The following is a 125,147-nucleotide window of genomic DNA, read 5'->3' as shown; positions in this document are numbered from 1 at the left end:
TAATACATGTTGGTGTGTCATGTTAGTCATTATTTATTTAACAAAATGCAGAAGCAGAGTGTGAAAGACCGAGTCCAGCCCCTGGTTGTTTCTGTCATTTCGCTTTTCAGACTGTCTCTGCATGTTGGCTTAGCTGCTGTTCTATGATAGTGACTGTGTAAAATGTCATGATTATCTGAGGCTATATTTGAATACGACCTGCTGAGGACCAGATGACTTCATTTACATCCCGATATGTAAAACCTTAGGGAGGTGTTATATGTCCTTAGTACCATGACTGTAAATGGTACAGGAGGACAAAGGAGGGGGGAACAACTAAGCTGTAGTGCCTCTTCACCTCACTGTACAATACCTTGTGCAATACTTTTTGTAAATAGTCAACAGTGCAATAGACTCAATACTTGAAATGTGCAATTCACTTGTATTTTTATTTTTTATTCCTATTTATTCTATTTATCCCCTTTGTATATTTTATTTATATTTGTCTCTGTATTTATGTGTGTGTGTGTGTGTGTGTGTGTGTGTGTGTGTGTGTGTGTATATATATATATATATATATATAACAGTTCTGTAACTGTAACTTCGGTCGTTGCTGTGCTTTTTTTGGAAGTCGAATTTCCCAGAGGAACCCACCCGAGGGATTAATAAAGTTCTATCTTATCTTATCTTATCTTAAATGCTTACTGACACGGACAAAAATCACAGTTCGTGCCCATTAACACAAACACACTGACTGTTTGTTTTGCCCTAAGGCCCGGCTGTTATACATCTGTCTGTAGCTTCTGTTTTTATCAGCAGCGCTAAGTGGCAGAAGCTCAGGCTGGTACAGATGCTTTATATCGAATTTGGTTCAGTTTAAGTTTAATCAAACTTTTGGATAGCTAACCCTAACTAACCTAGACAAACACAACTAGTATCTGCTGGCTGTCTGTCATGAGGGGACCTCGACAGCAGACCTAATCACTGAAGTTGTGGACACATATATGTGACAGACACAGAGGTATCAGAGTACCTGTAGCGTGTCTGAAATGATCTGAGATGTTTGTTTCTCATTTGGCAAATACAGAATTTCTGTGTCACATTAAAACTTCTGTGTTCTTCTCTCTTTGTTGTCAGGTACAGGATAGATGGACACTTTTGTCTAGCTGCAAACATCCCGCTGCAGCGCGACACCAACACACTTCATGAAATCCTCAGAGAAAGAAGCTATGAAGAAAAAGTGAGGACAGTCATTGAGGAAAGAAACTCTGAGAACAGTAAAGTTTATGTAGGCAACAACCTGGTTATAGCCAGGGTTTTAAAACCTAAACACGCAGAATATCAAGTTCTTCAAAAACTAGAACAATTGAGCCAAAACAGTGCTGGAAACTTCCTGCTCCTCTACTCTTATCTCTCCCCGTGTAGCACGTGTACAGACATATATGATAGCAATAACATCCTTAAACAGACTGACATGTACATTCACAAATGGGCAGACAGTGCCTTTGTGTTTACAAAAGTTTATGACAAATCAAATTCTGAAACTCAGTCTGAAGTTGATGTCAGCACACACACAACCATAGACAGAGGGAGTTGACAGAGTCACTTCTCGAGCTCGCGTGGTCAATGGGCAGCCTCAGCCTCGCTGTGATAAAACGAGTAATTCTGAGTTAGTGTCACAGCTGCTATACAGATGGCAGCTATTCTGAGTTTTGTATTAATAATAATAACAGGCAGGAAACCATAGACGGGAAAGGAGACAGAGTGAGAGCAGCAGAGTAGAAAGAAGATGGGGAAACAGGAGCAGCAGTGGGAGCAGGCCCAACAGAAAAAACATGGGTGGAGGCAGCAGCAGCAAGCGGAACATGTACAGGAGTCAGAGTGAGAGCAGCAGCAGAAACAGTAAAAAACACAAAGGTGGAGGCAGGAGCAGCAGGAAGAGAAGCAAACATAGTAGCAAGAGAAGGAGCAGAGGAGGAAGTACATGAGGAAGCAGGGGGAGGAGCAGCAGTAAAAACAGAGGTGGAGGCTGCAGGAGGAGCAGTAGCAGTAAAGGTTAGAGGAGTTAAAAACAAACCATCATCCCTGGAGACAAACTTCCTTCACACTTTTAAATGATTTTTTTCCCAAACAGCATTTAAATTCTACTTAAAACAAAATATAAAAAATGTTCTGCCCTGTTTTTTCTGAATAAAGTCTTCAGCTTCAAACCTGCTCTGTGTCTGTCTCTGTTACACCGAACATCTGCAGGTTAGACTCGATTTACTGATGTCAGTCCCACGTCGAGATATTTATTGAGGCACTTACCGTTATTCTGTTTATGATCCAACAGTGCACAGTTGAATGAAAATACATTGCCAGGCAGGTATGTTGAAGTCCATTTTTTTGACATGGAATAAATAGCCATATAAATATATATATAAGAGCGCATCACAGAGACTTTATTATTCCCAGAGGAAAGATTAGTTGTCATAGCAGCAAATACACAACAAACATCAAGCACACACCAATTAGTTAAACTGCAGGAATGTCTTAAAGACATAAAGACCTGGATGGCCGCTAACTTTCTGCTTCTTAATTCAGATCAAACTGAGGTTATTGTACTCGGCCCTGAAAGTCTTAGAAATATGGTATCTAACCAGATTCTTAGTCTGGATGGCATTACCTTGGCCTCCAGTAACACTGTGAGGAACCTTGGAGTCATTTTTGACTTCCATGCACATATTAAACAAATATGTAAGACTGCGTTCTTCCATTTGTGCAACATCTCTAAAGTTAGAAATATCCTGTCTCAGAGTGACGCTGAAAGACTAGTTCATGCATTTATTACTTCCAGGCTGGACGACTGTAATTCATTATTATCAGGAAGTCCTAAAAACTCACTGAAAAGCCTTCAGTTAATCCAAAATGCTGCAGCAAGAGTCCTGACAGGGACTAGAAAGAGAGAGCAGATTTCTCCTGTATTGGTTTCCCTTCATTGGCTTCCTGTTAAATCCAGGATTCAAAATCCTGCTCCTCACATACAAGGTCTTAAATAATCAGGCCCCATCTTATCTTAATGACCTTGTAGTACCATATCACCCTATCAGAGCACTTCGCTCTCGCTCTGCAGGCCTACTTGTTGTTCCTAGGGAATGTTTCTTGCTTCATGTGTGAGCGGTCCCTAGTCCGAATCCCAGATGAGTCTGTGTGGTGCTATAACAACTCTAGGAAGACATTAGATTAATTCTCCTTTTTTTTAGATTGTATAACTTTGCTTTTTTCTTTCATTTGTTTAGATACCAACTGAAACCACAAAGCTCCAGTTTCACACCCCAAACTAACCAACTGTAATGCTTCTTTTCATCAGCACAATAGTTTTCAGTTTTCAATTTCACATTGGTCTACACTCCCCACATCCTGTTATGTCCTTATCCTCATTGCGAATCAGAGATTTGAATATAATCAATTCATTAATTAACAATTGAATTCCACGCTTGTGTTCATCCACAGCAGCTGGACAATAAAGTTTATTGTGACCCTGATACTGCAGCAGATCCTTCTGATCCATTTCCTGTTATCACTTCAAATAGAAATGAGGCTGCAGAAAAGCAGCTGCAGGGCTGCTGAAAATACTTTTCTGCACCAACTTTCAGCCAGCAAACGCTCAACTTCTCCCAGCGTGCTGAGCTAATGGTTAGTTGGTGTTTTTCTCCAAACACTCTCTCACTCTTCTCTCAACGTGTTCACAATAAACTGTGAACAGACACCGAGCAGAGCAGCAGAAGACCTCATTCAGGAGCTAAACTCAACATGAACTGAACTCACAGTAACGTTAGCTCGGTGCTTACCTTTAGATGAGCGCACAAACTGAGAGACACTCTACTGTGGCAACACCACCAGTTTATAAAGAACAAGAGATGACAAAGAGAAGTTTTTTTCCGGAAAGAGCAGCAAAACAAACTTAGTGAGGAGGAGGGAAACCTCTCAGACAAACCCAGACCCCTGCACAAAGTGCTGTTCAGACAAACTCATTTATATTTCAGGTTTTGCAGTGTGGCACACCACTACCAGGTGAGCCATCACACTTCCTCTTTATGCCACAGTACAGGAAGTGTCAGCTCGAAGAATTTTATTTACTTTAATTTTTTTAGTTCATCTATTTATTTTAAATCCAACAGTTAAAAATAAAGGGCCGAAAATTCACCCCGTTCCTTTTATTTACTGGAAGAGATCAAATCTGAGACTCTGTTGTGTTGAGCTACATGAAGACAAGAAGATTCAAACTTAATACAAAAAATCTGATATACATTACAATATTTGTAATTAAAGGATCAGTAGCTGCTGGCAAGGCTCTCCACTTGCTCCTTCAAAAGTTGTGTTGTGAAAACCTGAGTTGTTGTTGTTCATATCGGCAACAGGGTTGAATTCTTAATTGCCGTTGCCTGGTAGCATCGACCAGCCAAACAACTGGGGTGAGGTGGGGAAGATCCATTGAGGTCCAACCGCAAAATTGCCCACAGCCTGATAATTTGCACCACTTCTGATTAAATTGATCTCCAGGTGCTGGGTGTACTGCTGCTTGAGTGGGGGCTGTCCCTCTCCCTGAAACTGAATCACAGACAGCACAGTCAGTAAAAGTACAATACAAAGTTCTTGTTTCAAATTCAACACATTTCAAATGAAATTAATGAATGAATTACCCAGATGTCTGAATCAAAGTTTAATAATAGGAGATACTTACATGAAATGGGACACCCTGATTGAGATGCTGAGGATGTGACCTCCTCCTAAACTTTCTCCTTCTGTTTTGAAACCAGGTTTTTACCCAAAGATGGAAGAAAATAGAAAACATCTAATCAGTTCACTGGAGACAAGATTGAACACAAATTCAATTTCTTATGTTCAGTAAGCTGAAAAACACTCACCCGTTTGTAGGTCAGTCCTGTCATCTCTTCCAAATATTTAATCTCTCTTGGCTCATGGTAATGCTTCAAATGAAACGGGTGGACAAGAATATTTAACTGTCTCTCTGTGAACACCACCTTTAGGTTTCTCTGGAGCAGTGCTGGGATCGTGCAGAGTGGCAGTGATGGGACAGCAAAAACCTGTTTCTGCTCTGACACAGAGCTGGAAACAGCCTCAGAAGTATCACTGGTTTTGTTGCTCAGCTCCTTTTAAAGAGCACTCTCCACCCGTGAGGCGAGTTCTTCCAAGGGAAGACTCCCTTCAAGGGAGACAGGGACATTTCTCCCATTGAAACTAGACCAACAAGCCAAACAGTTAATTGTGTCATTTTCCCAAAGTCACACATCAGAGTAAAAAAATGAAGAAGAGTGTATGAAAGATTGTTTTGAAAGCTCAGAAAGTCATCGGTTTCTGTGTTTGATTCTAGTTTTGATTCTAGGATTAATTCCACAGAGATTGTGCACAGTGTGATGTAAAAAAGTAGAAGCTAAAAGTAAAAATAGTATTTTATATCAAATTCTAGATTTAACAGGAATCCAGTGGAGAAAAGTCAATATAGGAGAAAAATGCTGTCTTTCTGTTTCCTGCCAGTTTTGCTCTGAAGCTAAACGCTTTCCGTGGAGTTTTTAGGACATCCTGATAGTAACAAATTACAGAAATCAACAGGGAGGCGGCAAAGTCTTAAACAACAAATGGGCTCATCTGGGATTTGAACATAAGAAACTCAAACTGAGGATCATCCCCAAAAACCAAGTCACAGGAAACAGCTCCTTTTTAAAATCTCACATTTCAGTGCAACAGTTTCCAACAATGGCAGCCGCTACTAAGTTTTCATATTACTCTAATTGATCTTTCTGCGTCACAAAATAAACTTTTAACATATTTTCAGAAAGTAGCCGTATGAACTTCAAATATCTATTTGGTTTATCAAGACATCGCATATTTGCAAAAGTGCTGTGACGTTTTCGGAGACGTCTGTTACCCAGTGCTTATCGTGATGTGCTCGCGCCGATCCACATCACGTGGGTCTATACTTTCTGTTCTTTTGTTCATATTTAACAAAACAAAAATGCAGACATAAGTGTGCACATTAGTTTTGACTGGTAATGAAAATAGCTTTCTTTACAAATAACTCTCTCGCTGAACTAACAGCCAGTCCCTCGCTGCTCATATTGCCTTCATATTAAATCATTTTGTGCTTTTTAAAGATCTTATTTTAACATTGCACTTAAAGGAATCCAGGCACTCATCTTTCCGATCTCCGTAGACTAACAGGCTGTGGATGACTGAGAACAGACAAAGCTTATATCTTTTAGGTACTGCTGGGAGTTGAACCCAGGATCTCCTGTTTTCTAGTTTAACACTTACTAGACAGGCACTTTAACCAACTAAGCCACAGCGCCACATACACGCCACACAGATGAGTGACTGATGAACACTGAGAAAACCTCCACACATCAAACCAATTTGAGCTTACACAGAAACACATGAAAGGTAATCTTGTTTTTTTTATATTAATCACCAGAGGTTGTCGCATCAAAAGAGACGATGTCTGTCAAAGTCAGGGGTTAAAAGTGCGACGGTGTTTTTGTTTTGCTAACTCTCCACGACACTCTAAACTCCAGGCTCATCTACAGTCAGCCTCCTCCATTGCCCCTTGATGCCCACTCACACTAGTCAGCTTCTGGGTGGGAATCCTGCAGAGTTACTCTAGTTTTGCATTTTCATTTTCTTCATTTGTTTTTAATTTAGTTTAGTTTCACTTATGTTCTATTGTGAGTTTATGTATTTCAGTTTAGTTTAGAGAGCAAGAGAGTAATAATAACTAACTGAGGAAATAAAAGTAAAACCCTTCAAAGTGCTGCAGAGAAAGAAAAGATTTCACTCTTGTCAGTCTCCTTAAATGATAAAAACTGGACTTCACCACAGGCTCTAACTTGGCTGTCCAGTTTAAAATCACTGTCCAACTGAAAACCAAGGTCAGTAAGAACATCCAGGAGTCCCAAATCAGCAAGGACCACTAGTTCAAAACACCAACACCTCTGTTTTCTTATCATTAGAATTTAAGAAGTTTAAAGCCAACCAAGCTTTAATGTCATCTAGAGATGCCAAGCGAGGTTTTATGGAGATGCCATCCTTCTGCTTTAACAGTCATCAGTGGAACAATGAAAAGAGATCCCATGCCTTTTAAGGATGAAACCCTAAGGCAATATATAGAGTAAAAAGAGCAGTGGCCGTAAAATTGACCCCTGTGGGACGCCACATGACAGAGAAGCAGACGATGATTTGGAACCGAGAAGCTGACAGAGAAAGTTCTATTTACCAAATAAGACTAAACCAATTAAGTGCAGTGCCACCAATACCCACTAGATCATCTACCGTAATCGAGATATTAGAATTTTGTCTTCTACTGTGTCAAAGGCAGCAGTCAGGTCAAGCAAGACCAGAACAACGTGGTTACCAGAATAAAAACCTTTAAGAATGCAGATTCTGTGCTATAAAGGGTTTTAAATCCTGATTGAAAAACCTCAAGGATGCCATTACATCTATAAAATATTTCAGTTGACACAAAACAATTTTCTCTAACACTTGGAAAGAAAATGCAGCTTGGAAATCGGTCTATAATTAGCTAAAACTGTGTGATCAAGGCCAGGTTTCTTAAGCAGTGGCTGCACTACTGCATGTTTGAAAATTGCAGGAACCGCACCACAGGACAGACTGCTGTTAATAATGTCAAGGACAGACTGCCCTATACTAGGAAAACCTTCTTTTAAAAATTGTGGAGGGAAAGGATCCTGGGGGAACCTGCGGGGTTAATATGACACCCCGCATCCTCTGAAATGGAGAGAATCACAAGCTCAGACTGAGTAAAATCAGCAGTGCAAGGGACAGAGACAGAGGGGTCGGGAGCTGTGATAAGAGGCCTGGCGGTGCCGACCTTTTCAATAAAAGGTGATCATCATGTCTGGCGATTACACCTGAGCAGAGACTTTGTTTGGTGAATGACACAGGTCAGAAATAATAGAAACAGAAACAAACTTGGGCGTGACAGATGAGCAACCACACACACCAGCGCCATCTTGTTACCAGTCAGGTGTGAGGAACAGTTGGACCAAAGGTTCATTCAAGACTTTTTATGTGAAGGGAAGGAGTTTAAACTGGATTTATCAGAAAATCAGTTCTGTTAGATCTGTTTCAGGATGGCTGAGTGGTCTAAGGTGCTGTGTTCAGGTCGCAGTCTCCCCTAGAGGTGTAGGTTTGAATCCCACTTCGAGCAGTTTCTGCTTGGTATGAGGACTCTGATGGGTTTAGATTTTATTATTTGTATTGGGAAATATTTAACCATATATGCTTAGAGGTATATAATCGAGTGTGTAGTGATAGGATGTGTGATCTTTAGCAGTCTGCAAAGGCTTTGTGTGCATTCCAGAGTGCTCTGGCATTCACACCCACACCCTGGGAGCATGGGAGAGGTCGTACCTTGTTTTATTGTTTTATGGTAGGATAAACGTAGCTATGTCAGTTTTAGGCTAAGTGCCTTTTGTTTAGATGAACTGCTGGACTTCCAGGCCAGCAGGTTTAGGGAAGTCTTTATGGGGTCACACTCTGACCATTAGAGAAGAGCCTGAGTTATGACCTTGGCTCGCTGTTTTTTCTGCTTCTAACAAAGGTGGGAGTGAAGCTCCCGTGCAATGTGCTCTGTTGTCTCTACTATCAGGAAAAATAAATAAATAAAAAAGGCCCTGACTCTCTGAACACAATATTCTCTTCATAACTCGGCAGTATGAAATGTCATGAAACAGTGTAACTCACTCACAGTAAGTCAGCAGTATAGGATAATACAAACCTATCCAATAAATCTCATGATTTTCACACTCTTTTAACTCAGAAGAATGATGCAAACTAAAACTACATACTGATTACACAAGAAGTATGATGTGGCCTACAGCAGTATCATGATTCACTCATTTTGATTACAGGTATAATGTAATATATAACAGCACAATAATCTCACAACTGCTACAAGCACATTTGCCTTTCTTAACATATGCAAGAGAAAGGCAGCTGTTAAGAAAATGCCCTTTTGGGTGAGAGAGGCCCACAGGCCCTGCATGCAAGCGTACTAACACACATACATGCACTGAAGAACAGCTTACACTATAGCACACACTATACATGCACCTATATCTCTCATTGGTGTTAGGGCAGGGATAGCTCAGTAGGTAGAGTGGTGGCCCCATGATCGGAAGGTCGGGGGTTCGGTACCCCTGAGCAAGGTACCGTCCCTACATACTGCTCCCCGGGTGCCCAGTGGCTGCCCACTGCTTCACTGAGTGAATGGGTTAAATGCAGAGAGGGATTTTCCCCACGGGGACCAATAAAGTACTCTTTCTTCTAAAGCAGGGAAAAACTTAACAGAGTTTTGTTATCAAATGCTGAATCTCCAGCTTGCAGGACAACAGGTGAAACGTTTGTGAAAACAGAGAAGGATAAAATAAAGACACAGAGAGTCTGGTATGACCAAGCAATAATCAGACAATAGATTTAGTTGGTAATACAATACATTGTGACATGTTTTCTGTTTGATTGATGCAACACAAGTCATTTACTGTATGAAGGAAATTCTCTTTTGTGATAATATTTTGAACGTGCATTTCTGTTGACCTGTCAACTTAGCGCATTATGAGCTGATAGGCAAATTAGTTGATACTAGATTTGGAAAAATGACTGGATTATAAAATAAGTGAATAAGATGTAACAGAGGGTTGAAATTAGTTTCTTATTTCTAGTGTGTGGAGAAAGGTTTTATCATGGCACACATCTGTTTACATGGGAGGAAACTCCTCATGTGCAAGCACTAGGTGCGGCAGTGGATAGGAAAAACTCCCTTTAAAGGAAGAAACCTATGACAGAACCAGGCTCTAGAGGGGGCAGTCAACTGTCAGGACTGGTTGGGGGGTGAGGGTGAAAAGAGAGAGGGGGGGGGGAGGGAGATGGGGCAGGTATTAGGAGTTAAAGGGAGACAGGGGAGGGAGAGGTGTCAGGAGAGAAAGGGAGAGGAGAGGTGAAAATTAAGATGGAACAGAGGTGGAGGAAGACGAGGTGACATTAGCAGTAGAAAAAGTGGAAAAAGTAGAAAAAGTAGAAAAAGCAGGAGTGTCCCTCCTCCAGAAGAAGCGGAAGCGTTTTTTCCTCTTTCCCATGAGCTTTTCCACGAGCACTTTTTTCTCTAGGATGAGGGTTCTCAACTGATCGATTGTTTCTGAGTTCTCCTTCTCAAGTTTCTTGCATGTTTTCTCCACTTCTTCTAATTTGGCTTGTTTGTCTTCGAGCCTTTCTTTCATTTCTTTAGATGTTGCCTCCTGCATTAGCTTTGCCTCGTGCAGCTCTGTATAACTCTGTTGTAATTTGTCATGCGTGTCTTCTAACTGCTGACTTCTGCTCTCGATTTCCTGAAGTGTACACTGCAGGTCTTCGTTTGTTTTCTCTAGTTGTTGCTTTAGCACCTGCATCTCAGTATTTTTGCACTTCAAGTTGACTGAAAGTTCCTCAAGTTCTGTGTTTTTTCTCAGCATGTCATTGAGCTCACTCTGCATCTCTGAGCATTGGTTTTGCAGTTTTTCCTTTTCCCCTTCCAGTTGAGTTGTTTTGTAGTTCAATTTGTTATAAAGTTCTTGCAGGTTTTGGTTTTTCCTCTCAAAGTCCTGGAGAATTTGTTTGTCTTCTTTCTGCTTTATTTCCTGTTGTTCTTGGTCTTGAAGCAGCTCTTGATATTTGTGCAGTGTTTCATCAAGCTTTACCTGCAGCGCTCCGTATTTTTCCTGCACACCTTGGAGTTGGCACTGCATGTCTCTCTGGTTAATGTCCAGTTTTTCCTTCTCTTCAAGGATTTCTTTATTTTGTTGCAGAGCTTCATCAAGCTTTACCTGCAAGCCTTCGTTGTGTTTCTCGATGTTCTGAAGCTTGCAATCCAGATCTTTCTGTTTCATGTCTTGCCGTTCTTTCTCTTGAAGGAAGTCTTTATTTCTTTGCAGTGCTTTATCAAGCTTTATTTTCAGCGCTGTGTATTTTTCCTCCACGTCTTCAAGCTTGGAGTCCATTTGTTTCTGTTTAATTTCTTGTTGCTTTTGTTCTTGAAGCAACTCCTTACTTTTGTTCAGTGTTTTATCAAGCTTTACCTGAAGCGCTTTGCATTTTTCCTCCATGCCTTGTTGCGCTGCTTTATGTCCTGTTGATGTTTTTCTTGGAGGAGTTCTTTATTTTTTTGCAGAGCTTCATTAAGCTTGATTTGCAAGCCTTTGTTGTGTTTCTCCATGTCCTGAAGCTTGAAATCCATTTCGTTCTTTTTTATCTCCTGTAGCCTTTTTTCTTGAAGAAACTCTTCCTTTGTGTGCGGTCTTTCATCGAGCTTTACCTGCAGCGCTCTGTATTTCTCCTCCATGTCTTGGAGTTGGCACTGCGTGTCTCTCTGGTTTATTTTCAGGTGTTCTTTCTCTTCAAGGATTTCTTCATTTTGTTGCAGAGCTTCATCAAGCTTTACTTGCAGCTCCTGATTCTTTTTGTCCTTCAGCACTGGTTTTTCGAGTGCTTTATCAAGCTTTGCTTGGAGTTCAAAGTTTCTTCCCTGCATGTCTAGGAGTTCCATTTCTTTCACCTTCAGAATACCTTCCTTTTCTAGAAGCTGGCTGAATGATTTGTTTTGATCAGGAAGTTGAATTTTGTCTTCCTGGGCCCTATTTCAGGAAGCCGGTTTAGTGCAAACTCTGAGTAAGTATACCCTGAGTTAACGAAAACTCTGGTTTTTCGGTTTCACAAAGCGAGTTTAGATTCATTCTGAGTGAGTTACTATGACGACACACTCCGTGAAGCTAACCTGCCCCCTAGCAGGTTTACTTCAACTAACCCTAACTTTCTCCGCCTCTTTGTCGGAAACCTGACTGTAGGAAGTGTCAGACATGGCGTGCTCCTTCCTTGAAGAGCCAGTAGATGTTGAAGCCCAAATTCTCCGCAGAGCTCTCCGCCGGGAGAGAGTGATTAGAGCGCGTTTGGACATTTTATCATTTCCTGATGATTTCCTGTGTGAACGTTACCGTTTCTCAGCACAATCTATAATTTATTTGAATAACATCCTCAGGCCTAATATTGCTCATGCGACACATCGCGGACATCCTCTCAGTTCTGTACATATTATTTGTATTGCACTTCGGTTTTTTGCAAACGGGAGCTTTCTGTATAATATTGGTGACGCTGAGCACGTTTCCAAGGCTACCGTCTGTCGGGCAGTCAGGAATGTTACAGTTGCACTGAAACGTCTCCTGTACTCGTCTGTGGTGTTCCCCGGTCATAGACCCACAAGATTTATCAAAGAGGGATGCCACAAAATTGCAGGTATCAGGATGAACGAAACTTAATTCATGATGTGGTGATATTTGAACTACTACTTAAATTTTACATTTATTCTCACGGTTCCCAGGCATGATTGGCTGTATAGATGGCACTCACATTCCAATCATTGCTCCTTCAGTAAATGAAGGAGACTATGTGAACAGGAAGTCTTTCCACAGCATTAATGTACAGGTACATAGTTCCCTGTAGCATTTCAAACTAACAGATTATTTCATTATAGTAATGGATGCTAATTTGTGTTCTCTGCACTGTGAAGATCATATATGATGCTGCCAACATTATCACAAATGTGGAAGCCAACTGCTCAGCCTCTGTGAGTGGTGGTGGTGGAGGACCCCCACCTGTTTTTCGGGCCTCCGCTTTTTTTCTGTTGGCTATAACGGGCCACATTTGAGCATACAGAGTAAGCAAATATGTACTTGTAATGTGCTCAGATAATTTCAATAAGTGCTTACAGAAAGAAAATTAATGTAGCCTCTAACTGCAATTGGTTTACATGGGACAAACAGACCAAGCACTATGGCTCATAATACAATTACACCTCACCTGTTTGGACTATATTTTTATATTTCATTTTTACTTGCTGCCAGGAACGTTTGGGGCCTGTTGGGTTGCACCTGCGCTCAAATCACATCACAAAATCAAATGTATAAAATAAAAAATAAAATAAAATATAATAAAATAACGTGTTAAATGGGTGGAAATCCCTAGATCAATGTTTAAATTAACACTCACGCATTGACTGTGTCGGCTATGTTTTGCCATGCATGCTCCCTTTCTTTTGCAGCTGTGGCTGTGTTACTTTTTTCCGCGGAATTTGCATGTTATCGGCATATGCTGCCATCAGAATTTCGGCCTCAAGCGCTGTAAAATACATTGACCGCGCCTTCTTTCCCTCCGTCTCCATGGTGACTCGCTTAATCTGTGCTCCACTAATCAGGGCTTTATGTATCCTCGTGCGCGCGCTTAATTTGGGGTTAAAGCAACTCCGCGTTGACTGAACTAATTGTTATCAGCCTTTCTGAAACCGAATATTCCGAGTTGGACAGTTCGGGGTTACTCAACCCTGAGTATCGTTTTTCACTCTGAGTTTTCTAAACCGGCTTCCTGAAATAGGGCCCTGGTCACAAAGAGGAGAGCTGGGCTTTACTTTTTCTCTTTTTGTGGGTTTTCTCTGAGACATGTTTGAATCTGTAAACTGTCACTCTGAAAAGGATCCAAATGTTTTAAAAGATTTCTCTGGCAAACGTTTGAATGCTGCGAACATAAATGCTGCAAATAACGGACTAAAAGTCATTGCGTCTCACCCCTATTTAAGGGTTTTTTAAGATCAAAGGATCAAAGCACAAAGTGGTCGTGAGATTGTAAACGTGTCATAGTTGCCAGCAGATGGCAGCAGTTTAGTTTAATCATTCTTTTTAAATCATAATCAGGTTACCACAAATTGTTTTTGAATTTAGTAGTGTCAGTGTCAGTCGGTCAATAATTCGTAATGCACAGTCAGAAACATCAAGTTATTCTTAGTACTGCATACTTGCAATGAATAAGTTGTCCTAACAGTCGTCTTCAGTAAACGTTACTCAATTTTTTGGAGGTAATGAGTTTGCATAGTTTTTTTTAGAAATGGCAAAAATGTGGAGCTGAAAAAGTTACTCATGTGATGTGATGTGATTATAATGGTCCAGCTGGTGTGCAGCCATCATATTAGAGTTCACTTTCTTCAACTGATTTAATCAACTTTTTCTGTGATGGTGTCACATTTACAGTGGTTGCAACAATTGCACCTAAAAGGACCCTGAAAAACTGGTGCACAGCCTACAGAGTCTAATAAGTGTCACCACTGTAACCACTGCAGAAATGCAATACACTTACTTTCTAACAGGAATCTGCAATCAGACGTTCCTTAAACTAAATCCTAACTCTGTCACCGGGAAGATTAAAAGAACAAAAACATGTTTGTAATGTTTATTCACCTGAACCTCTAAAACAATCAGAAAAGCATCAAGACTTTGACCTTTCCATACGATGGAGTGACCTATGTAAAAAATTTAATAACAACAATAATAGTAATAACAATAACATTTTAAATAATAATATAATATAACTAGTACTACTACTAATAATAATGACAATAACAACAAACTTATAATAATAATAAGGTCAAAAATACCAGTAATAATAATAATAATAAAAATATAACCATATCAACATAAACAACAACATTACTTCTACTAATAATAAAGATAAACAAATATATTTATAACAATAATAATGATAATAGTAATAATAAAACTGTTATTTATTTATTTCTGCAGTGTTAAACTCACCTTACAAAAAAGCCATCTGTGCCACCAGGAAGCTTTCTTTGCTTTGTTCCTCTGAGTCTCAGCTGGAGGTGAGACTGGTGCAGCAGAGGTGGCTGGAGTCCCGAGGACCACATGTTGATCCATGAGATCCTTTCGTGGACTCGCACTGGAAACACAACGATAACAGAGAAGATCAGTCTGCTGTAATGCACTCAAACTGCACTCAGTGCCTTAAGAAAGTCATCTGAACCTCTGGCGCCGGTGCCCACCTCTCAATTTTAAATCCATGTAGACATTGAGGGTTCTCGAGAGGGGCCGCGCTAACACATGCTGCTCTCTAGCAGCAGCACCATGCTCTCCCGTGTTTTAAATGCACCTTAGAACAACACGCAGCAACACTACACATGAGCGAGAGGAGGGAGGTTTGGGGTCTTCACAGATCCCTGTTCTCTGCTGGCCATCGGGGCGGGGGGGCTGGAAGGAGGTGTTGGCCATCCGATTGGGATCTGGGATGCGGGGCCTCCCTGCTGCTGCGGAGCCTGGGGCGGTCTGCTTGCCTCCACCCCGGGGGAAAGGGTAACATCTCCTGGGTCTAGGTGCCGTTTCCCCCTCCAGGGGTGAGGGTACCTGGACCTGGGGTATAGAGTGTGTTTGGGGAGTGTGATTGTGTGTACAGTGTCCATGTAGGTCTATCCCTACGTTGGGTGAGTGCTGAGTATTTGTATATGTGTGCATGAGGGTGGGAATGCATGTTTGTGTCTGTGTGTGCCTGTTTGTCTGTGTCTATATGTCAGGTCGGGTCTTAGACTCCACCTCTCTGGGGACTCCCAGGCCTTCCAAGGCCTATCTCCCCTCACCACACTCCCTGTCGGTAACTGATGCCCTCAGGGGTCGGTGCGTTGGTTGTTCTTGGTGTCCGGGGCTGGGCGCTCAGGTATGTACCAGCTCACTCCCGGTGACTACTTTGCGGGGCCTGGTGCCTGTTGCTCGGTCAGGCCTCTTCCGGGGTGCGGGGGGCCCTCGGGCCTCCGGCCTCTGGGCCTGTGGCTCGGTTCACTCTGGTACAGCTGGCTGCCGGCAGAGCCGGCGGGCACATCACTGCAGCCCCTTCTGGCTTCTGCTCCGTGGCTACTGGGTGACCCCTCATCTGGGGCTCTCCTCAGCTCTTCCCAGGAGGGTGGCATGGATGCCCCTCCGGTGGTCCTCCTTGGGCTCTCGCACTCTGGGGCCTCTGGATGTCTGTCAATACGGCAAGGCCGTGATGATTCATTTGGCAAAGTAAATCCATTGGGTCTCCTTGTTGGTCTTCAGACAACAATTCTGACGGCTAAAGAATCAAATGGGACAGGCAAAAAAAAAAAAGAAAGTCATCTGAACCGACTACATGAAGCTGTGGACTCCACAAAGGGAAGAAATCTACAACTCACACAGTGTTACGAAATAAATATATATTCTTAGTGCTTATTTTCTATTTATATTGTTTTATAGGGGCCAGTGTAGGAAAACGCCACTTTGAGTTATAAAGTGTATAAAAGGTCACAAGGAAAACGACTTAGAGTGCAGCAAAGGTCGATGCAAACACGCTTACAGACACAGACAACACGTAGATTCATTTCTAGGTCAGAGGTAAGACACGTTTTGCTTGAAAGTGCATTTTGTACCTGCATAGCAACAGTCTTGGTACAGGACGTGCTCATGATGTTCCAGAGATAAGGGTGAAGAGAATGAGCAACAGGAAACGCCTGGAGTGAAGACGGTGAGAACGGCTCTTTAAGTGTGTTAAAGGCTGTCAACAGTGTCGCTTACACACATAAATAATATTGAGACTAATCATATATAAATAATAGAGCTCTGAACATGATAGTCTGAACTAACTTTGAATAACTAAAAGAACAATAGATGAACATATTAGATTGAGGTGTCGCAGAGAGGTGTTTTCATTTTCTGTCCTTTACAGAAGAAGGAGCAAATTCCAGAACCACAGCAAAACCACGAAGGGGTTGTCGAGAATCCAGGAAGCACCAGACCGAACGGATCTGGCCAAGAAAGGGGCCCCCAAAAGAAGCATAGAGCGCAGAGAATCGCCCGTTCCAGAAAATTAGCTGTTTCAATTGTAAAGAAGGTCAAAAGCTTGTTAGACAGAGGTTATAGTGTGAACACAAAGTAATGAAGAGTAATGGGAAGAGTAGCTTTAGTAATGGTTTGTATGATTTGTATGTTGTGTCAATTGCCCAAACACAGTGGTAAGGCCGGATATGGTCTACCCGTTAAAGGGGGCAAAGGGACAATGAAGAGCACTGTAAGTTGTGTGCTTAGAAACCAGGAGTAATTTTTAAAGAGGAAACGGGTTAACTCTATAGAGACTGTTTCCATAGATTGACCAAAGTAATCTAGGACCTTTTACTAGGAAAAGCTAATTATATCTGTTTGGATTTGAGCAGTGAGGAAAGTCAGAAGTGGGTTTAAACTGTGATTCTGGGTAAAAAGGGGGTGTAGGAAGTAAGGTAGGACAGCTCACAGCCCGGCGTAGACGCGAGGTGCTGTGTTAGAGCTTGACTTATTTGTTAGATTTATTTGTTGTGGATACAAGTAATTACGCCACAATAATAAGGGAACATTGAAAATACACAACCCATTGAGGGGATGGATGACATATATGGTTGGGCAACTGAAAGGTTTCATTTTGTTTAGCAGGATTTCTTTTGTTATACTTTAGCTATTATTCTCACATGCAAATAAACTTAATGGGATAAATCAGGAATTATGCCGTCTTTCTTAGGAAAGATGAAAGGGGGGGGGGGGGGGGGGGACTGTTACGAAATAAATATATATTCTTAGTGCTTATTTTCTATTTATATTGTTTTATAGGGGCCAGTGTAGGAAAACGCCACTTTGAGTTATAAAGTGTGTAAAAGGTCACAGAGTACTGACAGGAAACTCTGCACACTTTGTGCAGAGAACAGGAAGCGGTGCAGACAGAAAAGTGAAACTAGGCAGAGTGCACTGCAGAGTTGTTTTGATTGAAACTATGTGTGACGTATGACTGATTATGTTATGCTCGTTTTGGCTTGTGATGCTTCAGACCTGTGGATGCTTGCTAGCGTCTGCAGCTCTCCTTTTCTGGGAATGTAGAATAAAGATGATTTTGTGAGCTTTGACCACACTGAGTCGGTGAAAGAATTTAAAAGAAGCGGATTTGATAACAGTAAAAACTGATTCAGCTCAAATATTCAGACAAATATTTACTTTCAAATGAGAAAACTGTTGTTGGGTCTAAACTCAGACCCCGCTGTATCCAGGATTTATTCCCGTGAAAGAAAAACAAGACAACAGCGATCGATCGTTTACTTGCAAGAGAGGCCTCGTCTGTGTCTAACAATGACCCCGACGATGGCCTCCTCCTGCTGCCTTTTATTGAGAAACAGTTCACACAAAACACATCACAGCAAAGCAACGCCCACATGGTTCTAAGACAAGGCATTGTATGTATATGTGTGAACTTCTGTATAATAATAATGGATTGGATTTATATAGCGCTTTTCAAGGCACCCAAAGTGCTTTACAATGCCACTATTCATTCACTCTCACATTCACACACTGGTGGAGGCAGCTACAGTTGTAGCCACAGCTGCCCTGGGGCAGACTGACAGAAGTGAGGCTGCCATATTGCGCCATCTGGCCAACACCAGCAGGCGGTAGGGTAAAGTGTCTTGCCCAAGGACACAACGACCAGGACAGAGAGTCCAGGAATCAAACCGGCGACCTTCCAGTTACAGATGCGCTTCCCAACCCCCAGCGCCACGGTCGCCCCAAGTAAGTAGGTAATTAAGAATGTGTGTGTGTGTGTGTGACCTCCTGCTGACCAAAGGGTCGTAAACGCAGGAAGCAACAGATCTTCCAGATAGGATGTATCTGCAATAAAAGACTACAGCCCCCCCCCCCCCCCCCCCCCCCAGAACCTCGAGAGGCTGGGGAGGGGGACATTCCTTTCATCACAGTGTTAAAACAATGTAGAGATGGTAAGCATAAAAATGACAACATTTAACAATTCACTCTAACAACTGTGCATGCATGTTTATGTGTGTATTTATAAATGTACACATAAAAATAATTTTCATCATAGTAAAAAATGTGACACAGAGCAAAGATCTTACTTTTTCAGTGGGGCCTTCTCCTCTCCAACACCCACAGTAACCTCATTTATTATCTGATTCAAATAAATCAAAAAGCATGTGATTAAATAAGAACTGAAGAAGAAAAAACATGACATATCAGGCTGTCCCTCCCAACAAGGTCCGCGTCAGGTGTTGAGGAACCAGGGCACCCTGACGACAAGTGGGCTACTGGAACAAGAAGGCATCGGTGGGCAAGAGATGAAAACAGGGCGTTGTTGGAATGCTACTATGCAAGTAACCCTGGCGGAACGGGTTACATGAATAGGATGAGGGACCTATGGATTCTTCGATACCCAACATCCACAATGACGGCGAAACAACTAGTAGCTCAGTGTTCCAACATTCGGAAGAAGGGACTGCTCTCACAGCTAGAGATTGACGAGGTACAACATAAATGCTACGGCAAGGAGGAGTCAGGACACCAGGTCAGGGGGGAGATATCATCACCCCCACCCGAGATTAGGTACATAGCCCCAAGCGCGATAGGAGAAGGATCGTTGAGTGCAAGAGGAACTGACCTGAAAAGTAGGATCATGGCCAAGCTTGAAACCTGGACCCCCCATAGCCGGTTACCAAGATTACGTGAAGTACCCTCAGAAGGTCTGCTAGATGATGTTAATGCAGCACTACGGACAATACCTACAACCACGATTACCGACACTAACAAGCTGATCTACAATACGGCAGCAGTGATCAGTGAGATGCTTGGCTACAAGTTGAACAGCCACAAGGGGCAGTACCCTCCATGGAGAAGGAGGCTAGAGGGCAAGATCAAAGTAGCACGGAGGGAGGTTAGCCAACTATCGGAGTTGCAGAAAGGTGCGGCAAAGAAGGTGCATAAGAAATACAGCAAGCTGTCCATACCTGAGGCCTTGGAAACTGCCAAGCAAAGACTCACAGCCTTGGCCAGCTGTTTGAGGAGGTACACCAGAGAGATAGAAGGCAGGAGAATAAACCAGCTGTTCTCCACAGAACCAGCAAAGGTGTACTCTCAGTGGCAAGGGAACAATAAGAGAACAGCACCACCAAAGCTGGAGACGGAGCAATACTGGAAGAGCATACGGGTGAAGGACGCAACCCATAACGGCAATGCTCAGTGGCTAGTGGATCTGAGGGCAGACCACAGCGACCTCCCTGAACAGGGTCCAGTAACCATCACAGTGGCAGATATCCAAGAAAGGGTCTCCAGTATGAAGAGTTGGACAGCACCAGGGCCCGACATGGTTCACGCCTACTGGCTAAAGAAGCTGACTGCACTCCACGAGCGTCTGGCAGCACAAATGAACCAGCTGCTAGTTAACGAGAGACACCCGGAATGGCTAACTGAAGGCCGGACGGTCCTGATCCCCAAGGACCCCAAGAAGGGACCGGTCCCCTCCAACTACCGACCAATAACCTGCCTCAGTACTACATGGAAGCTCCTGTCAGGCATCATATCGGCTAAGATGAACAGGCACATGGGTCAATACATGAGCGGGGCACAGAAAGGGATGGGCAAGAATACCAGAGGCGCAAAACACCAGCTACTGGTAGACAGAACAGTCAGCCGAGACTGCAAGACCAGACTGACCAACCTGTGCACTGCCTGGATTGATTACAAGAAGGCCTATGACTCAATGCCCCACAGCTGGATACTGGAATGCTTTGAATTGTACAAGATCAACAGGACCCTAAGAGCCTTCATCAGGAACTCAATGGGGATGTGGCGGACAACACTAGAGGCCAACTCCAAGCCCATAGCACAAGTCACCATCAAGTGCGGATCTACCAAGGAGATGCTCTGTCCCCACTGCTGTTCTGCATAGGCCTGAACCCCCTCAGTGAGATCATTAACAAGACTGGCTATGGATACCGACTACGGAACGGAGCAGTTGTCAGCCACCTCCTGTACATGGATGACATCAAGCTGTATGCCAAGAGTGAACGAGACATCGATTCACTGATCCACACTACCAGGCTATACAGCAATGACATTGGAATGTCGTTCGGACTGGAGAAGTGTAGTCGGATGGTAACAAAGAGAGGGAAGGTAGTCAGAACTGAGGGGATTAAACTACCAGAAGGCAACATTGCAGACATAGAGGACAGTTACAAGTACCTGGGGATCCCACAGGCGAATGGGAACCATGAAGAGGCCGCTAGAAAAGCTGCAACCACCAAGTACCTGCAGAGGGTCAGGCAAGTCCTGAGGAATCAGCTGAATGGTAAGAACAAGATCCGGGCCATCAACACCTACGCCTTGCCCGTGATCAGGTACCCTGCTGGGGTAATAGGCTGGCCAAAGGAGGAGATAGAAGCCACTGACATAAAGACAAGAAAGCTCCTTACCATGCATGGAGGGTTTCACCCCAAGTCCAGCACCCTGAGGCTATACGCTAAGCGGAAGGAAGGGGGCCGGGGACTGGTGAGTGTCAGCACCACAGTCCAGGATGAGACAAGGAACATCCAAGAATACATTGGGAAGATGGCCCCAACTGACCGAGTGCTCAGTGAATACCTCAGGCAGCAGAAACCCAAGAAAGAGGAGGGAGACGAGGAACCATCATGGAAGGACAGGCCCCTGCACGGTATGTACCACCGGCAGATAGAGGAGGTGGCTGATATCCAGAAATCCTACCAGTGGCTGGACAAAGCTGGACTGAAAGACAGCACAGAGGCACTAATCATGGCAGCACAAGAACAAGCTATGAGTACAAGATCCATAGAGGCTGGGGTCTATCACACCAGGCAAGACCCCAGGTGCAGGCTGTGTAAAGATGCTCCAGAGACAATCTAGCACATAACAGCAGGGTGCAAGATGCTAGCAGGCAAGGCATACATGGAACGCCATAACCAAGTGGCCGGCATAGTGTACAGGAACATCTGTGCCGAGTATAACCTGGAAGTCCCGAGGTCAAAATGGGAGATGCCCCCAAGGGTGGTGGAGAATGACCGAGCTAAGATCCTGTGGGACTTCCAGATACAGACGGACAAAATGGTGGTGGCTAACCAACCGGACATAGTGGTGGTAGACAAACAGAAGAAGACAGCCGTAGTGATCGATGTAGCGGTTCCAAATGACAGCAATATCAGGAAGAAGGAACATGAGAAGCTGGAGAAATACCAAGGGCTCAGAGAAGAGCTCGAGAGGATGTGGAGGGTGAAGGTAACGGTGGTCCCCGTGGTAATCGGAGCACTAGGTGCGGTGACTCCTAGGCTAGGTGAGTGGCTCAAGCAGATCCCGGGAACAACATCGGAGATCTCTGTCCAGAAGAGCGCAGTCCTGGGAACAGCTAAGATACTGCGCAGGACCCTCAAGCTCCCAGGCCTCTGGTAGAGGACCCGAGCTTGAAGGATAAAACCGCCCGCAGGGGCGTGCTGGGTGTTTTTATATATACATATATATATATATATTTGGATCTCATATCTTCTTATCAAATGTAGCTATTGTCAAATAAACTGAAATCTGGGACTTACCCAACACTAATATTTCATATATTACTTCAACTCACTAATTTAATTAAGGGGTTTGTTTCAAATTATTACGTAAAGTAAAAAACCACAATGCACATGTGCAAATAACAGTAGCCAGCTGCTGCCACAAGATGGCAGAAAACTAAAGGTTCGCAGAGAGATTTCTTTAGTTTGGGACATTTAATCAATGTGTATTATTACACTTGATTAAATGTCAGAGCAAATAGATGACGCACAAGAGAAGAATATATGAAAGATTGTATTGAAATGTCCTGGAGCTGTATGTGAGGCATTCAGGGAACATCGGTCATTTATATGGAGAGAAATCTGTCTCAAAAGTGTTACAAATGAATACAGTATGATCCACAAATATAAACTAAGATTTAACAAATATGTGCAGTGATTGATGTGCTCTCAGGCATGTGCTTCAATCCACAAACAAATACAAAACAATCTGACCAGACGTACAACTGTTTCACAAACTCTATAAAGCATTCACACTCCAATGGATGCATCAGAAAGCAATTTGGGATTACGATCTTGTCCAAGGATATTTGGCTTGCAGACTGGAGCAGCCAGGGATCAAACCAGAAAACTTTCTGATCAAAAGCTGACTTGTGCTAAATCCTGAACGGCAGCCAGCCCATTTTAGCCATCCAAGATTAAATGACACATTCTTTAATTACAGAGTTAGGGATTGTTACGTGGAACTCAAAAGAAATGTTGAACCCATCTCGTGTCCTGTGTCTTCTGAAGCTGTCTGTACTTTTACCTCCAAAGTTCATCAGCAAACAGTTTGCAGGCCTGTAATTATCAGGCTGTACCTAAGCGCTTGAATTCAACCTAAAAGCTGTGCTGTCATATAGAACAGCGCTCCCCAACCCCTGGGCCTTGGACCGGTACCAGTCCTGTCATTTGGTACCGGGCCGCAAAAGTTGAGGCTCAGGTGTGAAATGTATGGTTTTCTGGGTTTTTATCGGTTTTCAGCGTTATTTTGTTATTGTTTTTATCGTTAACTGGGTCCTGGGTCTTTTCACGTGTGTTATGAATAAATCTTCTTTTTTTCGGTACCGGTACTAGTTTTATTTTGTTGTATTTATCCACGACACCTTAAAGGCCGGTCCATGAAAATATTGTCGGGCAGAAACCGGCCTGTGGCGCAAAAAAGGTTGGAGACCGCTGATATAGAACCAAGTACCCTCCGCGGAAATTATAGCTAATGTCACAATTGGATCTGATGAGACAGCTATGATTTCTGGACTCGAAGTAAATAATCCTGAATGAATTTATACAACATCAGTTTGTTTGTTTTGCTTTCATAACAAATAGTTTGAGCCATATACAAATACAGAAGTGACAAATGGAAACATATTTACAATCCAAAGTAGCGGTTTTCAGTAGCACAGTCTTTTATTTACAGTCTGCTTCTCCTGGTGGTAAACTTCTATCACATGTTTGGATTAAAACTTGGGCCTACATAGCTGCTGGTTCCAGCTTAAGCAATATTTTAAAAATACTAAATTCTTCATTGATTTGAGCTGTGGGGTTTGCTATACACTGGCAGAAAATTGTAGAGTAAATGGTGAAAACAAAGAAACCAAATCACAAGATCCTTGAATTCCATCTTTTTCATTAACAGAAACTCCAACAAATTTGTGGCCAACTGTTGATGTTTAGGATATGAAAAGTCCAGTCCAGCAGGTGGCGGTAATGCGCCTTAAAGCTTTAACCGCCAAACAAATCCAAAAGCCGAAGAAGAAGCCGAGTTCCCGCTTTATGGCGTTTTTCTCTCAGTTTATTGTCAAGACTGATTTAAAGGTAAGCGCCGAGTCTAGTTAATGTAGAGATTAGCTCCTGAATGAGTCTTTCTGTTCTCTGTTCTCAGGTTTTGTAAACCAGTTGAAAAAAAATCTGACTAAATTGACTCAAGCTGCTTTAAACTAATTCACAGAAAGATATCAGAAAAAGGTTATGAAACACAGAGAAGAAAATAATTTTATTAGAAGAAAGCTTTTAAATGAGCTCACTGTAATCAGAGTTTATGTTATTTTATTAGTCTGTTACTAAGCGCTACTTAGCATCTCTGTGGCACCTGCACAGTTTATGAACGTGCTATCCAAGCTAGCTAGCTAGCGCCACCCTTCATCCATCACTTCAGGCTCCAAAAGACCCAACATGATGGCGGTAAAAGTGCTATAATGAAATCCATTTATGAGAAATGTAAAAATAAATGTATTCCAGGCTAAAACACAGCTGCCTTTGTCTTATCAGAGCAAAGTTGTTTGGCCCACAGGGCATGTGACTGTAAAAACTGGCCTCACTCTGAGAGGCCTGTTATTAAAATCATTTCAAAGATGATTTGATAAATTCTGATCAGTATTCAGTAAATGAGCCTGATTAACTGTTAGCAAAATAATGATGATAGGCCAGAGATACCAGAGATGCATTTTTAAAACAAATACAACCTCGAACCCTAAGAGGGGATCTGTGTTCTAATTTTATCACATTTAAATGTACTGCAGATCTTTTAAAGCTCCAAACAAAACTGAAATGGAGGAACAAAGATATATAGAATAGAATAGTCTTTTATTGTCTTTGTACATTTCCAGCTAAATTGTGGGGGCTCCACACCAACTGTGCATGGAAAACAATATAAATAGTAAGACAGTAAGAATAAATAACATATAAGAGGAGTATATACAAAGAGGAGGAAGGCACACATTAGAGAACAGGTTGCAGAATTCTTGAAAGTAGTGCAATGGACTTGATACAAGTAGAGAATCGGAGTGTGACTGAGTGATGAGGGTTACTCAGATCATGGCTCAGATTTCTACACCCACTCAGATAGGATAATCTTCCACGGCACACCTGATCAGTTCTCACGGCACACGTATGTGTACTCGTTTATGCAGCTCCATCGATTGTTCTGTTTTCGTTCTTGGCCAGGGCCTTTTTTAAAGAGGAATTGCTCTCCTGGTACTGGTGTGCCATACTGCTGAATTTGGTATCAGTGCTCAAACCTTTTGTCTTTGTTTAAAACAAGTTGCCCACCCAGGGAAGCTAAAATTTGTTGTTTGTACTCTCAGATGAACATATGAGACACTTTGAGTCTTCAGTGCAGTGTGGAGCCTAACAAAGTTCTGTTTTGTGTCCCAGCTGATCAGCAGGAGGAGAAGAGTCTGACAGAGCAGCAGAGGAACATTTCAGCTACTTGGACTCAGCTCAGCCACTGCAGAGAAAACAATGAGTTCGACAAAGAAGGTGACAGATACTAGTGTTAAGAAATACTCCATTAAAAGCTAAAGTACTGATATATGTTTTATGCTAAACTAACTGAACCCTGTGCTGTATTAATGTAATGTAAAAAAGATGTATACAATGCATACATCTTAGACGGTGACGTGTGCCTCTAAACATCAAAACGAGCAGGGAAGAGGTTAAAGTGGGATTCAGCAGGATTCAACCCTAAAATCAGCTGTAGTGGCTCAGTGTGGGGAAAAGAATCACAGCTCACAATAATTTCTATTGAAAGCTCCAGTAGATTTTTTTAATGTACAGGCTGTGATCAGCTGACCTGTTGGTCTCTGTGAATTCATCCAGATGTCAGCAGATGTTTCATGAGTTGTCCTGGCTGATTTCCATTCTCTGCACTGACAGTACACTGTCTTTATATTAGACACTAAACTGTTGGTATGTGGGTGGAGCTCAGTGAATGAATGTCAGCATCATGAGCTTAAGTTCAAGTTAATCTCTGCTACACTTGATTGATGTAACCTAACTCTGACATGAGCACCACAGTCTCTGTGCACCAGTCACACACTGTTCATTACTTTAAATCCATCACAGTACAGTAAACTTACCTGCTTATCCTGCACTAACCTGCAGAGGATTTTACTGCAGTCTTTACATCACATTGTGAGACAAACTGCACACAAACAGTTTGTGTGTTTGCTGATGTTTGTTGGGCTGATAGAATCGCTGCATTTGAAATTACCTGCCACATAAAAAATATTACTCCATTTATTCTCGCTTGTCTTCTGTATTGCTAGCTAGATGTTGAAATAACGCGACCGCGACTTATTAGCACCTGCAGGTAGGGCTGCTCGATGTAACGATATATATCGGATGATGATATAAAAACATCTATCGTTTCATTTTACACTATCGTTTGTTTCGTGGTGTCACAAAATAAACTGTTTACGGCAATATTTGTTCATGGTTTTGATGGTCACTGTAGTGGCTATATTAAGTTCTTAAAGTTCTCTCTTTCTCTTATATTTTATATAACCACACTACGGACGGACAAGCGCATGTTTTTATGCGTTGTCGTTAGCAACAACGACGGTAAAACCATCGCGTGTCCGCTTGTTTATGTTCCACATAAACCTTTCACAATAAAGCTCAAGATCTTGTTGAGACTTTTCAAAATAAACTGAATCACGTGAAAGATGCAGAATGTTTACGGATGAGAAGTAAAAAAGACGCCAGGTGCTAAAAAATAAACCTCTCCCCCAGGCTTCTCCCCGCAGCACGCCGTGTAATAAATACTCACAAAGAAAACGGCGCCGTTACAACTTATGTCTAAAAATGTATCGTTTCATGTATCGGTTAAAACACTCGACTCCAGCTACGCGCAGCTGGAAACACTTCACGCAAGTCAAGCTGCCCGAGATTCACAGAATTTACAGAAAAGGTTACATTTTTGTGATTTATATCGTTATCGGACGATAGATGTCTTATATCGGGAGATGAGATTTTGGTCATATCGCACAGCCCTACCTGCAGTCGTTCAGATTCTGTGCCAAAAAACACAAACGCTGGCCCATTTTAACCCCTGACTATGGCACACAGTTTTGCCTCTTTAATCTTTTATCGTTAGTACATGATCGGGATTGGATTTCATATGTTATTGTTTAGGCTCAAATCGATTAGATCTTTGATGCCCGCAGTGATGAAATAACTCCCCTCAAATGAATTAAACCAAAAGTAACAGCCTGTTTTGAAAATATAAGGAGTAGAAAATACTGATTTTTTTTATATGTAGCGAGTAAAAGTAAAAAAAAAACTCAGACTCTGACATCATCCTTCACTGAGTCAAGCTAGTAACTGTTACATTTGATTTATTATTACTGAATAAATTAGACAATTATAGAAATATATAATAGGAAACAGCAACAGGAAATATAAAAAAGTGCAGACCTGGTAAACATTTATTACTATTCTGAGTGTTAGCATTAATATTTGTGCACAAGTAGGAGAGATGGGCATGATTTTAGCTTGTTTGAACAATGATTAATTATCTTTAACACCAGGTTGGATGTAATGTGTTACTACTACCAGTAGGTGGGGATAAGAGACCTTTAAGGTGTTTGGTGCCACACTCCCCCTTCAGGTTTAAAACTAGTGTTAATGGAGGGAGTTTGAAGCCTCAGTTTGTTTAATGACTGCATTTCACTCACTGCCTCTGTTTGTATCTCTGTCACTGCAGGACCAACATGGACTGAGAAGTCAGCGCTCTCAGGAGGCCGACAAACCTCACAGAAGAAAGAGAGAGAAAAAAAACACCTGTGACGAGTGTGGGAAGGATTTTACCTGGAAGTCTAAACTAAAACAACATCAGTTAATCCACACTGGAGAGAGACCGTTCAGCTGTGACTTGTGTGGAAAGTCGTTTTCCTGGAAGACTGCCCTAAAAACACACCAAGTCGTCCACAGTGGAGTTAAAGCTTACAGCTGTGATCAGTGCGGCAGAGCTTTTACTCGAAGTAGCAGCTTACAGAGGCATCTAGTTACCCATTCTGGAAATAAGGCATACAGCTGTGACATCTGTGGAAAAACCTTCAGCCGGCTATGGAGCCGAAATACACACCTACGCATTCACTCCGGAGAAGATGTGTACTGGTGTGATCAGTGTGGCAAATACTTTACAATAGACGCATAGTTACAACGCCACATGTTTACCCACACTGAGGAGAGACCTTATCAATATGACCTGTGTGAGAAGACTTTTAAAACTCCACAGCACCTGAGACGACACCAGCAGATCCACACCAGAAAGAGACTCTACAAGTGCAGTTACTGTGAGGTATGTATTTTTGTTTTTATCTTGTAAGTTCAGTCTGACGGTTTGGAACAAGTCTGCTCATTAAATTGTGTTAGCATGTTAGCACTTCTACTGCACCCAAGAGTAGCTCTGAGCCATTATTCAGATTTTCATTTCATTTAAGTGTAAGTCAGATGTTACTGTAATATTAAAGAAGTATTACTGTAGTATTATGGTGGTAGTATTGTAGTTATTGTAGCCCAGTACACTGAGTGTGTTAATCGAAGCAGTAAAATTGGACGTCTGCAGAGATGCTCTTTATTTCAGGCGACGTTCAGGATACAAATGTTGAAGGACTGACTTACACTGTCTTTGTGTCTTTGTTTAGAAGCAGAGCGACACAGATGGATCCACTTCTCAACCCTGTCATCACTGTGGTGGTGGGAAAGACTTTCGTTGTGACATCTGTGGAAAAACTTTCAGTGAGCAAGCTGGCCTAAAAAGACATCAACGTAGACACACTGGAGACAAACTGAAATACTGCAAAGAATGTGAGAGAAGCTTCCCCACATCAGGTGACTTAAAACCAGTGCTTTAAGTGGCCCAAAAGAGGTGCCGGTACTCTATTTTTTTTCCGCCTCCCCTGAGGTAACAACAACTATATTGAATGGGTTTTATATACAACAGTCAACAGACAACCTTATACAAAATAATAAATCATTTTATTAGTTTGTGGATTTGCTTGAGCTAGAAAGAGCTACTGAACATAAATAAAATGTGCAAAAAGGTATTGAAAATTTTTTTAACAAAATGTACATAAAATAAATTATAAACTAATTTGTATTTTGCTCTCTCTTGAGTCCCTGCTGATATCAGGAGCAGCACTTGTAAAGTGTACCTGAAGAGCTTGGTAGTTCTCCCATACTACTTTCACTGTTCTCTCACTTGAAGCAACCCAAACATAATAACCATAGAACAGTAGAACATAATCTTGAGTCTTGAAGATGGTTCATTTCTTTACCCCTGAAAAATATACAAAAGCAGATTCAGCAAAATACAATCACAGTACACCAAATGAAAAATGAGAAATACTGTACAAATCATTTTACCTAGAAAAGGCTCCAGCACGTTTTGGGCTCCACTTTCCTTTCACTTTGGGCTTTGCAGTTTGTGGATGCTGCACTTCTCCTCCCTAGTGCCAGCCATGTCTGCACATATGTTTGTGCGTTAAACTGATCCAAGGGTGGTCTGTTGCATTTCAGGAAAATCATATTTGAAAGCCTTTTGATGTCGAGAGAGTTTCTTTTATCTGTCAAAGTATCATTCATTGAGCTGAAAGCTCGCTCGCATTCACTTGTTGATACTGCAATGGTGTGGACAGCTGTAAGAAGCGGCTTCAGGGCTGCTGGTGTCTTGGAAGCTTTAAGGTCTTTATACTCCCTAAATCCTAGGACACTTTCCCTCTCCCCAACTCTGAATCTCTGACATAAACGTCTGACCGCTGCATCCCCATATTGAATATCTAGAGATGCAGGCCAGGAGTCAGACTGGAGGACCTTGATGTCTGAGAGGAGGTGACTATCTGTCTTTTCAGATGAGGTTTTACTGACATGCGAGGAAGTTGTTGGAGTCATCCTGCACTTAACATTTTCAGCCAGGCTATGGAAAAATTGGCCATGGTTGATTTTTATAACCCTCTGATTTTCATGCAGGCATACATTTCTGAAGATTTTCTCCCTTTCAGCTTCAATGGCAGTTTGTGTGTAGGGACCAGGTGTGGATACCATTGACTCAAACACCCGGATTTGTCGGTCCAGCTGCCTGTCGGCTTGATCCAAAGTCATGTCCCGTCTCTGGAGCATTCTTGAGAGGTCACTGAGTTCTGTGAGAGCGTCATACATGATGCCAAGATTGACCACAAAAGAAACAGTAGTGAGAACATCATTGAGTCCTTTGTATTTTGCTCTCTCTCTTGAGTCCCTGCTGCTATCAGCAGCAGCACTTGTAAAGTGTACCTGCAGAGCTTGGTAGTTCTCCCATACTGCTTTCACTGTTCTCTCACTTGAAGCAACCCAACGCACTGATAAAACACGGCCTATCACAAGGAGACGTTGTCCAACATTGTGAGCACTCTCAGTTAACTCCCTTTGGTTTTTTGGTGATGCATGGTAGAGGGAGTAAAGCTGATCTAAGAATATTTTAAAGTGGTTGATTCCTCCTACCTCCTTCAAAACATCACAAACTGCCAGTTCCAGTCTGTGATTGAGTCGCCTTGAGGCGACTTTTGTTGTGATTTGGCGCTATATAAATAAAATTGAATTGAATTGAATTGATTGGAACAATGCCAGACAAACAGGTAAGGGAATTTGGAACAAAGCTGCGCAGCAACTCCTGCTTTCCTCCCAAGCATCACTGAGGCTCCATCACAAGCAAATGCCAACAAATGTTCCTGTAGGTAGTGAGGGTCAAAGCCATTATTATGAAGACATCCTAACAGTGCTTCAGTGATGTCCTTTGCTGTGGTCCCCTGCAGCTCAATCAGTTCAAAAAATATTGTGTCTGGATTTTCACTGGAAATAGCTGACCGCAGGCACACGACAAGCACAGACTTTCCACTTATTGTAATGGATTCATCAATGAGCACACACAATTTTCTTTCATTCATCACTATGTCATTGACTACCTTCTTTTTCATTTCAGCTGCAATGTGATCCAGTATATTTGCACATGAGTTATTAGAGTGCAAAACTCTGCCCATCTTGACACCATTTAAAACTTGCAACTGGACATCTATTGGCATGTCTGTAAAGGCACGCCCATGCTTGCCAATCTTATAAGCTGTTCTAAACACATTGCAAGTTGAAGCGTAGTCAGCCTTTCTCATATCTTCAGTGTGTTTTTGCATTGTATTTTGTGTTGCCTTCTCTTTTATTTCAACTGCTTTCTTGTGATAAATTGAGTCTCTGTGCTCTTTTATTTTCTTTCGTAGTGAGTTTTGTTGTGCAGCCTTGTCCCTTCCAAAAGACGAGATTAAGCACCCACTCCACTCCTGCGACACTCTCTGCCCTTGCTGCATATCCACGCGAGCACAAACTTGACTACACACACTACAACCCAACTTTTGATTTCTGCTGATCAGCCACTTGTAATTTGTGGAGAAATACGGGACTTGTGCTTGGGACCAACATTCTGGCCACTCATGCTCGCTAACGCGGCTGTTGTCGTCGGTAGAAATGGTGTCATTCTCGTCCTCGTCGTCGCAAAAAGTGCCGTCGTCCGCGGCTGCGGCACTAGTGCAGCTTTCATTAGCTTGCGTCTGACCTGCAGCGATATCATTCTGGCTTGGTGGGGTGTCAGCCAGCGAGTCCTCTGATTCTGACCTTGTTCTTTTACTACTCAGAGTCTGATGCCAGGAGAGCATATTAAGTGTTCATTGTTTTTGTATTTTAACCGAGCAGCTGTTTGCGCGTTTTACACACCCTCTCCGGACCACGTTGAGTTGTTGACATGACAACGGCAAAAGCGACGCATGCGCTTTTCACTTGTAAAACACATTGGTGTATGGGTAATGTAGTCTCTGCTCTCGGTGGGACGAATTAGGAAGCGTGCTTGTGAAGGGCGCTCTGTAAAGCGGCAGCGCAGCCAAACGATTATAACAGATGTGCAAATGAGAGTACCGGTACGCTAAAAGCACGTTCTGGGCGCATGGAGAGGTGGCGGTACTCTCAAGAGCTATATTTAGAAGTGGCGGTACTGAGTACCGGCGCGTACCGGCCCACTTAAAGCACTGCTTAAAACGACATGAACTGATTCACAGTGGGGTCAAAAAGCACCTCTGTGATCAGTGTGGGTCATCCTTCAACACGGCAAGTAACCTTAAAACACACAAACGAGTCCACACAGGAGAGAAACCATACAAGTGCAGACACTGTGAGAAAAGCTTCTCATGTTCAGGTAGTCGTAGCAAGCATGAACGTGCACACATGGAAGGAAACTACAGCTGTGAGCAGTGTGACAAGAGCTTCAGGAATCTCAGTTCATACTCTGCACACAAACGATTCCACGTTACTAATAAACTGTTTCACTGTTACCAATGTGCCAAAACATTCACTTCATTATCTGCTCTGTGCAAACATCAGCGCGATCACGCAGCGCTGAAATCGTTCCCATCACAGGACAACAGCGAATCTGAAGAGAGAGAAACATCCTCTTCTGGCGTCAGAGTCCAACTTAAAACCCTGGAGATCAGGCTCCACAGAGATGGGCTCTCCTTAACGTTCTAATGAGGCAATGAATCAAAATGTTCCTGTAGTTCCATGTTAATCTTTATAAATTGTTCTTCTGCAGTGTTTGTGTTCAGTGGTTGGATGAAAAATCAGTTTCCTGTTCTTTCTGTTTTTATTGAATGTATTTTATTAAATAAAGTTCTTAAATAAAGTTAAAAAACTGTTAAATAAAGAATTGTTTGAACGACAAAGATTTTGAGCCATGATGTCATTTCCTGTATTTCAGAGTAAAGACTGAAGTGACAAATGGAAACATGTTTACAGTCATGGAATAAACACTGATGGGTCATTTGTAGGAAGAACTATTGCTGACCTGACAGACTCGACCTTGTTCACAAAGAAAGAAAGGAACTGATGACATGTGTCAGCAGAGGCTTTCAGGGTTGTTTAGAGTAGAGCTGATAGTCGGGGATTATGACAATTTAACACAATGATCTGAGAAAAACATCTGTTTCTCTCATTTTCACTGTATTCTGATCTAATTTCCAACATTCTTTTAATATTTCAAAAGAAACCTGCAAATTGTCTTTCTCCCACTTCCACTCTGCTCTCCTACACTGACGCCTGACTGCTCGGGTGGATTCATTTAACCAGGGCTGTGGAACACGTTTTGGGCGCCTGGTTTTTAATGGGTTCACAGTGTTCAGGGTCTGAGTACAGGTTTCCTGGAACTGCAAAAGCAGCTCATCTGGGGTGGGCCCAATAAGTAATCTCAGGGTCGGTAAAGATTTTCTTTATAAAAGTGGAGGAGAAGAGAGCAGCGGCGGAGTGGAGCACAAGCTTTAAACTCATGCACAAGAGAAACAGGTTTGTGATGAGAGAACACTGAATCCCCAATTTCCAAATATAAAACAGATAAACCAGAGTGTGCTCCTGCTGGTGTGTAGGGCCTTCAACGGACTTTAAAGGTAAAATGACTGAATACATTTAAAAACTCTTGAGCAAGCAGACCATCAGGGCAACAGACATGAATATTAAAATCACCAACTATTATAATCTGATCCTTTTTAGGCACAAATTCAGCCAAAAAAACATGAAAAGTAATTTTAAAAAATCTTTAAATTACTGCACAAACAACTGGTTGAGAGCGTCCTAGTTCAAATATGCCACACAAAAAATGCTGGGTCAAATATGGACCGAGCCAACGTTGGGTTTTTTCAACTGAACAGGGTTTGGTTACTGGTTTGACCCAGCACACTGAGTTACGATAACTGTCCAGAAATTGTGTTAAATTGACCAAGCTGAGGTTACCAAAAATTGGGTCGAAACTTGAACCCATCACAAGGGTTATATTACAATTAACGTTTGGTTTAAAATGTCACAGCCAGGAGGGTCAGCAGGGCGCTGATCAGCTGTTTCTGCCTTTCTCTCTCTCTCTCGTTCTTTTTCTCGCTGAACCTCATTGCGGGTTCACGCCCTCAGCCCACGCCCCTCGGAGGAAGAAGGAGGGAATCTCCCTTTCAGATCATTTCATACACCTTTGTGAGCAACATTTCACGCTTCCATCAGAGCTAAATGAGCCCTCATTCATTTGATCATATTTGGTTCATGTCCTGGGATTCATGTATTCCTGGGATAGATGCTAGAGAACCTGGGCGCATGACTTTGGGTAACTTGCATCAAAAACAAAAAAAATGTTCCCAACAGTTCTTCATCAATCAGCCTATTAGTGCTTCCCAAATCTGCTTTTTCAAAAACTCCCAAAGGCACTTTTAAGAACCACGTCAGTCTTTTTTAAATATGTACTTACTGCTGCCCTTATTTGTTCGTCTCTCTGTTTCTGCCTCTCTATTGGTCTCTCTCTCTCTCTCTCTCTGTGTGTGTGTGTGTGTGTGTGTGTGTGTGTGTGTGTGTGTGTGCTTATATCCAGGTGAAATGGAGTGGAGCATATCAGGATGGGGCTGGTTTGACACTAGGGGAGGAGGTGGAGCAGTGTCGTTCTGTCAAAGATTGCAATTACCACAAAACATTAGTCCAAAGCATGCGAGAAGGCCAAATCCTGCACTAGATTTGAAGTGTCTAACTATGATGAGAGAAAATGGTAACATTACGTTTCCTTTGTTTGCAGGACAGACATGCTAACTCTTATGGCCATGCACTGGAACCAACAAACGTTAGACAACCTGGCCACCTCCCTGACCCACCAATATCAGAAGGTCATGATATTGGTATTGTATTTTTAGATGATTACTCCTCTGTGTTCTAAATATTTGGAGTAAACATGTCTTTAATGCTTTGTTTTTTAATCCCAACTTTTTAATGTGGGCCACAAAAGCTGTTCTAAGCCAGCTTCAGTTGGCAGTGACTGACAGTCAACTGGATGACTGTGATGTAAAGGAGCGGGCAGAAGAGTTGAGCAAAAACAGGTTCAAAAATGTGATGCTGATTGCACAATGACTTTATGTTAAGTGCAACTATCTCATTTCTTCTAAGCAGCAACAACAAGCACACGTGAAGCACAAGCTTCAGCTGTCAACCTAAAATCACTTACGACTTCAGACGTTCTTTGCGAACTGATCTCTAACTTTGCTCTAAATGCATTTCAGTCTGTCAGCCTTAGAGCAAAGAGAAAGGCATTCGATATCATCATGGCAGTAAGAAGACTCGAGGAGGAAAAGAAGATTGTTGTTAGAGAGATGGACCATCACTGGAAATCTCTTTCAACTTATGATGATACCCTGAAAGAGCCGTCCTGCCAGTGACATATTTAAAAGTATGTATTTAAGTTATGCATACATACAAAATTTCAGTCAGTTCAACTGCACATAATAATCGATCAAAGTCCAAATGCGACCATCTCTATACACTAAAGACAATTAATGTATTGGTCATTAAATTATAGCATATTTCCATAAATTATGTGGTTTAACGTATTTGTCATGACATCCTAAATTTTATACTACATAATAATAATAATGGAAACTTTAAGTCTCAACATAAAAAAGTACTACAAGTTCGCACATCTCAATGAACCTTAGATTTTTTTATTTTGACTTGCAGTAGCAGTACTCTGTATAATTACACCAGCCTTCATAGTTATAACTAAACAAAATACATGCTTCTAATGCCAACTTTATTTGAGAAAGTACAGGAAAGAGAGTGATGGGTTTATGGGCTCAGTTGCTGGTTTCAGATCATATTCATGGCAACATGCCACTGACTATGTGAATTACAGCCTCCAGTACAGTCAAAGGGACCCGGTTAATGCAGTGATGCGAACCACTTTTCACATTTGACACTCACTTTTTACAGAATGTAGTGAAAAAACAAATGTTGTACAAAACATTAAAATCTTGAATTAAAACATTCAAGAATACAGAACTACTGTTGTAGGTAACAACATAAGATAAAGGTTTTTGCATAACACAATGCATTTAAACAAGTATAAATATGTGTCTAACATTTCTAACCAATCAAACTGCTTAAAATGAACACAGTCAGTTCACCTGTCAGTGAACAGCAAAGACCAATGTGGTATCTGGATGTGTGGATCTTTGGTTCCACATATTTTTGACACTTTTCTCCATAGACAGTACACAACTACAGTTTGCAGGCATTATATTTTACTTGTTTGTAGAAAAACAGTCAACACAACATCATGAAAAGACTTGCTCAGTGGCTGAAGGAGGTGGCACATCAGGCATGGCAAAGTGGGGGATGTAAAAAACCCTGAAATCTGCTGGCAGTTGGAGCGTTGGCAGACCGGACCGAGTTTCGATGCTTGAATCTTTTAGTCTTTATTTTTGGTCCCCACTATTTAAAACTGATTTTCCTCTCAGGCAAATTCGGTAGCTAACTTTTATAAACTACCCAGTGAGACTCTGTTGACATATTTGGCAGGTGTCGCAGACTATAGGTTAAACGGTTATCTGAAAGGTGGTAGTGCTGAGGGCTCAAGCTCGAGCAGATCTTTTCAAAACTACCAGGAGAGAATCTGCTGATATATTTGGCAGCTGTCGCATACTTCGGAAGAAGACACACTAAGTGGAGGCAACTCGTTTAGTGTACGAGGCAACGTTAACTAACAGTAACGTTATCATCACAAAACCGTCATCTCAAAGGTGGTAGCTGAGGGGTCGAGATGACAGAAAAGCTGGAACAGATTCTGTCACAGCCTGACATTGAAGTTATTCAGCAGGTATGATTAAAGTTAACGTTAGCATTACTTTGCCCGGCTACAAGGGAACTTTTTGACACGGCTGCTGTAAATACGCTAGCTGATGTTTGTTAAGTTTTGGTTAGCTAACTGTAATACCACTGGTACTGATATTTAACACACTGGGTTCTCATATTAGCTGTTTACTGCCTGAATAGTTGGTACCTTAAATAAAATTCAGGCTTCGGTTCAGAGTCAAACATTTAGTAAACAATTAAACAAATAAAAGTAAACTGCAATAAATTACAGGTAGTAATAAAATACACTACTAACTCTTTTACGCTACGTCCACACCTACACGGGTATTTATGAAAACGAGGCTGTTTCTATGTGTTTAGGCCTTTCGTCCACACATAAACAGCGTTTCGAATCACTGAAAATAGAGATTTTTTAAAACTCAGCTTTTGTGTTTACGTTTGGACGAGGAATACAGAGTTCGTCACGCAACGTCAAAGGTGTGTGCCTTTTTTCACGTCACGCTGTGCGCCAATTGTTGTTTACATGAGATGAATTTAATAATAATAATAATACATTTTATTTATGAGCGCCTTTCAAGTCACCCAAGGACACTTTACAATAGGATAAAACACTTAGTAAAACAATGGCAGAATAAGAACAATAAAACAAAAGCACAAGACAAAATTAACAAACAGTGGATTCACAGTGAGTATGCAGATTTGAACAGATGAGTTTTGAGTTGGGATTTAAACTGGGGGAGAACCAATATTTCTTATTTCTGAGGGCAGAGAGCTCCACAGCCTGGGAGCAGAGCAGCTGAAAGCTCTGCTTCCCATGGTGGTGAGGTGGAAGGAAGGTACAGCAAGCTGGATAGAAGAAGAAGATCGAAGTGAACGGGCAGAACAGGTGGTGGTTAACAGGTCAGAAAGGTAGAGAGGAGCGAGGTTATGAAGGGCCTTGAAGGTGAGCAGAAGAAGTTTGAATATTATCCGGAACTTCACTGGGAGCCAGCAGCAGAGTTCTGAACCAGTTGAAGCTTATGGAGGGATTTTTGGGGGAGACCATGCAGAAGAGAATTGCAGCAGTCAATACGGGAGGTAACAAGACTGTGGACAAGAATGGACGTAGACTGGGTGGAAAGAGAAGGAAGCAATCTGTTAATGTTACGTAGATGGAAGTAGGCAGAACGGGTGAGGTTATTGATGTGAGATTTATAGGAAAGCGAACTGTCTAGGATGACACCAAGGCTCTTAACCTGAGGAGAAGGGAAAACTGTGGAGTTATCGATGGTGAGTGAGAAAAGGTTCGCCTTCAAAAGGTTGGATTTGGTGCCAATAAGGAGGATCTCAGTTTTATCCTCATTGAGCTTTAGAAAATTAGAGGTAAACCAGGATTTTAACTCGGATAGACATTCTGTAAGGGAAGAAGGTGGGAGGGAGGAATCAGGTTTGCAAGAGAGATATAACTGGGTGTCATCAGCAAAACAGTGAAACTGAAGATCAAATTTGCGGAAAATGGTACCTAGAGGGAGGATGTATATTATCAAGAGAAGAGGGCCTAAAACTGAGCCTTGAGGTACACCAGAGGTGACGGGGAATAGACGAGAGCAGAATGATCTTAGTTGAATAAACTGGGAACGGTCGAGGAGATATGATTGAAACCAGGCGAGGGGTGTGTCAGAGATGCCGAGAGAGGAAAGTCTGCTTAGAAGGACAGAGTGAGAAATGGTGTTGAAGGCTGAGCTCAGATCTAAAAGGACGAGAATGGTGAGAAGACCAGAGTCAGCTCCGATTAGAAGATCGTTAGTGACTTTAAGTAGAGCAGTTTCTGTACTGTGACATGAGCGAAAACCAGATTGAAATCTCTCGTAGATGTTATTATTAACCAGGTGTACATGAAGTTGAGCTGCAGCCACTTTTTCGAGTATCTTAGAAATGAAGGGTAGATTGGAAATCGGACGGAGGTTGTTAAAATTTCTACAGTGGCGGATAGAGACAAAATACTGTCAAATATGGTCACCCTAATATTTCAGTTCAAAGTGGGTATAATGTTCCAGGACATAAAATCTATATGTAACTTTCTATCTCTGTTTAGAAACTTTTTCGACCCGGGGTAGTTTTGATACAGTGCAGACAATGCACTGCCTAATTCAGCATGCTGGTATCCTGTATTACCCTGGTGGTTGTCCTCGGTGGGATTCTCGTTGCACACTTTGTGCTGAGCTTGACAAAACCCATGGCTCCAAACACTCCCCTGCAAACATCCTCATGGGGAAACTGGGGAGAAAAGAAAGAGAGAATACCGCCCCCCCCCCCAAAAAAAAGCATCAAAACTACAGCTTACTGGGTGGGGCTGCCAGACATACAGACATAACAGGTTCAACGACTGACCCTGACATTATGGCGGAACCAACAAGGTTTGACCCCTAAAAAGGGACACTGTAATGCCAGTCCTCGAGGCCAAATAGTAAACTATTCCTGCTGTCCATTATTGCCTTGGTCAGTAGCAGGTATTCTGAGGTTAGAGGAAACACCAAAAAAGGTCTCTAGAGGGGGTTAAGGTCACAAACCTCTTGTTATGAAAAGACCAATGAACCACCATATCACTTCCATATCACAAAAGAACAAGTGTGTTAAACTAAGATATTTTTGTCAGAGCATTATCAACATATCCTTTGAAAAAGTAAAGTATTAATAAAATACTACAGGCACAACACCTAGCAGGAAAACATTTATTTTAAGGAAAGGGTTTTTAATGTTTATTACACACATTGGGGGTTTTGGTGTGAGTACTTGGAAGAAGATGAACTACGTGTGTGCATGTATGTGAGCCTTACCCAGCCACATCATGGATATCTGTCTCTTTGTCATCTTCCAAAAAATCCTCTGTATTTTTTTCCTCATTGTTGTCGTCATCGTCATCACCGTCCAGCAGAACAAACGTCTTGTCCTCCTCAAGCTGTTTCTGAAAACAATAAAATAGGAGGTGGGAAATTAAAATACTCGTTTTAACTGGGAATATTTCAAACACAAGCGCTACAGCAATAATTTCTACCATGACGCCTTCACTGGACTTCAGGGCATACAGCATGACAGTTATTATGGCAGTGAGGTGAGGAGTGAGGCAGGTTCGAACATGGATACAGCAGCGTAGAGGCTGTACATGAAAGAGGGGGCGACAGAGAGGTGAAGGACAACCAACAGGTAAGCTGAAGCTTTTCTGTACTACTATTTATGAAGACCACAACAACACAATACAGAGACTTGCAAAAGTATTTGGCCCCCTTGAACTTTTCCACATTTTGTCACATTACAGCCACAAACATGAATCAGTTTTATTGGAATTCCACGTGAAAGACCAACACAAAGTGGTGCACATGTGAGAAGTGGAACAAAAATCATACATGACTCCAAACATTTGTTACAAATAAATAACTGAAAAGTGGGGTGTGCATAATTATTCAGCCCCCTTTGGTCTGAGTGCAGTCAGTTGCCCATAGACGTTGCCTGATGAGTGCTAATGACTACATAGAGTGCACCTGTGTGTGATCTAATGTCAGTACAAATACAGCTGCTCTGTGACGCCTCAGAGGTTGTCTAAGAGAATATTGGGAGCAACAACACCATTAAGTCCAAAGAACACAGCAGACAGGTCAGGGATAAAGTTACTGAGAAATTTAAAGCAGGCTTAGGCTACAAAAAGATTTCCCAAGCCTTGAACATCCCACGGAGCACTGTTCAAGCCATCATTCAGAAATGGAAGGAGTATGGCACAACTGTAAACCTACCAAGACAAGGCCGTCCACCTAAACTCACAGGCTGAACAAGGAGATCGCTGATCAGAAATGCAGCCAAGAGGCCCATGGTGACTCTGGACGAGCTGCAGAGATCTACAGCTCAGGTGGGGGAATCTGTCCATTCCCCCACCTGAGCTGTGGGGGAATGGACAGAGGGGGGAATGCAACACAGAGCTGCTAATTAGCGCTTAGTAACAGACTAATAAAAAAACAGAAACTCTACAATTAGCTCATTTAAAAGCTTTCTTCTAATAATAAAATTGTTTCCTTCTCTGTGTTTCATTAGCTTTTGCTGATATCTTTCTGTCAATTACTTTAAAGCAGCTTGAGTCGATGTAGTCAGATGTTTTTTTCCCAAAGGGTTCACAAAAAGCTTGAGAACCGACACCGAGGAGAGCAACAGAAAACCTCATTTAGGAGCTAAACTCTAGATTAACTAAACTCAGATTAAAGTTAGCTCACTGAATGTCTCTTCCCTTTTCTTACGTCCTTAACAAATGCCCTACCAACTTTTCAAAGAGGTTAGGAATTGGAGATCATAGGTACTTTTGGCATGCACTCCTGGTCTCCACCACTACTCCTCACCAGACTGTTATCCTGATGATCTGGTTGTAGCGCAGAGCTTTTACATACCTGATTTCTCAGTGTTGATTAGCTACGTATCTTTGTGGGAGGTTAGGTTGCACTGTGGCTAATCAGAATCAGAATCAGAATCAGAATCAGAATACTTTATTGATCCCTGGGGGAAATTATTTTTTGTTACAGTGCTCCATTTTAAACCAACATTAAGACAAGACAGACAATACACTAACTAAGAATAGTACAATATATACATATATATACATACATACATACATAAGTCACTTATAAATAAATATTTGGAAAAGAAACATGTGTAGTTGTAGCAGCAAACAGTGTGTTAAGTGGATGCGTTGTACAGGGAGATGGCCACAGGCAGGAATGATTTCCTGTGTCGTTCAGTGGTGCTTTTCGGTAATCTCAGTCTCTCACTGAACGAGCTCCTGTGACTGACCAGCATGTCATGGAGTGGGTGGGAGGTGTTATCCAACATTGTCTTTATCTTGGACAGCATCCGCCTCTCCGACACCACCTTGAGGGAGTCCAGCTCCATCCCCACAACATTGCTGGCCTTACGGATCAGTTTATTAAGTCTGTTGGCATCTGCGACCCTCAGCCTGCTCCCCCAGCATGCAACAGCATAGAGGATCGCACTGGCCACCACAGACTCATAGAAAATCCTCAGCATTTTCTGGCAGATGTTGAAGGACCTCAGTCGCCTCAAAAAATAGAGACGACTCTGGCCCTTCCTGTAAAGTGCTGTAAGTTGGTTAAAGTGCCAGCCTAGAAAGCAATATAGTAAGCAGGAGGTCCTGGGCTCAAATCCCAGTAGTTCCTAAAAGATAGTAGATGCTGTCTGTTCTTAGTTGTCAGGTCATTGTACAGAAAAATGATGGGACTTCTTTAAGGGATAACTCCTGTTAGTGTTAAAAAAGCAGCCCTTTGCTTTTAGAACTGAAGAAGCCTCTTGGATGAGAGGTCTCATTGTTTCTTTTATTTGTTCACTCTGTATAATGAGAGCAGGTCATTTCTTCTCAGGTAGGACTGTAAGAATCAGAACACTATATTGCTCACCAAACTGGATGTAACAGAGCTTTTAACTGAGAATTCATTTGTTTGAATTATTTTTTTCTTGTATTTTGGAAACTTCTTCTCACATTTGACCCTAAATAAGGTGATCAGTGAACAGCAGCTGCCGGTAACATAGGTAAAACACTGATGAGACCTGGATCAATTGCTAACTAAACAAGGACTGCATAAATTTTCATAGAGTTAACTAAGGACCACATGGTCTCCTATGGAATTTGAAAGCAGGCCCCCTCTCACCCAAAGCCAGAATCAAATCCCTAAACCAAACTGACAGACCTGTGTCACCAAGACAGAAGCAGACTCCGGGTGGACAGGTGGAGCACTCTCAGCTCAGTTTTTATTCAATGAAAACTGCTTCAGCAGCAGTTTAATAATTTGTAATAGCTCCAATAATAATAATAACAACAACAAATTGCATTATTTCTGCAAATATTGGTTTTGAAACATCCTTAAAAAAGACAGAAAAGTTTTGCTTTAATGTTCCCAGTGTAAGCATTCACACTTTGATGTAATAGCCTCAAGAAGTGTTTCAAATTCATGGATATCAAAGGATTGAACAGTGAATGTTTAAGTTTATTTATAAGACCTTAAGTTCAAAATTACATCAAATCACACAAGACAAAGGAAAGAAAAAAACAACAACCAAACAAACCCCACACAGCTTAGTCAGTCCAAATCAAAAGTACAGGAGAAATGCAAGAGTCTGAAGAAGATCTTCTGTGTTCGTTAGACAGGGCAACAGAGAGTCCACAGAGTCCAGAAGAGTTTCTACAGCACTACAGGTGCATCAGCACAAAAACCCACAGACGCAAGAAGTTTCTTCCCAAAGGCTATAACCACCCTGAACTCACACATGCACCGATAACACATTTCCCTCTATGAACCACCACTGTGCAATACCATATTCTATGTGCAATAACCCAACTGTATATACATAACACTATTTATTACATATTTACTTTTTTTTTAACACCAGTTTGTATATTTGTACATTTTATTTAATTTCTCTCTGTTAATACTGTTCATATGTATATAGTGCTGCAGAACTGCCAATGAGGTTAGGGAGCAGCCTAGCACTGCAATTATACTATCTAGCTTTACTCTTAAGCCATAAATCAGGTTATATATGTTAAACATATTTAACATATAATATAAGTTGTAATCTGGCATTTCATTGGCCCATCAAGCGTCCAATACCTCTGCTTCCATGTCCTTAACCAAGCATCTCTGCTGTGGTGCTGTAAGTGTACAACGTGTAGTAAACTGGCTGATTAGGTAATAATAATGATAATAAAAGTCACTATGAGCAGGGGGCTGATCCAGATGGGAGAAAGACTGTTTAACAAAATTCCTGATAAGTTCCTGATTTGTAAGTGTTGAAATAAATGAGCAGAGGGGAGCATAAATTTGATTGCTGCTGAGCAAATGAAGCAAACAATTGTCGATGTAGACGTGCTTAATAGTGTGAAGACCTAAATCTGACCAATGCTTATACACGGGGTCCATCAAGCCAAGTGAAAGAGAAAGGTTTTAAGTTACGGGGGTAAAAAAATGATAGGTCTGGAAGGCACAGAGCATCCCTAACTTGCTTTAAGATCCTGACTGAGTGACCAAGGACAAAATCTTTACTCTGAAGTTTGGTAGGTACGGTAGGTTTAGAAAACAGAATAGCATCAAGCGATGTACTAAAAATGGATTCAGGTATGTGCGCCTCTATAAAAGGCCAGGAAGGACCGCATCCCTTCTGAACCGCAGGAACAGCTGAAGCATTATTCCAGAAAACCCACGTTCTGGCATTGCAAGCCCAATAACATTCCTGAAAACTGGGAGGCCTAATCCGCCCTCTGAGGTGGGTTTCTGTAACTGTGCCTTTACAATTCTACGTGGTTTATGTGCCCAGGTGAAAGGCATCTCAACTGAACAGTCTGCATGCATTAGCTAAATGTTAGTGTTTTATGTTCTATGATTATTTGTAAAAACATAAACAAACAAAAACACATTACAGGCATTGTAGGACAAAAGTATTGTTTTCAGTCCTCGTGTATTTTTGATAGTGTATTTGTGAAAAACTAATATCAAATGTCAACTCTTAGCCTATATACAAGGGCAAATTATTGTTTTAGCTGTTTGCATTGCAGCCAATTGTACAACTGGGAATTTTGTACAATGGGATTCACAGGAAGTGGAACTGTGCTGGTAAATTGGCTTTGATATGATGCCGATGACAAAACAGTTCTGCTCACAGTCACCAGCACCATCACCAAAAATGATTTAAACCATCAAAATGAACAAAGATACAGTTTGCAGTGTCAACCCTTTTTATTCAAACAGACCAAACAGGGGCTACACCTTCACTCAGCTTCAAAAGGAAACATCGCACTCACAAAGCTTTTAGTGCTGGCAAGCATTTCCAACAAATCACATGTTGTTTAAATTATACACCGAATATCGAAGACAAAACCTTCAGAGAGTTTCAGTCAAAGATATCGTTAGATCAGAATCAGAGAGACTTTATTGATCCCAGAGGGATATCATACAGAGCTCAACACATTTATTAGACCTGTCATAAATTTGAGCCAGCGCAGGAACGTACAAATGTATTAAGCATCAATTCAAACAATAAAACATTTTTGTCTGTTAAGGAACAAAAGTGAATAACTGCAATTTTGCATTGTCAAAAAATTTGTTGACAATTTTAGTATTTAACATTTTTTGGTTGTTTTTTTGAAAAAAAAATATTAGTTTAAAAATTCATGGAAAAAAACAAAAATGATACATCAGCATTAAAACGATTGTTTCAGTTAAAGAGCTTGTGCATACGTGTGCGTTAACCATAGCAGAAATCTAAAAAGGATTTCGGTAATTAGTCGTTAATCTACCCGTTAGCTGTGGCACACACCTCACATTGGGTGGTGGTCTAATAAATTGTTAAGCACGTATGTGTTGTTGCTACTTCAACATCCTGTAGCCTCTTCCTTTTACAGACAGAGCAAGAGAAAACGTAATGTGACTTTGGTTGTTTTAATATTAACATTTTGTATTTGTACAGTACAACATGGACTCTGGCTTCATTAGTCCAATACATGTGCTTTATATAACCTCAATATTCTGACCAGTCAGCTCCCTTCACACGTGTAGTTCAGTTGGTTCAGACCAAGAAAAAACATGACACACTGTTGCCTGGTAGCACTGGTCCCCACTGAGATATAATGAGAGATATACGACAGAAATGTCTGACACCATGATGGAAAGGCAACTTTAGCAGTGTGAGCTGTAGTTTTATTATTCCACATGGCAAAATACACATCCCTGTAAACATTTATTCATGTTGTAACCAAAGACTGTAGATAAAATCAACTGATTTTGATGTTTTTCTGCTTCCATGTAGAAAAACGGAGAAAAAAGAGAGACTGGAATGCGAGGAATGCTGCAACTACGAGTAGCAAGCTTAGTTAGCAGGCTGCAATCATGAACTGCAAAAGCGCTACATAAAGACACAGCTGCTCGTTAGTGATTAAAAGCACATCAATAATATTCTTGTATTTCACTCATCCAACCTCAGTCTGTGTCACACAAACATTAAAAATGCTTCAAAAGGCACAAAATCCAGGGGAAGGTTTGGAATCATCAGTTATCAGGTGAAGTTACTTTATCGTTTCACTATGTTTATGCCTACTTTACTTTCACAAAAATGAAACAAACTGCACTTTGGTTCAGTTGACAGGTTTCAACATAAATCAAACCTATGGGATGGTCCAATGCAGAATTTGAACTCATAAAGTGGATAAAACAAAGGTGCCTGAGATTCCACCAAGGTTTATGTGTGGATCTAAACACCACGTATTCTTACATTTCTTTGCCAAACATGACTTTATCTGCCCCAAAGCATACTCACCCATCCCATCAGCAGTTATCCAGCTTTAAAAACTGAAAGAAGCAAAGCACCAGTTTAAAGTTAGAAAAAACGTCTCAGTTAAGTCTGGGAATATTACACTCCAGTGTTCAGGTCTTTGAATGATCCACCGCCTCCTGGCGTCATTTTCCCAGAATCATCCTAGAGGGAGAAAATCTTCGGGATATTTCCTCAGCCTCACATCTTGAGGAAACATTCCTTGGCATTGCTCCAAACCTGGATTCCCTGCAGTTAGGGAGCAGAAACAAAATCATCCAGTAAACTTGAGTGCCAGTTTTCCTTTCAACCTTAGCTAGCTGATGTGCGACGTACCTTCTTGCACATGCTGATCTGCATGACAGCGTAGTTGATGAGAGCTTCCCGTAGGTCTTTGTCTTTCTGCTCCTTGAAGCGCTGGATATCCACCCAGGCCTTTTCCACGTGCTCTCTGCAGTCAAAGATATATCATCTTTAAATCCGCGTCGATCTCGAAACATTTCCAACTGCTTTTACCCAAAACCTTCCCACACCAGGCAGCTTTCAACACTCACGCGCGCTCAATCGTTTTCTCCTTGACAGTCTCTTCACCCTCTGCTATCAGATCCTCCAGCAGCTTCAGCCTGGCCTCCCTCTGCTCAGGTGCTTCTTGTCCAAAAAGCTTGTTGGTCATGCCTTTGAAGGAGAATGTCCGCACGATCTGAGGAGGTGAAGGGGAGAAGGGACAACACTGAAAATTGCAGGTGTCTCCTAAAACTAGATCCTCCTCAAACTCGGAATCTTTAACATTTTAATCTTTGCTCAAGTGCAACTGAAGAGCATCAGTATTTTCATGGATCAGGTTTCTGGCATGCAGTTTCCTATAAGCACGTCTTATCCTGCAGCTGATGGGTGTTCAGTTACTTGGAATGACAAGTTTCTATCAGAATGAATGTGTAAAAAGCAGAGATGGATGCTCAAAGCACAGTGACAAAGCTTTGGCTCTGTCCTCTACTGGGGAAATTATGGTTCAGCAAACTGGGAACCTACTGGGAGTCCACAGCTTCAGACTGGTCTGCTTGGATTTACCCAGGTATACAAACTCAGCGATAAACCTGAAGTTTCCAAGCTCTGCGCTTGGTCCAAAAGTTAAAGACATAACACAGTCCCAAAAGCTCACCATCTTGTTCTGCCTTTAATTCACAGATAGGTAAATCACACATCTGCAATGTGAAGGATTCCATATATGTTTCCTATGTAGCCGTGTGTAAGTGTTAACAGGCAAGGAAAAGGAATACATGTAGAACATGAGCAGTGTACCCCTGTAGCCAGCTCTTCACGCTGCTGCTTCTTCGAGATGAGATCCTGCGAGGCCATCTCCAGCTCAAACTGGGTCAGCTCATGTTTCCTGCACACTGCCCTGCCAGAGCGAAATACACAAGAATGCATCATGAACTACATGCTGCATGTTCAAACAGGAGCCTTTGGCATTGTAGAGGAACGAAAAAGAGGAGAGATACATAGACATATGTGACACATGCTACATCTGACTCTGAGATGCTCTTCAGCATCATGGAGAATCCATCACCACAGCCTACGCAGTAAAAGGCTCATTGGCCCACAGAGGAGAGCCTTTTTACCTGCGGTAGAGCTGGGCGATATATGTTTTTTTTCATTTCAGGCGATAACGATATCTATCACGATATAAGCCAAATAACTATATTTGTAAGATTTAAATGTGCCGTTGCTCACAAGTAAAATGTGAAATAATCAGCAGCTTGTTTTGATTTAAATATTTATTTCCCATAATAAGTTCAACAGGGTAGATGTACTTAAGGAACACGAGACTTTTTCAGATAAATAAAGGCAAATATTGCAAACTACACAAAAGGCAGCCGCTAAAGCGTTTAAGTTTCAAAATAGAACAAACGAAACAGACTAAACTGTCAATTCCACTTAGAAACAAAGTATTAATTCTAAAAATAAATCTTAGTTTGTTTTACAGAAGAACAGACAAAACTGACTAACTTTTGTCAATGTCAAATAAACTGAGAACTAAAAGGAAATTCTCGATCTCTCCTTGTTGTATAGCTGAGCTTTTCAAACAGTTGTAACAGTTACTTCAGTCTGACAAAAGCCAAATGACGAATCAGCGCTTCCAGTCAGAGACTGAGCTGCACCAGTTTATTGTATTTCCAGACTTGCTTTCGGCACATTTACAGTGCAGCTACTCTGTTTTTGTCAGACTTGAAATAGCAGAAATATCTCCACACTACGGAGCTTCTCTGGCCTTTCCGTTCGACAATCTCTCCGGCGTTGGAACCATCATCTGTTTTCTCTTCGGTAACCTTCGGTCACGCTCGGTTGATTTTTCTAGTCAGCGCACTCATTTCCTCCATTACCCGGGCAGTACGGCGGCTGGCTGCTTCCCAAACAAATACACATGTGCGGCTTGGCACTTGTGCTGTACGTAACAAGTCACCTGACGTGACGCTGCGGCTGTGATTGGTTCGGCTCTGCGCTACTTAATTTGGATTGGCTGTTCTTTTTTCTTTTTAAGAGGACAAGAGCGGCGAGGCCTATCGCGACAGTTTAATTTTTCTGTCGAGAAAAAGTTATTTCGCAACACATATCGTTATCGTTCTATCGCCCAGCTCCAACCTGTGGCTATTAGACTGTAAGACTCTGATTTTAAAACTCTACACGTGCACATCAACATGTTAGAATAGCATATATATAAAACATATCATTGTTTTGGCAGCACTCACTGGATTGACCGATCTTCAGAACAATAGGAAAGTAGCTGCCATCACCAGTGTGTGACTGTGTGTGTGAATGGGTGGATGACTGGTTGTGTAAAGCGCTTTGGGGTCCTTAGGGACTAGTAAAGCGCTATATAAATACAGGCCATTTACCATTTAAAGTCCAAGGAACTGAGTAAAAATCTAAGAAAGTAGGAAGGTTCCTCAACAACTGCTTATTCCAACATTGTCAGTTCAAAGATCTTCAAACCTGACTGAAATGTCCCGCTGCCCATGTGGACATGCCAGATGCCTCGTGGAGAAATGTTCTCTCGTTAAACAAGACAAAGACTGAGCTATTTGGCCACAATGACAGGAGGGATGTTTGGAGGAGCAAAGGTGAGGCTTTCAGACCTAAAACACTGGCAGCTGTAAAGAGCAGCGGTGTTAGCATCGTGCTGTGGAGCTGTGGTACTGGTACAAAGTAGACGGAATAACGAAGAAGGAACACCTTAGATTCTTCAACTTTATTACAGATCAACAGCTAAATCATTGCAACTTGTGCACAACTGGATACTCCAACAATGATTCCTAACAAATACTGAAACTGGCTTTGGAATGGGTAAAACAGGCTAACACGGAGCAGCTGCTGGAAAATCGCTCGGTGTCGCAGTTTGGTCTTACCTCAGAGCTTCGGCATAGAAAAGATATTCTTTCAGCTGGTCTGCATAGTGTTCCTCCTCTTCTAGGATGTCATCTATTGAAGCAGCATATCTGCAACCATGTGACAAAACACAAGATCTCACTTCAGCAGAAACACAGCTGGTGGTAACATCTGTAGCACTATGTGGTAAATCTATGTCAGGGAAACGTACGCATCCATATGATGACCCGCACTTTGCAGTCCATCTCCCATCTCTTTTTCAATGGCACTCCACTCACTGCAGTGAAGACATGGATGTGCACACATAAGTATAAACAGTACGCCACCCAGTGCAACATCTGACAACACAGCATCTTAAAAATGACGTTTTCTTTCCTTTTACTTAACACAAAACGGCACGTGAGCAGGGTTAGAAGAGTCTGTTACTCATAGATACATCGTTAGAGCCATTCATCTCTACACTGCAAACCGGCCCACACTATGTGTGACAGCGCAACAAAACCACGCTATCATCCAAAAACGCCTCTGCCACTCGGCTTCACACAGGAACAAAGAAGACAAAAACATACATAATGTGAACATGCGTTCTACATATACTCAAGTAAACATTGCCAGTAGATTGTTTAGTTAAAACCCCAAATTGGCTCCAGTTTGAGGATATAAGGACAGATGGTGCAGCTTGTGAAGCTAAAACTCAGGATTTGTATTAAAACCAACTGAGAGAATGAGAAATTAGGCAATGAAACTTGAACAAATTAACGATCAGTACATCAGTACATCAGCCTTGCAGACGCATAATAAACTTGTCAAACCTGAAGACTCGTCCATAGTTTCCATGAACTTTAAAAACACCGTACAGTCGGTCAGCAACCCTCTACAAGAGACACACAGAAGGATGTTTGTTAACCTTAATGTTCCTGAGGTTAAGGACGAACTTTCACTGTTATTTTTGAAGTTCAGTATAAGTGACTCATTGATTTTTAAGCAGCTGTAATCACAAGTTCACCTCATCATGTCTGAGGCTGGATGATGAAGATGTCACTGTTGTGTTTAGAACTGGCTTCAGATATTTCCAAGGGGCAAAAGATTCAGTGTGTGTGTGTGTGTGTGTGTGTGTGTGTGTGTGTGTGTGTGTGTGTGTGTGTGTGTGTGAGACAGGCAAAAGTGAGACTTACTGCTCGTGCTCGGAGCAGCTGAGATGTGTGAGACTGCAGCTCATCGCTGTAATGCTTCATCTCCATGAAGCATCTGAGTGATAAAAGAAGAGAGACACATTTACACAAGATTCATATTTTTATTTCGTTTGATCAGCTCCTTACGAAGAACAACATCGATGCAAATGACCACCAAGTGCCTAAAGGTCCTTCCGCACACAAAGTGGCGTGCACTGTGGGAACTGCTAGGTTGCACAAACATCCTAAAACGTATCTTGCAGCTGATGATCGGCCTGCACTACGTCGTGGTTTGAAGTCGCTCATGGTCTTGACATGCATCACATGCACACTGCTGTCATCCTGCATTTCTATTGCTCATGCGAGAGTATGTCATACCCTGCCGTTCGCTCCCTGGCCAGTGGACACTGTGCTTTGCTCAATGCAATGGGAAACAATTTTTGCGTTGCATTAGTCATAAAAATGAATGTTATTGTTTTGTATGTGAAAATCCCTTATTGGTTACTTAAAAATATCTCAGAAATCATCAAAGACTGGGCTTAAACATGCAGGAAGGTCCAAACTAGTGTGTGTCTGTGCACACCCACAGACACACACTAGTTTGCGTATCTGTGGACATTTAGTTTAGGCTTCTGGCTGAGTGGTGGCAGAGTCTGTCTTATTTCTGTGTTGATGCTTTAAATTAAATGTTTTTACAAAAAGAAAATAAGTCTCTTATTAAAACAGCAACTTACTTATCTGGATTTCTCACTCTGAAGGTGGCACTGAGAGCCCTGAGCCTGGAATCAGCCTGCAAAAGGAGTTCCAGGAGATATTTACACTTACTGAACACTGAGAATATCTGCACAACTGTTAGTACGAGTTCAGCAACAGATGCTCGCAAATGTCCAGTACCTTTGCCTGAAATCCTGTCTCGTACACCGCTTCTTTCCAGCCATGCTCCTGACACACACACACACACACACACACACACACACACACACACACACACACACACACACACACAGTTACACTTCAGGAGTTCATCTATAAAAGATCAGCTGAATTTGCCCAGATGCCGCACCATGTACCTCAGTGAGGAAGTAGCAGAGGATCTTGTCATTGCAGAGGACTGGATGAGAAGCCACACGAAGAAGAAAGTTCTCGAGTCCAACCCTGCGTCGCTCCACAAAGTCAGGGTCCATGTTGTCTGCAGACAGCTTGTGCCACACAAACTCTGCCTGTATACATGAAGACCAACCATTTTCACTCGACCTATTCACACATGCATTTGTTTTTGACACTAGGCTTCTGTTTACATATATAAAGAAACCCCCCTTATCTAAAGGATCACTCCAATCAAGTTGTAGCTCAGGCGGTAGAGCAGGTCCCCTACTGATCCAAAGGTTCGTGGTTCAATCCCTGCTCCTCCAGTCTTGGGCAAGATACTAACCAAGTTGCTCTCTGATGCATCCATCAGAGTGTGAATGTGGTTAAACCGCACTCAGTTTAGAGTCAGTGCTTGTGAGAATGGGTGTGACTGGGTGAATGTGGCATGTTGTATACAGCGCTTTGAGTACTCCGGGACAGTAGAAAATGGCTGTATAAGAATCAGTGCATTTACCATTCCATCCAAGTCAAGCACGTTAGCATTAGTTAACATTAACAAGCAAGAATGAAATATTCTGGTGAGACATGCTTCATTAAATAAATTAGCACTAGCTACATCTAACTAATGCAGCTAGTGCTAATTCAGTAGCAGTTAGCTAGCTACTCTTAGCTTGTTTGACTGCTAACGTTATCGCTAGAAAAATCCTCTTTGATGCCACGTCACTGTTTGCTTTTCTGTCCTACTGTGGAATCTGCTTTGGAGTGTGGGTTGTGCTATTAAGTGGATGCTAGTCATTAGTGACATTAGTGATTAATGAGCAGGGCCAAGGCGGTCTGGAGGAAACATCACATCCTTCACAAAGAAATTACTCTACAACTTAATGTTGCATTTTGACCCATTTTAAAATTCAGCAATAAAAAGATTAATACATGACAAATCATTATATGTCAGTGTTATGATGGTATTAATCATGTGTCATGCATTGTATGAGTAATGACAAAGATTTTCAGCTCAATATTGACTAAGCCTTCAATTGCCAGAGTTAACTGGAAGTGCTTACACTTGTGTTGTCATATTAGATTATATATTTCTTAAAAGACACTTAAAGTCACACTGGACTCACCCTCTTCTCAGGCAGAGGAGGTACCACAATGTACGGATAGGTAACTATCAGGTAGTTCCGCAGCAGTTCAAACTCACTGTACCTCCTCCACAGGCAGTCGGGGGCTGGGTTATGGCCTTCAGCGACTGCATCCATTGGCCTTTAAAGAATGGACCACAGTAGAATTTTGTTCTGTTTTTGCTGAGCCAATAGATGCAATTCATGCAACATCACAAGAGGAATTACAGATAAAATATATACAGTGTGAAAACCTCACAGCTTAACCCACAGAACTTCCTTTCATACCAAAGAGGCAAACAGCATGCTGTGCTCACCTTGTTTCGATCAGGTACACAGTGAACGTCTCCTGCATGCTCACTGCATTTTTGCCGCTCCTCTTCTCGGCCTCAGCTACGCAGATCTCCATCCTGCGCATGAGGGTCGAGCCCTCTTCCACCATCTGAGTCGACACAACAAAAGAACACATGATTTGGCCCTGACACTTAAACCAAGAAACACAGAAGTCAGTGAGAAAAGCTGAGGTAACATTAGTCAGCGAAACAACAAAGCCTCAGACGGGTATGGTGTTTTATCCTTCAACACTTGATGTTCTTTACAATGACAAATATGAATGAGTTGATACCACTAAAATCTTTTGGTGTAAATTTAATTACGAAGAGTTGGTAGGAGCAGGAACCAAAAGCAAAGAGGAAGTGAGAGCTGGAGTTTTATTTTTTACACAGATATTGTCACATGTTCTGAATATGCATGACGTGCACCCCACCTATGCCAGCTGGGTTATGCTCCAGCCCTGAATTGGACAATTAATGAAGAAAATGGATGGATGACGGAGTGTATCCCTGACACAGGTAGACAAATTGATTCCATTAAGTTCCTTAAATGAAAGACAAAAACGTTTTAAACAGACTCCGTGACTCTCACATAGTAATTCGTGTTTGTTGACTCGTAGGGTGAACAACTACTCTGACTGCGCTGCATCCCAGGAACATGCACAACTCCAACCTTGTGTTTTCCTTCAGCTGTCTCTAAAACATGCGCAGCTCGATCATCCATCAGCTCCATGCTCCTCCCTACGCTAACAGCTGTTTATATGACGCACGCGATCCGCTTTTATAGCCAAATTAACATGGTAATATCCGCAAAATGAGTTAAACGCAAAAACATTACTGAGCACAGTGATATGCTGACGTGTATGGTCCTGCATGTGCTAGACTGTATGTAAAGAGCCTCTGCCCTGAGCTTTAGGTCAACGCTAAATGCCATGTAGCGTTGAATAACGCGCAATGACAAATAAAAACGAAACAAATGAGCAGGTCAACCGGGATAAAGAGAAGCTACGGTCTCACAGTGTTGTTCAAGCTGCCATCCGCTCCCGTTTGGTCTGAATCATCGTCAGTCCCCAGCGACTCTTCCCTTCCATCATCCGCCATCACCTTTCTCTCCGTGATGTTGATGTTGATCACGGCGCATGCGCAACACGTCCCTTCATCCTCGAACTCCCCCGTCCCGTGGTCGTTAGAGCCGTGCCAAGCAAAACGGGTATTTTCTGAGATTACACAGTCACATATTGATGGAAATACGAAATGTGTGTTCAGTCAGCGAATCGCGATTTTAAGGAAACACCAAGCTACAAGCTAGTTTTCATCTACATGAGTGGTGCTCAGGGAGAAGCAGGGGTGTGTCTGGAGTGAGAACTAGGGTGCCACTGACCCCTCCCACCATCACCACCAAACCTTAAATTAACACTTTGCAAAAGTGTTCTTGGGCCCTTTATGCCACTCCATTTCAAAAGTCCTGTAAACAGCCCTGGATACCTCCTGGATGTTTAGTAACATTAACAAAACTACTGACACAGCAGGGAAAATCAGCTGAGATACAATACTGACTCTGGAAACAAATGAATAATTTACATGGGAAGGGGTCTATAATTTGAGGAAAATGTGGAATCATTACTCAATGAATCAACTGGTTGGGAGTCTGAAGTTTGATTTAATGAATAGTGGAGGTTCTACGTTCCATTTTTATAATATAAGGGTGAAATCTTCTGACAAGAATTCGTGGAGACTGCGTGGTCCTGAGAACTGAGACTTGGTGGACTCCTGGACTTATCCAGGGAGTTCCAAAAGGTTGATTCTGTTCATCTGGACGTAGCGTTTTCAGTGGGAAAAACATTGACTGAAGTATACACTTGGATGATTGACCAAACGTTCCTCCCACTGAAAACATCCAGATGAACAGAATCAACCTTTCTGGATTCACCTGGATGATTGAGCATGCATCAAGATATCCAGGGAGTTGCCTTATTACAAACGATTCCTTCCTGTATGTGTAACAGCTGACATGTAAGAAAACATTTCTGTCAGATCTTTAGTTGTTTGCGTGTTAATAAACATACTATCATTTTGCATGAATTCATGCATCACTCTGGGGTTGTCTGCAGTGCATGAAACTGAATTATAATTATTCATTGGGGCTACTAACTCACATGCAGATAGGAATCCAATGCAATGTATTTTATAGTAGCCTAAGAATTGAATCCGTGTCTGCACATGGTAATCAACTGGCTGTCAAATAAAACAAAGAAGTTACAGTCCAACAATAGTTTTCCATTTTCACACGTGCTCTAAATAAAGCATTTGATTGGCTTAGTAGGGCCACGTGGGAGGAGTTGCAAGGCAAGAGGTCTGTGTGTTTCCTGTGTACATACATTTATGGTAAAGGAAAAGGCTGCACAGATTAAAATAAGGTAATCAGAGTACAATACAACATGAACTATTTTTATTGTTTCCATTAGAGTCAGATATTAATCAGATTTGCTTTAGCGCATGTCATGTCACAAAGACAAACTTTGCCTTAATAATATTAGAAAACAAAAAATAAAAATAGTCAACAAACTCAGGAACATCAAGAAGTATTCTAAATCAAATAGGGCCTGGAGCTGAAAGGTGTTCTTCACCTGGAGAAAGAGGAGAGCAGGTTTTTTCATGCGCTGCATGAAGAATGAGGAGGTTTGTTTCAAAACTATATCAGCCATCCAGTCAAAATCACTGCACTTGTGCAGGAACTCTCCGTGTTTGACTTTATATATAGAACGTGCATATTTTTGTTGTTTTGTGATCATATTTTAGTCACACTTGCAGGTGTCTGCTCTACCATACACACTTGAATTATGGACTGCTCCTGAGATTGTAATCCTTCTGGGACTTTCTCCCGTTGTTGCGGATGACTTCTGAAGTTCTCTTGTGTCAGGATGAATCTTTGTGTTTCACAGCCTCATGTGCAAATGTGGCTGAGACCACATGTGGCTTTATGTTGTATAAAGTGCTTTGAGTACTCCAGGAGAGTAGAAAAGTGCCATATAAGAATCAGTCCATTTACCATTTACAGCAATGGAATCAATTGTTTAATCTTGAAATATCACAGTGCCTTAACACAAATTACATTTGTGGGAAACAAAACATTTCAATATTTCAAGGTCTGACCATGTAAATACCAGCAAATCTCTGGGAAATAGCACATTGAGTTGATATTTTATACTTAAAAGAAGGGAATTAAAACAAGCCTGTCTTCAAAGGTCATTGCACTGTTATCTTTTAATTTTGAACTTAATAATATAACAAATAAAAATTGTGACTGTGACATGTGCAAAAGTTTGGTCACCTTACAGAGGAAGAAGCTCAATAACCACATCTGATGGCGGTTATTGAGCTTCAGTGTTGGAACCATTAGCAAAGGTCTGCCGCTGGCTTTATGGCTCAAAATGATTTGAAAGTGAATAACATGACTTGTGCTGTTTGGTAGATACATCTCAATATTTAACATTACTTTTCCATTTCAAGTCAGTCACCCTGAAAGTTATACTTACAGTGAGCTGCAACTTAGATATAAAAGCCATTATTGTATGGCGGGCTTCAGGCAGCCGACTGTTACTTATTTAACACTGAATTATATGTTATGGGAGAGTTATTATCGCCTACAGAAGACAGTTTAATGGCATGTCTGAATACTGTGCCTGTGCAATGTCTAAAGTGTTAAAAGTTTGTAAAGTTTTGTGGTGTACTGGACCATGTCTTCATCCATGCTAAAACTGTGCGTTTGTCCTATAAAAATGGAACGTATTGGCTCCAGCACGGTACGGTGTCGGTGCTACAGAGCACTTTGCAGATGCAAACAACTTGACATTGCTGCTATAGTTTAAAAACATACATGTACTGTTTAATAACTGGAACATGTGCCACTCTTGTTTGTGGTTCTGTTGGTCCTTTTGCTGGAATTACAGAGTTCATAGTGCACAAAGAAATTCTTTGTACTGCAGATTAAGGCTGTGGTCATTCCCTTTTCAGTTTACGCTTCCTTTCAGCCAATCAGCATTCAGCCTATGCACTGCATTATTGGCCAGAAGCAATGGGCTGATGTGACTTGTACTACTGATTGCATTCCCCTTTGCCTAGCTGGCCCAGGACCAGAACCAGCCTTTAACCTGAAAATGTCAGCTTCAGTGCATTTTCTCTAGCAGAAACATTTTTCATCAGGTTTCAGTGGCCGACTAGTAATTTGGGCATGGGTCATTACTACTGCACAAAACAGCTTTGGCTGCCTTCTTCTCTCCCTTGAACATATCTACAGACACCGCTGCCAAAACAGAACCACTAACATTCTCAGACACTCATCACATCCAGGTCATCATCAGCTTAGAAGAGTCGCCAAATAATAGGCAACCAGTCTCAGGAACAGCTTTTTACCCCAGACCCATCATCACACATAACTCTGCCCAATCATGTGAAATAGCCTCTCCTTATGCAGTAGAGATTTACTAATACAAGACAGCTGCAATGACGAAGAGTTAAAAGTTCCAATTAAGTGAACAACTTGGTTTTACTCAAAAATCCTGGAAAGGTCACCTGGATTAATGCTAAGGATTGTTGCACCAAGATTTGTAATATTAGAGCCTTTATATATAATAAATAGATTTCAGGTTTAAAAGGCAATAAGGAAGTGCCTTAAACTTGCATTCTCCTTAAAGGCCACCACAGACTGACCCCTGTAGTTGCAAAAAGTCTCTTTTTAGTAAAACAGCTTTCAGCTATGACCTAAAAAAAGACTCCTGATGACTTTGAGGTCTCACTCCCTAGTTTCACATTATACTGAATACAATCAGTCTCTCTGGAATTTGATCGCACTGAGAACCAAAGGACACCTTCACACGGTAGCCCCGCCTTCTTTGGTACCCATTTTACTCTGTGGAGTATTAATTATTTAGAAAATTAAAATCATTATATACTGAAAAAAACTTTAAATTAGTGATTGGGACCACAAACCTTGGACATATCACTCAACGGTACAAGTCCATCAGCGTGGTGAAATGAAGAAGGAGTCAATATTTGAAGGGAAAGAAAGAAGCTGTCATTGAATGCACTGGGATGGTTCCTATGAATGCATATTTTAAACCTAAAAATATTTAGGGAAGTAGATAGATATCATACTGTGCTGCGCACCGACTTAGGTCATAAAACACATCACAGAAGTACAATACTCTTTGCACTGGATGGAGTGTTCAGAGTCAGTGTAAAAAACAGATACACACCAGTGAGTACTGGCTAAAATTTCTACCATCCATCGATCCATCCTTGTCTCAACAAGAGAGCTGACATTAGACCGTGTTTCTGTTAAAGTTCAGGTCCTGGAGCATCTGACTGTTGTGAACGCTCTATGGTTCATCTTGGATGCCAACAAAGAAGCAGACATCCTGTGGGGAGGAGGGATCGATGGCTGGATGGCTCTGATGAGACGCGGAGAAGGCAGATTTGGGGATTTCCCAGTAGTTGCTGTGGAGCTCGACAGAGGAAAGAGCAGGTGGGATATCTTTCTGACTGGGCCCGCACTCCGAAGATAGCGGTGGAACACTCAGGCATTTCCTCAGGCAGGGCTCACTGTACAAAAAGCAATGGAAACAAGATTCATGTATAGAAGTGAGAGGTGATCTGGACTCCACAATGAGAATAGTGAAAACAGAAAAAAATGAAGACAGATATTTTTCCAGCTTTCAGATTATTAGAAAGAGGACATGTCTGAAAGCGTCTGACGCTAAACCTCTAACGTTTGTTTGAAAATGACTCTGTATGCCATATTTTCTGTCACCTCATAGCGCTGGCTTGTTCTCCTTTCCAGGCCTGTCTGTAAACATCACCTGCCACCTCAAACAGCCAACGGACATCAGCGGGCACCTCTGGGATCCACTCTACAAACCTGGTCCAAAGCAAAGTGGTAATGGTCACGGATTTGACACCAGCTAATTTTAAGTTCAAAGCTCATTTGGTTAAAAGTGATATACCGTTATTGATGCGACCTCTGTCTTACCTCTGGGCCACTGAGTATGCTGACTGTACAGGAAGTGTGTATGGCATGAGCATGTAGGAGGCCACCCTTACTGGCAGCATCCCAGATACCCTGCCATACAGTCCGGATCTCTCTTGGCAGGCCTCACAGAACACTGACAGCCACATACAGAATAGGATGCAGTTCTTTAAACATTTTAAAGAAGAATGATTCAATCTGTGCTTATTCTGGGATGATACCTTACCTTTCTTGATTGAAGTAGGCAGACTAATGTGTTCATCCACCCCACAGTGCTGTTTACGAAGTAGTCGGAGCCTTCGGAGCACCCACTCCTTGGTTGTTTCAGTATTGTTGCAGCAGCTGATCGAGCTCTCTGGCAGGGAAGGGCCAGCAGTGGGACACTCCAGTGCAAGCAGGTCTGCAACCAAAAAACACCACATAGGTAACACAGTCCAAATGTCAAACTAGAGGCTGATATGAAAGTGTGTAAGTTGGAGAATGACCAAAGCAACCAAGGAATAGAGGACTCACTGTTCTCTTCAAGAAAGCGTAGAGCATCTTTATAACCGCTCTGACACATTTCAGCCAGCACCTGTGGACGGGAGGCAGAAAATATATCTAATAAAGCTGCAATTCATTCAAAATGGAAAAAAGCTAAATATTTACAATAAGACATTTTACTTCTTCATAAAAAATATCATCATAGATATATCAAGATCCACCCCCCACCAATTTGCATGTTCTCCCCATGTCTGCATGGGTTCTCTCCTAGTTCTCTAGCTTCTCCATCTCCGTGAAGTTAGTGGGGTTAGGTTAATTAGTGATTCTAAATTGGCCCTAAGTGTGAATGTAAGTGTGAAATGTTGTCTGCCTCTCTCTTATGTCATCTAGGATATGCTCCAGCCCCCCGGGACCATGAATAGGATAAGAAAAAGATGATGGATGGATTTGAAGGCATAAAAAAGCTAGGATGGTTCAACAAAGGGTGGAAAAGTAGGTGGTACTAAAATGAAGTAATTAGGTTGATCGACAGCAGGTCAGTAAGCGATTTGGTATAAAAAACAGGATGTTAGAGAAGCAGAGTTTAAGAACGCAAAGATGAGCAGAGGTTTACCAGTGTGCAAAAATGTTTCTACAAATTATGGTATACCAATCTGAGCACGCCCAAAAAGAACTAGTCCATGGGACAACTTCAAAATAGTGATCTTCAAGGTGAAATTCTGAAGGCTGACTATGTCATTATTTACAGCTCATAATGTTATCAGAAGATTCAGACAACCTGGAGAAGTCTCTGTGTGCGAGGGACAAGGCCAGAACTGAATATTGGTTGCCCGTGATCTTTGGGCTCTCAGGTCGCACTGCATTAAAAACAGATATGGGTCGTCCATGTCTCTGAGTCGACTCTGGAGGAGAAGTGTAGTCCTTACACAAAGTTCATGCAAAGAAAAATCCACATGTGAACATTGTGGACATTATTCCAGAAGCGGCACTGCCTTCATATAAGCATTTAAAATCTTCCTGCAGCATCTAATCATTGTTTGAAGTTCTGCTGTGAGTGTGTACATTTCATAGGCGAAGATTGACACTGTAAGTGCAATCAGATGTTTCTCTCTGGCTGGCCTCACGTCTTATTATTGCAGTTGTTGTCTTTGGTATACTTGCCAAAATCTCAGGATTTAATTTTTCACCTGATATGACTGAACCGAGGTAGCTGGAAGTCTTCACGGTTACCAGCCTCCACTGAATATTTGGTCTCACTTGCCTGGGTGTTGTTGGTCATGAACTTTGTCTTCTTGGACCTGAGCTCCATACCACAAGCTGCTCCATTAAGATATTCCACTAAGCAAGCAAGTTCATTTCATTCCCTGCATGTCTTTCCTCTGATGGGAACTGTGACTCATTGCTTTCTATTGGCATCTTCCATAACTGTCATACAGTACTGTGTCTGAATCTGTATAACTCCTAATTTATTTATATTTTGCTTCCAAGGAGTCAGACTTGAATTTTTTAACACTCTTGAGCAACAGTTCTGTGGGGTTTTGAAGGTCTTTAAAAGTTTTTCTTTGGACATTGGCTGCTTTTTCACTCACTTTCATTCAAGTCCTTGTACCTGAGTACCTGAACAGGTGTTTTTTCTTGTTTGCTAAGCCACTTGAACCTGAGCTGTGAGTCATTCAAGGATAAATAAGCACCTAACTCAAGGGATGAACCTGTGTTATGTTTATACTAGCAAAAAACGTAGAATCTCTGTCATAGATAACATCTTGAAAGGTGTCAAGTAGTACTTTTGTACCAATAAAGGTGATTCCAAAGAGCTATTAGCTGAAAACTTGGCATATCATGGCATGGTGTGCAGCGTGTCTTTGAGGAAAGTGGAAGACAAAAGAAGAAATGGCTGGCCTATCTGCAGCAGACACTTGGTACCTAAATGTCATGACCTTAAGAAGTAAACAAATCCTGCCAGAGGACCTGAGAATTGCATGTGGGCTTTCAGTTGATCCATCTATTGTTCACCAAAGCCTCGTCAGAAATTATCTCAGTGAAAGTCATTTCAAGGAAAGGAAATGGGGAAAAGAAATAAATTACATATCAAGTGAACTGAAAAGGAGTCTTGGAATGTTGGAAGCCAGGAGACATGTAAATATGAGTGTATACAGCAATCCGTAAAACACGGTCTGTCATGGTTTGACGCTGTATTTCAGCTACTGGCGTTGATGATCTTATCAAAAATGAAGGAGTCATGAAGGTGGTCACACCAAGACGTTGACTTTTAAGCTTGTTGGAATTGTAATACTGTAATATTGACACAATCTCCCTAAAAAGGTCAAATACTTCCTAATATACAGTTTAGCATTGTTAAAATTAAATATACATGCCTTTCATTGTTATGCTATTAAAGTGTTTTGGCAAGTGAAAGGTACAGAGTCGTGTCATTAGGTCTACTGTCAGTTTGTTTTATTGTGTAATAGCTTCAATACCAGCAAGCTGTGACATTGTTAGGAGATGCTCATTTCATTGGCTGGGATGGTCAGGCCACAGGAGACACATATTTGCCAAGCCTGTATGTTTGTATTAAGGACTCACTTTGTTCAGGCATGTAATGTGTGCACTTGTTTTTCAGGTGAAGTGATATAGTGATGTCATTCCAGGAAAAAACACACACATCCCCCAGACACAGATAAGTGAGCTCATTGACAAAATCATAGGACCCAGATAAGGGGGTGAGGCTATATAGCAATGATACAGCAAATAGATGTACTGCAACAAGGTCAAAGGTCACCTTATCTTAGAGGTTAACTGACAGTCATCACAGTGGCAGGAAATAACAAAAGGAAACTTGGCTTCAGTTTGAATAATAACAATTACATTAAAAAGGCACTTAAAGGCCTAAAACCAAATCTGAGAATTTTGGGGAATTTCTGTTCAGGGGATATTCATTTAACAGATGTTTTAAGATTTAGGTTAATGTTGCATTCAGCACCATAGGACCTCTGTGGCACAGACATCAGGAAAATCAACTGTACATAGTGTTCACTTGAGGCACTTAGAACAACTACTGTAATAAAAATGAAAGATAGTGTACAACACCACTTTGACTTCTCCTGCAGAGCAGCCACTGTGACAACAGTTAGTAGGTAAATGTTACAATATACAAGCACAGAGAGTCACTACATTTGAGATATATGACAAATATTTAAAGATTCTCTTAGGTAATGCAAAAAAGCACAAAATCCGACAATAGGTAGTCTGAGGTAGCGCTGAGCTTCTAATGACTTTGCACCATATTTTGTTGCAGATATAGAGTTATAAGGTGGACTTGCATTATTTCTGTCTAGTTGTTGTAGATTTTTCTCATTGTTTATCTGAAGCTTAACAGCGTTACATTGACGCTGTCTATTAACCGTCAGCAGAGCTAATCAAATTAGCTGCCTAGCTCCCACAGTAATTTTGTCAGTTTACTATCAACCATAGCTGTTAGCTGTTACCTTAAACATAACTTCACAGGCAGCTAATTCTGCTGTTTTTTGCGTGTTAAACAGCTAACTTTAATGTTTCATGGGGTCACGTCTTGAAACATGATTTCCTTAGGGATTATTAAAGTATTCTGATTCTGAAATTCCTCATAAAGTGGTGTTCACATTAAAAGCACTGACATAGAGTTTGGTGTCTTAAACCTGCGTTCCATATAAAAGCCACCATATGGTGACAGCTGTGGTTGTGTTCACGTCTCTAAACATTTTTGGTCATACTGAATATAAATATTTAGTACATTTTGAAAATATGATTCAATTTATCTGTTGCACAAAGCCAGCTGGTTAAAAACTTACTGGTTAACAAAGGGCTAACACTAGTCAGCAGCCAATGAGCATGCGGTCTCAGAGTAAGCCCCACCCCCTTCTCGTCACAGCTTTTTTTGCAACAAATGGCAGCAAAGCTCATCTCAGTGCTTCAAAGCAGGACTTTTGAAACCGGTGGTTGAGTCAGAGCAGCTCCTGTATGCCTACCTGCAGGGAAGCTGTTAGCTGGAAGAGCCAAAGGCTGCGCTGTTGGTAACGATACTGTCGCAAATGAGTCATTTTTAGTATTGATTCGTGTCTGCGTATCAATGTTTTCACATAGTTATAGTTCATTTACTCTGAATTACTCTGAATTAGCTGACGGGTTTGTAAACATGTAGCTTTTTCCTGTGCTTTGGTTCGTTTTCACACAGAAAAATCAAGTGAACTCCAAGCAAACCAAAATGCGACACTTCAGCCTGCTCAGTGGCCAGATGCTTCTGGGGCGGGAGCAACAAAGGTAAATACAGGAAGAAGGTGTTGTGCTTTAGGCTACTAGAAAACACAGAGAAAGTGGTTTACACTGGGTCCGAGGCTCAACCACCAGTGCTCCCAATGTCTCTTCCATCACACTGCACAGCTATGTTTGGTTTGAGGCCATGGCAGAGGTGTGTGGTGCAGGTTTTACCCTGCTGCTGGGAGATGCTCAAACAGCACTTGAGTGGTGCTTAGTTTGCTGGCAGTGTCTCAGAGCTGCTTTACACACGCTTTCCAGGCTTTGGCGACTCCATCAAATAGGGCTGCTCAATTAATCGAATTTTAATCACGATTACGATCTGGGCTTTCAACGATCATTAAAAATGACTGAGCCGATTATTAGCCCCTCCCTCATTTATCCGCGACACCTTAAAGGCCGGTCCGTGAAAATATTGTCGGGCATAAACCGGTCCGTGGCGCAAAAAAGGTTGGAGACCGCTGATTAAGAGGACCCGAGGGAAGCTCGGAAAGCTAAGCAGAAGTTATTTGGAGAGTGACTGCCGTTGGTTGAAAAGAGAGTTAAAAAAAAAAAAAAAACAAACTTCAGTGGTGTTGCACACTATTTTATATTATTTTTTTAAAGTCATTGTTAACCCTTTAAAGCCGGTCAGAGCAGCACGCTCCGTTTTGTGTAACTATTTTTAAATCCCTGTAGAACCTGAACCGTGTAAGCTAGCGCAATAATTTGTTTTGCATATGAAACCGGAGGAGTTGTACTTGCATCTTATGCCATCAGCTTGTCCTCGGTCACGGTTTCCTTCCACATATAGCTTTACAAAAACTGCATAAAAAGCTCTTGCAGGAACAAAAACATAATATTCCAGAAACACGCTTTGCCCTTCCTATCAGCTGTTCGTAACACTTCCCACAGTGAAATGATGCACCTGCTGTTTTCTTTGCAAATTTGCATCATAGGATTGTTTTTTGTTTTTCCTGCAGTATATAAAAATTGCTGTATCTCCAAAATAAAACTATGAAGACACTCAAAGTAAATTTCCCGTGGTGGGAAACTATTTTTTGCAACTTTATTGTATTTAAAGTTTTGAGGGATAAACCTCTTAAATTTCTCCAAGTAGAAATATATGTAAACAAAACAAAAGCGATTTTCAATTTTTTTTAGTTTATTGCACTTTTTTGCAATTAATGTAATTACTATGGACTTAATGCATACATATTATTAAAATATGGGCTATAACAGTTGTATTGATGTATAGCAACTTGAAATGCTCCCAAAAATGGCTCCACAGCATGTAAAAAAAATAATATAAGCTCTGGTGGACTTGGTTCTATAGTAGGTCTTAAAGGGTTAAATAAATATCGTCAAATAATCGTGATCTCAATTTCAGTGAAAATAATCGTGATTATCATTTTTGCCATAATCGAGCAGCCCTACCATCAAAGACCGCCGCTTCTGAGGTTCTTGTCTGGTGACAAAGGATTGACCCTTTGCCTACGCACAGATGCTTTTACTACTATTGTTAATCCTTGTAAAGGTGAAAGAATGATTGATTTACTGTTTTGTTATTTTAGATTTTCAACTTTAAAAGATGAAAATCTTAAGTAGGGGTCTCCTTCCTTCTATTCTCTACTTAAAAACATGTGACAGAAGCGACTATCAGTGAGAGTGCAAGATATTGCTGATTGACATATGGCCTGGTAGTAAATACATTACATGGCCTACGCAACCAAAGCCTGGAATGTCTGCAAGAAACTGACCATCAGCTTCAGTGCAATGCACAACGAGTACATCGCCTCCAGTGTGCTAATGCTGCACAGGTACCTACCTTGGGTTCTGGTGGAAAGAGAGCCCTGCTGAGGCGGTACATGTTGCCCATGTTCATCTGGATGCTGGTGTTAGTGAAACGCAGCTCATGAAAGCTGGTGGACTTATCCCGTGGACAGATGTCACTTTCGCCAGAGAAAGGAGATATGGTGATGGTGTTCTTCAGCTCTGACTGAGGCAGGTTATCACTGATCCCACCGTCTACATAACGCTGAACACACACAGACAGTTACCAATATACCTGGAATAAACACATCACTCTTGGTTGTCATTTATAGAACAGGCCACAATGAAGCACAAGGAAACTATTCATTTCTGCTATACCCTGATACCTGGGCCATGCACAAACTACAAACTTTTTTGGTATGCACATTTTGATCCACCATCTAATTTTTCCTGTGGCTGCTCTCACCTACCATCACACAGGACACTTACAATATTAAAACCCAGGCTTCACATTTCACACAATTTTAAAGACTTTACCCAGTTTTTATGTAATGAAAAATTCTGATTACATTTCATTCTCTCAACCAATGGGATACGAAAGCAGGGTTTTCTCATTTAAAGCGCTTAAAAGCGTGACGGAAAGTAGGTCAGTAAGGGAACAGTTGACTGTGCACACAGAGTAAAAACATGATGTTCTTTTTAAATGAATCTTTGCTACACGAGTGTATTTAATTAACTTAAATATGCTATAATTACTATTTTGTTACAATTTTGTTATAATTTCCTTAATAGTAATAGCTAAAGGTTTTAAAGGTTTTAGCACTTTTTATTTGTTTCTTTAGTATTTGGAGACATCCGACTGGAGTCAGATCTGTGGCAGAATAACGTTCCCAAACATTTCAGGCAAAGTGAAAAAAAAGAACTTTATTAGAAAACTACACCTGATGTTAGACATCTGTCTGCATGTGCATACACAACCAGCCGTGGAACACACAGTTCAGTGAAATCGCACATTAGCTTACTGAGCTGTACTCCCTTTTCTGTGTTCACACTGAACTTCAGCACCAAGTTTCAGACAACAACGTCTACGCAGGGTGAAAAGAAACCAGGTGTCCTGTTTTGTTGTTTGGATGGAGTTTACAAATCTTTGACTGTACCAACTGCATTTGATTTTACACATTATAAATGCCTATATTCATTTACAACACTGAATTTTATTTTTTTAAGTTGGACCCTGATTTTTGTCACTGTGTTTATCTTTGATTACAAAGCTTTTAGATTTTGTTATCACACTGACATGTCAGCTGCTTCAATTGTAAATGAGAATTTAAATAAATTTTAACTGACACAATTTATTTGAGGATTTTCAATATTATTTGTTTTTTCTGTTTTCTTTAAGACTTTCATTCCCTTTTGTAAATCAAAGTACATTCTTGTTATTATTAATCCACCATGTCTGCTAAACATGGCATTTCTATAACATCAGTGTTTGTTGTTGGACTCTTTTCATTTTTAATAAATGAAACATGTATGAACTGTAAGTGTAACTGAAAATTGACATTCTCTGATAGTGGGAATCTGATTATCACTAAACTACAAAAATGTGGAGTAACTCAGCCCTGCTGTCATTTTTACGACACCAATATCAACTGAACTTCAGTATAACTCAGTATAACAACAGTCAAGTTTCTTTTTAGTTTCACTTGTAGTTTTAGTTTCTCTTCTGAATGACATTTGTAGGTGCAGATTTAAAAAGTTCAGAACAGGCATTTTACTGTGAACGTAACACTTACAGTCATTTAGATATCTCACTCTAAATTAACACACTGTACGTTGTAAGTCCCAGCAAAGCCTGTGCTTCCTCAGACAAGTGAAGAGCCGAAAGGGAAAAGTCCAAGTAAGTCCCTGAAAGTGTGATATCATTCAAGGTTACTAGACGCTGACTCCAAAGGAGTCTGACTCTAAACTCTGCCATTCATAAAGCACTGACTTTTCTCAATACATGTTACGTCAGCACATTCGGCTAAGTCAGTGAAAATCACTCCTGAATACATTTCATTCTTTTGAAAATATTAATCACCTGTTTATTAAATCAGAGGCTTCAGAATGTAAGTCAACAAACCAACAGCTTCTACATTCATTTCTCTATATGGTCGTATTAATTATGTGATTAGTGTTACCATAGCTGTAATTTGCCAGATATCTCCATTATTTTTAGCATAATCCAGTCAACACACTTAATGTTTGTGTATTTGTTAGGCAATTTCAAGTAAATGGGGTTGAATTCTAGAAGATGTTACATTTCTTGATTTGTTATCAGGTTTATTATTTTTATCTGCTGTGACTATGATGAACTCCACTTTTGTGATTTTGCTATTATATTATTCTATAACTGGATCTAAATCCAGTCATGAGTGTCTCAATTATAATTGTGGTAATAGGAGAGTTGAGCTGATTACTGAATGAGATTGCTGCCAAAGTCCAAGAGCTGCTGATAAGTCACAGTAAAGCAAACAGCTATATGCTGGGACCTGCAGCTTCTTTATCACTGCTCAGATTGACTACTACACAAAGCCATCCCACAGTCTTTACTCTGTATATTAAATGTGTATTTTCCTTCTTCATGTTTAATGCTTAAAAGAAGCTAAAATCAAATGTGATTATACAAGACGAGCCACGTCTCAATAACATTTTTTACACTCTTTTGCATCCACTCAGCGCTTTTCAACTTTGCTTATTGCTACATTTTTTCTTCACTGCTCAAGCTTCCTTCTTCTTTTTCTGTTCTTTTTAGTCACATGTGTGCGTCTGCTTCCCCAAAGCAGAAACACGCATACATACATGTAAAGAAGCAAACCTACCATTCCTCTGAAGCACGGAGGAATCAGTCCACAGTAGATGGGGATGAAACAGCTGCAGATGAGCGCCTGTGGATAGAGCACAAGGTTAAACTACAGAACACCCATTCCCTGTTATGTGGAATATACCCACCACCTCTTTGTCCTCACCTGAATGAGCTCCTCTTTGGAGTCAAACTCTGACACGAGCACATTCTCCCCATCACTCACTCTGGTCAGAGAGATGCACAGTTGCTTTGAGGCCAGGGTGTGTGCGTCAGAGGGCAGGTTGCGATTCAGGCCAGACCTTAACACCTTAATCAGGTTGAAAGTTGGATGCAGGGGGCCCAGGTTTCTCTTTCTGGCCTCCTTAGCCACCTCAATCACATCTTCACAGCATTTAGCTGGGAATGAAAACACACTAATTAAACCTGTATCAGTATTGTCTGACGCTATCGATGATAACCTGGGCGTCAGTCTAGGTTTACAGATGAGATCGGTCTGTAATGATTGCTTCATCATGAGAAAGAAAGTGAAAGGGTGCCTCTGACTCAAGCACAGTCATGTTGTGGTATGAGCCAGTCCCATTTGAACACAACCTATACATATATACATGTATATCAATGAAAGACATTCTCTGCCTGCTCTGTATAAGCCTTGCACATATATGAATTGCTGTCTTAAGTTTATAGTACTACTGGTCTCAAGTTACTGACAAGTAATATGTAACCTTGAACAGAAATTAGCTACTAGACTATTACACTCTTAGTTGTGCTTAAGGGGCGATGGTGGCTCAAGAGTTGGGAGTCCGTCTTGTAATCGGAAGGTTGCCGGTTCGAGCCCCGGCTCGGACAGTCTCGGTCGTTGTGTCCTTGGGCGAGACACTTCACCTACCGCCTACTGGTGTTGGCCAGAGAGGCCGACGGTGCGATATGTCAGCCTCGCCTCTGTCAGTCTGCCCCAGGGCAGCTGTGGCTACAACTGTAGCTGCCTCCACCAGTGTGTGAATGAATAGTGGAATTGTAAAGCGCTATGAGGGTCTCGAAAAGCGCTATATAAATGCAGTCCATTATTATTTATTATTACAAGTGAATTTACAGTACATTTAATGTGGAACATGTGGAACTGCCCCAATGATCCGGTTTAATAGCTTTACACTCTAAAAGGTTATATATTTATTTATTTATTTTTATCTTGGGGGCTTCATGTGATTGTTTTGTTTTGATGTTTTCTCTCCCTTTTTTAGGGTTTCTACTGTTTTCTACTGTAGAAATCTGAAAGGTTCCTTAGATATAAACGTTTATTATTACTTTATTTCATATATCTGCATGCTAACATGTAAATGGTTTTAACTATAAGTAGCCTATGTTTTAAACAACGTTTCGTATATACAAATATTTCATAGTATATTTACAATGTATACAACTTTCTACTAACTTTAAGGTTCGTGTTGTTTATGAAATCGACCTAAATCGCTCTTGTCAAGTGCAACTTTCTTTACGCCATATTTATACATATCCCCAGCAGGCTATCAGATCATATTCGGTAATGAATATGATTTTAAGTGTACATTATTATTCAGGCTACCGAGCCCCAGCATTGTATCTTACCTATGGGTGCCTTGCTGGCGAGCATCGAGGCGGTCAGCGCACCGGCCGAAGCCCCATACAGCTTAGTGGCCTCTTTGATAAGGTACGGAGCTTTCTCCAGCAGGCAGCTGGCTACTCCGATATGGTAAATGCCCAGGAACCCGCAACCAGCGAAGGACAGGTTCCAGCCACGGCTTAAGTCGAACATAGCGGGGCATTCCCTCGCTGGGATATTCTGACAGGTAACGAAGACTGAGCAGGACACCAAGCTGTCAAGCCTGTCACCGCCGCGCGGCCAGAAGGAACGCACGCAACAAGTCAACAACCAGCTATAAAAACAAACTGTGGTGCGTTCAATGACTGTCAGAAAAAGCGTTACGAAACAACGCAACTATGTCCCACTTATCGATTTATTTGTATTATAAGTACATATACATATGTGCATTTCTACTGTCACTGTTTATTAAAAAGGCGTATTTTAACAAAGAGTCATCAACTCGATCATTTTATTCTACTTAAATGACATGTCAAAGCAATATAAAATATGATGTCGTAAGTAATTTGAAAGTCTTCCTATTACCGAGTTAGTACAAAGGCAGCACGGGTTACTGAGGCTTGTCACATGAGCCAATCCATCCAATCAGTAGAAAGGTTTGACTCCGAGACGTCACAACACCTAAAAAAGGTGACAACAAAGTATAAGTTAAAAAAGACAATGGGCAACATTAACAGTATATGAAAGTTCTTGCTTTAAAATCATTTCACTGTGTTTTAGGCTTCGTTTTTATTGATAAAATGTTTTTGAAGATAAATCCACAATGGTAACATAACATGAAAAGATATAGAACTAAAAGATTGCAATGTCTTATCTGTTCTTTGCGGGAATAAAACTGACAGATGAAGTGTGAATGCATGTTTCACAAAGGGCTAGACATTTCTTTTTTGACTTTATTTTCCAAAAATTTTTTTAATTTATTTTTAATTTTTATTTTTTTAAGAAATGTAAGAAAATTTCAAACTAAAATGCCACGTTTAAATAATTTAGTAGTTTCTAGAAATCACTTTACCAGCAGTAACACCTTTCAGTCTTATTATGTAAGACTCCACAGGCTTTGCACACCTGCATCTAAGCAGTTAATCCTATTCTTCCTGATAGATCCAATCAAGCTCTGCCATATTAGATGGAAATTATCTATAACCTGCTATCATCAGGTCCTATTTAACCACACAGATTGAATAACTCGAGAAGTGTTCTGGTTGTTTGCTTTAGGTCGTTGTCTTGCTGAGAGGGGTGCTAGTGCACCAGTCTCAGGTCACTGCGCTGTGGAGCAGGTTTTCTTTTTTGTGTTTGGCTCCATGCAATCTGTACCCGAAGTCATGCTGTATCAACACAACATGCAGTCATCATCACCAGCCTCATAGCCCAATAGTTCTCTTTTGTCTGTGGAACGAGTTTGCTTCTGCAGGGCGCGCGCATCCTCGAGCCTGCTGAGTGGTCCTGATGCTGGTTCTCATGCACGCATATTACATCACTTCTCTGTTGCGCCATTGGCTGAGGGTCAACTCCTCCGCCCTCCGCCGCGAGCCACAGCATCCCGACGCAAAGCAGCGCTGTTTCAAGCAACCTCATCACGGTCATCATCTTCTTACCTTTAAATACATCAAACCACACGTACACAAAGCTGTTCACGTGGGTGTGCGCGTTTTCTTTTTCCTGCACTGGCGGCTCGTTTCGACGATGGCCGAGAGCGAGGCAGATACGCCGAGCACGCCGATTGAGTTTGAGAGCAAATACTTCGAGTTTGATGGAGTGCGGCTGCCGCCCTTCTGCAGGGGAAAGATGGAGGAAATCGCCAACTTCTCCCTTAGAAGTAGCGACATATGGATTGTGACGTACCCAAAGTCAGGTAAAGGAGCCACCACACCACCCTGTGCACGAGTGTCTTCGTGCCTTCGCATTTCTTGCTGCTCGCTACTGCAGCAGTTTCTGCAGGCCTCTCTTGTTATTATCAAAGTTTAACAACACGAATAAAACACGAATGCACAGGTAGCCCGTATCTAGTATCAGTCACAGGGTTCATTTTGCGTAGCACGCAGGTATCACGGTATCGTGAGAGTTGCAAATCCGTTCACTTTATTGCAGTGGGTGGATGACGATATCTGTTTATGATGCTTGTGCCGTAGAACTACTTTTTATAGGCCTCTATCAAGCATGTACACGTAGCATCAGCAGCCCGTACTTCATACTCAAATATCAGCAAATAAATGAGTCAGACTGATTAGATCGATTAATGGCTGGCTGAAACACATCAGTGCAGCCTCCACAACTACTGTGGCCTTCATCATCCACCTCACTCGCATGAGCACTTCTAGAAGTTGGTGTTTACATCTATCCCCAGAGTGTCTTTGCGCAGCGCTGCTGCATGCGTCGTGCCCTGCTGTGCGCTGGGTGGGTCCGGTCATGTGACAGGTGGTGGGCAGCTGGAGCAGTGCTTGCAGAAGGCCAGAAGGAGTTTGAATATTCAGAGTTTAGTTGCATTTCTATGTAGCACAGCAGAGGAAAGCAACCCAAAGGACGGGGTGGCGACCATCGGGGATGTTTTGAAAGTTTTTGGCACAGGGTGGTTGACGGGGCCCAAAGGAATCAGAATATCTGATCATAAAAGCATTTGCCAATGAAGCAGAACCTTTGAGGAAAAATCGAATTTTACTTATTATTAAAAAGGTTTTATAAGCAAAATATAGTTATACTACTATACACTATATACTATACTATACTATACTATACTATACTATACTATATACTTTGGGATCATAACTGTTGCTTTATTACAGCTTCATTAAAGTGTGTGTGAAACATCACATTTTAATGTTGTTGTCCATAAGACTTACTTACATAAAGATAATTAGCTTTAGCTGTAATAATATAGTCCATTATAAAATAGAACAATGTAATAATGTACGATTAACGGTACTCTAGACCAATGACATATTAAAAGGGGTGGTTTTCATTTAGTTTTGCCTCTTTAACCACCCTATACGCACCTACAGTGTACATCTGGATAGATGCATGCATAGAAGAGCATTACAGATAGCTGTAAGCCACAGAGGCACTTGAGAGGAGCACATGTCTTCTCAGATCTTGCCACTGCACTATTTTGTTCAATGTCAAACATTTTTTGATCCAGTGTGCTGTCAAGACAAGAAACACTGGTATTGCACACATTTCTTAAAAAAAACAAAACAAAACAGTCACAGGAACACTTCAGAAGAACTCTACAAATTCAGCACAGCATCATTAAATTAGTTTATTTGTTAGTGCCTATTATACAGTGATAATGACTCAGAAGTTACAAATACACCCAACAACCCAACACACTCACTTAGAACTGAAGCACAGACTCAGAAATCTCCAGAGAACACTGGTGTGATTTCAAAGTAGTGATTTTTTCCCCTGGATTAGAGCCAGTGACATTTGATAAGGTCACCAGAGCTAAAATTATTGGGAACAGCAGTCACAGATGCCAAGAATGATCCCTTTCATAAGTTTATCACAGCAGGATCAGGAATGATCCGTCACATTTGTACACCAAAACAGTGCATGCTTGAGCAGAACTTGGTGTCCTTGGCACGCAGCTGGTCTCCTGAGGTTCTCTGCAATATTCTGCAAATATTCATTTTAACCAGTTACAACTTTGTGCATCCAAGCAATCTTTGTTTTTAAGCTTAAACAAGCTTTATATATCTGTAGTCTTTTGGTGCATAGGAGAAAGAAAGCACATGTCAGGCCACATGGCTGGGATGCTGCAGAGCTATGATGCCATTGGCTTACATGTGATCATCTTAGCCAATAGGATTAGCAGCACTCCATAAACCAAAGGGAGGGCGTGAGCGATATGATATTACTTAGGTCTGTTTCATATGTCATACTGTATACTTGCACATCCTTGAAGTTAGTGGAATCAGGAGGTCTGGCTCCACAAACATATTGAACTTTTATCAGGGATTTTGTTTCCCCTTTTTAAACCACAGCTGTCTTTAAGCCATGACTGTTCATTTTCCTTAAAACATGCGTTAGGTAACTTTAGGCAAAAATTCTAAACACATGGTCAAAGGAGTTAGAAAGACTGGAAAACAGCAGAGTTTGAAAGAGGTGAGCTGGGAGAGTCTGCAATGTGCTCCTGAGTATCCTGCAGCTTTATGCTCCATCCATTTAGAAACTCTATGTCAGTTTGTGCTACACTGATTTGGTCTTTCTTTATTTAATCTGTCTCTAGCATTTCCATCAGCTTTATGGGAATCCAGTATCAAAGTCTCATATTAAACATATGATGAGTGAAATTTCCAAACATAATATCCATATGCTAACCATACATATGTTCACTTATAATCAAGTGAAGAATTTGAAATAAAGATAAGGACTTTAATTCTTTACTAGGAAGGAGGTATGAAATATGCATTGTGATGTATTTAAATTAAAAACCTGCTACTGATCTGGATCAAAATTTAACAAAAATGCATCCAGAAAAAAGAAACAGATATAATATCAAACATAATATAACACAAACTCAGCACAATGCTTCTTGGCAGTAAATCTTATATCATTGGAGAGCCTGTTTATTTCCCTCAAAATCGTGCAACATTTGCAAGGAAAATGCAAAGTTGAGTACGTGAGTTGCACCTATGAAAAGCTTGTCAAATCTTCTCTGGCAATGTCAAACAGTTTATTCTGCTTTTGACTCTTGTTTTAAGCTTCTGGTACCCCAGGTACAGACAATAAGGTGCCCGATAGGCGCCTGTGAGCATGAAGTATTTGCTCCAAGCAGTTTCTAATGTTTCAGTCACAGCAGCTATGTGACTGAAACATTAAGCACTTGTAAAATTAGGCTGCTTACATGCTCAACCTTTAAACACATTGTACTAGAAACATAAACTGGTAACCCGTCCTGGTTACCAGTTATCACAGCATGACAGAATGACATCATATTGAATGAGGATCCAGTTTGAAAATGAACTCATTGCCATTGCTGCTGGTGCAATCCGGACACATGATGGGCTCCAGTTTTCATCTTTCACCAAGACTTACTGTTTCAGTTAACAAAATCAGTTTATATTATTTTATATTGTTTAATGTGTCATGATCTGCATTCAAGCTTAGGTTGCTTAGGCTGATTTATACACTCCGTGCAGGCAAATTAATGCTTTCCATAAAAATGAGTTCTTTATGATTTTTTTGCAGAATCTCTAGGATTTTTGATAAATTATTTTCATTCTTTGTTGCTAAATTAGATGAAAAAAGTGATTCTTTTGTACTTACAGAAAAAAGAGATTTTCAAAATGACCCCAAACTGTTGTGCAATTGAATACGTGTAAAAATCATCCATCATTTGAATCTCAGAGTTATTATGAGAACAGTGTTCTCTGTTAATCTTTGTATCACAGGCTCCTAGAGGTTTTTTAAACTTTTAGTTGTAAGCCGCAAATGATTTTTTTCATCTATCAAATACAACTGAACCCTTTAAGGAGTGAAACACACTACATAACTGCTGCTAATGGGTTATAAAAATGTTCTTTTAGAACGAGAAAGCTTTTACTGAAAAACTTTCTTATGCAATTTATTCGGTTTCAAAGCCAGTATGTGGCTAACTTCACTTTATTTTTCTCTAAGTGAGAGTAGTCAGTCTTATTCATATCACTCTGTAATGTAGAACACTGGCAAGCCTTTAAGTTATTAAGAAACAAGCTGGGATGAATTGATTGCATCGTGTTAAAATGCTGACTTTTTCCATTGCTTAACAGAGAGGCGTCCTTCAAGTTTCACATGGTGTGATCTGCATCTGTGAGCCAAACTGCCCATAAATCTTTGGACTGGCAACAAATAAGACATTAATAATGTGAGAATGGTAATGTTTTGTAACTAGCGATTAAATGGTTACAATGTAATTGATTAGGGTGACTGAAAAAGTGGAAACAGTAAATAATTTCTTCTAAGATGTCTTTTAGTGACGCACACACTTTTACATGTGACTCATTGAGTTCCCATGGACGAATTAAGGCCTCAAAGACTGTTTGGGTGTTCTGTGCTGCAGTACAATAGTTCAGTGGTTAGTTTGTATTAATCCAAGCTCATCAGCTGTGGATCCAGCAACTTTCACTGTTTCATGCTGAAGTTTGACTTTTGTCATTGTCCCCTGATTGTCTTTTCTGTCATTGCAGGCACCAGTCTACTTCAGGAAGTTGTGTATCTAGTGAGTCAGGGAGCAGACCCTGATGAGATTGGCCTTATGAACATTGATGAACAGCTGCCTGTTTTAGAATACCCACAACCTGGGCTGGACATCATACAGGTAGAGTGAGTCACTGACATCACAGTAGCAGACACTCAGCACCATAACCAATTTAGAACTGAGGCAGCAGGTGAGATTAAATTATTCGATCTGGTAAAACAATGCAAAATCTAGCCTGCTAACTTAGCCTTCCACTGTAGCCATGTTAATGGGTAACTGGTTCAAGACTTACTGTCATAAGTCTTGCTTATAAATGCAGATAATTTAGAAAATTTAATAAAAAGCAAAGTCATCAAAAGTTTGAATATTACATTTCCCACTTTTACCTCCCAGATATACTGTTTATTTGCATTAACTGAGCTGAGACTACAAATGGAAACTTGAAAGTTAAAAATCTTGTCCCCTGGATATAGATTCCTCACAGGCATATATCTGTTTATTCCTATAGATTTAGGAATGAATAATTGTGTGGATTACATTATGACAACATTAAAACGAACTAACTGCTGATTTAGATCAGCCCGTTCTCACTCCTGAAGCGTAACATCCTGACGATTTGTCACGTCCCACGGCGTTCCTGAGGAACGCGAAAGGCGACCTTCGGCATTCTTAAGGTACGCGCCGGGTTATGGGTGAAATACAGTAGAATGACGGTCCCACGGTAAAAGACGTTCCAGCCACGTATTCCAGCTCTAACCATAACCTTACCCCTAACCTTAACCAGCACTGTAATGACGTGAAATAGTGTTTTCCAAAGCGATTTGAGGAAAATGAACGAACATGTGTGGATGGATTCCAAATGGTTCTCACATTTCCTCATTTTTCCGATCTCGTCATTTGTTCACACTGCAGGTCTTGATGCTCAATTCCAATGTTTTGATCAAATCCGATTTTTTTTGTCTGCTTGTTCACACTACAATTAAAATGTGACAGCAAACGCACTCTAGTGTGAACGCTCAAAGCAGCCGCATGCGCAAAAGAAGACGTCACACACAACGCGCTCTGTTTAGACCCAGACCAAACAGCATTGTTTGACTGATGTTGTTTCGGACTTTACGTTTCCCAATTTTGCTTTAAGTTAAAGTTATTTTGTTATTTACATATGGCCTAATAATGATCCTTATTGCTGTTTTAGAGGAGCGGTGTTATAAAGTATTCAATTCAATTCAATTCAATTTTATTTATATAGCGCCAAATCACAACAAAAGTCGCCTCAAGGCACTTCATAGATACAGAGAAAAACCCAACAATTATATCACCCCTATGATCAAGCACTTTGGCGACAGTGGGAAGGAAAAACTCCCTTTTAACAGGAAGAAACCTCCGGCAGAACCAGGCTCAGGGAGGGGCGGGGCCATCTGCTGTGATTGGTTGGAGTGAGAGAAGGAAGACAGGATAAAGACATGCTGTGGAAGAGAGACAGAGGTTAATAACAGATATGATTCAATGCAGAGAGGTCTATTAATACATAGTGAGTGAGAAAGGTGACTGGAAAGGAAAAACTCAATGCATCATGGGAATCCCCGGCAGCCTACGTCTATTGCAGCATAACTAAGGGAGGATTCAGGGTCACCTGGTCCAGCCCTAACTATATGCTTTAGCAAAAAGGAAAGTTTGAAGCCTAATCTTGAAAGTAGAGATAGTGTCTGTCTCCTGAATCCAAACTGGAAGCTGGTTCCACAGAAGAGGGGCCTGAAAACTGAAGGCTCTGCCTCCCATTCTACTTTTAAATACTCTAGGAACAACAAGTAGGCCTGCAGAGCGAGAGCGAAGTGCTCTAATAGGGTGATATGGTACTACAAGGTCATTAAGATAAGATGGGGCCTGATTATTTAAGACCTCATATGTGAGGAGCAGGATTTTGAATTCTGGATTTAACAGGAAGCCAAAACAGGAGAAATCTGCTCTCTTTCTAGTCCCTGTCAGGACTCTTGCTGCAGCATTTTGGATCAGCTGAAGACTGAAGAATGTTTTTGGTCATAGCGCCCTGCTCTACTCGGGAGTGAGAACGTGTTGTTTAGATCTATAACATAAGGAGATGCTGGTAGTGGTCTCTATGTTTGACCAGCACCATCAAACTGATGCTAATGCTACAGTAAGGTTATTGTCTATCAGGCTGCTCTTTGGTTTGTTTTTGTTTCACCACCAGTAACAATGACCTCATCTGGTGTTATTAAGATTTTTATTGGGGGAACTTTTGTAGGACCTCTTCCAGGGTCGTAAAATGTTATATGAGACACTCTATTGGCTAAAACTCAAACACTTCAGTCGTGTCAAAGCTGCAGATTTCTTGGACAAATGTCCAGAGTTGCACATGATGGGAAAAGTTCAGTGCAGATTCACTGTGTTTGTCTTTCACAGGAGCTGTCGTCACCTCGTTTGATCAAAAGCCATCTTCCCTATCGATTCCTCCCTACAGCCATGCACAATGGAGAAGCTAAGGTTAGTTCTCTAAGAGGCTGAGTTCATCAAATCAACAAGTAAACAGGGAGATTCAGCAGTCATTATTATTTCACTAAAACACAGAGGTAATATATCAACCTAGTATCACGACAAAAAGTCAAATAGACCGCTTTGCCTCATGTACATGCACGCAGGAGCTGCAGTAAAACATCAGATGGAGATATTCCATTTCAAGCCAACATGAAAATAATCACGGGAAAGTGTTCAGACATTATTAACACTCTTACATGTAGATACATTTTAGCTGCCTAGCTTTATCGTTTCTGGCATTTGAGCACCCTGAAATGTACGCCACACATCTTTTGCTCAATGCAGACTTTAAATATATTATCTCCCACTGCTGGTAATCCAACTTCTGTCCACGGTGGACCAGCGTGTCTGTTACACGCCTTGCTGTGATACTGGGTTAAATCTATACTTCCTGTTTACAGCGAGTACTGTTGCCCTCTTCCAGGTGATCTACATGGCTCGAAACCCTAAGGATTTGGTGGTATCCTACTACCAGTTTCACCGCTCTCTCAGGACCATGAGCTACCGGGGAACCTTCCAGGAATTCTGCCGGCGCTTCATGAATGATAAACGTGAGTATACAGATTAATAGAAGATTTGGACATTTCATGTAATCCACTCCATAGAAGCCCTGTCCTGTTTTGTCGAGTCCCTGTATCTCACTGATTGATACTTTTCCTTTATAGTGGGATATGGTTCCTGGTTTGAACATGTTCAGGAATTTTGGGAACACCGTATGGATTCTAATGTCCTTTTCTTGAAATACGAAGACATGTACAAGGTAATATCACAACTGTTTTGTGGGCCCTTTTAGCATCTTATTGCTAGTTCATGGAAACTTACACCCAGCTGTCTGCCCCTGACAGATGACTTTACTGAATTTTGTGTGCAACGTAGGCAGTAAATTAGGGGGAAATTGCTCCTATGGAGCCTGGATTTTCTGAGCAGGCATTCTGGCCTTGAACATACCCATATGGAAAAGAAATAGTAAAAACTTACATGATTTACTCATGAAAGTGGCCACTTTCTCATTACTTTCATATATTGTTTTTAGGAAGTGTCCAAAACATACAAGTTTCATTATATAATTTTTCAAGGGATCTTATATCTGTTTTCACTCTTGTATGCTTTTCATACAAGTTTCACACAAGACAGATACAAACTTTATAAGATTTATATATATCTTTTCCATATGGGTAGTTTTTGCCCTCTTAGTATACTAAACTATAGTTTGACTAAGGAACTCAATAGGATAAAAATCAAGAAGCATTGAATATTTCCAACTAAACCAAAAATCTATTTTAATAGAAATGTGTTTATATAATATGTTTTTGATATTTCACATTAATTTGTTATCTATTTGACATTTATGCTCTTTTTTATGCTCTATGGGCGTTAAACTTACCAGCCTGTATCAACGCATAAGGGCATAGATAACATCAGAGGTTCAAGGCACCAGCTACTGATTGATAAAACAGTACGTCAGGACTCTAAGATCAGGCAGACCAATCTTAGAAGACACACAGGATAGCTGCAAGTACCAAGTATCCAAATACATTTCTACCGTTCATCAGGCACCCAGCTGGAGTAGTAATCTGAACGAGTTCAATGTCACTGATGTCACAATATGAAAACTTTTCACGATGCATGGAGGCTCAACCTTCAGCACACCAAGGGTATACGGGCAACAGAAAAAGGGGGAGGGAGGATTAATGCGTGTCAAATCCAGGAGGAAACAAGCAGAATCACGCATTAGCGTTATTTTAACAACAAAACATTTTCTCTGTGTTTGTTTGTTACATTTGCTTTCATAGATTTTTCTTCCTCTCCTCTTCAGGATCTGGGGACATTAGTGGAACAACTGGCACGTTTTCTGGGTGTCTCCTGTGACAAGGCTCAGCTGGAAGGCATGGTGGAGAGCTGCAACCAGCTCATTGAGCAGTGCTGCAACTCAGAGGCACTGTCCATGTGCAGAGGTGAGTGGGAGAGGAAAGCTCAGTTATTTTGTTCTGGGCACAGACAGCATAAAACATGCACATACCGACTGAGACATCAGCCATTGGTTTAGGACTCTACACTCTGAGTAGAGGGAGCAGTGCTAATTTAAGAGCTAACACTAGTTAGCTATATTCACAAGTTGTCTCCATAAACTGTATGGGTGCAACAAAAACCCCCCACATATAGTTACAGACTAATAAAGCAATTGAATGCACCCACCAAAACTGCAACACAATCTTCACACAGAAAGCCATAATTAGTCAAATCATGCAAACACAGTGAAGACACCCATCTTAGCAGACGCCCATCAGAACCAGCTACAGACACTCATTAATCAAGGCCACTAACTCAAATATCCAGGTGGATGTAATTCAGGTAAGGCTCTTATAAAGAGGGGATCTTATCTATCGGCAAGTAAAGGGAACTGCAGTTTTTGTGATTTCTATGTTCATTTTACAGCTCTGGAGGTTGTTCATTGAGTCTTCTGAATAGGCAGTTTAACTGTATGTATGGTGATTACCTGCATAGATATGATGCAATATGTTAGTTGATTAATCAGGAGAAAATCAAATGTGTCTGATGTTATATTTTTATCTATTATTTGTATTATTTTGAACTATTTTCCAAGTGTGGCTAAGGGTAACACATAAATACCAATATAAAAACAGGACATGCTAGTTTACAAAATCCAAGCACAGAGCAGGCAGCTGTAATATGTCACCGCTAGTGGTGGCTGTGTAACATCTTAGAACAGGGGTCCACAGACTGTAGGCCAGAAGTGACCCACCAAAGGGTCCATTCCACCCCCACTGATATCGCTGTGAGTATGCAGAGGAATAGAGTGCAGGAATATCAGACTGTTGGTGCTGCTGCTCTGAGTTTGTGCATCTAAACCTAAAGCAATGCCTCCCGTTGTTTACATTATGTCTGTGTGTAGTATGAAGAGTAAAATATTACTGGAAAAATGAATGAACACAGAAGAACAAATTCAAACAAATGCTGCAAACAAGAAAGAGTACCAGGAAAACACAAATCTTACAGGACATTGCCCACTTTATATTTCCATGAATAAGTGCAAAAAATGCAGTTTCTGGTAGAAGATTGGGTAAGCTCATCGTGGTAGGATTGCCAAATGCCCGAAGCAGTGGAGGAGAATCGAATTTTATGCGTTGCTCACATCAGTGAAAAGTCAATTATATAGCAGCTTCTCTTTCAAAATCACTGCCCTTTCATGCTACTTAATGCTACTAAAGAAAGTAGCAGCTGGGTCAGATCTTTTTGGTCCTTTGCTCTGAGCTGTTTGCTGAGAGTTGTTAGTTTCTTACAGTGCTTACCTCCTTGTTAACTCTTGTGGTGATACTACAATATTGTGTAGTTCGATTTCTGTATGCTCCATGTAGGTGTATTCAAACCTTTTTGTTTATAGCAGTTTCATTGTTTTTCATTCTGTTCCCATTAAGAGATTAGCTGTTCCCATTAGCTGATAGAGGTCAGGATGCAAATAATCGAAGCTAATCATATTTGGGGTCAAATTCAATACAAGCTAGTGCAGACAAACTCAGACAACAACTAAATCACTAACTATAACTCTCGACTGCTGCAAAGGAAATGTGTAGCATTGCAGATTACACATTTCCTAAAGTCAACCACACCATAAATTATTTAATGTACACTGAGCTTATAGACAACATTTTTTAAGGGGAGATAACTACATTGATTTGTGTTGGTTAGTTATTAATGTCCCTGAAGACGATAGTTAGGTTGCAAGAGTTTGTGTATGCAGACCAGTCTCAGGTCACTGACCTGTAGTAAACAGAGCAAAGGCTTACCCATGCAAATTTACCTAATACTAATAATATCTCACAGCTGGACTAATAATCTGATACAAGCTAAATACATCCACGTCTAAGTTGTTCCTTATGTGAACTATGGTAAATGGTAAATGGCCTGTATTTATATAGCGCTTCACTAGTCCCTAAGGACCTCAAAGCGCTTTACACATCCAGTCATCCACACATTCACACACAGGTGATGGCAGCTACATTGTAGCCACAGCCACCCTGGGGCGCACTGACAGAGGCATTACAATGAGATTAGGACTTTATGAAGAGAAACACCTTTCTGTTTCAGGAGTTTAGATCATCACGCAGTGTCATAGTCAATACTTTACACTGCAGGTTAGCACAAGGCTACTTAACGTTAGCTTCTTAGTCACTCAGAGCTCTTGGTGCACAATACTACTTTAACTCATGTAGTCAATGATTTATATCAGCAGTCTCCAAACTTTTTTGCGCCACGGACCGGTTTATGCCCGACAATATTTTCACGGACCGGCCTTTAAGGTGTCGCGGAAAAATACAACAAAATAAAACCAGTACTGGTACCGAAAAAAAGAAGATTTATTGATAACACACGTGAAAAGACCCAGGAAAACTGAGTAAACGATAAAAACGATAACAAAATAACGCTGAAAACCGATAAAAACCCTGAAAACTATACATTTCACACCTGAGCCTCAACTCTCGCGGCCCGGTACCAAACAACTCACGGACCGATACCGGTCCGAGGCCCGGGGGTTGGGGACCGCTGATTTATAACACATATGACTCGGGACTTGACAGTAGGTCTTCACATAGCAAGGGGCAGGTGTTAGACACAGTTTAGGATAAACCCTGCACTCCACCTGAGCCTCAACTCTCGCGGCCCGGTACCAAACGACTCCTAAACTCCTAAACTCTGTGTCTAACACCTGCCCCTTGCTATGTGAAGACCTACTGTCAAGAAGAACTTTACACTTCTATGGGTGCAGCTTTGGAAATGCTGTTCACAAACACATAGCTGACTCTGTACTTCTTTGGACAAACCCTGAAAGCAGGTTTTTGATGTCATAAGAAAATTGTTGTTAAATGTGACCCTTGTTATCACAATGAGAGCTCTGATCACTCGCTTCATCTTTATTAACTTTACTGTATGAAACTCTCTTAAACTGACAACTGAAGTTATTAAGCTAACTGTGAATTTATGATTTAAAATGGGCTGATCGCTCCATCAGGTCTACACCTCTGATCAGTAAATGTTAACATACATGCTGCATGAGTTGAGAGGTGAATACTATGTTTAACTATGTTTAATTATTTATATACTGAGTTTTAAACGAGTGAATGTTAAATTGTTTGATTAATGCAAAGAAAAGTTCTGTGAAAAATATATAAATTTGTGAAAAACCTTTTGACTGGAAGGATTATGAGCTTGGTTTATTAACGTGCCAATGTTAAGATAGTTAATTTACAGGTTTGGTGTTTTCTCAATATGACCAAATATTAAGAATATGGTTTCAAAGAGAAACACACACTGAGCCTGCTAACAATGCTTATACTGGCATTTAAATTTATACAACTTTCATCAATAGATGTTTCTGGTTTGCCTCACACACTACATAGTTTCATGGTCACATAGCAGCTAGTTAGTGTGTGCTTGTGGGTCAGTCAGTGCCTCCTATGACAGTTATAGGTGATAGCTACCAAGGCTCTGTGACAATCAATCACAGCAACTGTAACAAATTGCAGCTGGTAGGGAGATTCTCATTTTTTAATCAGCGGGTCGATGTAGTCACCAACTGATCTCCGGGTCTGTGTGACTGGGACCTAAGAATTTAACGCTTAACTTTATCAAAATGATCGCAGAAGAAAACAAGATGATGTGATTCAACTGTAGGAATGACGATGGTTCGAATACAGAACCAAGTTATAGTTAAATTAGTTATGGCGTTAATTTAAATAGTTTTGGTTAAATTAAAAATGAGTTGTGCCAAGGTTACCTGCATGACATTTCATATTGCATGACTATGTGATTGAATATTTTTGGATTATTACATAATGCATTCTGATGAAAACATTATAGCACCAGTGTGTCTGACTCTGCACTGCAGACTGTAGTTTAACACTGGAGTGTTGTGCAGGATGTGACTGCGTTTGTTTTGATTGAACCTTTCATGAGTTCCATGTACAGTCATATGAAAAAGAAAACTGTCAAATGATGATTTATTATCTATCAGAACTATTTTAGCAGCAGTAACTTGAAGTGTCCCCTGTTTTCTGTGTGACCTCCAGTCCCTTCAGTAGTTGAGGAAATCTGGCGTACTCCTTCATGTCATTGTTCAGTTCACTGAGGTTGGAGGAACTGTGTTTATGCATATCTATCTTAAGGTACTTCCACAATCGAGTTGAGCTCTGGACTTTGACTGGGCTATTGCAAGACCTTGACTCTTTTCTGTTCCAATCATTTTCATGTTGCATGACCCAGTTTTGGCCACGCTCTAGCTGTCGACCTTACATTTGACTCTAGAGTACTTTGGTATACAGAAGTCTACACGGTGACTGCAACAAGTCCAGGTCCTGTAGCTGCAAAACAAACCCACTCATCACCTCTCCACTGCTATGCTTGAAGGATTTCCACTTGGTCTCTTCTGTCCAAAGGACGTTGTTCCAGATCTGTTGTCCTTTGTTTCAGAGAAAGCTTTGCAAATGCGGTCAAGTTCATTTTAGAGAGAATAGGCCATACTTGATCTGTCATTTTGTAATTGTGCTTTCTGAAGCTACTTAATTCCTACAGAAACAGTAAGGGTGCGCATAGTTTTTCACATGAGTGTACATGTGTTTTACATTTGTTTCCTTATTTGTTATCATTTTGGTTTATGTGTATATTTAGTTTTTTATGTTCACTTACAGTTTCTGTCATCTGTTTTTGTTCTATGTTTTTCCATCTGTTTTTTTTCCTTTTAGTCTAAGGAAGTCTGGTGTTTGATCTGCTATAGGTTAGAGAGCTGACAGTCAGTCACATACACACTGCAACTGGTGAGTCACTGCCGTGCCGGGCTGCATTCAGTCTGCAGCAGAAATACGCTCAATAAGTTTTGGTGTTTTGAGCACAAATAAAGACGGTGCTTATTAAAATCCTTACTACGCTCCATTTCCCTGCAGGTCGTGTTGGTCTGTGGAAAGATATCTTCACCGTGTCTATGAATGAAAAGTTTGATGCGGTATACAGACAGAAGATGGGGAAGTCCGACTTGACCTTTGACTTCTGCCTGTGAGGAACGCCTGACCATCTCTCCGTATCGCCTCCCGACTCACTTATCTATGCTAGCTCATTTCCTGTCGAAACCCAAACTCCTACATCTTCCCTCAGTCAATCTGAAGTTCAATAGTTCAACCTAACAGTGAGCTCTCACTAAAAGACTTTTCACATATGCAATCCCATGTCAGCAGAAATCAGAAGTCACACTGTTGTGGAGATTACCGAATTTTTTAAATCAATAGTTAAACCAAATCTCCCTCAGCCCCTACCTCCACTGCTGTGTGTGTTTATAGTATATATCGACTAGATTAGGGTCAGCCACTGAACTGAAGTCTTGGTGGGTGGATTCATAACAGGAATTTAACCTGTATGCAGATATTTGTGATGAAAAACGTTGGAAATGAACGGGGAAAGTTGTTATAGCTGTCCTCAAACATGCTAACGACAACACTAACGATGTTGAGTCGGCACTAGTTGAAGGAAAAAAACGATACTTTGAACCACCAACTGTTTGGCAGCATTATGGACACGACCTCGAGCTGTTGTCAAAGAGTTGTATGTTTACCATAAGTCCAGAATATTCAGGAGCCACAGTCATTTATCGCTGTGGCCATTTGACAAACATAAGCTCTGTTTTGGTCTCCGCTAAAATAACGATGAAAAATATCAGGTAGACGAATAGTGCTCGCCATCAACTTGTAGGTAAGACTGTGTGAGGACAGTCGATAGGCGCAGCAGCAGCGTATTTCTGGAAATGGGTTAGAAAAAACCAAAACGATGAGCTGCAATGCTAAAAACGTCTTCATCGGGTTGTCGCTATGAGCCACAACTTTGAGATTACACAAAATGTTTTGACCAGTTTTTACTGTAAACACATTTACCACGCAGTCTGCCAGATCTTGTATCTGTGGTCTATATAAAATACCTTTATTTAAACAGGGAAGGCTTTGAGAGCAGGCTCTCTTTTACAAGGACCCCCTGGTTATGACACACATGAAAAACATTTACTTTGACTCATTACATAAAAATAATATAAAGAAACCTCTTGAATTATGTATAAAATCATAACAGATAGAAACTGAATAAAACAAAAATAATATTGCATCAGAAAGAAGCAAGTATGATGCAAATATCCATAATCGATTTATTGCAGCAATTTCCTACATTGGTATTATTGTGATAAATTTAAAGGACTAAACAGTCTTGGTACCAAGTATAGTGTGAAGTTGAAATATAAGCAAGAAGACACATCCAATATTCCCATGAAGTTTGCCAATAAGAGCTCTGTAAATAAATAAAGTCCAGTGTTGTTCTCGTCTCACTGCCAGCAGCTGCTACCTTGCTTTCTTATATAAAGCATTGTAATGTTTTCTAAATCTGCTCCCAGATTTGAAACTGAGGGTGGACTGAGGCCGAGTCAGGGGAAAGCATATCGATGATTTCAACACGATTCAAAACAAATAAATCGTTTGCTTTCTGCATCACTGGGAATACAAGCCTTAATTTATAGAACAATGTCAGCTTTTCTGTGAAAGACATCTTTATTCCACTAATATAATTTGAAAGCATAACTTGTCATTAAGGCAGAAATCTGGGTATTTACAGCAGGTGTCCTGGTAAAAGTAGTAAAACTCACTACAGTGTAACTATTAACCATCCTCCTGATGTCAGCAAACATTTGGTGCGAGTTCAACAATTATTTTTAGATTAATTAACGTTTAAAACTGCTTGGTGATTAGAGGGCTCTGCTCTGCATCAGCTACAGATATTTGGACACGTCTGATGTGAGTGTGTATGAGATGTGGAGAGGGACAACTGTCTTGTTAATCCTCAAACATGTCACCCGAGTACATCAGGGCCCCGTCAAATTCATTGACTGTGTCTAGATCCACACAGTAGTGGTCGGGTCAGGTCTGGAAACATTGACATAAATGGATATTTATGCCATCAAATTCATCTAAAACAGCTTTTGTCACATAAAAGAATTGCAATACTGGATTTAAAGAAGAAGTTATGTTATCTGCAGTTTACCAGCATTTAGCTGAAAGTAATGGAATGTCGCCCTCTGGCGGTCTAAATGGGGAGCTGCACTCACTTGCACATGTCGTGTTTTGGAGGCAGTTTTGGGCATCATAATTGATGTTGGGTCACCTGGGCGGTAAAACCTGATGACAGAGCTGACACACCAGAGCTGAGCTGAAGCATAAGGATCATTTGGAGTGCATTATTTCTTTTTAAATTACTTTTAAGCTTTGACAAAAATCGGTGTTGGGGACACAGATCTGTTGGACTCATCGGAAATTCCTACTGCTAATCCCACGCATTTGATCTTATGCGTGGGGCCAGTTGTTGCGACATACTCACAAAATTTAACCAGTTTTTTTTCTCTACAAAGAAGGGAACACAAAGGGAATCAAGCCTGTACCACCACAGTGGACAGTAAAATGTTTTTTTCTCAGAAATGTCAGGTTTAAGAGGGGTGGGCAGAATATTAACCCATAACCAGCATTAACTGTGTTCTGCTACTCAGTGTAGGGCAACAACAGCACCACTGTCTAACTGGAGTCAGACTGGAATCAACCTGAGCATCACTTCCAAACAGTATAGCACCTTCTACTCCTTCTCATCCTCTGTTGCTGCAGTAGTTCATGCAGACTAGTCCCTGCGCTCTACCTGACACATGTGAATGTCTTTATTGTGTGGATGTACACTACAACCTCAGCACAACTCTGCACATTCGTTTTTTCATTGTTCTTATTTCCTACTGTAACACTGTTTACAACCATTGGCAAGGCTTTAGCAAGTCCAACTCCACCTATCCTTTTATTTGGGGTTTTTATACATGCCTGTCTCTGTTTCAGGACATCCTTTTATTGTATTTGACATGCTTTGCTTTGCTGGTTTATTAATAAAGTAATGTCTTCATGTGATATCCGATGGATGGAGAGTCTTTCTTTTAATTGCTATAATGCAATTTATTAAAAAAAGTTTAGTTTTAAAATACTGTTACTGGACAAATGGGGAATGAGAATCATTTACTCAGTTGTTTGCTCAGAAATCTTTGCTCTGAAAAAAGAGGCTGGCCACAGACATCTGGAAAGCACTGGGCTTCAGCACGTGAGGCACATTATTCCTAATGACTGCATTGAGCCTTTTAGGTTCTAAACGGACATTTTTCTATATTTTAAGGTCAGCTGGTAAAATGTTTAAACATGCTTGTTAGATTAAATGGTGATTGGAAATTGGCAACAGGTAAAAGTGATAAATTACGGTACATTGCTACTTACAAGTAACTGTCAAGTAAATATCACATATATGGAGGTTACATCAGCCATCGTGATACTGCTGTTCAACTCTTCGCCAGTGTAAAGCTGGTATAAAGGTGAAAGACCATCAGCAGGTTAAGCTGACTCTTTCCAAAAGCAAGTCCCACAACTCAGCAACACATTATTGAAATTTTCATTTCTGTGGTGAACAGGACATAAAAACTGCATGTACAAAAATATTCTTGGCTCAAAATCATTTGCCCCTGTTAAAGCTATGCTTCTACCACCATCTTTGATGTTGCAGATCTCACTGCTGGATGCCACATGGCTTACATGAAACCCATGAAATCGTAAAACAAAACAGAACAATTACAATTGTTTTTATACAGCACCAAATAACAACAACAATCGCCTGATGGCACTTTATATGGTAAGTTAAAGACACTACAATATTACAGAAAACCTCCAAACCAGATGATCCCCTTTGAGCAGGCACTTGGTGACAGTGGGAAAGAAAAACTCCTTTTTAACAGGAAGAAACCTCCAGCAGAGCAAGGTTAGGAGACATCTGCTGCAACCAGCTGAGTGTGTGGCAAGCAATACAGGACAAAAGACACTGGCTGTGGAGGAGAGCAAGACATTAATAATAACCAACGATTATTAATGAAAAAAGGTCAGTGACGAAGAAACACACAGTGCATCGTGGGAAGCCTCCAGAGTCATAGGGTCACCAAAATCCAGCCTTAAAATAATCAAAATTGCAAATCAGAAAGTTAAAATCAGCCTTACAAGAATATTTTGACCTCTTTAAAACAATATCAGCTGGGTCTTCAGATTGTGACTTTTTGTGGATTATTAGATTTTCTTGAAATGTGAAATATACTTATTAAATGTGCATATATTATTATTTCGTTAAATTAAATAATATCATTAATATAACATCAAGATATGGCTCACAAAGATGGGTCTTTAAAGTTGGACTGTCTTGTGTGACATCCTCCAGAAGATGGCAGTAGAAGCTTTTTAAAGCATCTGAAAGGGAGCTGACATTGATAAATGAGGCTGAGTGGCTGTGTGGCCGGTCAGGCAACAAGTCAGTCTAACAGACGGTATTTGTTTCACCTCTGTTGCATTAGCTGGCACTAGTTCTTCCTCTGCTACAGCCCACTGGCTTACTTTGTGCTATGTTTTATTTCCTGTTTTCCTCAGCAGCCTGCAGATGTTTACTAAAAATAAAGGTATAAAAAAACCTTTGGACTATAAAAGAGGTTGCTAATATTTTGGGTGGTGTGTATGTGGTTTTAAGTCATTACTCTGCATCCACAAGGCCTAATGAGAATACGAGGCCTTGTATCAGGATGTTTCTCCTCTCTGGCATTGATCAATCGAGCGTGTGCGTCTCTGTTGGTGTATTTGGCATCTGTGCGTGGTGGAGTAATTCCCGTTCTCCCTTCATCTTCATCAGTGTGCGCCATGCCTCTGTCACTCTGCTTCGCCACTGTAATCGTCTCCACTGTTCTTCTTTGTTCCGTCTCAGCGCTCACGCCTGACAGTTTGACTGCCTGTCTTTCCCACACAGATTTCTTCCTATAATATCAGCTCTTTGTGTCCCCCCGCCACCTCCCTAACACATACACAATCACACACACTAGCACAAACCCAACCTCACATTCCTCCATCTCCTACCCATCTCCCAACTCACTGTCTTATTCATTAAAAACACTTTGTGGGTGAATGCATGTGTGTGCTTTCAGGAGAGTTGGGGAAAGTTTACTTTAAAGGACTATCACCGGAGCAGCAGCTGTTGTTGCTGGTGACATTTTGATGTGGAAGTCGCTTTGTGCTTGAGGGAGCGACATACCACAAGCAGCTCCACAACCCAGTCGAACGACTGCTTCTTTTAAAATCAACATTGAGAACTAGGGTGAGAGCTTTGCTGTTAAATATGGATCAATTTTTAAATGTGTCCTGGTGTTTGTGCTTGTGGAAGAGATGCTTTTTGGATAATTAGAGCTCGTATAGAATGAGGAAGGGTTAGTGAAGAAAAAAAAGAACGAAAAAAGACCCCATAAAATATTTTATAATTTTGACTCAATGGCCCTCATTTTTTTATTTTTTGTTTCCAAGGAGACAGACTTCATTCAAATTAAAGTGGTCTTGGGCAACTGGCCTTCCTGAGACTATTTAAAGGTTTTATTTGGACATTGGTTGCGTTTTCATTCATTTTCAGTCCAGTCCTTGTATCTGACCCATTTATTTTCTCTTCCAAAACCGACTGTCTATAATAAATAAATAAATAAATAGCAGGACCCAATAGATGCGTCCGTTCAAAAGCATGAAGCATCTACTATCTTCCGTCGCCTCTTCAGAAATGGTGTCAATGGGTGACTGACAAGAAGCAATTCTTAGGAAAGGGAAACTGAAAAGAGAGGAAGAAGAAAAGGTAAATGACAGCGGGATGCCAACATACACACGACTAACACTGAAAATCCGTAGTAGTGGGTCTGATGGAGCGATGAATGCAAATTTTACACTTTTGGTTCAAATCATCATCAATACCTGTGGAGGAGGTGAGAGGAGGGGGGTACAAAGTGAGTGTCTACAGTCATCTGTAAACCATGGTTTGAGGCTGCAGTTCAGCCAGCGGTCTTGGGGATTTTCCCAAAATGGATGGAAGTATGAACATACGGCACTGCATGGTGAATCCACTGCAACTATGTTTGCATGTGTCAGGAAATTATTACACCTATTTCCTATTTTCCATCATAATATAAAGAAATAAGGAGTGGCTCAAGACTTTTGTACAGGACTAGGATGTTAGGATGCTACAGTTTAAAAACAATTGTAATCCCACATTTTCAGCCATGATTTTCAAGACATTGGAGAATCGGTTCCAGAATTATACTGTAAATCTAGATTTGTAAGGATTATTTGTGTTTGTGTTTTTCTTTTTTGTTGCTTTACTTTAAATGAATAATGGTTGAGATCTCTTTCCATGCTAATTCGTTTCAATAACGATTCTATATCCGGTCTTTAAATCTGACGTCATTACCCGTGTCTGGGCCCAAACTCCGCTGCAGGTCCGTAAGTCAAGCGATCACTGCGGCATCACTAAGAGTTAAAAACTGTCTAAATTCTTTCATCTGTAATAAAATGATCAGCGTTGCTGCTTTACCAGGTGTAACAATTAAGTTTAACATCCAGGCATCCATGAAAACAGAATTTATTAAACTTAACGGAGTTAGAAGTTAGCAGGAAGTTAGCTCGCTAGTTTCCATCTAAATATAATATAGCATGTCCTGACTGAGGGATTTCTGAAACAAATTCAAACGTACAGCTCTGCTATCACTTCCAACATAAATGAAGACCGAAAACTAAACAGCAGTGACGTTTGTAGGGTTACTGAGGTTTGGCTAGCTGGTATATGATCGCTAGCGACACAGCTATGTTAGCATAATATAAACAGTGAAGCTGCAGGATGAACGCTTTTTTCACCTCGATAAAAGTTAACGTGAGGGTTCCCGATGGTCAGGAACAAATGTAATCACATAGCAGGATGCTGTAAACGGACCAAACGTCAGCCAGGAGAACAACTGAGATAATCCATCCACAATACGAGGTTAGTGATTCATATACTGCTGCATGGGCTGGGCTGGAGGGGGCTTAAAAACTGAGCTTTAAAATGAACAGTGGTAATAAAAATCGAGAGAGGCTGACAGTGATCACTGACTGGTTTTAGGGGCTTTTTGAGAATAAATAAAACAACATACAAAGCATTAAAACATGTTAAAAACACAAAAGCCTTATTAAACACAGGGTAGTTTGGGCCCGGAAGCAGGATCCATCACGCCATCACTTAAAGACCAGATTTTATGTGCATGATCAGCAATGCACAAAACCAAGAATAATACGCTGGTTTTATTTAAGAATAATTGTTTTTAAACAGCTAGGGCAACATGGACCTTTAATAAAGAGAGACAAAATCCATCCATTTTCTGCTGCCCATCCAGGACCAGGTGTGTGCAGCAGTTTGAGCAGAGATGCAGAAACCTTCTTCTCCCCAGTTACCTCCTCCAGTTCTCTTTCCTGCCACTTCACAGACAGCAGTGAACTCCTCCAGTATGAACTGAGAACTGTACAGGGACCAAATGGGCCAGTCACCTCATACTGCTGAAGCATTTCTCACAGGATCCCCTGAGGGATGTGGTTGAATGCTTCTACACGTCTACAAAACATATGTGGGCAAACTCCCGTGCACCTCGAGAGGATAAAGAGCCAGGACCAAAAAGAATATTGTTCCTTCTGAGTCCGAGGTTTGACTAACGGATGGACTCTCCTCTCAAGCACCTTGGCTTAGATTTTCCTAGTGTGGCTAAGTAGTGTGATTCCCCTAAACTTGAAGCAAACTCTCTTCCTCAAGATGGCAACCACCACCCCAGTCTACAAAAGCAGCTTCCAACATCTCCACGTGATTTTTCAGATATGTGTCACCAGCACAACCCTGCAACATCCAGGGGTTTAAGGAACTCTGGGCAAATCTCATCCACACCAGGGGCCATGCCATCAAGGAGCTGTTTAACTGTATCAGTGGGATTGAGGATCCTGGAGGTTTTCAGACTATATCATCAGTTGAAGTCAGCAATACCACACCTGAACTATACACTGTGTATATGTTCCTGTCACCTGACAGTGTCTTAAAACCCATTGAAGGCTGACTGAAAGTCGTATTCCATGACCTCACCTAACTCCTCCCACATTGTGGTTTCAGCCAGAGCCACAGACACTGTGCACTTATGAACCACCTAACAGTCTGTTTGTTAGCAATAAAGTAGAACACCACTTAGGTTCAGATTAGGTAGGGTGTTCTTTCAGTTTCTCAGTAGGACAGCAGAGTGGGTTACCTTCCAGGATCACATCCAGATATTCCGAGAAGGCTGGGTACTCTTCAGTCTGAGACGTAAGAAGTCACTTGGCAGAATGACGAAATGTTTCTCCCATTGAAAGTACTACATCCAGATGAAGAGAATCAACTCTTTGGGGTTTACCTAGATCAGGGGTCGGCAACCTTTCTGATGATGAGTGCCATCTAAAATTTCCTCAGAAGTCAGTGTGCCATATGATTGCATTAGCAATAAATTTAATAACTCTCTATATTGACAGTTACACACTATATAGAACAACTTCATTGAGGGTACCTAGACCCGGTTTGGGGAGTGTGATCGTGTGTACAACGTCTCTTTATGTCTGTCTCCACGTTGGGTGAGTGTTGAGTAAGTGTATATGAGAGCATGAGGGGGGGAATGGATGTTTGTATCTGTGTGTGTCTGTATGTCTGTGTCTATATGTCAGGTTGGGTATCAGACGTCACCTCTCTGGGGACATCTTAGGCCCTCCAAGGTTTGGAGGCCTATCTCCACCCACCACCACTTCCCCTGCCAGTGGTGGACTCCCTCAGGTGTCGGTGCGTTGGTGGTTCTTTGTGTCTGGGGGTGGGCGTCCGGGTACACACCGGCTCACTCCTTGGCGGCCGCTTATCGGGGCTTGGAGCCTGGGGCTCGCTCGGGCCACTTCGGAGGTGGGGATTCCCTTGGCCTCTCGGCCTGGGGCTCGGTCACTCAGGCACAGCTGGCTGCCGGCGGAGCTCACGGGCGCGTCACTGCAACTCCCCCTGGCTTCTGCTCCGCGGCTGCTGAGTGAGCCCTCATCTGGGACTCTCCTCAGCTCTTACTGGGACAGTGGCGTGGCTGCCCCTCTGTTGGTCTTCCTTGGTCTCTTGTGTTCTGGGGGCCTCTGGATGTCTGGAGTTTTGATCTCCTCCATACCTGCTTCATGCCCTGGAGGACGGGGCTGTGGCCCCCCCACACCCTCTAGCAGATCGTTACATGGAGAAACCTTTGGAATGCAAGCATGCTGATCCACACAGGTGTGCACACAGGTGTACACACGGGTGTTCACAGACGCGGACTACAGCTTTCTTGGCTGCTGCCTCAAAGCACATTGTGCGCTGTCTATCTTGCGTGCTGCACAATATCGTTTATTCTTTAGTATCTACCAGAGGTGGGACCAAGTCATTGTCTTGCAAGTCTCAAGTAAGTCTCAAGTCTTTATCCTCAAGTCTCAAGTCAAGTCTCAAGTAATGTCAGGCAAGTCAGAGTCGAGTCTCAAGTCACTGGTGTAAAAGTCCGAGTCAAGTCACAAGTCTGAAACTTTGAATTTCAAGTCCTTTCGAGTCTTTAAAAAAAAAAACGAAAAAATAATGTTGCAGTTATGCTAAATGTAAATATTAGACCATGTAATTTTAAAATCTGTGTTTTTCTCAACACATGACAAAATAGTGAACTTAGAAAATATACACAAATTGTGAAATTGCACCTCTTTAAAATGCAGCTCAATTAAACCTAGCTCCAAGAATAATTTTCACCGACAGTTCTGAGATAAGCTGCATGTTATTCTTGGATGCGGTTGTAGGACCAGCTTTAAAATCGCATGACAAAAATATCATACACATTAAAAAAAACTGTATCACCAACGTAGCCTGGACAACATTTGCTAGTTAGATGAAGTCAGCTATCTCATCTTAGCATATTTATTTCAATTCAATTCAATTCAATCTTTTTTTTTTTTTTTTATAAATTTTATTTTCAGTCACAGCAGCATGTTAACAACAAAACATTGAACATACAGTAGTTTGCTGTTCAGTATTTACAATACCCCAAAAGATAACAGAAATAGAGAAGGAAAAAACAAACAAACAAACCAAAGAAACCCCTACAAAACAACAAAAAACAAACAAACAACAACAAACAAATAGAAAAATAAAATGTATAAGGGACATTCAGCGTACAGTTAGCTATGATAGCGATATAGAGATATGGTATCTGGTCATGATAAGGTGGTCATTTTAAATGTTTCCATGTACATCAAGAATGGCTGCCATGCCCTAAGAAATTTGGTGGTTGAACCTGCCAGTGTATATCTCATCTTTTCTAAATGTAAAAACCTCATGAGCTCCGCAAGCCACTGTTCATGTGTGGGAGGAGCTTCCTGCTTCCATCTTAAAAGTATAAGGCGCCTTGCGATAAGTGAAGCAAAGGCAATAGAATTCGAATAGCATTTTGGCAAAGTGATGTCTTGAGGTATCACCCCAAAGATAGCCGTTAGAGCAGAAGGCTCATATTTAACGTTATACATCTCTGACAGAGTGTTAAATATAGACACCCAATAGGTATGAAGATTGGGGCATGTCCAAAAGGTATGAAGGAGCGAACCTGTTTCTGCTTTACATCTGTTACACAGAGGGTCAGCTCCTGGATAGAACTTGGCTAACTTTTCCTTGGAGATATGTAATCGGTGTAGGACCTTAAATTGAAGGAGCCCATGCCTGGCACATATCGAAGAAGAGTGTACCCTCTGGAGAAAAGATTGCCAGAGCTCATCTGTTATAGTCATCCCAAGGTCTTTCTCCCACTGTGCTTTAAGGATGAAGAGAGAAGGAGATTGAAGATCTAATAGTATAGCATAGATTTCTTTAATCGCCCCTCTCTTATGAACGTTTATATTAATAATTTTATCCAAAGAAGTTTCCTCAGGTAGTTCCGGAAATGAAGGAAATCGACTCGTTACAAAGTGACGAATTTGTAAATAGCGGAAAAAATGTTGCCGAGGAACATTAAACTGCTTCAGGAGCTGCGTGGATGAGGCAAAAATCCCATCTACAAAAAGGTCTTTGATATTTCTAAGGCCATTACTTTCCCATATTTTAAAGGCAGAGTCCATCATGGAGGGTGGGAACATATGGTTTGAGCAGATAGGTGCTTTAATTGACATTAAGTGTAACCCCAACCTTTTCCTACATTGCACCCAGATTCTGAGCGAGTCATACAACAAAGGGTTACGTTTATAGGTGTATAGTTCTAATGGGAGAGCTGAACTCAACAAAGCTGATAGGCAAATTTTGCCACAATTGGATGACTCAATTTGGAGCCAAGCTGGAGTCTCTGTAGTAACATTACTCATCCAGTACAGCATATTACGAATATTTGCTGCCCAATAATAAGACTGAAAGTTTGGCAAGGCTAATCCACCCATTGGCCTAGTCCTCTGCATGAAATCTTTACGAATTCGTGGACTTTTGCCATTCCAAATAAATGCAGAGATATGCTTATTCAGTGTTATAAAATACTTATTGGGTAAGTAGCATGGGATACATTGAAATAAGTAAAGGAACTTGGGAAGTATGTTCATTTTGATAGAATTGACGCGGCCAATTAATGACAGTGGTAAATTGTTCCACCTCTGAAGATCTGTCTCAGTATTTTTAAGCAGCGGGACAAAGTTTCTTTCATAAAGATCTTTGTATGAGTGGGTAACCTTAACCCCCAGATAGGTCACATACCCTGATTTAACGCTAAATTGAAAACCTGAAAATGAAATCTTTCTGGCTATAGAGTTGACACAGAGAAGTTCACTTTTATGCAGATTTAACTTGTAACCTGAAATATTACCAAAACATTCAAAAATGGCAAGAGCACGGGGAAGAGAGCATAAAGGCTCTGACATATACAGCAGGAGGTCGTCAGCATATAAGGATATTTTGTGCTCCTGGTCACCTCTGAAGATGCCCTTAATGCAACTGTCAGCTCGCAGTTTAATCGCCAGTGGTTCAATTGATAATGCAAAAAGAAGAGGGGATAAGGGACAACCTTGTCTCGTACCACGGAGAAGTGGGAAATAAGAAGAGAATAACGAATTTGTTCTAACACGTGCCATAGGTGAGGAGTAAAGTAACTGAATCCATGAAGTGAAATTAGGGCCAAATCCAAATTTATGCAGAGTATAAAACAGATAATCCCACTCCACCCGGTCAAATGCCTTCTCAGCATCGAGTAATAAGGCAATTTCAGGGGTTGTAGTTGACTTGGTGTGTAATATGTTCAAAAACCTGCGCAGGTTGAAAAAACCATGCCTACCCTTCACGAAACCTGTCTGATCTGGAGAAATTAACAATGGTAGATGTTGCTCTAGCCTGAGAGCAAGTGTTTTTGACAGTATTTTTAAATCTACATTTAAGAGTGATATAGGACGATATGATGAACACTCTAATGGATCTTTATAATTCAATTCAATCTTAATTGGCAGACTTCATGTCCATAAAAACAAGACAAAAAAAAAACAAAAAAAAAAAACACACACACACAACACTCCCCCCCCCCCCCCCCCCCCAACACAAGGTATACACCATTAAATATATATATGTATATAAATAAGTATCTAAAACATTTGTAAAAACATAAAACCATAATATACATAAAACACAATTACTTAAAATAAATCAATAAATACACAAACACTTTAACCAGTGCTTTCTGAGACTGGATGAGTAACGGGAACCACTCACTGTCGGATCTGTGAGTGCTAAAATTATACTGTTACTCGAACCATCCAGTCGTTCTCTAAAATTGAACATTAGCTTCCTTAAAAGTGCTTTAAAAGTCCAAACACCCACAGCTACAAACATCTGGCTGGCACTACCCCTTCTAGGTATCCTGCAAAGGATTCTCATCGCATCATTATATGCAACATGCAGCTTCTGCATGCTACATTGTTTGTAGGATGACCACAAGGGGGCAGTATATAGCGGTGTGCAATACGCTTTAAACAAAGCCACTTTAACTGGAAGTGAACAAAAGCTGAATTTGCGTGCAATAGTATTTGCCTGCACATAGAGCTTACACCGTTGTCTGTATATGTCATCATCATCATTCATTTGCTCAGTAATAAAGTGACCGAGGTATTTCACCTTTTTATGAACTTCAAGAGTTTTTTGTGCCAGTTTAAACAAAGGGAAATTTAGCTGTTTATCCTGCTTGGTTCTACATATCAAAACAGCACTTTTAGCAGCATTGTACTCAATGTCATATTGCACACCATATTCAGTACAGACATTAAGAAGATCCTGTAACCCAGCACTGCTTGGACTAAAAACAACCAGGTCATCTGCATACATAAGATGATTTATCAGTGCTTTACCTAATATACACCCAGTGTTACAGGCTCTCAGTTGTATGGACAAATCATCAACATACAAATTAAATAAAATTGGAGACAAAATCCCACCCCGTCTAACACCATTGCTGACACCAAAGGGGGCAGAAATACTGCTTCCCCATTTAACCTTCATGTTCTGATGAGCGTACCAGTAAGAGAGAATCCTCACGATGTACTGAGGAACTCCCCATCTCTTCATTTTATCAAACTGATTATCCAGAGAAGAGATGAACACACTAACTCTGTCAAACAAGATTCTTTCTAACACCTTAGATAAAATACTGGCTAGTGCAATTGGCCTGTAATTATCCAAGCAGCTCACTTTTGCAGCTTTGTCCTTCATAACTGGTACCAGTAAAATACACAGCATTGAGTCTGGTAATATGCCATGAATCATAAACCCAGTGAAACAGAGCGCTAGAAGAGGAGCTAGCCTTACACTAGCATGTTTTAAATGTTCTGCAGTGATGTGATCCAAACCAGAGGATTTATTATCAGACAACCTATGAATGGCTTCATATACTTCATGTGTCCTTACACTTATTGTGTCATTACTCATGTCAAGATTGTCCTCATATGGTTCACTTTTTATACAGTTAAACAACGCACTGTAATGCTGTCTCCATAATGCTGCAATGTTATCTGCCCCAGAAACACCTTCAACAGTTGATGGTAGAGATGGTTTACAGTTATTAAGAGCTTTCACCTCTTTCCAAAAATCTGCCGTATTATTACACAGCATTTTCCTGGCCAAAGAATCTGCTCTTAGCATTTGCTCATTTTTAGTTATAAAGCGAACAGCGTACTTATATCTGGCATTCGCACATTTTTTCTGTTCAAATTCTGGGCCTTGTTTAGGTCTTCCAGCCATGGCCCAACATTTATAAGCTATGCGAGCTTCATCATGGTACATGGATACATGTTCTTTCCAGCCAGGTCTGATGTTAGGTTTCTTATGCTTATATTGTTTATCAAGCAGTGTGCCACTTTTATACAGAGCAGTCACTATATCATCATACATGGAGCAGAGTAAATGTTTATGCACAGCATTCTTACAGTTGACATCTTTGCACAAAATAGCTTCTTTATTTATATGCATATTAATAATCATACGGTTCTTGGAGTGAGTGCACACACTCATGAAGTTTAGTAACTTCAGGTCACTGCAACAAGTCCAGGTACAGTTTACCGACGGATGGGTGCAGGACCTTGAAATGCACCGTGTAGAACGAAAGACCATCGTACGTATCATAAGTTTACCAATCTCACAAATCGTCGTCATAAATACACATTCCTTAACCGTTTATTAATATAACCTTTGAGCTCAACGGTAATTAATTAGTAGTGGAAATAATTTCTGGTTCATCACAGAAATGTAGCAGTGACAACAATACTGTATGCTGTAATCGTACTGGGCAATTAGTGATACAAAAAACCTGTTTTATCCTGTGAATAAACGTATATGTTTTTGTCAATGTACCATAATAACATAAGCGAAACGCAATATTGTGTCAGGACAATTCACTATTTATGCACAATAAATAAAGGAGCATAGCGCCACAATTTCTGTTCAGCGCCAGACTTGCTTGTAACCTATATCACCAATTATGTTATGAAAATGACGTATTAACTACTAAAAAACACTGACCTTCGTGTAAATGCTTGGAGCAGACTAACCTGTGAGCTGGAGTGTTCTGGGACGTTATATTTTATCTTTGAATGGCTGCAATCCAGACCATCCCTCATGTCTTTGTTACTTCGGAAACATGGCTCGAACAATTTCTCTTCAACGACGTAATCCGATAACAACCGATCTCTTTACCCGTCGGCTTCCCATGGCTGTCATGTGACCGGCTATTGCAGTTAATAATACAACAGCTTCTTGACATTTTTGTGTTTCTTTTTATCGCTGTATAACTGATTTTAATTGAAAGCCTGCGTGCGCTAGTACCGCTTGCCACGAGTTCCCAGAATCCTTTGCGGTTCTACCCGTGAATGACGTCACATTTTCAATCTCTATATAATATGCATGTTAAATTTTATATTTGGGGTAAAATATCAAGTCTTTTCAAGTAAACCGGTTCAAGTCCAATTCAAGTCCCAAGTCATTGGTGTAAAAGTCCAAGTCAAGTCACAAGTCTTAGAACATTTTTTCAAGTCAAGTCTAAAGTCATAAAATTAATGACTCGAGTCTGACTCGAGTCCAAGTCATGTGACTCGAGTCCACACCTCTGGTATCTACTGTTATCTACTGCTAGCTAGTTTATTGTGATGGTGCTGTTTTTTTTATTATGTTGCTCTTTGTTGTTTGCTTTCTCTTCTGTTTTTTTTCTCCATACAGGTGACCCAGGTGTTTTTTTTTCTTTCTTCCCCCCCTTCTCACCGTCTCTTCTCCCCTTTGGTTTTCTTTCTCTCCCTCTCTTTCTTTCATTCTCTCTCCCTGTCCTATCCCCCAGTCATGTCTGTCCCGTTTGTAGCAACTGAAAATAAAATAAATTCATAATTATAATAAAGGTCAATCAAATGGACCAATATGGCAAGGCCATGATGATCCACTTGGTAAAATAAATCCGCTTGGCATCTTTCTTGGCCTTAAGACAACAATTCTGATGGCTAAAGATCCAAACGGGACACAAAAAAAAAAGAAAAAAAAAAAGAAAAAAAAAGAACAACTTCATAGAATTATATTTGTTTGCAGATGTTGGCAGCTATCAGCGAATAGTTATCAGCTATTTGGAAACAAAAAAAAAGACTTTTTAATCCATAACAGCAAATGAACTGTACAACAGAAAATACAAATGCTATTTATGGTCTCCTCACAACAATGATAAGAAAAATAAACTGAGCCAATATAGCATGTTTGTTGATACAGAGACACACATGTTAATGTGATCACTGGTCTCCACTCAGACACACAGGTCTCCGAGTGTCCAGCATTCAGGACACTGAGGACTCATGTGAGAGAAAATCTGCTCACACAGACATGTAGAGCCAAGTACTGTCAATAAGGCCTCTGCAATGTTCTGAAGACAGTTAAACTTGTCAGGTAGTGATGTCCAGCAGGTGAACATGCAGCTCCATGAACACGCACAGCTGTGGATTCCAGCTGCATCTGTAGTTCTGCAAACTTTGACCCCACAGAGTCGAGCTTTTCAGTTCAATCAGCTGCATTTCGATGTCGCATTAACTGGCATTAACTCAGCCAGTTAATGCGAGACAAATCCAGCTGCTCATTAAAGCTTTCTGGTTTGATCAGAAATGAAAACATTGTGGCCCCCCCACACCCTCTAGCAGATTATTACATGAAGGAACCTTTTAAAAAAACAAAAAACAAGCGCGTCCATGCTCACAGGTGTACACACGGGTGATCACACCCACAAACTACACCCTTTTTGGCTCCTACCTCAAAACACACTGTGTTCTGTTGATCTTATGTGCTGCACAATAATGTTTAATATTTAGTATTTACTGTCATATTCCCATATATCATTGTGATGTTGTTTATTCTATTACTCTTGTTCTCTTCTGCTTGCTTTCTTTTTTCTTTCTCAGCAGGTGATCCAGGTGATTGATATATGCATTTTTTTTTCTCTGCCCGTTCTGTTGGTTTTTGTTTTTTGCCCTTCTCCCCCGTCCCTCTTCTCAGCTGTTTCTCTTTCCCTCTTTCTTTCTCCCCTTCTTTCCCCCAGTCAAGTCTGTCCCGTATTCAGTAAGTGAAAATAAAATAAACAATAAAAGGTGAATCAAATGGACCATTACGGCAAGGCTGGGATGGTCAGTTTGGTAAAGTAAATCCGTTGGGCATCTTTCTTTGCCTTTAGACAACAATTCTGATGCAAAAGAGCCAAACGGGACAGGCAAAAGAAAAAAAAAAAAAAAAAGAAAACATTGGTCCAAACGCCTGAAAGTCCCGAAAACTTTGACCCCACAGAGTCGAGCTTTTCAGTTCAATCAGCTGCATTTCGATGTTGCATTAACTGGCAATAACTCAGCCAGTTAATGCGAGACAAATCCAGCTGCTCATTAAAGCTTTCTGGTTTGATCAGAAATGAAAACATTGGTCCAAACGCCTGAAAGTCCCGAAAACGCATAGTGAATTCTGTCTCGAGTCTACGGATGTATCCGAGTATTTCCACGGTGCTGATGCTGTGCTGAGCAGAAAGCTCCTGAAGCATTTGAAGTGTCGGAATGTGGAAATTTCAACATCTCTTGAAAAAACTGCCAGCTAGCAATGTCCCTCTCACCAGTAGTTATTTTTAGCCAATTACAAGTTGAATCTGGTAGTTGGGGTTGTTAGCTAAGATACCGTCATTAAGAAGCGACACAGCTAATGTGTCTATGTGAGCTAATTTGCGATGTGCACCGCTGGCCCAGCCATTTATTTTTTAATGCACCTTCTCAGATTAATTCACTGCGTGTCGTGCTCAGGGCTGGACTGGGACACAAAATCGTTTTAATTAGAGACCGGCCCACCAGGTATTAAAGCCATAAAGCCTTTGAATGAAAGCAAATGCTGCTGTGACAGTGATGTACAGTCTTGTTGGTATATATATGATTTCTATACATTTTACATCAGATAAAAACTTTGGTTGTAAGCTTCAGATAATTATTTAATAACAGCGAGACATTTTAAATGAGAATAAGAAAGTATTTCTGTGTGCCCTCCTCTCCCTGTTAATGCCCTACCTGCCCCCCTGGCAACACTTTTCTAGACCCGCCCCTGCACAGTTACCACCTGTCAGCTACTTAGAAAAGGATCCTGGTGTTATTTGTCTCTCAGAAACAGTTCATAACTTCAACTCATTCCTGTCACCTAAAAGGTAAACCTGTTTCTCCATCACCTGTTCAGCTCTGATGGTTCAGTAAGGACATCTCCTGGTTTCATCTTCATGTTTCCCTCTCACCACATATCCAAACCGACATCATGACCAGCAGCTTTACAGCTGTGGCTCCAGCAAACATCAGCTGATACTAGAAATTAATATTAAATAAATTCTAACAACAGCTGATCAAGCTTAAAAGTGCTGCTGCTGTTTTTTAGCGCGACATCTGCTGGTTTCCTCTTTCTGGCGCAAAGTGGGAGATAAACAAACGAGAGAGAAAAGCCGATCAGCCGATCATTGATCAGTTTCATGATTGAAGTAGCAACAGGAGAGGGAGGGGGGAGAATGAGAGAAGAAGAGGCAGCTGTGCAGCAAAGACACAGAATAACTCCAGCTTTGTGTCTTTTTTTCATTCTAGCTGAAGTCCGGGACAAACTGTGTTTCTTTTCAGCTCTTATCAGTAACATCATAGCACCACCCAGCTGTATAGAAACTCCGTCATGCTAGCTCACGCAGTACGAGTTATTGTAACTGACTGTAAAAAGTCAGCACAACGAAAATAAACTCCACCTAAACTTGGTTCATATCTGACCCAGATAGACTGCAGGTCATAACTTCTTACCTGAAGTTCAGTTCACCTGACACTGGGGCTGGCGGCCGCCTCGGGTCTCTCCTCCTCCTGCCTCCCCTTTCTCTCATCCACCTGCTGGCCTTTGTGGAAGCTCCGCCATAGCCACCACCAAACAACTGAGTTATTTTTACACACCGGCCAGCATCTGGCCAATCCACCACCTTTCATTGTTTATGCTGTTAAAAATAAATAAATAATAATAATACGTTATGGTAGTGGGTCAAATTGATCATAAACTAGTGACTCTGTTAAATGTTTACAGGCCGCCAGATAATGATCAGGAATTTATTAAGAAACTATTTAATCTGATCGCGGAACACACCAAGGGAACCCTCATCTGTGGTGGGGATTGGAATATACAACTACAGCCCCACTTAGATTCTAACAACAAAACTAAAAGGACGACTCGGGAGACCAAGACAGTTAGAAGGCTTCTTGTAGAAGGAAATATGATAGACGTTTGGAGGGAGCTACATCCCAAGGAAAGAGCCTATACGTTTTTCTCATACCCCCATAAAGTACACTCCAGGTTGGATTATTTTTTTTATGTTTAATACTGATAGACATAGAATTCTTAGATGTAACCTAGGAGTAAAAGATGTATCAGACCATGCAGGTGTTTACTTGTCTATACATTTGGAGACCTAAATAAAGCAGAATAGCTGGAAGCTGAATACGAGTTTGTTAAATGATACCAAGTGTATACAATTTGTAAGAAATGAATATAAAAACTACTGTGAACAAAATGATAATCAAGAGGTGTCCCCAAGTGTTACATGGGATGCATCCAAAGCGGTAATGAGAGGAAAATTGATCATGTGGCCCTCGTACAAAAAGAAAGAGAAACAAAGGCAAATTAATGAGTTACTACTTACATTAAAGAATTTAGAGACTAAACACGCCACTCTTGAAGACTCTCAAACATTGGAAGAGATAAATTTAACAAAACGTAAATTAAATGATATATATGACAGACAAGAAGAGCTAAAAGCCAGATTTGTTAAGCAAAAGTATTATGATTACGGCCCTAGGGCAAAGAAACTATTAGCCTGGAGAATTAAAAAAACAACAAGAAGAACGAGGAATTTACAGTATAAAAGATGATGAGACACAAAAAATGTGTTACACTGCTAAAGAAATACAAAACTCATTTGAAAACTATTATAAAAACTTATATTCAGAGACACAAAAGGCTGACCCTCTAAACATTCAGAAATTTTTGCACTCTCTGGATTTACCTAATATTGGACGGGAACAAAACAAAAGACTAATGCAACAAATTACGACAACAAAAACAAATAAGATGCCGGGTATGGACGGATTTACATCAGAATATTATAAAACCTTTAGAGAGTTATTATCACCACTAATATTAAAATGTTTTAACTACGTGTTGGAGGGAGGGGAGTCACCAGCATCCTGGAGACAGGCAATCATTTCAGTAATTCCAAAGGTGGGCAAGGACAAAAGGGAATGCAGTTCATATCGACCAATTTCAATTCTGAATATGGATTATAGATTATAGATCACCTCAATATAGATTATAGATCACCTCAATAATAGCAGAAAGGCTTAAAAATACTATACCAGAAATTATTGACGAAGATCAGACAGGATTTCTCAAAAACAGACAGATACAGGACAGTATAAGACGTGCCTTACATTTAATGGATTATATGAATAAATCCCAAACGGAAAAAAATAAAATAAATAAATAAATAAATAATTGGCCCAAAAACCCGAAAAATCACCATCGGCCAGTCCAGCTATGGTCGTGCCATCAGTTAAGGAGGAGGTTATTGGCCTTACACCATGACGTCAGCTGCTCCACCTCGTCTCTGTACGTAGACTCGTCTCCCTTGGAAATGAGCCCCACCACTGTGGTGTCATCTGCAAATTTCACAAAGATGTTGCTGTGGTGGCGAGGAGTGCAGTCGTGTGTGTAGAGAGAGTAGAGCAGTGGACTGAGCACACAGCCCTGGGGTGAGCCAGTGCTGAGACTCAGGGCTGAGGATGTGTGATGGCCAACTCTGACTCTCTGTCTACGGCCCGAGAGGAAGCTGTTGATCCACATGCAGGTGCTGTATGGAAGCCCCAGGTCTTGTAGCTTGGCCACCAGTTTGTGTGGAAGGATGGTGTTAAAAGCTGAGCAGTAATCCACGAAGAGCATCCGCACATAGCTACCATGCTCTTCCAGGTGAGTTAATGCAGCATGGAGTGCTGTGGCTACAGCGTCTTCCGTGGACCGGTTTGCTCTGTAGGCAAACTGGTGTGGATCCAGGCTGCGGGGCAGGGCTGCTGTGATGTGTCTGCGGACCAGCTTCTCAAAGCATTTCATTACCACTGGGGTGAGTGCCACCGGTCTGTAGTCATTCAGGCCGGTGATGTGGGGCTTCTTAGGCAAGGGGACTATGGTGGAGGACTTCAGGCAGAGTGGGACAGTCGCCTGTGCGAGGGATTTGTTGAAGATCCTGGTGAAGATCCCAGCCAGCTGTCCTGCACAATCCCTCAATATTCGACCTGGCACACCATCAGGACCTGCCGCCTTCCTCGGGTTAACAGCCTGCAGCATGCGCCTCACCTCGTGCTCTTCCAGGGTGAGGGTGGTGCTGCTATGGGTGGCGTGTTGCTGCTGTGGCTCCAATACCTCCGGTACCCTGGTCTCAAAGCGGGCAAAGAAGATATTCAGCTCCTCTGCCAGCTCCAGGTCACCGTCCGCAGCTCCGAGATTGATCTTATAGTTGGTTAGGTGCTGGATGCCTTGCCACACCTGCCGGCTGGTATTACTCTTCAGATGGTCCTCAATCCTCCTCCTATAGTCCCCCTTTGCCTCTCTGATGCCTCTCTTCAGGTTGGATCGGGCTGTGGTGTAGTAATCCCTGTTGCCAGACCTGAACGCAATGTTCCTCTCCTTCAGCAGCTGCCTGACCTCCCGGGTCATCCAGGGCTTTTGGTTGGGATAAGCCCGGATCCGTTTGACTGCTGTAACAGTGTCTATGCAGTGTTTTATATAGCAGAGGACACTGTCTGTGAACATTTCCAAGTCCTGATGTTCAAAGATATCCCAGTTAGTCCTGTCAAAACAGTCCTGCAGCTGCTGAGAGGCACCCTCTGGCCATATGGTAATATTCTTTGTGATGGTAAGAGCAGTTTTCTTGAGGGGGGCATATGCAGGGATTGGAAACAGTGACAAGTGGTCAGACTGACCCAGATGTGGCAAAGGTCTGGCCCTGTAGCCCATTTTGATGTTGGAATAAACTTTGTCCAGAATCTTGTCACCCCTAGTGGCACACTTGACGTGCTGGTGGAATTTGGGGATTGCTCTTTTTAAGTCTGCGTGATTGAAGTCCCCTGCTACGATATGTACAGCGTCAGGGTAAGTGCTCTGTTTATTATTGATGTTTGTATGCAGGAGTGCAATCGCCGAGTTAGCATTAGCATCTGGTGGTATGTAAACAGCTGTTATTATGACAACGGTGAACTCCCTAGGTAGGTAGATGGGCCTGCATTTAACAGTCAGATATTCAATGTCCGGTGAACAGTGACGGTCTATTATCACTGTGTTGGTACACCAGCTGTTGTTCACATACATACAGAGCCCCCCTCCTTTGCGCTTACCGGAGTCCACTGTTCGGTCATGTCGCTGTGTGGTATAGCCTGCTAGCTCAATAGCAGAGTCTGGAATGGATTGATGTAGCCAGGATTCAGTGATAAGAAGGATGCATGAGTCTTTGATGAAGTTATTCGCTGCTATTTGCAACCTCAATTCGTCCAACTTGTTTGCGAGGGATCTGGCATTTGTGATGAATAGGGTGGGGAGCGGTGGTTTGAGTGGCTGCCTCCGTAGCCTGGCTAGCGCGCCGGCCCTGCAGCCTCGTCTCTCTCGACGCCGCCTGCGCCTCCACCCCGAAGGGATAACAATCCATGGGGAGCCCGGACTCCTCGCTATTTCCACCGGTATCTTGTGTAAGCGGACAAATTTGCTAGTCACGCTCTCGCGGTAGCTTACTCCAATCTTGAGGAGATCATGTCGGCTATAGATGTTATTCGCTTGGCTGGTAGAACACAAAAACAAACATAAGGCGTACAAAATTATCCAAACATAGCATCGATCGGTAGAACACTGAGCTGCTGCAACTACGTGCGCCGCCATCATTATGGATTAATTAATTAAGATTATTTGGATCGTCTATCCTCAGAGGAAAAACGAAGATATGAATTTTGGGGACTTGTGATCCATCCCCAGCAGCTTCATCCCTGAATGTGATGATGTTTCTCCTGGAGCTCCACTTTGGTGACTTCTAGGTGTATCTTGTAGAGAATCACTAACCTTATACTGCTGCCAGGATAGAAGCTTTCAAAGTACAGACAGCTACATGTATTTTTGATCTGGATGGGTAAATAACGCTGCCGTGTGAGAGGTGAAGAGCAAGATGTTTTTTATCGTTAAAGCAAAGGTAAACAGTAGATATCTATCTTATCTATGTTTTTTAATACTTGGGCGGTGTAGGGCCACAAAAGTTCCTGAAGTATTAATGATCATAATAATGTTGTGTCATGAGAGTAAAGTTGACTTTCCCAGTGTCAGGGAAATCATTCCTACAATTTAAATGAGACACCCCTGAAAGCTGGGGTTGCTGTGGAGAAGCAATCGGTGCAATTTAGCCTGCAAGGCAGCAATAGGAGAGGTATGTTCACATGTTGGTGCCATACTCTACGCCCATCTGACAGCTACCAAAAAAAACTTTGATTTGTGCATCCTATAGCACAGAGAAACGAAGATGTTGAAGGGATGGCTGGAGGACAAAGGACTACAGTGCTGTTTTGGCCTGCCCGATGCCTGTGGCTCTGATATCACATGAAAACTGTGGTAGGTGACAGTCTCTTCAAACTCCATTACACATGGTGTGTGTGTGTCTATGTGTTACATGGCTCCTGATAGCAGTGATAATTGGACAGTGTGGTACTTATAATAAGATTCAATGCCAGGAACACCACTGGGGACCGCTGTACTGGATTACACCACGGAAGGATGTAGGGCAGGACAGTAGGGACTGTACTTTGATTATGAGCCACCAGAATAGGTATATATATATAAATATATATGTGTGTGTGTGTGTGTGTGTGTGTGTGCTTTTGTGTGATCGACTAAATGTAGAGCATGTGTGTTTTCCTTGTTCTCTCTTTTGTCTGTCTGTGACACCTCTGTGAGTGTGTGTGAGAGAGCAAAATAAAGCACAAGGTCAGAACAGAAGTAGCAGTACTGCATTCCTCAGGTGTGTCCTGCTGGAGAGGACAACACCCAGTAAAATCCCAGAACAGCTTGTCCTGAAAAGTATTGCTCCCCCTGCCTAATGCACATCTCCACATCATCATGCATGTCTTCCAGTCTCCAGGGAGATGCCATTAACACGTGCTATTATCACAGGCCACTGTTGGAGTGTTTAAAAGTTTGGAGTGGGTTTGAGTGTGGGATGATTTTCGATGCTTTGCCTTTATCCTCTTTTGGTTTTTAATCATCATCAGTCACTCAGTTGTGTTGTTGTCTGTATATGGCTTGGATTGTTTACACGTCTTTGTGGTTGCTATTGTTGGTGTGTGTGAAGAATGGTGTGAGGATGAACTTTGCATTCAGTTTCTGAAGAGTTTCGGGCACGCTCCTGCTGTCCGGCATCAGCAGCAGCAGCAGAGTGAGTTTTGCAGAGCATGTCTGTAAAGCGTACTTGTTAAACAAAGAAATGTCGTGCTGCGCTAGAGCTTTGAGGTGCTTGAAGGTGGCTGCTGGATACACTTCAACTCTGTATGTTTCATTCAGACATAGTCAACAGAACTCTTTTGTAACGGTGCGGGCGAGCTGCTGGTAAATTTCCACTGAGTTCCAAGTTCTCCGGTGTCCGCACCTGACTCTTAGCAACTCACCTGTCCAGCTCACCTGAAGCTAATCTGGGGCTAATCTACTGTAGTGATGTGTCGGTCGCGAACGAAATGGTTCTTAGTGTCACGGACCCGGCTCTGGGGACTCGGGGAACAGAGCAGGAGGGAGAGAGGGAGAAAGAGAGTGAGGGACAACAACGTCACATTAGAAAGGTATAGTAATCATCCACAACTATTTTCAGCTGCAGATGATAAAGGATTCAGAAAGTTTATTCATGCAGGCCCATATGACAGAGAATATGCATCTTCTTTTAGTTTTCATATTTTTATTTATATTTAATTGTGTTGTGGTTTGCAGCGTTTTGTGTTGTTTCATTTTAAATTTGTTTAAAAGGAAAAAGCTAAAAATTTAAATAGTTAAAAGTTGAACTGTGAATAGTTGGTTTTTGTATTATATCATTTATTTATTGCATTTTATGTGGAGTGAATAAATAAAAGTATATTTACGGTGGTCCCCAGAGACAAAGCACGTACAAACTCCAAAACACGTACAAACCCCGAAGCACGTAAAAACTCCAAAACACGTACAAACTCAGACGCACATACAAAACACAACAGAAGTGCTCCAGGATGCTAGGCACAGTGTTGAGCTTTTGTTACCTAGTGGCTACACAAGCCAGGAAGTACCAACGACCAGATTTGGTGTGTGGTAGTAACAGGTAAATGAACATTTTTTTTAAATCATTTGAATATATATTACAGCTTTCCCTGCTTCCTATAGAACAGATGCTGAAGTTCCGGGAGTGTCATTATAGCCTAAATATAGAGTCCATTCTTTTTTAAAATATTTAATAAAGTCTTCATCTTTAAGCAGTGATGTATTAAATCTCCACTTTTTACTTGGCGTAGTATTATTCTTGTGCATTAGTGTTAAAGATACAGGAGCATGATCGCTGACAGCTATCCGGTCGTTAAGTCTGACGTCACTAGCCTAAACTGGGCCTAAACTCCGCTGCAGGTCCATATATCAAACGATCACTATGGCAATACTGAGAGTTGAAAAACTGTCTAAAGTCTTTCATCTTTAATAAAATGATCAGGGTTCTGCTCTACCAGGTGTAACAATTGAGTTTAACATCCAGGAATCCATGAAAACGGAATTTATGACATTTAACGGAGTTAGAAGTTAGCAGGAAGTTAGCTCGCTAGCTTCTATCTAAATACAACATAGCATGTCCTGACTGCGGGGTTTTGGAAACAAATCGGGGCGATCGTGGCTCAAAAGTTGGGAGGTTGCCTTGTAATCGGAAGGTTGCCGGTTCAAGCCCCGGCTCCGACAGTCTCGGTCGTTGTGTCCTTGGGCAAGACACTTCACCCGTTGCCTACTGGTGGTGGTCAGAGGGCCCGGTGGCGCCAGTGTCCGGCAGCCTCGCCCCCACGTATAAGATTAAAAACAAACAAAAGACCAAGGATAAACAAGGATTAGATCTACCTAACTTTCAGCACTACTTCTTAGCCAACAGGGCTTCAATTTATCTCAGGATGGCTAAAACATACCTTCTTAGATGAACCTTGGCTAGATGTAGAACAAGCACTTTGCAATAATCTAGAGATTTCAGATCTACCATTTATCAGCTCAAACATCCAACGACACGAATGCTTCAAAAGCATCAGCATCAGCTCTGCTCTGAAAGCATGGTGGGAGTCTTCATTAATCCCATGCAAACGTACACCTATTTGGAACAACCCTGACATATTACAAAACAATAATATGATAAACTTTCCAGATTGGAGTGGTCAAGGAATCAAATATTTAGAACATATACTAGAAGGAACAGAATTTATTTCATTTGACAGACTAGTTACACAATATAAGAATATCAACAAATTAAATCTATAGTAAAAAAGAAATTTAAACCAGGTCAAGTTGAACTACCAAACACCATCAAGTGTGGTACAATTTTTTACTCTTAAAACCCCAAAATTACTTTCCAAAATTTACAGAATGCTTTCTAAAATGGATGAATCAATATCACTTCCTATTGCAAAATGGGAAGCGGATTTATCAGTTAACTTAGACCAAAACTTCTGGTCTCAGATTTGCTTGAAAAGCCTTTCATTTAATTAGAAATCCCAGTCTTCAATTAATTCAATACAAAATATTACATAGAGTGCATTATACAGATCATCGAATGTTCAAGAGCTTTACGTCTACCAACAACTGCTCACACTGCCAAACCAATTCACCGGACAATTATATCCACGCTCTTTGGTTCTGTCCACCAGTTCAGAAGTTTTGGTGCGAGATATGTGAAGACTTATCAAAGTGTCTGAAATGTAACATTCCAACTTCCCCCTTAGTGTGTTTGTTGGGCAGCTTAGATAATGTCACTTCAGAAAAGAATATCGCCCATATGGTTTTCACTGCCCTATGCATAGCCAAGAAAACAGTCCTCATGAACTGGAAAAATAAAAATAATCTTAATTCTAACCAATATAGAAATTATCTATTAGATTACATTAGTCTCGATACAGCCTCTGCCACCACATCAGATCAATTGCTCTGGGCTCCTTTGATCAGCTCCAACCGTAGGCACCACCCTTGCAGAGTATGGGGGTGCCTACTGGGGTCAGCGGGGGAGCTGGCCCCAGGGAGGGGTCACTTGCCCCTCCCTTCCTTCCCTCCCCATCTCCAGCTGCCCCCCTCTTCCCGCTCCACCACAATCACCCACACATGCAGGGCCTTGGGGTAAAGGTGTGTCACCAGGGTGCAGAGGAGGCTACCCCCCCCTCTGTCCCCTTCTGGCTGCCTCTGCCTCAATTTTATCCCACAACTTAGACATTCACATTACTCACACTCTCATTACACATACATATAGGACCTTGGGGGTGGGCATGCCACACGGAATCCAAAAGGCCATCAGGGTGTACAACCTCACCCCTGACGTCGTTGCCCACCTCTCAATTTTAAATACACGTAGACATTGAGGGCTAGCAGGAGGGGCTATGCGCTTACCTGCTGCTCTCTGGCAGGTAGCTCCAAGCCCTCCTGGGTTTTAAATGCACCTTAGAACACACATGCATCAACACTACATATGAGCGGGCGGAGGGAGGTTTGGAGTCTTCACTCACCCCCATTCTCTGCGACCTGCTGGAGCGGGGGGGCTAGGAGGAGGAGTTGGCCGTCCGATTGGGGTCTGGAATGTGAGGCCTCCCTGCTGCTGCAGAGTCGGGGCGGTCTGCTTCTCTCCACCGCAGGGAGAGAAGTAGGTAACACTACCTAGGTCTTGGTGCAGTTTCCCCTTTCAGGGGCAAGGGTACCTAGACCTGGGGCTCAGAGTACGCTTGGGGAGTGTGATTGTGTGTACAGCGTCTCTTTATGTCTGTCTTCACGTTGGGTGAGTGCTGAGTAATTGCATATGAGAGCATGAGGGTGGGAATGGATGTTTGTATCTGTGTGTGCCTGTATGTCTGTGTCCATATGTCAGGTTGGGCATCAGACGTCACCTCTCTAGGGACATCTCAGGCCCTCCAAGGTATGAAGGCCTAACTCCCCCCACCACTTCCCCTGCCAGTGACATCGGTGCGTTGGTGGTTCTTTGTGTCCGGGAATGGGCGTCCAGGTACACACCGGCTCACTCCTGGTGGCTGCTTGTCGGGGCCTGGAGCCTGGGGCTTGCTTGAGCCACTTCGGGAGTGGGGATTCCCTCCGCCTGGGGCTCGGTCACTCTGGCACAGCTGGCTACCGGCGGAGCTCACGGGCACGTCACTGCAACCCCCCCTGGCTTCTGCTCCGCGGCTGCTGAGTGACCCCTCATCTGGGACTCTCCTCAGCTCTTTCTGGGATAGTGGCGCGGCTGCCCCTCTGTTGGTCTTCCTTGGTCTCTTGTGTTCTGAGGGTCTCTGGATGTCTGGAGTCTTGATCTCCTCCATACCTGCTTCTTGCCCTGGAGGACGGGGCTGTGGCACCCCACACCCTCTAGCAGATCATTACATGAAGGAACCTTTTAAATACAAGCGCGCTCATGCTTACAGGTGTACACACGGGTGCTCACACACACAAACTACACCCTTTTTGGCTCCTACCTCAAAGCACACTTGTGCGCTGTCGATCTTACGTGCTGCACAATAATGTTTAACCCTTTAAGACCTACCATAGAACCAAGTCCGCCAGAGCTTATATTATATTTTTACATGCTGTAGTGCCATTTTTGGGAGCATTTCAAGTTGCTATACATCAATACAACTGTTATAGCCCATATTTTAATAATATGTATGCATTAAGTCCATAGTAACTACATTGATTGCAAAAAAGTGCAATAAACTACAAAAAAATTGAAAATCGTTTTTGGTTTTTTTTTTACATATATTTCTACTTGGAGAAATTTAAGAGGTTTATCCCTCAAAACTTTAAATACAAAAAAGTTGCAAAAAATAGTTTACAACAACAGGAAATTTATTTTGAGTGTCTTCATAGTTTTATTTTTGAGATACAGTTATTTTTATACACTGCAGGAAAAACGAAAAACAATCCTATGATGCAAATTTGCAAAGAAAAAAATAGCATGTGCATCAAAATAAACTATTTCCAGCAGTGCAGTTCGAGTTCTAAGCATCCCAGAAACTATTCAGAAAAGTATAGAGTCAAACATACACCAGTATAGTACAGTACAGTATAGGCTTTTAAGGCCTACAAGTAAAAAACTACATTTTCCGCGAAAATGACGTCACTTCCGGTTTCGGGCAGGAAATGGCGGGCGTGCGATCGTTCGTTTTGACGTCTTTTTCAATGTGGGAAGTGTTACGAACAGCTGATCGGAAAGTGTGTTTCTGGAATATTATGTTTTAATTTCCTGCAAACGCTTTTTATGCAGTTTTTGCAAAGCTTTATGTGGAAGTAAACCGTGACCTAGGACAAGCTGATAGCATAAGATGTAAGTACAACTCCTCCGGTTTCATATGCAAAAACAATTATTGCGCTAGCTTACGCGGTTCCGGTTCTACAGGGATTTAAAAATAGTTATGCAAAACGGAGCGTGCTGCTCTGACCAGCTTTAAAGGGTTAATATTTAGTATATACTGTTATATTCCCATAGATCATCATGATGTTGTTTATTATGTTGCTCTTTTTTTTCTTCTGCTTGTTTCCTCTTTTTTCTTTCTCAACAGGTGATCCAGGTGATTGATATTTGTATTTTTTGTCTGCTTATTTTGTTGGTTTTTGTTTTTTGCCCTTTATCCCCGTTCCTCTTCCCCGCTGTTTTTCTTTCCATCTTTCTTTCTCCCCTTTCTTTTCCCCAGTCAAGTCTGTCCCGTATTTAGCAAGTGAAAATATAATAAAATAAACAATAAAAGGTGAATCAAATAGACCATTACGGCAAGGCTGGGATGGTCCATTTGGTAAAGTAAATCCGTTGGACATCTTTCTTCACCTTTAGACAATAATTCTGATGGCAAAAGAGCCAAATGGGACAGGCAAAAAAAAGACAAGGACAACATGACTATTTTAATGATGACAACACCGCTAACTTGAACTACCCAAGAGACTGCTGTCTTCAGGTTGTTACAATATGTTACCCTATGTTTTGCACAGACCTGACTGCTAAATCACAGTAAGCAAATTTAAATGTTATGCAGTGTTCAAAAACACTGCATCCGACTTCTTTTACTAAGATGATGGGTTTTGTTGTCACGGCAACACGTCAAAGACGTCACCTAAACAGGTAAGGACCCTTCGGAGGAATGGGAAGCGTCTCTGTTTTCGAGAAAGTTGCCATAAATAAAATTGGATATTGAGATGACTGTTAAATGAACAAACAACAAGCCACCAGGGAATCCCTCTCTGCAGTGTACAGTTTTGGTGACTCTGATCTGTGTCAAAATTGTTTGTCAAGTACTTTAATAAGAGCGTGTGCCTGTGTGAATGTCTGTGCACGGCCATTCTCTGATGGCTCCTCTCGGAGGAGCAGCTGGTCCTGATAATGAGTGATGTGCACACATGATGAAATATTAGTCACAGCTGTTTACCTTGTGTGCAATTCAATTAAGATCACCCCAACACACATTCTTAAGGCGGGCGATCGTGGCTGAAGAGTTCGGAGTTCGCCTTGTAATCGGAAGGTTGCCGGTTTGAGCCCCGGCTTGGACAGTCTTGTGTCCTTGCACCTTGGGCAAGACACTTCACCTGTTGCCTACTAGTGGTGGTCAGAGGGCCCGGTGGCGCCAGTGTCTGGCAACCTCGCCTCTGTCAGTGCGCCCCAGGGTGGCTGCGGCTACAATGTAGCTTGCCATCACTGGTGTGTGAATGGGTGGGTGACTGGATGTGTAAAGTGCTTTATGGTCCTCAGGGACTAGTAAAAGCGCTATACAAACACAGGCCATTTACCATTTAAGTAGCCTTCCAAGGGTTGAATGAATGATGTTTCTAACAGAATCTGTGTCATGATTTCATCCTATGTTACATTTTTTGTTACTTTGGCCAATAGTCCATATAAACATGGCAGCTAGATTTCAAGCTGTTTTGATTTCTTGTGGTAGCTGTGGCTCAGGATTTAGAGTGGGTAACTAGAGTTACCGACTCCAGTCTCCATGTTGAAGTGTGAAACATAGTGAGTAAAAAATATGACTGAAGATAGGGCTGCTCGATTATGGCAAAAATGATAATCACGATTATTTTCACTGAAATTGAGATCTCGATTATTTGACGATATTTATTTAACAATAACAATGTATTGAATAAAGACTTTAAAAAATAATATAAAATAGTGTGCAAATACTGATAACAGTGCAAATGTTTGCAATATAAAAAATAAATGAAAAATGTAAACGTCTGTGTTTAGTGAACTTTGCAGTGTTGCTCTGTGGTGCAGCTACACTGTAGCAAAGTTTACACACTATGTCTACTTGAGCCACGTCTGACTCCGCCAACCCATAATGTTTCCACACCACTGAAGGTTTTTTACCTCTCTTTTCAACCAACGGCAGTCACTCTCCTCTCCAAATAACTACTGCTCAGCTTTCCGAGCTTCCCTCGGGTCCTCTTAATCAGCGGTCCCCAACCCCCGGGCCACGGACCGGTACCGGTCCGTGAGTCGTTTAGTACCGGGCCGCGAGAGTTGAGGCTCAGGTGTGAAATGTATAGTTTTCAGGGTTTTTATTGGTTTTCAGCGTTATTTTGTTATTGTTTTTATCGTTTACTTGGTTTTCCTGGGTCTTTTCACGTGTGTTATGAATAAATCTTCTTTTTTTCGGTACCGGTACTAGTTTTATTTTGTTGTATTTATCCGCGACACCTTAAAGGCCGGTCCGTGAAAATATTATCGGGCATGAACCGGTCCATGGCGCAAAAAAGGTTGGAGACCGCTGCTCTTAATTGTTGTGACACGTGTTCGAAATGCAGAGAGGTGCGCTCGATTTGCCACACGGAGCAGCGCGAGAGTAAAGCACGAGGGAGGGGCTAATAATCGGCTCAGTCATTTTTAATGATCGTTGAAAGCCCAGATCGTAATTGTGATTAAAATTCGATTAATTGAACAGCCCTAACTGAAGAAGAAAAACTCAAATGCAGCCTAGACCTATTGCAGCATCAGGAAGGATTCAGGGTCCCTGAACTATATGCTTTAGCAAAAAAGAAAGTTTTAAGCCTAATTGGAATCCAAACTGGAAGCTGGTTCCACAGAAGAGGGGCCTGAAAACTGAAGGCTCTGCCTCCCATTCTACTTTTAAATACTCTAGGAACAACAAGTAGGCCTGCAGTGTGAGAGCAAAGTGCTCTAGAATAGAATGGAATTCAACTTTATTGTCATTGCACATGTCACAAGTACAAGGCAACGAAATGCAGTTTGCATTTATGAGGCGCTCTAATGCTCTAATGGGGTGATATTGTCATGAACTGGCCGTGTGGAGGCAGGTGAGGACCCAAATGCAAAACTCACAGAAACAGAACTGAACTCAAAAATCACTGCTTTAATGCAGGCTTAACAATGACACAAAACTAGACTGGGAATGCTAACTGAGGACCGAGGAAACACAGGGAAAATCAGGCAGCTTCAAGGAAGAGACATTGACGACGCAACACTGAACTGAGGGAGACGTGGACATAAATACACAGAGGGTTAACAAGGGAAGTGGGAGCACATGGGGAACACAGGTGACACTGATAACCATAACGAGGCACGGCAGGCGCAAACACAACACTGACGCACACTGACGGGAGACTATCAAAGTAAAACAGGAAGCACACAGAGGCAGACCAGGGGGAGAGAGAGAGCATGGGGAGACCACAGACATAACGGCTGGGGAAAACGTGGAATAAAACACAAGGAGGGGAAACGAGGACTCACAGATACACAGAGGGGCACATAGGGGGTAAAGTCACGAGGGGAAATCCAATAAGCAACATCTTAACAGAACAACCTAGGAACCATGGCATAAATAAAGAACAAAATACAAAAACACACAAAAACTAAGAATGTTGGGTCAACATGACCCAGGATCATGACAGATATGGTACTACAAGGTCATTAAGATAAGATGGGGCCTGATTGTTTAAGACCTTGTATGTGAGGAGCAGGATTTTGAATTCTGGATTTAACAGGAAGCCAATGAAGGGAAGCCAAAACAGGAGAAATCTGCTCTCTCTTTCTAGTCCCTGTCAGGACTCTTGCTGCAGCATTTTGGATCAGCTGAAGGCTTTTCAGTGAGTTTTTTGGACATCCCGATAATAATGAATTACAGTCGTCCAGCCTGGAAGTAATAAATGCATGAACTAGTTTTTCAGCGTCACTCTGAGACAGGATATTTCTAACTTTAGAGATGTTGCACAAATGGAAGAAAGCAGTCTTACATATTTGTTTAATATGTGCATTGAAGGACATGTCCTGGTCAATAATAACTCCAAGGTTCCTCACAGCGTTACTGGAGGCCAAGGTAATGCCATCCAGAGTAAGAATCTGGTTAGATACCATATTTCTAAGATTTTCAGGGCCGAGTACAATAACCTCAGTTTGATCTGAATTAAGAAGCAGAAAGTTAGCGGCCATCCAGGTCTTTATGTCTTTAAGACATTCCTGCAGTTTAACTCATTGGTGTGTGTTATCTGGCTTCATGGACAGATAGAGCTGGGTGTCATCAGCATAGCAGTGTAAATGTATGCTATGTCTTCTAATGATGCTGCCTAAGGGAAGCATGTATAATGTAAACAGAATCGGTCCTAGCACTGAACCCTGTGGAACTCCATAATTAACCTCAGTGTGTGAAGAGGACTCTCCATTTACATGCACAAACTGGAGTCTATTAGATAGATATGATACAAACCACTGCAGTGCAGTACCTGTAATACCTACAACATGTTCTAATCGCTCTAATAGGATATTATGGTCGACAGTATCGAACGCTGCACTGAGGTCTAGCAGGACAAGCACAGAGATGAGTCCACTGTCAGAGGCCATAAGAAGATCATTTATAACCTTCACTAAGGCCATGTCCACACTAATGCGTTTTTGTTTGAAAACGCATCGTTTTCTCTCCGTTTTGGCGTCCCGTCCACACTGAGACGGCGTTTTCCCCAAAGAAAAACACAACGCTTTGAAAATGCTCTCGAAAACGAATACATTTGAAGACGGTGCTTTGGCGTCGCAGTGTGGACGGCGAAAACGGAGACTTTCGAAAATGATGATGCATTTTAATCATGTGACCAATTAAACTAAGATAGCAGAGGGCATTATACAGCAGTTGTTTTATTTGCTCTCAGGTTTGACAGCCCTATTAAAGATTAATATCAGTCTGTCCGTGCTTCAGAGAGCGTTTCTTCAAATTCTTTAATTCTCACTCCCTTTTGCAGCTTTGTACTTTTGTGTTACTCGCAGCAACAACTCCACCTCATTGTTAGTCCATTTAAAAAAACTCGGTGCTTTTCCGCGACATTTTGCCAAGATGTTTTAACGAGCCGGAAAGTAAATAAACGGCAGACAGAAATGGAGCAGGTCGAATCTTCTTGCGTTTCACGCATGCGCAGGACTGGAACGTAAGCGTTTTCAGCTGTTTCAATGTGTACGCACAACTCTGTGAAAACGACTGAAAACGCTAGTGTGGACGCGGAGCGTTTTCAGACGAAAATGCCGTTTTCAGATCAAAACGCCGTTTTCAAATCTATCTGGGCTAGTGTGGACTTGTTTCTGTGCTGTGATGAGCTCTGAAACCTGACTGAAACTCTTCAAATAAACCATTCCTCTGCAGATGATCTGTTAGCTGTTTGACAACTACTCTTTCAAGGATTTTTGATATGAAAGGAAGGTTGGAGATTGGCCTATAATTAGCTAAGACTGCTGGGTCTAGAGATGCTTTTTGAGTAAAGGTTTAACTACAGCCAGCTTGAAGGCCTGTGGTACATAGCCGATTATTAGAGATAGGTTGATCAGATTTAAGATTGAAGCATTAATACATAGCTTGCAATTAGGCAGAATGACAATATTCATCTTTGCCACTGTATTCAAGGTGGCAGGGCAACATGGCAGCTTCCACAAACCAGCCCTGACTTTAATGTATTTTCAATGGATTCATTTTAAGCTCGTGAGACCGCATCAATAGTATAAAAGCACTGCTTCTGATTAATCAGCTAGTAGGTTTTTCCATAATCAAGCAGACAATGTCCAGCCACTGTTAAAATAATAAAACTTCCTTTTTGTTTCTTTGACTCTCTCTGGCTTTTGTCTTCTTTTCTTTCAGGTGAAGAGGTGGGCAGATTACCTGTGCCTCTATGGACAGAGCTGCCCTTACCTGGGCTTGCTCTCACATACCAGTAAGCCACAGCCTTAACCAGTCCTGAATATTTAAGGACCAGCTGTGGCAGGGATTTGTTTCCAGATTATGCTGGTAAATTTATTTACCAAAGTAAAGGTCAAACAGGGTAGCTGTTTGACTTTTACTATGTAACTTCTGATCAGTAACTCTTATGTCTTGTCTGCTTTCCGGTTGCCTACCTTGAATTATCGCTGAACACCACTATTGCAGTTAGCCATCAGCTGCGTAACAGCCTGCACTTTATTAACCCAAATCCTGTCATAAATAAATCCTGCAAACTTTTTGTCAGTTGTCTGAGTCTGCTCCTTGCATCCAATCTTTGTAAAATAATGACAGACACATTCTGTGCTGGCCTAAGTATAGGATGAATGATGACGAGACAGCTCTTACAGGCTCTTGAAGTGCTCAGAATCATTTTCTCTGACAGTCAGCATTTATCCAAGTTCATCATCGCTGACAGCTGTAATTAATGACTGTTTGACCGATTTGTTCCCTGCTTCACTTCCGCAGTAGGATGTCAGGAAGCTTTATGAACAGTATAGAATTTTCATTTCTCATTTTTTATTCATTTTTTCTGTGGGAGCGAAAGATTTTTCAGTAAATGCTCAGTAGCAGGTTTAACTGAACTGACTCTGAAGGATTCATAAAGTATAAGAGACGATAGAACAACAACAACAACTTTCCCTAATTTCCTTCGGGATTATTAAAGTATTCTGATTCTGATTCTGATTCTGATGTAAAGAAACTGTGTTACCACGGACCATTCAAAAACTACATCAAAGTGTTCCCAAATAAATATAACTGTGGAGCAATAAATATACTTACAACATGCATAGATATTTAAAGCACAGTGACGTTGCTAATTTTGCTTTTTGTCTGGGAGTTGTACTTTCTGCAGGAAGGCATCGTTCTAACAGACAGCAGAAAGAGTGACATACAGTGCAATGAAAAAGTATTCACCTCATTCCTGATTTCTTATTTTAATAACTGTGATTCTCATTATGTAATAATAATAGCTTTAATTTGACCACACTGGAGGGTTATTGAGCAGGGCGAAGGACACTGTCTCAGCTGAACTATGGACACACACACACATCTACTGATACTGATAAGCACTCACTGACGCATCACCCGCCCTACCCCGGATCCAACGCCACCTCCAACGCTTACCTCCCCTCTGATGTGGACATCGGGGCAGCTGGAGGCGCAGTCGAAGATTGCAGCGGTCCCAGATCAGATGTACACACTGGAACTCTTTCCCATGTTGCTGTCTGTGTTTATTGTGCTATGGTGTGTTGATATCTGTGCATTCCTGTATTATCCTTCTGTGTTACACATTTCGATGTTTTTTTCCTCGCTACCTAGCCTGACCTGTCTCCCCAATGTGATGTTTGTGTATTGTATGTACGGTCGGCAAGGTCTGTCATCTCGGTTGTGGGCAAAAGACCTGCAACTGACAGATAAAGGCTATCTCATCCAGTGTTGGTCAAGTTACTTGAAAAAAGTAATCAGTAACTAATTACTGATTACTTCCCCAAAAAGGTAATCCCGTTACTTTACTGATTACTTATTTTCAAAAGTAATTAATTACTTAGTTACTTTTTAAAAACACGATTTACAACCTGAAGAGGTGATAAAGTGATAGATCTTTCAGCCCAATTCTACTTTTTCTGCATAATCCATCATACAAAATGTAATCAAATGGAAAAGTCTCTTTTTAAAACTTGTTTTATTAGTTTTAATCTTTTAACTTTATGCATCAAGCAAAAATTTAATTATATGCAACATTCTCTGACTGGAAGAAATTAGTTTAACATTGAAACCTATTTTCTGCACATTCCAGCACATAAAATAAAATATTTTTTGTGTTTACACTCAGTCTTTCAAATAGATGCAAGTAAAACACAGCAGAAAATAAATAAAGTCAAAGACTCAGCGGTCCTGTTGCTCTATTTTCACCTGTAAAGCAGGAGTGGGGTAGGCGGAGGTTTACCCTGGTGCAGGTGTGCCGCGGTCAGTGGAAGAAGCCGTGAGTTTCTCTGTGAGTTTCCCATTACGTCGTAGCTACTCGGTGCTTGTTGGAAGTTTAGGGGGTTTTTTTCGCTGTAAAAAGAAGTTTTCTTCCCACGCACAGCGGACACTAATGTTTTTGTCACTTTTTATGGAATCAAACTCAAAGTAAGGTCAGTACTTCCAAGCTTTAAACGCTGCACGCTCATACTCTCTCTGCACTCGATATATGATCCATTGTTGATCCGCACACAGCTGTTGTCACTAACGTCGCACTCGCTTACGTCACTGTCATGAGACATTCTCGCAAAAAATCACGGTTTTAGTAACGCAGTAACGCAGTATTCCTACGGGAAAGTAACGGTAATCTAATTACCGTTTTTGCAATAGTAATCCCTTACTTTACTCGTTACTTGAAAAAAGTAATCAGATTACAGTAACGCGTTACTTGTAACGCGTTACTGCCCATCTCTGATCTCATCTCATCTCATCATCTCAGTTGGATTTAAGTCAGTTGACACAACTAATGTTCTTTAGATATCATTCTGTGTTCTTTGTTATTGTACGTGCGATTTTCCATCAGTAGTTTTTTTCTTTTTTTTTTAAGTATGTTTATTGAGATTTTGTGATATAAGAAAAAAAAGAGATACACAAAAAAAAACAACAACTCAAAAACAAAAAAACAACAGACAACACAACAGCGAGGGCTAAAACACACAAATAAGACAAAAGATTACACTGCAATGACAAAAATACTACTTCAACACTGGCAATAAACAGAAATAAAACGCTAAGGTGGTAGGCTGAGTTATTGGTGATCGATCAAACAGGACTTTGTTTTAATACATGGTCTAAAAATGGCTGCCACACATCAAAGAAATTACTAAGTTTGTCCGCTAATGTGTACCTAATTCTCTCCATGTGCAGTAGAGCAGTCAGTTCTGTCAGCCACATTTTGAATTGAGGTACAATATCCGACTTCCAGAGAGTCAAGATAATTTTCTTAGCAATTACCATTCCAAACAAAACTGTAGTTTGTGCAGCAGGGCTGAGGTGTAAAAGGGAAGAGGAAGATCCAAACAATGCAGTTATTGGGTCCGGCTCTAATGTGCAATTAAAGATACCAGAAAAACATTTAAAAATGTCCAAACAATAGTTACGGTATGCAATTTGGGACAAGTCCAAAATAAATGAGTGAGAGAGCCTTCTCCAAGTTTACAACGATCACATATCGGACTAATAGAAGGAAAAATCCTGTGCAGTTTAGTTTTTGAATAATGAAGTCTGTGAAGCACTTTGAATTGAATCAACCGATGCCTGCATTTATAGAGCAACAATGGATCCTACACAGACTCCTCTCCCACACCTCATCTCCAATTTGCAAACCAAGCTCCTCCTACCATGCCATCTTCAAAAAGTCAGATTTAAAATTTAAATACTCAGAAAAAGCTTTCACAAAACCAGAAACCAACTTTTTAGAATCCGGGGAACTCAGGAGTGTAAAAATTGACCCCTCTTCCAGAAGAGATGGAAAATTAAGAATACTCTGATGAACATAGTTTCTTATCTGTAAATAATGAAAAAAATGTGACGCACGGAGAGAGAACTTGTTCTGCAACTGAGTAAATGATGCAAACTGCCTGTCAATATATAAATCTTTGAGAGTAATAATACCTTTCTGTGTCCAGACCTCAAAAGAGGCGTCTAAACATGAGGGTGGAAATGC

General features: G+C 41.3%; 3 protein-coding genes, 1 non-coding gene and 2 pseudogenes across 5 annotated transcripts; 1 reads left to right on the top strand and 5 right to left on the bottom strand.

Moving 5' to 3' along the window:
* Window positions 1-6,240: 6,240 nt before the first annotated feature.
* trnat-agu (transfer RNA threonine (anticodon AGU)) lies at window positions 6,241-6,329 on the bottom strand. The gene is given in 2 exon segments: window positions 6,241-6,276; window positions 6,292-6,329. It is a non-coding gene; the product is annotated as a tRNA-Thr (tRNA).
* A 3,669-nt stretch (window positions 6,330-9,998) lies between these two features.
* On the bottom strand, window positions 9,999-11,557 carry LOC146554868 (uncharacterized; annotated as a pseudogene).
* An 18,980-nt stretch (window positions 11,558-30,537) lies between these two features.
* Window positions 30,538-39,800, bottom strand: LOC146554867 (E3 SUMO-protein ligase KIAA1586-like; annotated as a pseudogene).
* A 4,674-nt stretch (window positions 39,801-44,474) lies between these two features.
* Window positions 44,475-54,341, bottom strand: LOC146554866 (sorting nexin-4-like). The gene is made up of 14 exons (XM_085252297.1): window positions 54,179-54,341; window positions 53,147-53,271; window positions 52,833-52,971; window positions 51,690-51,839; window positions 51,514-51,561; window positions 51,354-51,409; window positions 50,623-50,695; window positions 50,260-50,321; window positions 49,659-49,724; window positions 49,468-49,557; window positions 47,363-47,462; window positions 46,618-46,763; window positions 46,400-46,514; window positions 44,475-46,312 (listed from the first exon to the last, which is right to left on the bottom strand). Exons 1-14 carry the CDS (start codon window positions 54,260-54,262, stop codon window positions 46,265-46,267), a joined length of 1,302 nt encoding a protein of 433 aa, XP_085108423.1. The 5' UTR covers window positions 54,263-54,341; the 3' UTR covers window positions 44,475-46,264.
* Window positions 54,342-55,588: 1,247 nt separating this feature from the next.
* pnpla3 (patatin-like phospholipase domain containing 3) lies at window positions 55,589-70,464 on the bottom strand. The gene is made up of 9 exons (XM_085251651.1): window positions 70,159-70,464; window positions 68,720-68,952; window positions 68,573-68,638; window positions 65,767-65,976; window positions 59,700-59,760; window positions 59,413-59,586; window positions 59,190-59,322; window positions 58,971-59,078; window positions 55,589-58,762 (listed from the first exon to the last, which is right to left on the bottom strand). The coding sequence occupies exons 1-9, from the start codon at window positions 70,343-70,345 to the stop codon at window positions 58,540-58,542; spliced, it is 1,395 nt and encodes a 464-aa protein (XP_085107777.1). The 5' UTR covers window positions 70,346-70,464; the 3' UTR covers window positions 55,589-58,539.
* A 1,241-nt stretch (window positions 70,465-71,705) lies between these two features.
* On the top strand, window positions 71,706-88,900 carry sult4a1 (sulfotransferase family 4A, member 1). Of its 2 annotated transcripts, XR_014889215.1 has the most exons (8): window positions 71,706-72,044; window positions 76,354-76,484; window positions 78,786-78,866; window positions 79,342-79,468; window positions 79,583-79,677; window positions 80,734-80,872; window positions 85,676-85,747; window positions 85,874-88,900. XR_014889215.1 is itself a non-coding variant. In XM_085252141.1 (7 exons), the coding sequence occupies exons 1-7, from the start codon at window positions 71,876-71,878 to the stop codon at window positions 85,984-85,986; spliced, it is 855 nt and encodes a 284-aa protein (XP_085108267.1). In that variant the 5' UTR covers window positions 71,707-71,875; the 3' UTR covers window positions 85,987-88,900. The 2 variants fall into 2 exon arrangements, 1 of the variants encoding a protein (XP_085108267.1); XM_085252141.1 differs by lacking the exon at window positions 85,676-85,747 and having other exon boundaries at window positions 71,707-72,044.
* Window positions 88,901-125,147: the final 36,247 nt, after the last annotated feature.

The sequence above is a fragment of the Mchenga conophoros genome, linkage group LG17 (assembly GCF_057382185.1).
Source record: "Mchenga conophoros isolate Kocher_MC1m ecotype Shallow Benthic linkage group LG17, M_conophoros_male_GT1.1, whole genome shotgun sequence".
Lineage (NCBI taxonomy): Eukaryota > Metazoa > Chordata > Actinopteri > Cichliformes > Cichlidae > Mchenga > Mchenga conophoros.
Note: the sequence above shows the minus strand (reverse complement) of the source record. Positions and strands in the feature narration are given on the sequence as shown.

Coding starts and splice junctions, on each gene's coding strand:
- LOC146554866 (XM_085252297.1), bottom strand. CDS start 54,262: ATGGCGGATGATGGAAGGGAAGAGTCGCTGGGGACTGACGATGATTCA. Junction 51,562..51,689: donor TCTGCTACTTCCTCACTGAG/GTACATGGTGCG, acceptor TGTGTGTGTCAG/GAGCATGGCTGGAAAGAAGC. Junction 47,463..49,467: donor TTCTATGCCGAAGCTCTGAG/GTAAGACCAAAC, acceptor TCGCTCTGGCAG/GGCAGTGTGCAGGAAACATG.
- pnpla3 (XM_085251651.1), bottom strand. CDS start 70,345: ATGTTCGACTTAAGCCGTGGCTGGAACCTGTCCTTCGCTGGTTGCGGG. Junction 68,953..70,158: donor CGCCAGCAAGGCACCCATAG/GTAAGATACAAT, acceptor TTTCATTCCCAG/CTAAATGCTGTGAAGATGTG. Junction 59,079..59,189: donor GCATACTCAGTGGCCCAGAG/GTAAGACAGAGG, acceptor GCTTTGGACCAG/GTTTGTAGAGTGGATCCCAG.
- sult4a1 (XM_085252141.1), top strand. CDS start 71,876: ATGGCCGAGAGCGAGGCAGATACGCCGAGCACGCCGATTGAGTTTGAG. Junction 76,485..78,785: donor CTGGGCTGGACATCATACAG/GTAGAGTGAGTC, acceptor TGTCTTTCACAG/GAGCTGTCGTCACCTCGTTT. Junction 78,867..79,341: donor TGCACAATGGAGAAGCTAAG/GTTAGTTCTCTA, acceptor GCCCTCTTCCAG/GTGATCTACATGGCTCGAAA.